This window comes from Ammospiza caudacuta, chromosome 6 (genome assembly GCF_027887145.1).
Source record: "Ammospiza caudacuta isolate bAmmCau1 chromosome 6, bAmmCau1.pri, whole genome shotgun sequence".
NCBI lineage: Eukaryota > Metazoa > Chordata > Aves > Passeriformes > Passerellidae > Ammospiza > Ammospiza caudacuta.
The window spans coordinates 55,967,013-56,109,977 of NC_080598.1; the positions used below are offsets into that span (position 1 = coordinate 55,967,013).

The 142,965-nt window shown below is 43.6% G+C and overlaps 3 protein-coding genes across 24 annotated transcripts; 2 read left to right on the forward strand and 1 right to left on the reverse strand.

Moving 5' to 3' along the window:
• The first annotated feature begins 16,322 nt into the window (after positions 1–16,322).
• Positions 16,323–78,544, forward strand: MARK3 (microtubule affinity regulating kinase 3). 21 transcript variants are annotated; one of them, XM_058807739.1, is made up of 20 exons: positions 16,323–16,992; positions 25,042–25,080; positions 29,381–29,572; positions 35,317–35,370; positions 42,216–42,264; positions 43,016–43,081; positions 45,560–45,630; positions 50,789–50,845; positions 51,755–51,991; positions 52,098–52,217; positions 52,881–52,980; positions 53,248–53,360; positions 54,100–54,253; positions 55,731–55,948; positions 61,248–61,351; positions 65,985–66,149; positions 66,945–67,160; positions 69,436–69,462; positions 74,043–74,087; positions 76,149–78,544. In XM_058807739.1, the coding sequence occupies exons 1-20, from the start codon at positions 16,942–16,944 to the stop codon at positions 76,492–76,494; spliced, it is 2,424 nt and encodes an 807-aa protein (XP_058663722.1). In that variant the 5' UTR covers positions 16,323–16,941; the 3' UTR covers positions 76,495–78,544. The 21 variants fall into 21 exon arrangements, with proteins under 21 accessions (XP_058663722.1, XP_058663718.1, XP_058663727.1 ...); XM_058807735.1 differs by having other exon boundaries at positions 66,903–67,160; positions 76,149–78,543; XM_058807744.1 differs by having other exon boundaries at positions 66,987–67,160; positions 76,149–78,543.
• A 20,348-nt stretch (positions 78,545–98,892) lies between these two features.
• Positions 98,893–106,828, reverse strand: CKB (creatine kinase B). 2 transcript variants are annotated; one of them, XM_058806890.1, is made up of 8 exons: positions 106,751–106,828; positions 105,679–105,891; positions 104,412–104,566; positions 103,385–103,517; positions 102,319–102,490; positions 100,744–100,867; positions 99,858–100,047; positions 98,893–99,263 (listed from the first exon to the last, which is right to left on the reverse strand). In XM_058806890.1, the coding sequence occupies exons 2-8, from the start codon at positions 105,869–105,871 to the stop codon at positions 99,085–99,087; spliced, it is 1,146 nt and encodes a 381-aa protein (XP_058662873.1). In that variant the 5' UTR covers positions 105,872–105,891; positions 106,751–106,828; the 3' UTR covers positions 98,893–99,084. The 2 variants fall into 2 exon arrangements, with proteins under 2 accessions (XP_058662873.1, XP_058662874.1); XM_058806891.1 differs by lacking the exon at positions 105,679–105,891 and adding an exon at positions 105,048–105,235 and having other exon boundaries at positions 106,751–106,814.
• A 4,232-nt stretch (positions 106,829–111,060) lies between these two features.
• On the forward strand, positions 111,061–133,864 carry TRMT61A (tRNA methyltransferase 61A). Its single transcript, XM_058807365.1, has 4 exons — positions 111,061–111,175; positions 113,762–114,125; positions 123,983–124,249; positions 132,474–133,864. The coding sequence occupies exons 2-4, from the start codon at positions 113,795–113,797 to the stop codon at positions 132,800–132,802; spliced, it is 927 nt and encodes a 308-aa protein (XP_058663348.1). The 5' UTR covers positions 111,061–111,175; positions 113,762–113,794; the 3' UTR covers positions 132,803–133,864.
• The last annotated feature ends 9,101 nt before the right edge of the window (positions 133,865–142,965 follow it).

The following is a 142,965-nucleotide window of genomic DNA, read 5'->3' on the forward strand; positions in this document are numbered from 1 at the left end:
ACAGTGCCAAAACCCACTTCTTGCCTTCTGCTGGCCAGCCTGACAGGAGCTGAGTAGCTGTGAAGGATGAACCGGTGGCCTTTTCCATCTCTCAGTGCATAAGAAAATATAACTCCTGCACCTTTTCCTAAAGTACATGGGAGTGCCAATGTGCAGGTCTGCTCCTCCAGAGCCTGGGGCTGTGTAACTATTGGCTCTGCTGTGTGGCTGCTGGAAGGAGCTGGGGACCAGCCTGCACAGGAGACAGACAGACAGACAGACAGACTGGCAGACTCTCCAGGTTTGCTTCCCAGCTGGGGAATCCTGACCTGTTTCTGCTCTCTTCTGATAGATAACATTTCTATAATTCCTGCTTGTGTTTGGGACTCCTGAAACCCCTGCCAACAGTGTGTGCTCTCACCTTTGCATGCCTGGAGCCCTTTGGGGTCTGTGTCTCACCAGAGGAGTTACTACATGGGGTTTTCCAGGGACTGTCCCCTTCCCTGCTCTGCTTGCCACTATCCAACTCATTGGCCAGAGAGGAGGCACGGGCACGCACATGTTTCAGTATGAGTCTCTTTTTAATGCATTTATTTTTAGCTTGTTTTTGTGGCCCATAGAGGATTCCACAGGAAATCCTGCAGCCATGGGATCATGAAAAGCTCAGGTTCCCGATTGTGTTACATACGTTAACAGAGATGTGATCTATACAGGGTTTTTTAAAAAGCAGCTATAAATACTTCCTCCAGCTGCACCAATATCCCCTCATCCCTCTGCTCTCCATGGCACCTGTTGACACTCGTGTACCCAGTTAAGATTAGCTGCAGCACAGGGAAGGAGAGCCCTGGCTCTGCAGCCATCCCTCCCTGCTCTGCACAACAGCACCTGGCTGTCCTGTTTGGGGACACGCCTTGGGCTGGCAAAATCTGCAAAATCCCAAATGACCAACTCCCCTGATGTGTTTGCTTGGGCCAGCAGTGGTGTTGGGCAAGAGCCACAGGAACCAGCCCCATGTGGTGTGGTGGCACTTTGCCATCTGAGCCCCAGGCAGCCTCAGGCTCCATCCAGGCAGCCCCATCAGGGTGAGGAGGTTGCCAGTGCTCAGCCCTGCTCCTTCCCAAGCCCAGGCTGGCTGGGGAAGCAGGGGTGCTCAGGGCTGGTGTGCACACTCACATTTCATTCTGCAGCCAGGGGGTGCACTGCCAAGTGCATCATTTCCCTCCAGCTGTGGAAGCTGATGGCTCTTTCACACGACCCCTCCGACCCCTCCAGGCTCACCAGGATGTGTAATGCCTGCAGGGCTGGCCTGTGTTTGGGAAATATGGAGATATGCAGGCATGGAACTGGAGTTCATGGCATTCAAGTGTGTGGGAGACCTCTGGGTCCTTATGACTGGATGCAGAGGGGCTTTTCACCTGAGAGAGGCAGCTCTCAGCCTCCTCACTGCCTTTGAGCTTTGTGGGGGAGAGGTGCTGCACAGGGTGCCCCAGAATGAGCTAGGACATGTCTGGATGAGGAATCTGCTGGGAACATGTTCCATTCATTACATGGTACATGCAGCCTCCAAACTCAGCCCTGAAACACTTTTCCATGGAGAGCAAACCCCAGCAAGGTAAGAGGGAGCTGTGCCAGGGGCCAGCCCCTGCACGGGGGACACTGCTGGGGAAAGTCCAGTTCCAAGCTGGGCCCGTTTTTTCCCTGCCCATGTGTCATCATTCCTGGCTGCTGGTGAGTCAGCCCCTGGCCCTGCTGGTGCCTCCACAGCAGCCCTGCTCTGCTGCTCTGCAGGAAACCTCAGCCATCAGGGGAGCCCATCATGTAGAGGCTGCAGGCAGTGTTCCCCTTCCATGCTGGGGGGGAGCCAAGACTTTCTTAAAGGTTTGTTTATGCAGAAATTATTCAAATCATAATGAGAGATTCCTTCATTTGCCACTTTCTCCCCTACGCAAGAAGCCAATGCCATAACCCTTCACACTCCTCTGGTCCTGGATTTGCCTAAAGAGTCTGTCCTGGAGCCAGAAGAGCTGTCTGATGAAACTTCAGTTGAACCTGAAACATGAAATATTGGCTGCACCATGACACTTGATGTGGGAACTGGAAGATGTATTCAGTTCACAGTTAAAGCAATCAGAAATTTACCCCAGCACTTGGAAACTCTTCTGATCCCCTCCTACACTCTCCCAAACTACACCTCTGAGTGTGCCACACTCCCAGGCTGGATGCTGGGCTGTGCCCCTCTTTGCCAGTGAGGGGGATGGATTGTGAGCCAAGCAAAGTCCTTCTGCCCAGCAGACCCTGCTGGGATCCCAACGTGGGTCCTGTACAGGGGGGTTCAGACAGGTCTTGTCAGCCCTGTCAGTATTGCTGTACTCCAGCAGACCCCGAGCTTGTACAGATGGGATGGCAGAAATCCAAGGAAAGGCTCATGATACCAGCTCAGAGAAGAGCAGAGAGGGGAAAATGGGGTTGTGCAGGCTGAGCTGATAGAGAAAATGGCAAAGTCAGAATCAGAAGGCAGAGGGTTAGAGGTAAACTAATTCTGTTTATGTAGATCTGATGTTCATTGGTGTTTTGGTTGTCAAAATCACCACAGTGAAGCCCATCCTGGGGAAGATGCTGTCACACACTGTGGCACACACCAGGACTGCCCTGGTCCTCTGACTGACCAAGGCTCCTGGATCTGGAGAAGGTCTTGCCAGCAGGATCAAATATAAAGAGTGGAGGAAAAGGAACAGAAGTATTAGCTTTCTTCTGCCCTCCCTGCTCCTCCCAGGCTGTCACTTTAGTCAGGGCTCCTGACAACCCCTTCAGATGAAGTGTACTCCAAGAATGCACACTGGGGTGATGTAACACTCTGGTACCTTTGGTGACTCACAAGCCTTGTCCCAACACGCCGTTCCCCAGAGCCATTGTGTAACCTCACTGGGAAAGCACGCAGCGGCCAGCCCGGGATGGGGAGCTGCTCTGGGATGGGAGCCATGGCCCCAGAGATCTTCCTTTGTGCCCCAGGGACAGGGAGCTGCTCTGGGATTGAGCCATGGCCCCAGAGATCCTCCTTTGTGCCCCAGGGACAGGGAGCTGCTCTGGGATGGGAGCCATGGCCCCAGAGATCTTCCTTTGTGCCCCAGGGACAGGGAGCTGCTCTGGGATGGGAGCCATGGCCCCAGAGATCTTCCTTTGTGCCCCAGGGACAGGGAGCTGCTCTGGGATGGGAGCCATGGCCCCAGAGATCTTCCTTTGTGCCCCAGGGACAGGGAGCTGCTCTGGGATGGGAGCCATGGCCCCAGAGATCCTCCTTCCCAGGAAAGGCAAACCCACTGAAGGATCATCCCATCCCTCTCACACATGGAGATGAAGGAGTCCTGCTGCAACGTTGCTCCTGCAACTGGATTGATGGTCAGGGAGATGAAAAGTGTGAAATTTGTGAGAATTTCTGGTTGGCATCCAAACCTATGGTTTTCCCTGTTGTGTGCCGTACTGAAAGGTCTGCTAGTACTTGTAATCAAAGGAGTCACTGGTAGGAGAACAGGAATAGGGATATCTTCTTCCCTTGTCCAGGGAGCCTTCTTCCTACAGTGAAGGAGCCTGAGCTTTCTCTTATTTAAGCATGGAAGCATCAGCATAGACTTTGCAGCCAGCAGTGGAGATACTGCCTGTCCCTCTGGCACAAAAGGAGGACCAGGCCTTTGAGCAGTGAGGGGTGCAAGGACCCAGGGGCAGCTGCACTGGAAGTGGGACAATATTCCCAGCAGTGGGGTGGGGACAGAACAGCCCAAGGGTGTCAGGATGGATAAACCCATGGGGACAAATCACATGTGTGTCTGTCTCGGTGTGAGAGGCTGTGAAGGAGAGGGACTGTGCCTGTGTATGAGGAGCAGCCTGCCTGGGGCTCCTTGCACACAGGTCCAGTCTGCCATGTTCTGCCATCTCCTGGGACAGCACCCCAGCAGCACAGGGCAGAGGGCCTCAGCTTTCCCCCTATTCTGACTCTGCTGGATTCTACACTTGCTGGACACAGCTATCAACTGGACAGCTGTACCTCACTCAGCATTTTGTGTGGCTGTTGTTTGGTTTGGATTTTCACCCTGCCCTTATTCTGTGTTTGAATGCATGTGCTGTGAACCCAGCCCAAACACCTCAGCCCTCAAGGCAGCAGAGCTATGGTAATGTGGGTATGTTTGAGGAAGGCTGAGACTTGGCAAGTCAGCAGCAAACTCTGCTTCTCTGAGCTCACAGTGCTGAGAAAGTTCAGACTTCATCCTGCCTTGCACTCGTGTCTGTCAAACAAATGAGAGGCACAGAACAGCATGCTGCAGGTTTGGTGCTGCCTTGTGACTCCAGGGCCAGCTCATCAGCTGGGACAAGTGAGGGTAGCTGCCCTGAGGCAGCCCAGATGAGCAGGTATTTTCCTGACATCTTGCCAGTCCTTGATTTCTGTCCAGGACTCCACACCTACCCCAGCCTATCTTCTGGTGCAAAAGTCAGAGGTTTGAATCATGCAATGGATTTACTGTCTGGCTCATAGGCTGAACTGAAAAATAAAGTTTAAAGAAACTTTTCTTGTTTGACTAAGGATCTGTTTTCTACTGTTTTGTAGCTCTGCAATGGAGAGATAACATATTAGGGCTGAGTCTTGGCTTCAGGACTCCACTTTTAGACTTGTATAAAATCACAGTAACACAGGCATCAGACTCATTATTTTTTATACAGTTATGAATTATACAATTTTGCCCCCTCAGTCCATAGCTAGAAATCACCACTTCCCACATACAGCATATGCAATGCTTTATTTTTAAAAAACAACTTCCATCTTTCTAAAGAGTAAAGGCAGAGCAAAAAAACGAATTTATATGACCTATTATTAAGTTATGAAATGCTTACAGGCCCACAAAACCATGCATGGACTGAGCTTCCTCAGGACAAAGGGCAACTGCAAGGAATTTTGGAGACAGCACCTTGCCTGATGGAAAGCAGAAGCCACTGACTTCAGCAGGAATGTCTGCTCCTAACTGCAGAATTGGTTCCCAGAACTGGCTCACCATGAAGCCCAGAGCTGGTGGAGCTGAGGGATATTCATGAGAAGGAAGCCAATTATTTTTCCTGATTAATAAGGCAGAATGATCCTCAAGCCGTGCTCCAGTGGCTACTATCACATGGGCACCAGGAGCCAGGGCTGCAGGAACACAGAGGCCCTGCCCCTGCCGGGCTGCTCAGGCACAGGGTGTCTCTGCTGCTGTCACCATGGCACGGGTGCTTTCTCTAAAACCTGCTTCAGACACATTTTGTCAGGCTCTAACCACCAGGGCTGGCCCGACAGATGCCAGCTGGCTGCCACACCAGATCTCAGGCAAGGTAGTCTGGAAAGGGAGAGGCTGGGAGATGACAGAATTTGTCCCTCCCCTTTTGGGATGACGAGGTAAAGAGAAAAGATGTGGGCATCCTGGGAACAGAGGGGGAAGTCTGAGATAGGGTGGGATGGCTGATGAGGATACAGAGCTAGGGGAAAGGAAGGAGTGCACCTCAGAGGAGATGGGACAGCAGGAAAGAGGAGTCCCTTCTCCCCATTAGGATGTGTCTTCATAAATGTCTGGGGAGAATCACATGTTCCCACCTGTGTTTCTCCTCCTTCATCAGCTGGAGCCTTCTGGCCCCATGTCTCACATTGGCTGATGCTTTGTGGCTGGCAGCCTTTCACTGGGACAAACACACTGCTAGATCCCATTACACTTCTCCCTGTGGCCTCTGTACTCTGGCTGTGCTGCTGGCCCTGTCACCCCCAGGTGGGCCTGCTGGGGACTGCCGTGTGCTCTGCTGGAACCCAGGAGCAGCCCCACAGATGTGAGCATGTGTGCAAGTGACCTTCAGAGAGCTGAGGTCACACAGGCACTCCAGGGGCACGAGCAAAGCTGCCTCTGCAGGTTTCCCCTTTCACTGTTTCCTCAAGGCTTCCCACCCAGGCTCATCTCCATGCACAACATGGATGGTTCCTACCAGCAGAACAACACCAGAGCCACAATCCTGCTCTGAGAGATACCTGAAGCAGCTCTGTGTGAGCCCTAAAGCAGTGTAACTGCTGAGCAGAGAGGAAATCAGCCCATTCTGCTGTGCTAATATTGCATTTCCATTGCTCCTGGTAGAGGTACCTGCTGTAACCCAGCTAACCCAGCAAAGGGAATTCCTCTCCCACACACAGCTCTGCTCCCAGTGCAGGGAGAGTGTGCAGGGGCCTCTGGGAAGGCAGCATGAACTCCTGTAATTAAAGCCTGGATCCTAATGTGCAAGTACTGAGAGACCACATGCTGGCTGGTTCTCTTTGTAGCTTGAATAGTGTTCCTTTAATGTAGGTGGGTTGTTTTTTTGGTTGGAGGGTTTTTTGTACGTGTGAGAAACATAAATAGGCCTTCATCTTTTATGCATTTCCTTGTGCCTTCCAGACCCAGAGCTCCTCTCCATCATTTGACATCATTTCTAGCTCTGAAAGACGCACTTACTAGAAAAAGATAGAAAGGCATTTTCATTGCAGTACATCATATTCACATACATAAAATATTAAAAGTAATATAGATGCACCCAAAAACAATGCAGCACTTTAGAAAATAGTATTAGTGTTTTCCCTAGGTGTTGGAGAAGGAGATAAATCCTACCCTGAGAGACATTACAGCCTCCATGGACTCCCAAGGGGAGTGTGTGTCATGCTTAGAGATACCAGGAGGGTCTTTTACAAGGGGAGCAAAAGATTTCCTGCTATATGCAAGCAGACATAGAGGAATATAAGTGTGTGTGTGTGTGTGTGTGTGTGTGTGTGTGTGTGTGTGTGTGGATGCTTACACAGCATTTGTCAGCACTGCCAAGGAGCATTGGCTGTGCCTGCCCCACACTGCTGTCTCCTGAGGACAGAGTGCATTTCCTGAGTCCTCTCCCAGCCTGCGCTGGGTCTCTCCAGAGGTCCTGAAATCGGTGGCACAGTGCCATGGAGAGGCCTGCAAGACGTGGCACTGAATGGCAAATGCAGCCCAGTGGAAACAGCAGGTTTTTCTCTAATGGACAGCCCCACTAAAGGAGCTCTCCAATGTCCTCCAAACATCCTTGCTCAAGTCACTGCAGTCAGACTTTGGCCCCAGGTGAGCCCAGGCTCGGTCTCAGGTGACTAAAGGTGATGGATGTGTCTGACCTTCAGCAGCACCTGGAGACAAGTGCCCTCACAGGTCATCTCCCTCACATAGAAGGCAAAATGGTTTTCTTCCTCTTAAAGGATGTCCTAGAAGCTCAGCCCCATAATAACCAACTGCAATACTCACTGAAGCCCAGTAGGATGAGGAAACAAGAACTCAAACCATCCAGGATCACACCCAGCATGGGACCTAATGCAGCTCTGAGTTCCCTCCTCTTTGTGAGAAGAGATTTACTCCCAGGGCTAGTGTCTGCATGTTTTTCCAGCTGCTAGCTCTCTCCCCATCCCTCAGATCCATGCGCCTTCCCAGTCTGTCAGTTCTTCATTCATGTCCACATGTGTGTTCCCTTCCTGCTCTCCCACTGGGAAGCCTCCCACAGCCCACCCAGCTCCTCCAATGCCATCCTCCACTTCCCCTCCTGGGACAAGGCAGCAGGAACCAGCACTGCTCCCACGTCCCTGCTTACTGGGGTTAAAAACACCTCATCTGCTAATGTAGACACACAGAAGTGCTTTCAGGAAAAGCTCTTTGGAAAACAGGAGCAAGCATTTACTGAACCTTTAAAAACCTGCAAATTCCTCTCCATTCTATTATCTTCCCTTTTTTTCAATCTTCCCTCTTTTATTCCCCTTTTCTCAACAGAAAGATCTTATATTAATAATTATTGATGTCTCCTTTTCATGGGTATTTGATTCCATATTGCTGCTGAAAAAAAAGGGTAAATATAAAAGGTTCCTAAAGCATTCAGTCATACACCCACATTTCTCTCCAATATTATCTTGCTTTGCAAAGTTAGACTGAAAAATCTACAATTATTGTAAAAGTTTTAAAACTAATTTAAAGGTCTGATTCCTCGAAGCTCAGGTCATCCAGGCTTCAGTAGCCACCAAAGAAAGTAAAATCAGAACCAACAGAATATATGAAAATCCTTTTACAGGCAGAAAAAGTTAATGGGAGAAATGTTAAAGGTGTTAATAGTACCAATGCCATATTCAGCATCTCCTATAAATGGGGAAGGGAATGTTACTGTTGGCAACCCCAGGCAATGACAGGAAGTATTTATTAGCTCACCGGGATCCTATATTTGCAAGGGTAAATCCAGCCAGCAAGAATTATCACTCTGCTGACAGACAAGCTAAGGGGCCAAGGAGAAGGTAGGTGGCAAAGTGGGCACTCACTGAGGGCAAGGGAGGGGTGCAGAGCCCCCAGAAAGCAGCATTTCCCAGGCATGAGGGTTCCCAGGGCTCCCCTCCTGCCCTGCTCAGAGCAGCTCACAGCTGTGGCTGCTCTGGTGGTATTTTTATGAATGGTGAAAGGAGATTTTGGTCCAACAAGTCATAGAAGTGCTGGGCTAAGAGAGAGAAGGGCAAAAGAGAATAAAAGCAGTAAAAGGTGATTAATGCTATGTAGTTGTAGGTAGATGCTTGCCTATAAATCATGTGATGGTGTGTAATGTGAAAAGAAAATTGAAGCATGTTATTCAAAGGGAAACTCCATGACACATGGAGAAAACTCTTCAGCTGTGCACCACAGGCTTGATTTTCTCTGCTCAGAATACCTGCAGCAGGCATGGACTCCACTGCCAACAGGGACTATTCATTTATTACGGTTATATAGTGCCAGGCACTTGAAGCAAGTCCTACAAAGCTCTGTGATTCATACAGACCACAGACCTAATCCCAAAATGTTTATTGTCATCAGTGAAAAAAGGCTAAGCTGTGACAGGCACTCTTGGCCAGGAGGAAGCAGAGCTGGTGCCCTGACTATTTTGGGACAAAGACGTCCTGTTCCTCTGTAGCCTGGGCTGGGAGTACATCTTTCCCACTGGGAAGCACCAGCCAGGCTGGCTGCAGGGGCAGCCAGGGGGAACCTGGCCCTCTACAGCAGCTTCAGATGCCTGCTCATAAATACAGATGAATAAAGGACTTGAGCTTATTTTTTGTGCATGTGTTTGAAATGATGATAGTCTTAATACTTGTTTTTCATTATGATAATAATAAAGCATTCCTTCTAATTCATCTTGCTATCTTGAAAACTGTTCTATGCATCTTGAAAACTGTCCCATGCTTAGATGATAAAACAACGTCTCTCCCTCCAAAAGTGTTTTTATGTTCTTGTGTGATGTGAATTATAATCAGGATTGGGGCAATAGCATTAATGTGGTATTTTTCCAATTCAGTTAGAAGCTATTGACCTTCTACCCTTTGTAGCCATAACACTAGGTTGTGATACAGAAACTCAGGATAAACATGCAAATAAAATATTTCTTCTTTCCTTTTACAAAGGTTGTTTATGATTATAGAGTTATTATACTATATTGTTCAAACCCCCCTTGTTTCAGTAGCACATATAATGTTGCTGACTTTGTCTGGGTAATTATCAACACATAAGCACAGCAACACAGATGCCTGTGATATCCAGTAAGTTTTTGGGCAGTGGGAAAGCTCCAAAGGAAAGCAAATGTTGGAAAAGTTTTTGGGAAAGGTAGAGAGAAGGATCTAAGTAATCACAGGCCTGTCTCCTGACACGAGTCCCAGCAGTATAATGGAATGACTCATATGGATCCAGATTAACAAAGAATCAAAGGAGGAAAATATCATTAATGCCAATCAACAGGAGTTTATGGAAAGAGACCCTTTCAAAGTGACTTGTTATCTTTCACCAAGGAAATTGTAAGGGTGAGTGATAAATGTAACAAAGCTGATGTAAAACACTTGGATTTCTTTGAGGCCTTCAACTTGTTGCAGCAAGACATGGTGATTAAGAAACTGGAACAATCCAAAGCCAATGTGACACATACAAATTGGGTGTCTAACTAATCATCCCTGAGACACCACCATGGGTTCCTGGAAGGGTGCTTGGGGCATTGTGAGCAGCAGGCACTGCTGGGTGCCAGCCTGGGACCTTCAGCTCAGTGTCCCACCCCAACCATTTATTCAGTCCTCAGTCCTTGCACCCCTTCCCCTTGCTTGCTGGAAGACCTCATTAATCAGCTGTGTTTTTTCAGAACTGTTTATTTTTCCTTTCCCACCCTGGATGGCCCATGCATTGTGTGAATTTTCAAGATGGTAATTACTTACTGACAATTTTTAAACATCAGAAAAATGCAATATGGTCCCATAACACTGCACAATTAGTTCTTCATCTTCACCAGATGATATTTTATCAAGAACTGTAAAGAAACAAAAGGATTGTTGATAAGGTTTGTGGATGGCACCAAGACAGAGAAAAAGGCTAAAAATAAAAGATGTGTCACCAGTACAAGCAAACCAGTTTACAAAATTGCATTCAGATAAACAATAGACATTTGAGTATGACCAAAGGTAAAAATCACACCTGTAGGAATAATAATAATAAAGAGTAGTTTCAATATGGGAGATACCAAAAGGGCACATAAGACAGCTGAATGTGAGTCTCCAGAGTTCAGTTACAGTAGCTGAGAGGGCTAAATGGGTTCTTTGGCATCAGCTAAATAACCTATGTCATATCTGTATTTAGGTTTCATGTTATTACAGATGAAAAACCATGTTCACATCTGGTATCCACAGCACAAACCAATGGATAAGGCAGAAATTAATCAGAGGAAACATGCATGCTACTGCTTACAAATTTGAATAGGATGTCTTTGACAACAGACCCCAGGACTTCAATCTCTTTAGTCTCTTGAAGAGATGGATGTGGGGTGAGCTGGGTCCTGATTTGGAGTAAAAGTCTGATCATCCATGACACAAAAACAGGAAAGTTCCCACAGCTGGAAGATGTCATTAGCAGGCATACCCAGAAGAGAAGCAAAGGTTTCTAAAAGCAAGGAGGAAAAATCACGTGGACAGTCTTACTAAATTGTTCACTGATTCCTTGCCTCTGGTAATATTTAAATAAAAGATACAACCCAAATCAAACACAAGTTACATCAGGGAAATACACAGAGGGACTTCAGGGCTTGGTTCTGCTAAACTTGGAGACTGTATGAGCAAAAACCTGGGTCTTCACCTAAAGTGCCTTCAGAAAATGCTGAAGCTCAGCCTATGTCTGGACCTTGACACACACTCTAGTATGAAGAAGGTGGATTTAACAACTGTGGGCAATACCAATTTTTAGTACAACCTGTACCCCAAAGCCCTGAAATTTATCTTACTGCTACAAAACACTTCCCACGATTGCTTGGGCACCCCAATTCTTAACCAGCACTTGAAAACATGACATTTTCAGGAGTCATCTATTCTTTTCCCATCATTGTGAATAGAGTCATTGATTTAATATCAACCACATAGGAAATGGCATAGGAGGCACAGTAACGTGCCTGACTTAGATGGCAAATTATCTAGGATGTTGCTTTGGTGGGGTCATGTGCTAAGAATGGAAGAGGCTTGCTATAAAACACCTCTTTTAGCTTCAAACACACAGAGCCAAATTCAGAGCTAGCACCACCACCAACTGGCTACTTGTCCTTAGCGTTGCCTTCGTAACCCACATGGTGCCAGGGTCACAGAAAGCCAAGGAGGTATTTTCAATCCTCTGCTTCTCTAACAGTGACCTTGTGCCAAGCCATGAGAGCAGTGCTCTCAGCAGCTCTCTGCAGCACTGTGATTCTGTCCTGGAGCCATGATCCATACAGGCATTTGTGTCAAATGGCACCAGAACTAGTGCAGTTCAGGCACTTGGTAGCGATCCCACCATGAAGGTTCACGTGCCTTGCACCGCACTGCATGGCTCTGCAGGCCAAGCACAGCATGCCTGGCCCTGCAGGAGGGGAAATAAATGAGGCATGCAGTCCAGGAACCAGCACTGTTTGCTCCTGTTTGCCCACGGCTGCAGCCCAGCCCCTGAACCTCTCCCCACCTGAGCAATGCAGAGCAGCCACAGTGCCACGGCCACTCTGCTGTCCCCAGGCACTGGCATGGACCAGAGGGAGAAGCTAACGCACACAAAATCTTCTCCCACCTCTCAGATCTCAGTCTCTGCTTGAAGGAAGATGTTTTCCCTTTCCAGTGTTTTCTCTGCTGTCCACACCACATTTTGCTCTGGCCTTGCAGGAGGTTGCACTTAGGCCTCATCATAACTGAGTGTGGACTATTGATTCAGGTTGCAGACAGTATCCAGTCCTTTTCCATCAATAGCTTTGCCACTGACATTTTAAAAATCTCACTGTTAAAATTATGTATTGCCTGGAAGTTAAGATTTTAAAACCAAATACAAATGCCAATTTCAAATGCAAGGAATTACTTCAGTTCTAAAGACAATTCTAATGATAAAACAATCATGGAAATCTTTCACTGCATGGAATTACCCTAGGATTTCTACAAGAAAAAAAAAAAGGCATTGGAATAAGAATGAATAATATTATCTATATCCCAGTGGATGTAGCATATTTTAAAATGTGTTTTTCAAAGGCTTAAGGAAAAAAAAACAAAAAGCTTCATCAGGGTTAAAGACTATCAGTCTAAACTGGAATTTTATATAAACTAAAATGATTTAATACCTGGGCAGGTTTCCAGCTGGTAAGCACTGTCATAGCTGCAGAACACAACAGAGCACCTATAACAATTACATTGGCTGATTCTCTACTTGTCTCTACCAACTGATGTCTTTCAGTCCCCAGCCTTTAAAGAGCAGTGAGTGGAATACAAATTCCTCAGTCAATTCTGCATTTGTAATCCTTCTTCCAGAATTAAGACTCAAAACCTGTGCATATGAATACATTAAACTTAATCCTTATGTTTTGCCCAGCAATTGTAATCAAGTCCAACATTTTTTGCTCTGATTGCAAATGCTGTTGGACTCTACTCTGTGCAGTGCAGTGTTAAGGGGATCTTAGCATGGCTTTTAATGTCCAGAAGAAAAAATTCTAAATTTTTCCCCACAGTGATGTCATTCTGCATCTTATTGTTTTTTCTGTGAGGTGGCAGCCAAATGAGTGACATCAAAACATTACCTTAACTGGCAGAATCTGGTTCCAGATGTTTTTGAGTCATATTCTCCAGCTGTACTGCCAAAAGTTTTCATAACTGCTAGCACTGCAGCCAGTACAGCTCAAAATACAAATTGCAGCCTATTCTGGTACGATACAAACACTATCACTGAAGTCCCCCTTACAAAATCACTGCCACTATTACTAGTGATAGCACAAGAACCAGAAAGCATGATAGGATTATCAGACTGCTTTCTGAGTTTTCAAAACCTTTATATAGGAAAAGAAATCACCTTGTGATTTGTGAATGTGGCTTAAGCAGTACCTGATAATACACAGAATATTTACAGACAACAAAGAAAGACAAAACCCATACAATCAGCTTTTTTCTATGGCCCAATTTCTAAGAAGAATATGAATGCATTTTGAAATTAACTTCTCTGTTCAAATGGGAGAAGCAGAATATAGCAACAATGAAATGCAGAAGAAAGCACCTGCTATGCAGTTTGTCATTCCCTGTGCAAGTTTTGCTACACAGTAAAACCAGCTCTAATCAATGTTGTCATTTAATGGCAATAAAATAGCAAAATCAGCTACTGTTATTTTTGTGGTCTTAAGCACTTCTTCTGAATTTCTTACTTCAAAATCCCTTTGCCAATCAAAAATGTGACTCTGAAAGATAGTCATCCCCCACAGCTCCCCTGTTCCCCTTGCCCTTTAAATTTGGACTGCAAGTATTAAATGTAGGCTTTATCAAGGGCAATAGTGGAACTCCTACTGTATCAACAGGCCCAGGAATTCCATCTGACTATCCACCATTGTACAGCTCAGATTTTATCTGAGTGACTACTGCTTCCACAGAGCAGAAATGCAAGTATGTAAAACACAATGCTGCTTTGAATGCCTCTTCGTGCCCGTGCACAGAACTTGCACAGATCAGGGCAGGCACACTCCTAGGTGCAAACAGCATTACGTGTGCTTCCCACACTGTGCCAACAGCTCCAACATGGGCAGCTCAGCCTTCCCAAGCTGGCTGCAGTGCCCACGAGTGCAGGGTGAGAGCTCCAGGCTGGGTAACCACCCCAAGAAACCTCTGCCCAATTGCTGCCCTTTTTCTGACTCTGTCATAACTCAATTACAATTTTTTTACAAACACATCATAAAGAACATATTCTACTGGCAACCAAAAAGAAAAAGATGAAGCAGCAGCCGTGTGGCAAAAGCAGAGTCAGGAGATCTGGATACTTTTCCTGGCTTTGCTTTAGATTTGTGACTGACCTTGACGAGTCAGATATAGACAAATCCCACTCCCTGCTCTGTGCAAGGGGTCCTGCCTGCTTCCCAGGGACAGTTGCTCTGCTATGAGCATGTATTGCCTGAGCAAAGACACACATGGATGCGCAGGTACACACAGAAATACAAACATTTGCACAAGGGGTGAGTCCTGAAATCCAAAATTCCTGTCACTGACACAGAGCAAGACATCAGCTTAATGAGAGGTTGGAAGGAAAATCTGCAGGTCAGACATTGTGGAGCATTTTGTAGTCCTGATGATGAAGTAACAGACATACAACATTATTGGGGGGCATTCAAAGGCCATCTTTCCTTGTTCATGTCTCTAAAAGCAAGGGAAATATCATCTACATCATAGGATGGATTTCAGGGCTGAGCTGGCAAATATTTATGAGAGCCATAAAGTTTAGAAGTCTAGTCTAATCTTTCCACTTTAGAAAGACAAAATGTTACTGCTAGGCTGCCAGATCCACAGATATGCCAAGTCTCTACAAATCCCACCAGACCCAACATTTTTTTTCTACAGAGGTTCATATTTTTTCTGTTAAAAAAAAGGACAAAACCAAACAGAAATAGGTTTGGTTTTAAACCATCTACATGCTGAATATACAGAAGTTATTTCTCTTTCTTGTTTTTCATTCATAATTTGATCTACTCATGACGATACCAAGATCTTCTTTATAGACTTGAAAAGGACTATGCAGAGTAACTACTGGATACACAAAGAATGTTTTGATAGCTCAGGCTTCCACCCTCCCTAAACAAATGAGCCAAGCATCAAGCTGGTATGAAAACACAGTGCTGTAACACTGTATGGGTGTCTGATGGCACAGGTGAGATCTGCCAGCAGCAGCCTCAGACCCCCGCCAGGTGTGAGCTCCCTTCTGTAACACACACCATCCTCTGGGCTGGGAAAGCCCAAGGAAAGGAAGGACATGCTTTGGCAGATGGCCCAAGGACAGAGCCCTGAACATGGATGACCACTCCCGGACTACACTTGTCTGTGTCCCTTCCCTGGCTGTGAGCGGGGAGTGGGGTCTGTCCCCTTCCCCAGCCAAGGGCTGGCTCTGTAGGGAGATGTGCCATTTCTCCAGCCACTCTGTGCACCATCCCCTCTGCCCCACGGTGCTCCCCAAAACCTGAGCTCCCCACCCCACATCTCTTCCCATGGCAGGGGAGCCACAGCTCCCTGAGGGCCTCTTTACAGAATCAGAATCAGAGGCTTTTAAGGGGTTCGAAGAGCCCAGTGCCAACCCCCTTCCGTGGGCAGGGACATCTCCCACCAGACCAGGTTCCCCAAAGCACTGTCCAGGCTGGGCTTCAACACGTGCAGGGATGGGGCATCTACAGTTTCACCTGTTCTGGTTCCTCACCACCCCCACGGTAAAAAATTTCTTGCTAATATCTAATCTAATTTTCCCATCTTTCAATCTGTATCCATTACTGTTTGTCCTATCACCACAGCTGCTCATGGAGCGTCCCTCTCTAGCTTCCCTGCAGACCCTCTCAGACACTGGAAGGTTGCTGAGGTGCCCACACCACCTTGTCTTCTCCAGGCGGAACAGCCCCAACCTTCTCCATCTTTGTAGGGAAATGCTCCAGACCCCTTAACAACTTCAAGTTCCCCTCTAGACTTGCTCCATGCCCTCCTTGTATTGGGGACACCAGAACTGTATGCAGTGCTCCAGGTGGAGACTCACAAAAGCGAACCCGCCCCAAGCCGTGCCCCCCGGGGCTGCTCCGATCCCCGGAGGGCAGGGTCCGATCCCCGAGGCCAGCGGGGCCGGCACGGAGGGCAGGGCCGGTCCCGAGAGGGCAGGGTCCGATCCCCGAGGCCAGCGGGGCCGGCACGGAGGGCAGGGCCGGTCCCGGCCCCGAGGCCCCCGCACACGCCGGGCGGGGGGCGGGACCTTCCGGTTCATGTCGGCGCTGGGCTGGCGCGGAGGAGCAGCGCGGCCATCTTGCCTCGTCGGGGAGCGGCGGCGGGGCGGGCGGGGGGCAGGCACGGAGGGAGGGAGCGGCGGGCGGGCACCCACCGAGCGTCCGCAGCCCGCGGGGCGCCGGCCTTCTCGGAGCCTAGGGCGGGCCGCGATGCGAGCGGCGGCGCGGTGAAGCGGGGCCGCGGCGGGGGAAGGAGAGGGCAGCCCCCCGGGCGGCGGGCCTGCGCTAGCCGTGCCCCGGCGGCAGCGGAGAAAAGCCGGGCTGCGCGGCGTCCCGCCGCCGCCTCCTCCCGCCCGCCCTGCGCTCACCCCCTCCCCCCCGGAGCCGCTCCCTCGCCGCCTCCCTTTCTCCGGCTCCATCCCTTCCCTCGGCTCCATCCCCTCCCCGCTGGATGAGGCGGCCCCCTGCCCGCTGCTGACCCCTGCGGACCCCGGCTGTAGGATGAGCCCGAAGGACTCGGAGGGGGCGAGGCCGCTCCGCTCCCCGAGGAGGATCTAGTGGGGGGGCACCGACGCGACGCCGCCCCCCGCCAGGCACCTCGTCCTTCATGGTGGCTCCCTGCGACCACCATCTCGGAGCAGACGCGCAGCCCGGGGCCCGTGTGTGTGTCTGTGCGCGCCGCCGCCGCGGCCGCCCGAGTGAGGGAAAATGTCCACTCGGACTCCATTGCCCACGGTGAACGAGCGCGACACCGAGAACGTGAGTACCGCGGCCGCGGGGGACCCGCCGCGCCACCGCACCGCGCCCGGGCCGCGCCGCGCGGGCATCGCCCCGCGGGGCGCTGTCAGCAGCCGCCCGTACGCTGCCCAAATTGCCGATTTATGCTGAATTGATTGTTTTTTTAACCCGTTCACAGCACGGTTCGCCGGCTCCGTGGCGTTTGCGGGCATCCCTCCCCCCTCCCAAAGCCGGTGTCCCCTCTTTAATTCCCCCTGGTTCTATTTGAGTGTCGCAGGGTGGTGTGAGGATCGGGTTGGTCGTGTCGGTAACGGGGATCGGGGTGGGGAGCGCTGGGGGGCTGCTGCCTTCTCCTGATATGCCAACTTACTGCCAAAGCACCCGAATAAACCTCTGGTAAACAGATGGGAATAATTCAGCTTGGTTAGGGGTGGGCTAGGTGACCTAGATAATAGGCCTCTTCCCTGCTTAATTTGCAGGGTTCTCGATGGTAATGACGCTGGGAGGCTAGTCACCTGTTCAGATGACATTAAAAGGGTTTCTTTATTGGAATTACCCTTTGCGCAAGGGAGCCTGTTCCCTTCACACCGAATACCCCCTCGTTTTTGTTTTTTTTTTTTACCTTGACAAAGCCAAGGTTTGAGAATTGACACTTTATTTACAATATTAAGTCAGTCGCAAAGGTCGTCTGCTAAAGGAAGAAAGAACAAAAAAATAAGCTAGTCCTACCTACCACATGAGCATATAGCAACAAACGAAGCTCGGTAGGAGACTCCCTTTCTGCAGATAGAAACTGTGTTTCTCCTGAGTTAAAACTTACTTGATCCTGGTGTATCCTGTCTGACCATTTTTCTGCATAGGCTCTGACATGTCCCCGAATGATAAACAGAAGGGAGTTGTCACTCACTGTGGTCTAAAATGAGTTGATAGGTGAACTTTGTATTCAGCTTTTTGTGAAGGCTATCTGATATTCTTTATGCATCAAGATAGATGCTAAGCTTGACTGAAGAGGCTTTTTTTTTTTTTTGCTTTTTTTTTTTTTTTTTGTGAGGGTTTCTTATGTTTTGGACTGGCATAAAAGGTGGAAACTTTGGTTAAAGATCAGGAAAAACTGTTGGATTGTTCCAGACCATAAATAGTCTGAGAAAAGTGATGGTAGCCCCATTGTTTAAAACAAGACCAGACAAAGCGTTAGAAAACATGCTGCATGGAACAATTACTGCATTACCAGGGATTTAGATTTTATTGACATAATAGGCACTTCTAACTTCTGTGATCTTTATTTGCTTTAGGACTACATGCAACCTGCAGGCTAAGGGCTGTATTGAGCAAAAAGCCAACTAAGCATATTTGGTTGTAAAATCTCAATGAGCTTCCTGTCTTGTGGAAGAAAATAATTAAAATATTATGCAGCCCTTCCTATGCCATGGGGAGAGTTGAAGTTGAAACATAATCTACAAAATACTGTGCAGAGTTTATTTGGATGAATTTGGTCTATACCAAACCTGACTGGACTTTTCAAGCTCCATGTGAATGTATGGAGGCCACATAGTAAATCATTTCAGAAAATGTTCAGATCAGATTCCCCAATTAATTCAAACTCTACTGTGGATAACTTAACAGTGGAAAGACTTAATGTGTGCTTGAGGAAACATAATTATTCACAAGCTGTGTTTTCTAGCACTTGAAGTTAGGTTTTTACATGTCTTCCACTTAAGGCACCTTATTCTCACTTCAAAATATTGGTCTAACACTTCTGTTTAGTTATCTTCATAATCTGACATACATGGATTGTCTTGCTTGCAGAAAAATTGCCTTAGGTTTAGAATGAGGCATATTTTTAAGCTGCTGTATTCTGTGCTGGTGTCCACAGAAATACCTGTAGGCAGTGATATTGACAGGGAGTGATTAATGCAAGCACTCGCCAGATCCAGTCAGCCAAGCCCTCCCCAGTACAATGCATATTCCTCTGGAAGCTCTCTGATGTTTTGGCCATCAGCTGTCTAGAAATTTACCAAACTGTATTTTGTTATGCCTTGCTTAAAAACTAAATTTAAATCTGACATTTAGTCTATCTGAATTACCCCTACAGCTGAGAACACCAGATCTCTTTTTTTAATACCAAATGCAATAATTTTGATTCTTCAGCTAACTGTTCTTTACCCCAAATTTGGGTGTGTTATGTTGGCAGGTAAATTGAACCTTGATTCATTCTCTTTCACATAAGAGAAGTCTAATTAGTTAATATTCAGAGGGCTCTTTGAAGAGGCTTAGGAGGTGCCAAAGTATTCAGCTAGCCTTTGGGGCCATGGTTGTGGACCCTGTTAATGCCTTCTCTCTGCTTGGAAGGTTACCACTGCTGACAAAGGCTTGGCTGGTGTTGAATCTGGTTGAAGTGTGCTGATCACAGCTTATCCATGCCTATACTTGCAGTTTTGAAAATGAAGTTAGCCTCCAGAATGACAGTGAGTGTAAATTATCATTGTCTGTGCTTGCACTTAACCACGTTTAGTGGTTGGCAGGTCCTGTTGAATAAAAAAGTGTAATTGCCAGTACTTGATTTTTATTTTTTTTTCCCTAAGGCTTCTTATCAACACATGCTGAAGTGGAAATACTGACTGTCACAGTGGCTTTCCCCAAAAGCTACTCAGAGCTACCAAGCCTTTGGTGCCTTTGAGATTAAAGAATTTGGCTGCGAGTCACCTGGTTTTGAGAGGAAAGGCATCCCAGATGATCTGTGGTCATAGGAACTTCACACTTGGACAGTTGGAAGCTGGCTGGTGGCCTGCCATGAGCAGAGACACAGCAGCTCCTCTCTGGCCATGTCTTGTGCAGCAGGGGCTGCTCAGGGGACAGAAGTGCAGGACAGGATCAGATCTTCTCTGTCTTTTGCAAAAATATGTCCTGCATGTGAGAAAGAAAGCAGCAGAGACCTCCTTCGTGCGAATCTGGGAGACAGGATAGACACAGAAGAAGGACTTTAGATGACAGAAGAATGAGTAAACCTGTTTTACTAGTGATGAGAAGGGAGAGAAGATGGAGGAGAATAGAGTGTGGCAACACAGTGGAAAAGGAAGATAGAAGGTGGAAAACAAAAGATGAGAGGAGTCACAGAGGAATGTGCATATGGCAGGATGGAGGACAGCCAGTGACAAAGAAATAGGAGCAGAAGGAACAAGATTGTGAGGAGTAGGACAACTATTCATTAAAAAAAATATTCAAAGAGTGGGAAGATGATAGCAAACTATAGATAGAAACAAGGAAATACAGGTGGTATGGAGGTTGGAAGATTACTTTTTTTAACAGCATGAAACAGAAAAGAATAATCTTGCATTAAAGCGTTTAATTAAAACCTCTGTGTTTGTTGCACAGCTGTGTTTTTTGGGGGGGAAGAAAGAGTAACTCTTTTGAATGTGTTGGTTCTGCAGGCCAATCTGAATAAAAAATTTAAATAATTTGAGGGAAAGCAAGACTAAAATATACTCTTATCTCCATGACTGTGCCTAATGTGAAAAATTTGCTATTGAAAGATGCCAGCATGATGGCAACTGTGCTTGCACAAAAGGATTCTGTGCAGCAGTAGTACCACCCCTTTTTGGTTTTTATTTTTTTTCTTTTATTTAAAAAGATTTAGCAAAGGCAGAGTTAGGTACAAAAATGTATTTTGAGCTACTGGGAAAGTTAGTGCAGTATGTCTTGGTTTATTACCAATTAACTATGAAATGCATTAGAGCATTTGCAGACAATATGCAAGCTTGCATTGTTCTATATATTATTTATCAGTCTTCTCCTATTACAGATAGATCTGTAATTTGAATGCTTTCTTCCGTAGCATGAAATCCTGTGGGGTTTTTAAAGAAGGGACTGAGGAGGGAAGCGTTCCTGTGGCCAAGACTTCTGACAGATTTTCTTCTACAGGGCCATCTACACTATTCCATATTTTTCACCAGTTGTAATAAATGTTCTGGTTTGAATTAAATTGGGAAAAGATGGCAAAATAACTAGAAATAAAAAGTATTTTAGGAATTCACCTGGCACGTATTTTATAGTGCCAAAATTCCCCAGAGCAGAAAAAAATGCTGATGCTCAATAGGCCTGGTACTGTGTCCTCAGAAAATACCTGGTGAGCTGCATGACACTGCGAGTCATCAAGTGCTAGTATTTTCACATTTTTGCAGTGAGACATTTAATTCTCAGCTGTGCTGAGCAGCCTGTGCTGTGGTGTTTAATCACTTGGCTCACAGTGATGGGAGGCTGCTGGGGGCAGCAGCCTCGGGTGCCCCTTCCCACCCGCGGTTTGTGCCAGCTCTGATTATCACGGGGCTCTGAGATGAGTCTGGTCAGCTCTGATCCGACTGGTAGAAGCCCTTAAGAAAAGTGGAGTTATCCCCATGCTGTGGCTGTAAACAGAATGCCCAGTGCAGGTGAGGAAGGTTAGAAATGCTTCCTAGTGGTTTTGTTTTGGTTTGAATTAAGCCAGTCATAGCACAGCACCCTAGGGCTAGGGTAACTTGAATTGTGCTGCAACTGCAAACAGATACATATTTACAACAGTGTTATTTGGATGTTTTATTCCTGGAAAGAATCTTATTTTCTTCCTTTCTTACATATTTTCAATAACTCAGAAAAACTAGGTTGCAGGACCTTACTCCAGAAAATGTTACATAGTAAGACTTAATTCATTAGCACCACCAAATGTGGCTTATATTGTGGGCTTAGAAGTAGCAGTCTGAAAAACAGAACACAGCTACTGGAATTGCTGAAAGAAAATGAGAGTAAATACAGTATTTAGTACACTGAACTTCACAGCCTTCTTCCTAGATTTTGTTACCCACACACCTGGTATCCTTACCTGCTTGATTCTCCATTTTAGTTCTAGCCAAAAGATATATTCATGTTGATGTAAGCGGACAGTTCCTGTTGACAACATGTCTCAGGTGACTCAAGTCAAAGGAATTCAAAGAGTGGAGGCATTTGTCTCTCCCAGTCTCCATTTCATATGATATATAAGTAGCATGTGTCTGCAACTTCCTCTTCTCCTCAGTCAAGTAATGCTGCCTCATGGGTGTCAGCCAGATCAAAAATGGAGGTCACTTTTTTTTTAGGCTCATGGCATATCAAGGTTGGCTCTGCTTAGCGTGGAGATCATCTGCCACTAAAATTCTTTAGAACATACGATAAATAGGTGCATACTGCTCTTAAAACATAAACCTGAAAGATACTGAGAACACCTGTGATGAGGAAGAAGCCCTAACCCTCCTTGGGTTAGGAGGAATTCTTGCCCCATAAAGCAGCGAGTTGCTGAGCTCAATATGTGTGTATATATACATATAAACAGAAATTGACTTTCAAATAAAATTTGTTCCTGCAGGGTTTAAGCCTAAGCAAAGCTTTCTATCTACAAGCTCAATGTGGTTTTTGAAAACCAACTGTGAGGTGGTTGGGTTTTTTCTTTTTTGTTTAGCATGTAATTACTGACAGTGATGATTCTGGAAACAACTTAGTTGGCAGTATTGTTGATGAAGAATAGAATATGGTTGGCTCTTTAGCTATTATTCCCCAGGCTGATGTCAATAAATATCCATTTTAATCAGCAGTAAAGGAACTTTGGCTGGAAAGATATGATGAATGTCAGATCTTGATAATGTGAAGCAACAAAAGAGCTTTTAAAGAGCTTTTCTAACCGGCACCAGACTTATCTTTTTGATTATATAAGCAGGATTTCTTCACTGTTTTGTTGTTCAGTGCTAATCATGGAATTACAGATTCACTCTCTTTCATATGCTGTATAGAGCATGAACCAAATACTGCCAAACCCATCTCAGAGGCTGTAGTGATTTTGCATGGGAGGACTCTTGAGCCCCTGTGTGTCTGTGGGGGGAGCATCCTGCCTTTGCTGAGGATGTTGGTGCTTGGCTGTCAGCACTTCCCCACTCTGGTCTTCAGGGCACTGCTGCACTTGTCACTAGCAATTCCCACTGCAATTCCACTGCTGGTCAGTAGCCAGAATTAGGGGTTGCTTTTGTGGCAGTGTTCCCTCTGCCAGGTGAAAGTGTCCTGTGTCCCTACTGTCCCCCTCCATCACACTGCCCAGTGTAGGCTGTTCCATTGTTATGCTCACTTGGAGCTGTGTCCTGAGCATTATTCCTGTTTTTTTTTTTATTTTGCCTTCCCCACTGAGGTGTGGAGGAATTAGGAATGTGTGTCAGAGGTATAGCTTCCATGTGCTAAAGGCTGTTTACTCTCCAGGTTCCCCCTTTAATCCAGTGGTTTGACAGATCTGACCTAATTAAAAGAGCCACTCGTTTTCATGAATGTCATACCAATTACATGAATGAACACTGTGACAGGCTGAGACTGCACAGTGAAATCTTCCCCTTTTGACAATGGAAGCATCCCAATTAGTGTTTTCTCTCCCTTAACATCTATATTATATTTCTAGAAGGTCTGCTTGTCTCCCTTGACGAATTCTGACCCTTTCAGTTGTTCCTCTCTATCACAACGTCCGTAATGGTTGGGCTGTAGCCTACATCAGTGAATAAATCTGCCCTCATGGGTTGATAGCTTCAGTGTCACTTTAGGTAGATAGCATTTTTCTTCTTAGCAGACCCTTTAAAATTTTGTGAGATGGAAGCCATGACTGTTTACCTTTAAGATTGATTATGGAGCAAGCTAGTCTAAAAACTGCCTTTTAATTATATGTGTTCAACCAAATAATTGGTTATGCAAGCATCAACATATGCATGCTGGATCTGACAAAACCCACCTCACTCCATATCCTGATTTGTGCCTTGGTCACTGGTAGGAGGGAAGTAAAATCAGGACAAGTAAAGGGCATCTTCACCTGATGTATTCCTGTTTATAATTTAGGAAAATAATATAATATCTTATAATACATGATGATTTAGGGAATCCCAGAGCAGTAACTGGTATATAAACAATTGTGGATGAGTGTTTGCTGTGACACCCTTTGGTGGCTGCCAGAAACGTAAGTCTGTGTTTTGACTTTCCAGCAGAATTCCTGTGTCAGCAGTTGCAGGATGCCCTGCTGTGCTGTTTCAGGGATATCTGTGCTCAGTAAGATGCTACCCCTGTGCATATCCTTAGGGCTGCATTTTTGCCCTTCCACTGGTAGTACTCAGCGGTCTGAGTCTTCCTAAACATGTTAATGAGAATGGGAAATAAAATACATCACGTTGTTGGGAAGGGCTGCAGTGATGTTTTGTCTTTGCATGTTTGATTTAAAACATTTTCGAGATTTTAAAAAAACCAAACTATTGTACGTTTCCTGTTTTTCTGTAAATACAGTGCTAATGGAAAGTGCACAGGCAGAAATTACCATTTATTTGTATATTGTGTGCCCAGGTTAAGGTAATGAAGCAATTTAGTGTCTCAGAAATTCATGTCCTGAAATGCTTACATTATTATTATAAGGTATAGGCTTTAAGTACAGTTTTTTCTTATTACAATTAAAAAAGCTGAATGAAATGAGGCTGTCATGATTGTTACTGGTCTGACAGATTTCCAAGAAATTCTGTAATATCACTTTGTAGTATTTCATGCAGAGGTTAGGTAACAGCTAAGGTAATAAACATGCCTGGAGACTTCAGTAAGATTAAATTTTATTAGTTTATTTTTGCTGATGATACACTAGTTCTCACTATTTAATTAAATAAATACTTCTAAAAAATGCCATTTGTTCCCTACATTTCAGAAAGAGTTTCCTATTTACTGTAATTAAACATGGATTTTTGCAGGTCTTGGACATTCTGATTTCTTACTGTTTTCCAGCTCTTTGAATGCATATCAGATTCTGTTTCTTTCAGGTTTTTTCCTCAACTTTTGGCACCTTCTTTAGCAGTTCAAGAACTTTGATACTAGTCATCCCCTGCCCTGTGTGTTTCTAATTCTCTGAATGTTAAGATATCTGAAACCATACAGATGATGGATAAAACTAACATCTACCAAAAAGATTTCAGTTGTTGACACCCTCATACTTCATTTGCTTTTTACTTTTTTTCCTTTTCTTTTTTCTTTCTCTTCATGCTAATCATTATCTGGCTATGAAAGGATGCCGGCTCATCATTGGGGGAAGGCTTTTGCGAAAAGGTGGGTTTTGTGTTGTGTTCCAAATGTAGCTGGTCTTGGGTGCAGTCCCTCCCTTGCAGTAAGGTCTCTCACAAATGGACATGTTTTACTTCATTTCCTTCTGGGTTGAGTAATAATAGGGTGGGGCTGAGGGGAGGAGGAGAATGTTTTGTTTTGGGGTTTTTTTTAATGACAAAGGTTGTCCTGTTAGCTTGAAAATGGATGGTGCAAAAAAGAAACAAACATTTAAAGTATTTAAAAGATTTTTAAATGCAATCTGGTGCATGCCAAGACACGGAAAAAAGTGCTTTATTGTCATGAGTGGATTTCAGGAAATTTTTCTTTTAAAAGAGGTGGTGACTGGCAAACCTGAAGTTGCACAAAGTACCTCATCTCCTTGCCTTAGTTTCCCTCTACAGTGTAATGGTCTTGCTTTACATGAAGACAGATATTTTGGGAATCACTTAGCCCTGGTGAGTTCATTAGCAAGTGTTATTCTTACACAGAAAACACCTCCAGGAAATACAACTCACCTACCACAATATATGGAAACTTACTAGAAATGAGCACATGCTGATTTTAAGTTTTATGTTTTTAAGACAAAGCCTGTATCTTCTTGAAACCATATAAATGTGGACCTGGAAAAGAAGCCTGAAATTGAAGAGAGTTTTGGAGGATCAGTATAGTGAGGAAGGCAAAATCTGAAGATTTGAGGGAAAAGATAAATGACATTCATCTCAATTTGGGGAGCAGAAGATGCTATTGCCATTTCTTTGGGCTGAGATTGGCACTGTTAACGTGCTTGCTGAGGAAACTGCCCTGGGAAGTACTTGAGCACAGCCAGATGCTGTACAAGCCAATGCATGATTTGAGCTTTTCTTGGACCACCTATATTTTGTTTTTTGCCCACACCATTTATCTTTCCATCTGCCTGTCACGGCTTCTTGAAAATGACTAGGCTGGGAGAAACACTTTCGCTCAGTTTTGAGTTTATGCTCTTCATTTCCATATGCAAAAGAAAATCCATGTTGAAATGGACAATCTGTTTTCTGTGGTTTTTAGAAAGCTTGTTGTCTGTTCAGTATAATAATGTAACTGACAGAGGAAGGACTTGCTGATAGATTTATTTATGTGAAGTGGAATATAGTCCAAATTAGATATGGTTGCAAATGGCTGGATTTCTATAGAGGGAAGCATGGCTTTGAGCAAATCAGTCGGAGAGAACTGAACTGCTTAGGAACACACAGCTTGATACTTAAAACCCACAGCTGAAAAAGGTCATATTCTTGAAAAGAAATAATCTGGGTTGGAGTGGAAATGCAAACCTCCATACAAGGAGATTGTGTTCAGTTTATCAGCCCTAGTCCAAATCAGTTCACAGCTTTTCATGCTGCCCTTTAAATGCAGAGCTAGGAAGCATGAAAAAAGTATAGGACGCAAGAAGTCATTTCTCAACAACAGGACAGTGAAGCTCTCAAGACACAATTACTGTGTGGTTTGCTATGTGGAATAGAGCTTGTTAGTATAACAGAACCTTTCCTTTTCCTGATAGTGCTTATGTGAAGTAGGGTATGAGTCAGATCAATTTTGGCTGACCTGTTCTCTGGCTTGTGACTGTGTCGTGCCTGATGCCCACATCTCAGCTGCTTCTTAGGCTAGCTCAGGGCTAACAGTGTTTTTGTTCCAGCACAACTACTGTGTTTTCAGAGTCAGCTGTGTGGTTCAAAAGCTGTTGAACTGAAGTTGTTGAATGTGTCTGCTGGAGAGCCTAAGCTAACAAGCCCTGCTGGGAGGCAGTCTGGCTCCTGCTGCAGGCAGCTTGTGCTGAGTGCCCAGGTGTGGAAGGGCTGTAGTTTAAATAGTTCTGATACACTTCTTCTTTTGAGGAAGGTTATCAGCTGAGTGAAGTGCAGTGTAAGTAGTACAGTGTATTCCTGGGATGCTGTACTTGAACTGAAATGAACCTTCCTCTAATATATCCAAGAAATATCCTTATGGCCCTGTACAGAACATCCTGGTCCCTGATCACCAGGGGTGGCAATGTGGGAGAATGTTAGCACCTAGAATCAGCAGTTGCTGCTTTTTTCTAGCTGGTCTGAATAATTTGACACTGAAAGGTATGAAAGGAGCTGACAGAGAAGTTCTCTGCACTGTGTGTTGCAAGGTTTGTTAGAAGTCAAAGTTTAGGGAAATACAGAGGATTGGCATTGCTATGCCAGTGCACACAGGGGTGGCTAAGGTGGCCTGAACAATCAGCACCAGCCTGGCATTAAGGACATGCAAAATACTGACATTGTTGATATAGAATTTCACTGGCTTTAGTAGGTCCTTCAGTTGTTGACTGCTTGTCCTTCCTCTCCTTGAGAATTACTGATTGATAAACACCCCGTTGTTGCAGGTCTCAAGATATTATTGAGAACACTGAATTATTATCAAGTCTTGAATTTTTAAGGATGTCCTTCTTGTTCTTGTGCCAGTTATTAGTGGTTTGGAAAAAAACTCTTGCTCTTGAAAACTGTGATAAAATTGCTAGACTATGAAATAGGGCAGGATAGGCCTTTTATAGGAGCACTTGATATTCTGCATGAAAAGAAACTTTGCATTTCACTTCAGCCAAGTAGGGATCCAGGAATGAGAAGAAGCAGCAGATCAGGGTTGGTGTTGAGTGGTCAGGTACAGCTGGTCTTCTGCAAAGAGGGTTGGTTCTGCCCCTGTGAAATCAGTGGGGTGTTGAACAGAAGATGCAGCCTCTGTGTTAGTCCTGCTGCACCTACTCTTGGTATGGTAGGTCCATGTCTACCATGAGCCCCACAAAAAGATGTTGGAAGAATAGAGGAGGGTTCTCAACAGGAGTACAGGAAATGTTTCTTTAATCATTCATACAGCAGCCTGTTCAGGGAGCTCAATGTACATATCACTTACTGAAATGGAAGGGTGTTGTCACCAGAGAAATGAAGTACCTTCATGGGAAGTGCAAATCTTGTGGCAATGCAGTAGCCAGGCAGTAAGGAGAAGCTAAAGCCATATTGATACTAAAACATTGTGTGTTTTTTAAAATAGTAACTATTGAAACAATTTTCCAGGAGTTGCCATAGACTCCTATCAGTAGCATTTCTTAAATGAAAGTATTTTTAAAAATAATTTGATCACAACTCTTGCACTCAAATGAACAAATCAAGGAGCCCAAGATGGGAGAGTGTATGGTCACAAGGTTACATCAGGCAAGTGAAACTCGCCAAGTGTCATGCAAGCACGGATTTGTTCATTTGTGCCTGTACCATGGTTGTTAGCTCTTGAGGTATGATCTCATCCTCACACACAGTGATTTGCAGACCGAATGTTGCTCTATGCCAGTTTCTTGGTTGTCCCAAATGAGTTTCAGCAAGAGGAGAAGTAGTAGAAGAGCAAGATCTGGGGTTTCTGGGATGACTATGAATTTAATGTGTCATCTTTGGTGGAGTCAGATATTTGTTCCACCTTTGAAGGCCCCTAAACATTTTTAACTAATACTTTAATGAGTGTGGTTGGTGTATGGGCCTTAACCATGAGTGAAGAATGTAAGAGGGCGCCTGCTCTTACATAAACAGGCTATCAGGAAGTGAAAAAATACTTAAATCTTTACCGTGTAATCTAATGAGTAAGGACTGTTAAAGATAATATATAACCATTCCTTTTTGCAATCAGTAGCTGTTCAGGGAAATGAGAGTGAAAGGAACTTAAAAGATTGCAGACAGTGTCTCAGATCTCTGTAACTGGCTTTCAGCTTATCAATATTCAAGGTTTCAGTTATATTAGGTAAGATTTCTTTCCTTGTTCTCCAGGTCATCCTGGGTGTTTGCAGTCATATGGATCTGTAGGAACACAAGTTTAGTACCACAGGAAAGAAAAAAAACATTTTTTTAAATTAGTGTAAGTTGTCCAGTAAGGGTTAACAATTTGTGATCTTGGAAAATCTGTATTCGTGTTTCCTTTCCAAAGGCTTTCCTGCACTAGTTATGCAAATGGGAAATAACATTAAACACCTCTATATTTTGTGCCTGATGTGGCAGTCCAAGTAAGTTACTTAGAAATGCTCAGCTGTTGCAGTGCAGGTGATGTTCCACTGTCTTGACCAGGTGACGAGGTGAATTCTGTGTCAGGAACTGGGCCCCACTTTATTGCCCCATCAGAACAAAGTTCAGTGTGAGTGTGAATTTTCAGTTGGATCCTTTGAAGGTTTCTTCAAAGGCATTGCTGATGTTTTTGAATGCTGTGTGCTTGTCCTCATTGCTGTGTTTTGTGTGTGTTGCTCAGCCTTACCCTGTGTGTGTTTTTGTTGCAGCACACGTCCCATGGAGACGGACGGCAGGAAGTTTCCTCCAGAACTGGGCGCTCTGGAGCTCGCTGCAGGAACTCCATAGCCTCCTGTGCTGATGAGCAGCCACACATTGGAAATTACAGACTCCTTAAAACCATTGGAAAGGGGAATTTTGCAAAAGTGAAGCTGGCAAGGCACATCCTAACTGGCAGAGAGGTAACGTGGCATGGGTGTAAACAGCAGTGAGTTGCTGTAGGTGTGAAGGTTCTCTTGGAATAGCACCATCTAAGTTGGTGAACACAGAGCACATTTTACTAGAGATATTGCCACTGATGCAGAAAAAAGCAGAAATTGAAAACTTTTTTTTTAGTACGATTACAAAACAATTTCTCTTGGAAATGGTTTCTTAAACTTGTATTTTTGGCGAGTCTCTGTCCTGCTGAATTATGTTAAAATTTGCTTCTAATATTCTTGGATAAATCCTCCATTTTCAAAAACCAGATCAATATACAGCAATTAAATAAGCTTGTTGGAAGGACTGCCTCTTAGTGTCTTTATACTTCAGGGCTGTATTGGAGGTAAAGTCAGACATGAGAACTAAATGTTGTCTTAATTATGTTCCAAGTAGCCCAAATGCAGTATTTTCTTGCCAGAGCCATGTCTGTCCCAGGAATCCTAGGGTGGATCATCCTAGGGTGTGTTTAGTGCTGGGTGGCTTTGGGAGGATGCTTCAGTTTGTTCAGGGATAGTCTTGTTCCAGTGACAGTTTCCTCAATGTGTGCAGTATAGACAAGCTTCCTCTTGCATCTCTTCTTGGAGTCAAACTCAGCTCCATATTTAGTTCCTACATGCCACTGCAAGTAATTAATCACTGGCACTTAATGGTGATTCTGATTTAGTGATCTATAGTCCTGTCTGCTTGTTACTAGAAGGTGTTTCTTGGTGCTGTTTTATTAAAAGCAACCTTGAAGTACTGAAAGAGGGAGAAGCACCTTGCTAACCTTTTCTTGCCAAACCTGTCTGATGAAGTGAATGTTTGCTGATACCAGCAAGGACTTTTACAGAAACTGTGCTGCTGACTGCAGTGCTTTGAGGGAATTTCTCTTTTCTGAGGTAATACAGGGCTCAGTAGCAGGAACAGAGGGAAGAAGAAAGGGGACATATTTTGCAAGAGCTATTGAGATAGATTTTATTTTTTTTTGGCTGACAGTTCCCTTTGTCTTCTGATGTTAAAGTTAGTTCTCATTTGTAGAGAAAGTTTTTGATTAATTCCTTTCCCCTTAAGTTCCCTCCTCTTTTTACTGATGCTTAAGATGGGATGTGCAAGTACTTGGTTGGTATTTCTTTGCTCTTACTATAGGTATAGAACTTGGAGATAGATATGTGTCACACTTTGCAAAAAGCAAAGTACATTTTTCTTTACTTGCAGATAACTGTGTTGACCTCTGGTTCATTATTTTTGTTTGAAATTTCAACAAATAAAGGGGACAGTGTAAAATTTTTGGCTAAATTTGGAAAGATTTGAGTACTAAGCTTCTTCCACTGTCATGGAATTGATGTAGTTTGATCAACTGAGAGCATAAATACTTTCTGGGTTGTGGCCATTGGAATGAGTGTCATTCCTTAGAAAGGAACAATTAAGTTAATTTTATAGGAATATCTTCAAGATATTTCAAGCTTTTTTCTTTTTTTTAAGAGGGAGAAGAGTAAAATTTCTCTTCCTGCTGGATAAACTGTACAATGTTGATAATTTTATATGCCTGTGACCAGAATTGTTTCCAATATTCTGGAGAGCAATTTCCCCAATGTCATTACTTCACCCTTGCCCTTACTTTTTATATGTATTTATCTGATCAATCTTCAGATTGCTAGGCTTTCTCATGGCTGTTAAATTGATGTGTTTTGCTTGTGATCAGCAGCAGCACCAACCTTGTATGTTGAATCTCAGTTTCATTGCTAACTCATCTCCAAGGCTGTTTAAATTGGTTTTCCATTGTGTTTGATGGTGCCTCTTAACTCCTTCAACAGATTTAATCATTATGCTTTGACATCCTCTGCCAAGGCCACCGATACAGATATTAAACAAGATTGGCCCCAAAATCTTGTCCTTGAAAAACTCTTACTCATTTATTTCCAACTTAATACCTCTTTAGCCTCTTTTTAAAGGAAAAAATAAAAACAACTCCATGCACTTTTCAGCTTATCTAGTTGAAAAATTTCCATGCAGCCTCTTAGATGAGGCTTTTCATTAGTCCAGGTAGTCAGGTCTTGTGTGTTTCCATAGGGTACAGTTAACTGTAGGAAAATATGTTGCATTTAAACCTTCTCTTTCCTTGGTTTTCCCTGCCAGTTTCAAGTTCAGGAATTTTATGATGAATTGGAAAAAAAAAAATTGTCTGCTCATTTCTAAACCCAGCTCTGCTCTTCTGTTCTTGGTAGATGCTAGGAACCTGTGCTGCAAGAATGTTTTTTTTCTTTCTCCTTTGAAAATCTGTTTCTTGTAAGAATTCCAGGGTCATATTCTCAGCCTGGCCTCAGCCAGATGGCACTTAGCTTTCTGAATTTGTGATTTCCTGCTTTACACTCTTTCTCCTGCAGCCTGTCCTTTGTTCCTGTTCTTTTCTCCATCTTATGTACCAAAACCTAAACTAAATGCTTAGCTTTGGGAGTTACACTGAAATGAGTTTTCATCTCTGCTGTGTTCTTGCTGTATTTGAACCCCACTTATCTTTTCCTTGTTATCTGTGTCTCTGTTCTGAATGTCCTTTTAAGCAACCATGTCAGGTTCACTTTTTGGCAATTGCTTCTTTATATCTCTGTGCTGAGTAGTTTCCAAATCCTGAAGCAGATCAGCACTTTTCTGTCCCTTCCTGGGAGGAGGATATGTTTGTTTAAGCATTCTTTTAGGGTAGCTGCTCATCTCCTTGCATCTGGAGTCCTTCCCTGGGAGTTTTCCTGTTGCTTGAGATGAAGATTTCATGTTTCCAAGTGGAGTAAGTTCTAGGACTCCTTTTCATTTCCATTTTTAGTATGTCTAAATGAGTGCTCATCTTCAAATTACTGAAAGGAAGAAATGATCAGAACATCAACCTAATTTGAGGGGGTTGAATTGTCTTGCAAGGAGTGTGAGGCCAGAGATCAGCTTCACTGCATTAGGGCTGGTGCTTGGACACACCATCCTTCTTGGTCCTCTGCCTGGGAGAGTGTTACTTGTAGGCTGTCTGCCCTTTTGAAACCACAAGTCTTCATTGTCAATCTGCTTTTCTTAATTCTTTGACTGCAATCCATGCATTTGCTGTTGTACTTTTATCAAAAGGTGTTTCCTCTGACAAGTTTTCTGTACTTGCCAAAATGAATCTAAAAGATAAAACTACCTTTTGCTATTACTGATGTGGCCAAAATTATTCTGGACCCTTCTGTTCTTTAAAGACATGTTCAGTTAATAGCCAGGGAGCTGAAGTTTCCCAGTGAGCTGAATTCTTTCAGAACTCAAGTCTGACTCCAAGGAATCTATTGTCATCTTCTTTCTGTTCTTCTCTTGGAAAAAGTGAAATTTAAGAGGGAGAAAGCATTCTGAATAGTAGCAGTTTGGCCAATTTGCTCAGTGTTCCAACTCCTGATTTCTTTCACTCCCTTATTCAAATCATGTAGGAGGGATGTTTTAAGTCACATTATTGTGAATGGTGGAAGCAAACTCAGTTCTAATTCTATTAACAATTTCACACAGAATATCATGGCAATGGTGCAATAGTGTAGGTGGATGTGCATTTTTCAGCACTGGCCCCAGCTCACAGTGCATGAAACCATTCCAAATGCACTTTATGTAAAGAGAGCAAAGTTTCTGCTTTAAAAGGCAATTTAATGTTTTATTAACTGTACTTAGAAAAGTCTCCATTTAACTTTGTCAGAACTGCTCTTGAGGGCAGGCTGCCTTTGCCTGTGATTTGGAGACCTTATCAAGGCACCTGAAGTTGTTCCCTGTTCTAATGATGGGTTCAAGCTGTCACAGCCCATGTTAACACATTGTACTCTCAGTGTTCATGTGGACAGGAATTCTCTAAATTCACCCTGCCTTTAAGGCTATAATTAGTGCACTGAACAGGCCTGAGAGTCTGTGTTCTGGAAAACTGAGCTCTCTGCCTTCCCTTTATCTCCAGGGCTGAATTTGCTTGGCAGTGTGAGAGCTGAGGTGAGCTGGTTTTGCAGTAACATGGCACCTTGAGGCTTGGTGGGTTAAAAAAAGTTTACATCTTGTAAAGATTCACCAGAATGGTGCAGCCAAGAACAAAAATGCAAACTTCTCTGAGTGGAATGTGCTTACTAAGTGAACAGCTGTGGGTAGTCTTGGGGCACCAGGTCACTTTCAAATAACATTATCTGCTGTTGACAAAGGCAGTGCTCACGACATCCAGCATTAGAAGAGTCCAGCAGTATAATCCAGAATTATAAGAGATTGCAGGAAGTGAGTAACTTTGAACTATTGTCACAAAGTTAACAAGAGGCATAAAGGTAGAGATAAAAATCTTTCTTGGGTTTGTACACAGCTGCTAATATAAAAATACCTATTGCTTAATGCCTTTCTCTCTTGTTTGTATTTTTGAAGTGATTTCTCAAGGTTTTGCAATGGAATTTTGCCTCGGGAAACAGTGATCTATAATTTCAGTAGCTTGCCTTAGAAGAAAACACTCCCCAGAGTAAAAACATTCTTAGATGGCTTCTCAGTCATGTCTCATCGTATCTTGCAGCTAGAAGAGCTCAAAATAAGTCTTGAATATCAGTTTCAGAAAGCACCATATCCATTATATAACTCTGTGATGCACCCAAGCATTGAACACCGCTCCCCTCTTACCCTCTCCATCGTGACAATCCATCCCTGTGTTTTTGCACTTGAATGTAGGGATATAAATTGGCTTTGATGTAAGATATTCTTTATTCCATGTGTCACCAACCCCAAGTTAATGCGGTGACAAAGATAGCTCAGAGTGATGCAGGGAAATGGGAGCTGTGGCATGGGAAGGAGCAGCATCTACTGTTTGAGCCAAAAACTGAAGTGGAGTTGAAAGCCTTTGCTTTGCACCAGTGAGGTATTATAATCAGCTGAGTTGCAGCATCTTGCCTCTTTGAGAGGCACCATCTCCTTCTGTAGAGCTTCTTCTGGTGTGTTTAGTCTCTAATTTAGAAAGGAAAAATACCAATTGGCATGTAATTCTAGAAAGATTCTCATTTCTTGTTCTACCTCGTCCAGTATCCAAACTGCATTGCACTGAAGTTTCTGTTGCCTATTCATTGCTTCAAATCTTCAGGTTCTGACTAGTTAGCATGGTATGGAATTCTCTTCTGCTTATTGTGTGAATTTTTTATTATATTCTTTAATATTTCTGTGCAACATTTACTCAAAAGAGGAGAACAAGGAATGTACTTACCCAAAGTGTTGTACTACAGCCAATGTGTTTTTGTTGATTTCCAAGTGATACTTTTTTTAATACCCATCAGGGAGCAAATTGACACAAATATTTAGTGAATTTCCAAAGATGAACTTGCTTCTTGCCAAATTTGTGTGGAAATGCTTTCAATATGCTCTGAAATCTCTGCTTTTAGAAACTGCCAATGCCCAGTCACTACTGTGTAATCTGTTGTGTAATTAGACTGTGTAAATATTATCTGTAGGCACACTGCTCTCTATCAGGGCACTGTCTGCTGCTGGAGCTTCCACTGTCATGTCTGTGATGGTCTTAATGTCAAGTCAAACACTCAGCAAGCTTCTCATCTTAATATCCTTAAAATACCAGGCTTTTTCCATTCCTGCTTCTAGTTTAAATACAAGTGTATAATTTGCAGAAGGACCTTAAGCATTTTTTGTGTAATTTTCATGTTTTCCATATCTGTTACTGGGTTTGAGCATGTTGTAATAACGTGGTATTGTTCCTATGGAAAATACTGATCATGAACTCTTCCTTTAGGTTGCCATAAAAATAATTGACAAAACACAGCTGAACCCAACTAGTCTACAAAAGGTATGTTTTTACATTTAATCTTTCAACTCTATTATAACTTGTTTGCTTCCCCACCTCTTCCATTAACCCTGAATGCCTGTGCTGGAGAATCTGAAGCATTGCATACCTTTGCACACATCTGACTACTGTATTTAATAACTGGTTTTGTAACAGATATTTCTGACAGCCCTGCAGTTGTTGAAGCTGAACTCATGTGGAGCTGTAAACTGAGAAAACAGTGGTATTTGCCACTTCCTTTGTCTTCCAAGCAGAGCTGACTCTGTAGAGAGGACCTGTGGTTTGGTGTCATGCCCCCATGTCTCCTTTGTGCCGGTTGCTTTGTTAAACTTAGAAATGCAAAACTTATGTTCTGTCCTCTTAAACTGGCCTTGAAAACACTGCCTGTGGACTGCAGGCCAGGCAGTATCTGTGCCTTTCATGTAGCTTGCAGCAGGAGAGGTGATGCAGTTGTGTGAAACAAATTGGGCCGTGTCTATTCTGGTTTCTTCCCTCTAGCTCTGAATGTTTAATGTGCTGTTACAGTTGTATCACCTTATCTTTTTAGTACAGAGTGATAAACCCTGCTCTTTCATTAGGCAACCCAGTCTGTTTGGGAATCCATGCAGGAAGTACATTTAAATGTTACTTTTACTTGGGACTTCTCTAACTCTGTCCTTTTAAGTTCTGCAGTCAAAGGCTTTTTGTTTACTTTTGAGTACTTTGATAAAAACCCCCTTGAAATATTTCTGTTTGAACAAGAGAATATGCAGAATTTACCTGCAAACAAAATGAAAGAGGATAACTAGAGCAAACTGGAGCATATACACATTTGTATTTTATGCAAATACTAAAAAGATCACTTGACTAGACTTTTTATCAATATTAATGGTGCAAAAGTAAATTGGAAAAACACACAAGTTCTTACATTTTATGGTTTCATTGAGAGGCAAAGAATAACCTGTAGAAGAAAGGCTCCGTCATCCAAGCAGGTGGCAGCTTTTTGTGACTCTGTAGACAGGGTAAAAGTAGATAATCTGGTTCCATTTTTCTCAGAATTTTTCTCAGTTTAGTCCCTGAGGTTACTGGTGGTTTCTGGGTAAGCAGAGTGAAAATAAAGTGCAAATTAGGTAATATGATGGATCAGATAAAGTTGATTTCTGTGGCAGATTGCAACTTGGAATGCCTAAATAAAAATGGTTGAATGCTTGAAGCACTTGAAAGTGAAACAAAAGCTGTGTGATAAAAATGGGAAATACCAGGGCATGGGAAGAATGGTCAGAGGGAAGTAAAGAGGCCATGTTTTCAGTTAAAAATGTAAAATCATAGTCCTTCGAATAGTGTTACTTGAAAGTGGGCTCTAATGCCAGTTTGAGCTCATGTGGGGGCACAACACAAACCTTTTACACATCACAGATGTTCAGTTGGAAAAGCTACCAGCTGGCAGTGTGCATGATGGTCCTTTGAGTACTGGTTTTCAGCTGGCTCAGTGTCCGCTAATGGCTCCATCTCTGTTGTAATTTAATTTTCATTTACAGTTTATAAAATTAGATTATGAAGTGTGATTTGTAGTGTGATCTTGTGTACCACTGAATTTCTTAACTGGAATCTGGAAGAATAGTACCAAATGGCAGGGCAGATATCAGATCAAATTTATGGAGTGAAATTGCAAATGTGCTCTCCTTTCTAAGCTCGTTTGATATACGAGGGCAAGAAGAGTTTAGTAAGGTGTATCAGTTTTCAATTAAAAAACTGAAAGCATCTTTATTAAAACTAAATTCCTGCTTGCCATAGGAAGCAGAGGGAATGCCCAACATACAACTTGCCACCTTTGCCTGACCAGGGCTTTTTGTGTTGCGAGCCTTTGCCCCTTCCCCCAGCGCTGCCGGCGGCGCCGCAGCCTCACAGCTGCACACAGGACCTGTGGATGCGGGGGAAGCTCAGATGGAAGTGCTTCTGACCCTGCACTTCTGCAGAGGGAGATAAAATATTTGAGGTATGGTGGGGAGGGAAGGGCTGTGCCCAGAAGAGGGTGTGGTGTGCAGCGTCTCAGCTGCGGTGTAGCTGCATGCCCGAGTCATCCTTAGGTGGGGAAACGAATGGTGATTAAAGGCTGCCAGTTGTGATTTCTTTGTGCTCCATCTTGCACATCGATACTTCAGCTGCCGGGAAGAAGTTAACCTTGTTAGGGACAGGCTTTGCTTTCCGGAGCAGCCGTTCCTGGTATGCCCTCCCTGACAGCTCTGTGCTGACACTCAGCAGCGCAGCTCTGAAGGGTCGGGTTTCTTGTCTGCTGCTGAGGAAGTTCTGTGGCAGCCACATGCAGCTACTCTGTACTGTTGTTTTAGGAGCCAACTACTGCTCTGCTGCTCTTGCTTAGTGAAGAGGAAGCTGTAACTGGTACTTCCCTGCATTGAAAGAAAAGGGAATTCTTAGAGGTTTTTTCCCATGCTGGCGGTGTTAGTCATAGTCACTGTTCTCCACAAATGGACTCGTGTGTGCAATTCCAGTGGATATTGGTCTCGCTGCAAGCAAGTGCTGATGCTACAGAGTTCACTTCCTCCTAAACAAAAAATAAAACAGTTTGGGTTTTTTTTTTCCTTTGATTTACCAATGCCATTATATGCAAGGGGTTTTTTAGCAAGCCCGTGTAATAGCACTAAATCATTTCTCATTTTCCTGTTTTAGAACTTGGCTCCTCAGCCAAATATTTTTGTTCATTATGTGCAGATGTTTTGCCACTTACTTGGGCAATATTTATTGTTAAAGCATTTAAGTGTTCTTAAACATCAATTGTAACATGGTTCATGTCCTTTCTGACCATGGGTCAATCAGTGTTTTAAGAACTGCAAGAAAAGTATGAGAATTTTAAATGCTCAGGCCCTTCTGTTTGTAATGAGTACCCCTTTCTGTTTCCAAGTTGTGCTTAGTTTGAGGCAAACTTGTATTGTGTAAAGGCTTTTTGCTTGAGGTTCTTTATTAGTTGTAGGGCATATTTCAGTGAGCAGTTACCAGGAGAAGACAAACACACAGGTCAGGCTTGAGCTGGCTTGGGACAAGATGCTGTGAAAAGCCTCCTCCTTTAAGGGACAAGGTGACCAGGAGAGGTTGGTGCTCTGCAGCTGGCACTGACTCACTTTTTAGCAAACTTTTTCAGTATTTTTAAAATAATTTGTTACAGTCTTTTGATAGCTACTGTGGGAGCACTTCTAGTCTGTCTTTTGCTGCGTTCAAAGAGAGTTAACCTAACAGAACCAGCTTCCATTGCTGGTTCGTTGGGGTTTTTTTATTCAGTTTTTTGGCTCACAGCATTAATTAAATGGCATTCTTTTCCTGTATCTGACATGGCTTGCACTCAAAGGACCAGACCACAACAAAGCTGAAAGCCATTTGTTTGGCAGACTAAGGATGTTTGTCTTTGCCTGGAAACGTTTGTAGAGCTCCTGTTGATGGAAAATGAGCTGTTCAACAAGCTGGGAGTAGTTTTGGATCTCAGTATTAGAAATTAAACTGATGAGAACTGTTTTCAGTTGTTTGTGTGCCTTTATGGTTTCATTGTGACCAGTAATTTCCTAATACTAAGAACATAAGTTTCTGTATTGAGAACCTTCGTGTTACATTTTCTGATATTGCACCTTGTTCTGTGTTCCTGTGAGCAGGGAACCTCAGAGGTGTGAGGTTTTATCATACCTGGCTGTTTGCAATGAATTTTATTGTGTGATGATAGTTACCAGGTCATTTCCTAGAAGCTGATGCACATAATAAAATCTGTAAAACCTTTATCCAGCATACTTTGAGAAAGTTTTATGATATGTACATTTTATTCCTCTGTCAGAAACAGACTATAACACATATTACAATGTCAGGAATTTATAGATAAATATATCTATTTCCCCAGATATCCCCATATTTGTCAAAATGTGACATATAACAGATAAACTGACTAAGGATGCATGATCTGAAGTGCATTTATCTAACTAAAATTACAGTTTGGTGGTGGTTGTATCCTATTCTCAAGTATTTTTATTTTTAATTTCCTCTGAGGCAGAAATAGTCTGTTTTTTACAAGAGCTTGTTCCTAGTCACCCACTTGAACAAATGGCTCATGAAGGAGAAGCTGCTTTTTGACATGCTTCATTTGGGTTAGTAAAGCAGAGCAGTCATTTTGTGGACCAGTGTTTTGGTGAGGGTGTGACCCTGTAGGCTTTATCTGGGTATTGGGGGTGGAAGATATCAGGTACCAATTGAGAGTGAATTAATCCAACTCTCTTTGAAATTGTAACAACTGATAAGAGCCTTTCAGTTACATAAGCTATGATTAAAAGTATTAATGGAGCACTCAGAATATATTATACACCAGTTTAGCTGAAATGAATGAAAAGCAAGAAAAAATAGCTATAGATTCAACTGCTTTTAAATTCCTGATGATCAAGAGAGAGATGATGTAGTCTACCCTGTCTGATTACATATGAAAAAGCTCCAGAAATAACATAGTTTAAAAAAGAAAAGAAGGCAATTTTACCTCTCTAGAGGATAAAGAAAACGTGTGCACAGAGGTTTTGAAACTATTTTGCATGGCCAATAATTACTTGATAAATCAATCGTGATTTCATTTAAGCAGCTTGTCATGTAGCAAAGTGTCAGGCACAGACCTGGGTAACAAGATAATTAAAAGCATTTGGAAAACTGTTTGTTTTTTCTCTGTTCAGGTAGTGTGCCAATCCCAGCTGGTGCTGTAGCAGAGAAATGGTCTCCTGGGCAGTGCAGTGAGGATTGCTCCCCAGATGTTGGCATTTCAGAAATTCTGTGATTCTGAAATATCAGAAAGCAGAGCATGGTTACAACAGCTGGTCTCCAAATTGTGAATTTGTCCTATTGATTTATTTAAAACCCACCCCTTGCATTTTCTTTTATTAAAAATCACAAAGGCACAAGGATTTTGCTTTGTTGACTCTTTGGCTTGTTTTCTGTTTGCTTCTAATGTTTCACCTTTTTTTTATTACAAAGTTTCACCTTTTCTTTGCTATTACTGAGTAAATACACTTACAAGTTTTTGAGTTGTTACTAATATGTGTAGACATACCAAATTTCTTCACTTTATCTGAAATCTGACCTGAGCCAAATCCTCCAGCAGCATTTTTTTCCCCTACTGTAATTAACTATGCTGTTCTCCCTATTCTATATTTACAAAACTGTTGGGTTTTTTCCTATGTCTGCATTCACCTGGAGCTGTGGACTTCTATTCTACTTCAGTCTCTTTACATGAAGTTCAATATGATGTTCCACTGATATTCCTGTAGAAATTTGTGTTAGGTTTCTCAAAAAACCTCTTGATTACTCCCACTTTTTGAAGCATGCTGTTAGAAAATAATTGACACTGAAGAACATCAGCCCTCTGCAGTCTTGGTGAGCTGCAGAGGGAGAACAGCTCCACACCTGGCTGCCATGCAGTGTTGTGCATAAAAAGAGAATTCTTTGGTTTTCTGAATACAAAAGTATTTATGCTTTTTTTTGTAATAATATTTTATCTTGGAACTGCTTTTCATTTATCTGCTATTTACCAGCTTTGTTCAAAGCAATGTTTCATATTGCAGAAACACCACCTGTGGCATTTTTAGTATTATGGTTATGAATTTCTGTGTATCTTACAATAGTCTTTTGCAGAAGAGAGGTGAAAATAATTAACAACTGTTCAGTCATGACTTTGCTTTCATTTCTAGTTTGTTAAATGTCACTCCCTATTTTCATGAAGCTGCAGAAGGACGGAGTTTGCTCTGTGTGACAGGCAAAATTGAAATATTCAGAAATAGTTACTCAAGCAAAGCGCTCTTCACACAAGTATTGGCAGTGGGGGAGGAACAGACAGGACATGAAACGTGACAATATCCTTACAGTCAGTACACAATCTCTGGATTTAGGGCAGGGGATATAATCTCATCCTGCAGCTTGAAATGGGCAGTTGTCCCTCACCATCATCCTTCTGGGATGGGCTAGAGATGGAGTGCTTTTATATGGGGAAGTTGTGTGTTTTGTGAGGTATTTCTGTTAAATCATTCCTGTACCTTGTGTGTCAGTCAGGGTTAGCAGCAGTGCTTGCAGGAAGGGAAGCAGCAGATGGGGTCAGGAAAGCACCATTTGTGTTGTGCCCTGTTAATTTTGGCCGGTACATTCATTGTGCTGCCCCTGGGCAGTGTCTGGGGCTGATCAGGGGAGCTGTGCTGGCAGACCAGGCTGCTGTGCCTCTGTTGCCTTGCAGCAATGCTTCTGAAGGGCTCAGGGCTGCCCTTGTCTTCCCTGCTCTCTGCAGAACTTGCTGGTGTAGGTGGATAACATGGTTTTTGCACAATATAAACAGCTGATGTTTCACCTGTGAGCTGCTGCTGCAGCACAGGAATTCTTGGGCTTTAACAAAGTACAGAAGAATGCTGAATTTGTACCAGTAACATACTGCAGTGGTCTTCTGAAGGTGTTCTGGTGGGGATTCACAAGAATTTGGAGCTGTACTTTTTGTGAAGGGAGTGAAAGATGTGCGAGATGTATTGGTCAGCAGGAAGCTGCATGGGCTCACAGTACTCTTCTGACCCCAAAAGTCTGCAAACCACAGGGCTAAGGTCACTTCTTTCCTGAGCTGTTTAGAGTTCTTCCTGGGTGTTTGCACGTTTTTGAGGGTTGATTTGTTTGGGAGGGGTGTAAAGCAGGCATTTAACTCTTCCTTTCAAAAAGTGCTTAATTAATGAACTTCATTGATAATGTTTAATAATGTTTGCCCTTTCTGTTTAAATGACTGTATCAAAGTCTTTAATCTTTAAGGAAAATGGCTGCTTGTTAGTGATTTCATTAACTTATTTCATGTTTTATGTTTATTTCAGCTCTTTAGAGAAGTAAGAATAATGAAGATCTTAAATCATCCAAATATAGGTATCGTGTTTCTTTCACATAATTTCCGTCTCTGGAGAAGTTTTAGCTTTTTCACTGTTAAGATTGCTGTGGCATGAGTTTAAAAGATTATTTTGCACTGGAGTGTGAATTTACTCTAAGATAGCAGTAATAACTGGTATTTCAGAACTGTGTGTTTAAAAAAATAAAATAAACATTGGGATCCCATTGCACAGAACTGTTATTTGCATAGCTAACTGATAAATTTGCTCCTTTTGAATATAGTATTGATTTTTGACTGAATTCAGGTTCTCATTAAAAATTAACATTTAAAATTTAAAAAATAAGAAATCTCATTAAAAATTAGCATATCAAAACGAAGAAGTGGTCAAGAATTTTTTCAAGTTTGTACATTTAAATGATGTGGTACTCCTGTGGGAGTGTCAGCAGGCTGGTAACTGATTTGTCACCACGTGTGTCAGTTCAGTGCACGTGTGTGGCTATTGCTGATGCTCAAATCTGTGCATGTTCTGCTTAGTTCAGTTGTGTTCCCATGTAAATGAAGCAAAGTATTGATTCTTGAGAATATGTTGTTCTGTATGAGTTGGCCAAATGTGTTAGAGTATTTTCTGCTTAGGAGCATTAGACAGAAAGCTTCTTTAGAATAAATAGTCTGATATTATCAAGTGGCAGGCAAACAGTTTGGGCATTTTTCTCTCACAGGATTCTGTGGGGTGTTAACATAATGCTTCTGCAGCTAGTTAACTGATGACTAAATGTCTTTCTCTTTTAGTGAAGCTATTTGAAGTCATTGAAACTGAAAAAACCCTCTATTTAATAATGGAATATGCAAGTGGGGGTAAGTACCTCTTTGCTGCAGTGACACTCTAAGCAGATTGCCAAGTGAGAGAAAGCACTTGTTTTCTTGAAAGCTTTGCTTTCTTTTTCAGCAAATATTTATGTCAAGGTAGTGTAAAATATTAAGCAAAATCTTTAATATTCACTGTGACTTGTTTGGTCAACATAAATAATTCATGTAACTTGTAAAACCAGCTTCTAAATTTACTACAACTTAGTAACATTTGCTTTTTTTTCACAACTCTAATTAACTGGGAATCTTTTCTCAGCCACTGATTGTTCCTGCCCATAACAAATACTAATGTTCTCAATTTACTGTATTCAGTTCCCTACCTCTGGTGTCCTGTTTTGTATAAGATATTTGGCAAAATCATGTTCAGATGAAACATTTCTGTGTTTCTTTAATTGTTGCTTTCAAAAGCATGAGCACTGCAACTTCTGTTTTTAGATGTTGATGACATCTTACATATCTTAATCACAGGCCTTCTACTGTCATGAATTGTTAGGCTTAGCCTTATGCCATTTTAGAAGGAGCTTAAATGCTCTTCCTCATTCTGCAGGGGATGGAAAAATGCACATTGTGCAGTGTCAGATATTTTCACCAGAGCCAGAATTAAGGTATTCAGGCTTAAGTTACTCCTTGCTGGCTAGAACTTAATATCACTCAGCTTGTCAGTGTGACCCTTGAGCACCAGCATCTGGGAATCTCAAACAATTGGGGCTTTTCTTTAGGGGCAGGAAGGAGATAGCCTTTTTTCAGAGAAAATCACTGTTGAATTCAGACTCTTACATTAGATTATGTGAAGTTTAATCAATTGCTGCAAATAAAGCAAGATTCTCTACCCACCTGTCTTTTCTTCCAGCAGCTTCCTAAATGCTCAGCCAAGGTTTGCCTAAACAGGAACAGAGTGGGAATAGTCCCATTAAAATATTGACTAGTACAGGTGTTTGGGGAGACATCTTTGTGTTGTTTGATAGTCTTAGACTTAAAAGTGAAGTCTTATTGCCATCTAGTGATTGGCTTCTAGGAGGAAGAAAGGCCAGTGGTTCTCTAAAGGAATGAGGACCTTTCCTGGGGTGAGAAGGGAGAGGTAAGCACTGTTCTGGTCTAAAAGGCCAAGAGCTGTACCTTTGATGTGCCATGCTGTGCTAGACAGGAATGGCTGGCAAGAACAGAGCAGGCATCACCTTCCCTGTTTCCTCTTTATCAAGGTAGAGGTCATCTTGTTGCACATGAACTCTGGCTGCAGGATGAAAGACATGATCGCTACAGCTGCAGCACTTCACATAAATTTGGGATAATTCTTTCCCTGGTGTCTTTTCCTCTGAATTATGAAGAAGTGTTCAGGTTTGCTGCTTCAAGGTTTTTTGAGAAACAGCTGTGAAATACAGCCTAGGAGAGTTACCTGAGTTGAGTATTTAAGGATACCCTGCAGAGAGAAAACTATTTTATGGGAAATCCTGACATTCCCTCAGATGGCTCAGTGCTTGCTGTTCCTGCAGTGTGACTCCTTTTTTTTTTTTATTGCAATCTGGTGGAGTTGCATCTTTTAAAAAAATAAATATGATATTACTCAGCTCTTCCCTTGTGAGGTGGCTGTCTACAAAACCATGTTTCCTTGCTCAGTAGGGAATGTTTAAATTTTATGGTTTTTGCATACTAGTGAGTACTTTTAAAAGCTGTGTTATTATTCTGTGTTTGTAGTTCTTGCCTACATGACTGTTGGTTTTTAGTAAAGAAAATCTCCCATGCTTTCACAAACATGTCAGTGTTTCATGGGCCAGTGGCCTGCACCTAAAGCTCAAACATTGTAGTCTGTGTTGATGTGCTCTAAAATGACTGCATTGATTAAAGAGGGGAAAAGTGAAACACAGATTTTCAGTCATCTTTGGTCATGCACAGCTGTACAACAGTGGCCTTGTTCTGTGTGTTTTACAGGTATGATGGTTGTGTGAGGGATTTATCAGTGTGTCCTGCTGTGCTTATTCTTGACCCTCCTTGTGGGTACCTCTTCCAAGCCTAGGTTAAAGCTAAGGTTTTTGGTTTTGTTTAGAACCATTTTATACACATGCACAAATTAAAATTCTAGTGCTGGTATGATGGCATTTACAAATATCATCAATTGTTCTCATGTATTAAACTTTTTTTTTTTCTGAAGCCAAAGAAACTCTTGTGAGAAAGTCTGTGAAGGGGTAGATGTCATCTTTGTTTACAAAACAGAAGTATGCTGCTCAGTTTCTATCCTAAGTAATTGGAAGGAAATGGTTTCCTTTGTGTATATCCAGTCACTCATTATTTTCTTGTAAAAGAGAGGATGGTGTAGTAAATTGCACAGCAGTTGTGCCTTGTTCTCTTGAGCTGTCCTGTAATCATAAACTTGAAATACAGTAATTCCAGTGAAGCTGCTGTGGGCAACTGCTGGAGAAGAATCTCTGCATTCTGAAATTGGCATTCATGTATCTTGTTATTGGATTGTAGGGGAGGTGTTTGACTATCTGGTTGCACATGGAAGAATGAAGGAAAAGGAGGCTAGAGCTAAATTTAGACAGGTATGTATAACATTCCTATATGTCAGCTTTCCCCTCACCCCTGTTTTTACTGGTGAAATGAGTAAAACAGCTGTCCTTTGCATTTGACTTAGAGCAGTGTTCAGCATGCTGTGGGCTTGTAGCTCTGAGTTAGAAAGAACTTGTGTCACAGCAGTGCTTTAAGGAGTCAGAGTCTGTTCAGTGGTGCTGTTTCCTTAGTGCTGAGTGCCAGGGTGTCCAAGAGTGCCAGAACACAGAGACTGCTTGGTTTGGAAGTGTATTCCATTCCAAAATGCATTTCCTCTGGGCTGATTTCATATGTCCTTAGCTCAGCAGGTCTGTAACATTTTGGAAGTTGTTCAAATGTAGCAGGCTCCCAACAGGCCAGTTTCAAACTGCAGACAGTGCTTGTAGTAGGGATCCATTCACATTCATCTGCTTACATGAGAAGATACTGTTTAATAGTTGTTCTAAAAAGTCACAGAAAAGTAATGTCTAGAGTTGTTAGTTTAGCTTTCTTTATGATGGATAAGCTAGCCCTGCCAAGGTGTTGGAATTTCATTGATCTGCAAAAAGCATTTCCATTCTACAGTCAAGCAGTACTGAACAAAACCAGATATTTTTGCATAGCTAATTTAAATCCAAATGTCTGCTCTTGTAGCATGTGGAGTTTCAGATCTGACCAGTCTTACACACTTGTTTTCTGCTCTTGTGCTGAAATTTGTAAATGCCTGTTCCCTTTGGCCACTTGGATAGATTCAGTAATGTTGTGACAAGTAATAAATGTCAAGATTATGCTCCAACTTAATGGCACTTGAAAATAATGAGTAGGGACAAGAGTGGTTTTTTGAATGGTGTGTAGGGGTTTGGAACTGCTGGATCAGGGCAGTGATGTTGTCCTGTTGGAAGGGGAGGCTCTGATGGTTTCATTTCTTAAGCATAGCCATACATAATAGAAATTTGATGTAAGATATGAGACTTCCAGGAACCAAGTAATTGATTTTGCTTTGTTTTCTCTCATCTTATTAAATCTTGTATTTACCCTTTTTAATCTTTTGGGGGAAAAAAACCCACACCAAAACCACCACCACCAAACAAACAAAACAACCTAAAAGCAGCTGTAGACTTCATCTCCCCAGAAGTCATTTGTGATTACTGGAGTTATACAGCTTGACAGTAAGGAAAACTTTTCTCACTCTTCAACAATGTGTCTTTTTAAAGCTGCTGCCTTCACTTTCATACTTTGGTAGGTAGGGAGTTTTCCTTTGTGATTGAAGGTTTCTGGTGTGTGCTTCTGTGCTGTGTTGGCAGTAGGAGTGGTGGGATGTGGAACAGCCATTCCCACTTCAGCCATCTCTTCTACGTCCCTGCCTGTTGCCTTTGTAATGTCACTTGAAGAGCTTCAGAGTAACTTGAGAGGATTGACTGTTCTCTCTCAGATGTGAATATTGGAAAGTTCTGCTGATGGACTCTTTGCTCTCAGTCCTCAATTTCTTTCATCAGGAGCTATGTGGAAAAAAGATCTTGCAGTAATTACATTAAAATTACATGTTTCTTCAATAAATACCTATTTTTTCTAATGATTCTACTCCCCTTTAAGTAAAAACATACTTACAAACAGGTCAAACATGTTTTACAGGTACACTTAGTGCTTAATTTTATGGGATAATGTGGGTAGTACAGGATATATGTAGCTTCATTTTCAAAAAGAAATGTGGAGGAAAAGAATTTAACAGGGAGTTACCTGCTGAGCTGAGTGTTTGACCCATCAAGAATTGGGTTTATGTACTCTCAGCCTGATGATTTTTTGAGTTGGTTTGTAGAGTTTTTTGTATTTCAGTAGAATAATTGCAGTTTATAAGGATATATAGATGGCCTCACTTGTTTGCACTGGAATACACTTCTCAGTTTTTTCATGCAAGTCTCCTGGTGCAGCCAGTTGTGCTCTGTCCTCCCCCAAGAGCTGATTTCCTGGCTGCTGAGCTCAACCAGTTTTAGAGGACCTTGATCTCAAAGAAGGGAGGTTCTTTAAAGCTTCAAAAGCTTCAGTTCCTGGGAAAAAAGAGAGAAGCCTGGAAATAAGCAGAGGAGAGAAACTGTAGCACAAGCTGATTGGGCTAAGCAGGAGAGAAAAGCATTGATGCTGGATGAAAGTCAGGTAACTTTGATCAGAGCTTGGCATTTTATTAGATGCTAAAGCTCAGCCTGAGGGACAGTGTCAAAGGAAACAAGGAAATTAGATCTTGCTGGGTTCACAGGTCATGAAACTATTCATTTCACCTTACTGTAGCCCTGGAATAGCTTTGTATCACTTTTGGTCATTGTTGGAGGAAGAATGCACTCTGCAGACCTTTTATCTGATGCAGTGCAGCTGTTCTCTGTTAGGTGGAGACTTGTGACATAATAGTCTTTTTTTTTTTTTTTTTATTTGTTAACTGTTTTAGCAGACAGTGGCTCCTTCTAAACTGAAGAAACAGTTGTGCCATGGTATTGAGATTAGTTCTTACAATAGGTTGTATTATATCTCATTTTCAGATCATGTTTCTTCTTCCAGTAGATGTGATTTCTGGATCAAACACTTGTGTTTTGTCTGAGGAGACACTTCCTCTCTAGCAGGCAAAGAGCAGGTTTTGGTAATTCTCCCTTTGTTTGTTAAAGATTTTTAAAAAATGGTTTTTAGTCCATTTTGTTAAACACATGTAAGGTTTTCAGCAGGAAAAGAGAATATAAAAGACAGTAATCATATTATTTCAGTTGCACTTGACAAGGAACACAGGAGAAGGTACAAAATCTAAGAATACAACTATGCTACACAGTTCTCTATTTCAAACTCCTTTTGTGTAGCCATGTGGGAGAAATTCAAATTGAGAATGTTTTGCATTCTTAATGTCACCTTAATTCTTCTTCCCCATTACAGACTTCCAGGCAGTTCTGGTTCAGTTTCATCCTTTTTCCACAAAAAATCTGATGCAGAGCAACAAGTCTTGTTAAATTTGTGTGTATTAATTCCCTCTCTTTTCTGCAAGCAATAAGATCTGGCCTTTTTCAGTGTTCTCACTGTTTCCCTGCTGAAGCAGTTTAGAATTCTTAATGCTGATAGATGTTAGGACAGATCTTAGAAAATTATAAAATCCACAAAATACATCTTATTGGTGTGTTCCAATAAAGCAACAGAATGCTCTTAGCAGTGTGGAAGGGGCCTTGAGAGGTCAATCATCCTTTTGTCATTTAATCCTTTTAAAGAATGGTTCTTCTGCCTAGAGAGAACTTCTTCAAAACCTGTATTTATACAGATTTTTAAAATCACTCTTTAGAAAAGTTTTTCAATGTTCCAATTGTTACTTCTAGCAAAGACCTCAGATGCCTCTCCTCCCCTTCTCTTCACGTGCCAAGTGTCAGAAAATTCCTCACACAAGAGGGTTAGGAAGTGAGGGAGCTGTCAGTGGAAACAGTGATGGAAGCTGGAAGACAAAGGTTTCAGTCTGGAGCAGCCATGCTTTGTGCTATTTTTCATTCAGTTATGTTCTTCAATTATTAATGTCCTAGACATTTGATGATTTCACTTCACATGGATGGGACTCACTTCTGCAGTCTCTGTGCCATCCTGTTGCAGTGCAGAGGAGTTCAAAAGCATCTCCAAAGGAAGCTGCTGATTGATCATCTGCTCAGCCTTCTGCTCTTAGGCAGGCACAATAAAGCAGCTCAGGAGTGAGTGAGTGGTGCTGGTGCTGTGTCTCTGCAGTCCTGAATAAAGCCTGAGGTGTTTGTCATGCTGTCAGCACTGGAAGCCCCTGCAGAGTGAGCTTGTGGCTGGGGCTGAGGTAATGGCAGCAGAGAGAAAAGGAAGGGGAACCAAAAGAGGGGACGAGTGGTGGCACGGGAGCACCTTGGCAGTTTCAGTAACTGGAAAAAGCTGAACTTGGAGTCTAAAGAGGGAACCAGCATATAAAGGAAAAAGCCAAACCAGAATGAAGGTGTAAGGAATGGAAATAGTACTTCAGCTTTCCACCGTCTGCGTGGTTTCTAAGGTGACATTTTGCATTGGAGTGATTCAATGTTACAGGGCACAAAGATCACTTTGGTGCTTAAGTTTCAAATACAAAACTTACTGGTGCATCAGTTATTTGACCTACCAAGAACCTACCAACAGCTTTCATGTGCTGTAAATGCTGAGGGAGAGAACCTTTGCTCCTTCACCAGTGCAGGGGACCCTTAACTAAACTGGTGATCTGATCAGGAGTTATTTTCTTGTAACAGTAATGCTACCTCATCTTTCTGCTGGGGAAGTCTTCTTACTCTTGAATGAAGACTGAAAATTTAAATTTATTTATTTAAATATAATTACTATTTTTATGTGCACTTCCACTTATTTAAACAAGTCATAACATCTGCCTCAATTCTGACCATGCATGCATGACAAAATGCATTTGACTGCATTTGTGGTCATGTAAGAATAATACTTTATCCAGCTTTTCCATACATGTGAATTTCTGTAGCAATGCTTATGACTCTGAGAAGCAATGTACTATGACACTGCACTGTGTAAATAGCTTATATGGTTTGCAGGAAAATCTTTATGATATTTGGAAATTATCGTGGAAGAAATTATTCCATTGCACTTGAGAGACACAAGAGAGTTTTTCCATTGAGCTTGCTATGGTATTCAAAATACACTAAACCATATGCACTTAGCAGATCTCTGTCAGATGCCTAGTTGCTTCTCATTGCATAAATTTTGACAAACAGGCTGTTTCCCAGTAGTTTCTCAAGTAATCAAAACCCATTTCTTACCCTTTTCTCTCTGGCATGGCATGAAAAATCACCTTTGCAGAGGGCCTGGAAAACCTCAGTCTAGGGGGAAAGCTTTTATAGCTGTATACAGTATTGGAATGGAAATACTTCAGTAACCTTTCTGAAAGTCATTGCTTCTACTGGTCTATAATTAGCCCCACAGGAAAAACAAAATCCTGGTTCAAGTATAGGAGAAAGCAAATAGATCAAATAACATTGAAGTTATTCAGCAGCTTTTTCCCAAATATACTGGTCACTGTAGGAGTTGGTTATGTAGCTCTGACTGGATAACTTCATGTCAACTTCAGTAATAAATGTTGAAATCTTTGATTAAAGCTCCTGCTTCTTTGAGATGTCACTTACATAATTTGGCTTGTTTTCTATCCAGATAGTATCTGCAGTGCAGTATTGCCATCAAAAGCATATTGTTCATAGAGATCTCAAGGTGAGTAGGAAAAAGTGTGTGCAGTGTTTGTGTGTCAGCTTCTGTACCTGTGGGTGTGACCTGTATTGTTTATAAAATACAGTTTATACTGAGCTTTCTGATTTATTTATTTATATATTTGCATATGTTATAGTGAGTCTTGAGAAATATTTGCAGCTTAGATCCAGTTTAAATAAAAGGAAGAGGATTTATAAAGCTTTTAAATGCAAACATTTAATGGCTGCTGAAAGATAACCTCTCCCCCAGTGGTCGCATTGAGATCTCATGCAGGTCAGTGTTAGATGAGAAATCTTTTTTTTTTTTTTTTAAGTGATAGTTTGATAGAGATATGACAAGAATTGATGTTTAACAGAATGAATTACCAGTAGTGATAATGAAACTGAAATATGGCTTCTTTGTAGCTTGGCATGAAACAGCATATCTCTTCTTTTAACTGTGCCTTTTATATTAATAGTACTGCCACGTAATTTGTTCAACTTGTCATAGCTTTGTAACTTAAAAAAAGCAAAAAACAATACCACCATTAAAAATAAAAAACACTTCAAAGCACTTTAAATGTTATATTTATTACCAAATTACTGCAAGAATACCACATGCAATCAAGTATGGATAGTGAGACTATATCTTATTTTCATCTGAATAGATCAAAATGTAAGATACATTTCTGTGGAGAAAAACATGGTAACAAGTTTTTGGGCAGTGAAACAGCTCCCATAGTCTGAAGCCATTGTACAGAGATTTTTAAAACAGGACATGCTAATGATTGACTAACGCACACCTAAAAACCTTGCAAGGAAGGGAATGTTTGTGGGTATTTCAGCTTCTTGCCTTTTAAGAATGAGTAAAAGCAATCAATAGCATTTTAAATCAAGTATTTTATTCATCTGCAAACCATTCTTTCTCTTCCAGGCTGAAAATCTATTGCTAGATGCAGATATGAACATTAAAATAGCTGACTTTGGTTTTAGCAATGAGTTTACAGTTGGAAATAAACTGGACACCTTTTGTGGCAGCCCACCATATGCTGCTCCAGAGCTCTTTCAAGGGAAGAAATATGATGGACCTGAAGTAGATGTTTGGAGTTTAGGTGTTATTCTTTATACTCTTGTGAGTGGATCTCTTCCCTTCGATGGACAGAACTTAAAGGTAGATTTTTGGGGACTATGTTGGCCATGTTTATCTAATATTTTATCTAATATTTTAAGTAACTTCCTGCTTACAACTTACTTTCTGTTCTTGTTCTGTTGCCAAGGAACTTAGAGAAAGAGTGCTAAGGGGAAAATACAGGATTCCTTTCTACATGTCCACAGACTGTGAAAACCTCCTCAAACGTTTCCTGGTGCTAAACCCAACAAAAAGAGGCACTCTAGAGGTAATTGCACAAATGAGGTGCATCAAATTCTGCAATGTGCATTTTTGAGCTGTAATTTATTATATCCATGCTGTTCCTATGCATATTTGGGGTGGAGGTGGGATTGTTGATGAAAGCACATGACTCTTCGAAGATATTGTTAACTAGGGTTGTAATATACCTGTTTTGTTACTTTCAAAATCAATGTGTCACAACACTTTCTACGTCATATATAACTTTTCTTGGTGGTTAGCTTGTGGATTGCTGCATCAATGGATGATCCACCACATTGTTTTCCACATTTTCAGTTGTGAGCTGGAGGTATTGGCTGTTGTAGTTGCCCTTTGTACCCTCATGGAGGAGTAAAGACCAAAACAGGGCTTCCATGGAATTCTGTTGGTGGAGCTTGGAATTCCAAGCCATGTCAAAGTTGTCACGCTGCTCCTGGTCTGCATTGCAGGCTCTCAGCTGTGAGCTGGAATACAGCTGACTGTGGGGAGAAGCTTGGCTTCATGTGTGTAGCTGATTCTCCTCACTGGAGCAAAGCAAGAGGTGCTGGAAATGTTCTGGAAAATAAAAACTAGGAAAGACCTTAGTGTTTGTTGCATAAAGAAGTTGTTCTTCTCACAGCTTGTTTTCTTTGCTGCTAAGTGTACTGTACTAACAAAACCTTTTTTTTCATAGCAAATTATGAAGGACAGGTGGATCAATGCAGGGCATGAGGAGGATGAACTTAAACCTTTTGTTGAACCAGAACTAGACATCTCGGACCAGAAAAGAATAGGTAATTGGTTACTTTCCAGAACCACAGTACTGTTTGCATGATGTGGGAGGGTTGTTCTTTTTTTCTTTTTCCTCTATCACCACTCTGTATTTGTTTGACATTTGGAAAAAGTAACTAATCCTTTAAAACTGATACTTGATCAGGTTTATGTTCTCAAAATTAATAATTCTCTTTTAATTTTTTAAATGTTCCATCCTTTTTTTTGAATGCTCAGCCAGCCTGAACATCAGAGTTTCAATTACTTACAGAATGTCTGCTTGGTTTTAGATATTATGGTAGGAATGGGATATTCTCAAGAAGAAATTCAAGAATCCCTTAGTAAAATGAAGTATGATGAAATCACAGCTACATACTTACTGCTAGGAAGGAAGTCATCAGAGGTAAGTGCCATTCTTAAAACTGCAAAGAAGCAAATCAGAAAGTGTCCTTAGCAGAGTTAGAAGCAAAAATTAAGTCAGTTACTGTAGGCATTGCATTCCTGCACAAAAATCCTTTGCACTTAAAGTCATGTTGTTCTATTCATCAGCAGTCCAAATTAAGCAAATTTGTTCTCACCTGATTTTGAGCCAGTGAACTCTTGCTTTTAGGCTTTCCAGAACTGCCCTGTTTGCTCAGCAGTTACTGTCCTGGCTAGTCTAGGAGCTCAGGTGTGAATGTGCCAGCTGTAACTATTTTAAGAGAACCAAGGAGCAGGACTGACCAACCTGAAGAAGTTCTTTCATTGTACATTGCCTTTCCATGCAATGCTGAGAGGGCTCAGTATCAGCAAGGTGCTCTTGGTTCCTCTGCTAGAGGAGTTGGTGTGGTGGCCTCTACAAAGTGTATCCTCTCTTCCTGTAAAAATCTTGGAGACCTCTGAGGGGACAGTTCTGAAAGGACAAATGGATTTTCTTTACTGATTATCCTTTGAGGAGCTGAAAATTCCACTGAGTTTTATCTAAGACAGTTGTACAACAGCCTTAAAGAAGGTGGGACCTCTAGGCAGCTGCCCATGCCATCAGTAATTTCCCATACAGCAGAGCCACCTTCCACCCCCCTGTTCCTGCTCCCAGAATGTGCTGGATGTTTTAACTTGTTTTGTCTGAACTTCTCATTTTCATACTCTCATTTCTATCGTAGTTGGATGCAAGTGATTCAAGCTCCAGCAGCAATCTTTCACTTGCCAAAGTTAGGCCCAGTAGTGATCTTAATAATAGCACTGGACAATCTCCTCATCACAAAGTTCAGAGAAGCATATCTTCCAGCCAGAAGCAGCGGCGGTACAGTGATCACGGTGAGCTTTTCTCATTTCCATCTTGCAGAGTACAGTGACTGCCAGTTCTGCTCAGTTTCTGGGTTTGTCTCCATCCCCCAAGTGTAAGGAGGATGACAACAGCATAGTTCACAGCATGGTGTTTAAATATTTTAGTGAATAATTGATTTTTTTAAATTGGTTTTGTTATAAAGCCTTCAAAAGAGCTTTTAGAGGAGCACTGAATACACCAACTTAATTCTCTTGTTCTGCCTTGTGTTGTCCCATAAATTCCTGACTGTGCTGGCAGAATCTTGTTACACAAATTGAAGAGAATGTTGCAACCCCCTTTTTCATGAAAAGCACAGCACTCCTCCCCCATCCTCTTGTATGTCTGTTCAGCTTTTGTTTTCTTTTGACACTAGTAGGTCAGCTTGTGTCTAAAACTTGAAGAAATGTCAGTTTGCCAATATTTCTGGTTTCCTGTTTCCTGAGGCTAGTGTCACTTGGTTGTCCCCCAGGAATTCCATTTCTGAAGAACAATGACTCTGACAAACTTACAACTTTTCTGCTTAATGAGAGTGCAATGTAGTAGATTAGGATTTTCTAAATGTCTTAAACATCCTCCTGCTCAGACACTTAACTCATGAAAGGAATCCCAGTTTAGGCATTTTCTGCATTCAGAGGTTGCTTTGCTTGGGGAGTCTTCTGGGATGCCAGTTACTGGGGTTTTTGATACTTGTAAAACGTGTTTTAGCTACATATTATATATTTATATGCTTATGCATTTATATGTATTTTTTCTGTGTATGTATATACATACTTACACTTTTTGATTAATTCTGACTAAAACATTTAAGTAAGAAGTTAATGTAACTTGATGTTACAGAGGTAACATCAGAGGTCTGAGATGTCAGAGAACCCAATCCTGACACAGCCCACAGACTTTTCCCAGTCTGAAGAAGGTTGTTAAAGCAGGAGGGAGCCTGGCACTGTTGAAGGGGCTTCCTCATTCTCAGGTGTGGGGCAGTTCCTGGCACACGTGGGAGGCTGAGCCACTGCCGCTGGTGCAGGAGCACAGAGCAGCAGGCACCAGTGCTGCTGTGCCCCAGGGCTGTGTCACCACCTGCCTGTCTCAGGAAATTGGCTTGAGCAGCACATGGCAGCTCTGTGCTAATGAGGGATGCTCTGGTTTGAATGAGTCAGTTACTTGTTAAGTGTCTTTAAGATGTCTCTAAAATGTTTTTCTAGCAGCCAAATGAGAAACCTTAATGAAATTCTTGGAACTTTCATGGAAATCAAGTTGTACCTTCGCCTTAAAAGGTTTTTGTTTTTCACAATATTCTACTGTTTCCTGAAATACATTTATTTCAATAATTTAATTATCTTTTTGCATCTCTGGTTCCCAGTGTTAACTGTGTTGGTTCTCATGTGAATACATTTCCATTGTGGTAAAAAATAGTCATTGAACTTCTGAGAAGAAAAATCCTTTTCCTGTTTCTTTTGTTTGTTTTTGAAGCTGGACCATCCATCCCCTCAGTAGTGGCATATCCTAAAAGAAGCCAGACTAGTACCACAGACAGTGACCTCAAAGAGGAAGGAATTCAGTCAAGAAAATCCAGCAGTAGTGCTGTTGCAGGAAGAGGAATTGCACCAGCTAGCCCAATGCTTGGGAATGCCAGCAATCCCAACAAGGCTGATATTCCTGAACGTAAGAAAAGTTCAGCTGTCCCTAGTGTAAGTACAAACGTTTATTTATCAAAACCTTGAATTTTTTTGAGGTGTAAAAAAGTGTTAAATGTGTGATTTATCAGTGATGCTGATTTTACTTTTCATTTATCAAGAGTAAATGTAGGTGTTTTTTCCCTTGCAGTGTCAGCTATTCAAGTTACCTCTTAATAGTCTTGAAGTAGTCAGTATTCATAATTAGCATAAAGTAGCTCTTGGTAAACAGACATGATTTGGGTATTAAGAAAAAGAAAACCAGAAAAAGGTAGTTGTGTTACTCCTGATACCAGCCACTCCTCTGTGGCCTCTGTACAGAAGAATGAAATCTCTATTTTTGTTATCCTGTTTTATAGTTTCATGTGTATAAGGAGCCACCTAATCTTTGTCCTCAAACATTACTATTTTAAGTCATAGTTATGTTGTTAAGAATATCAAAGAAATGTAGTTCTAAAAACCCTTTAAAGACGTATTTCAGCCTGTATTCAAAAGGAGTGTTCCTGGCTTTTGTCCTTGTGGGCTTCCCCCACCTGCCTCTAAACCACAACAACAACAATAAAAACATACAAAGGAGCAAAATAGTAAATGTTCATGGTTTAGCAACAGGCAGTGTGCCAAAAGAAAGAAAATCCTTTGTTCATTTTGGCTTTAACTTGTGTCCTCTGTGGTTCCTCCCTCAAAGGCAAAGTTGGAAATCTGTTTTCACATAATGCTTCAGTCATGTGACATTTAATTTCTAAAACTTTGGGATTTTGTATTGAAAAACTTCCTTCTTTTCAGAAGAAAAAAATTCTCAGTTCTTTATTCAATTTGTTCAACTTGCGACAGAACTTTTATTTTTTTTTAACTCATCATACAAAGCTGTCACAGTTGCTTTGGTCACAATAATTAGCACCATTACTTACAGCAAATAAGAACATAACTTCCTGAGCTGCAGGACAGTCTGAAGCAAAAGAAGTGAAATGAAATTTGGTTTACTTAATTGGCCCTGTCAGTTGACTCAGTGGCTAGTAGTGACTTGGCTCTAGGATATCAGCCCAAGAGTTTCCTTGGAAAAACACATCTTCAACTGTAGCATCTGTTATTCATAAATGTGAACAAGAATTCAGGATTTTGGGGGACCATTTTTGTTTTTGTGGTCTTCCACAGTTTCCCTTTGTTCTTGATCAGTCCAGAAACCATTCAGATTTGGTTTTCTCTTAAAAGACAGTTCTTAGCTATGGAATCTCAAAATGGTAGGATAATCAAATCAGTTTTGTCCTACTTTGGCCTTCACTTGGTATTGTATGGTGCCTTGTTGAAAATATCTGTGTCACAGTTACAACATACTTTACATTCAGTATCTTTTCATCTGCTGTTCTGTGCCACTCCCAAATATTGGGGATTTATTCCAGTAGGCTTATTTCAAATTTCTTACTACTGTACCTGAAATGAAATTTCAGCTCATAATCATTCGATACTTCCCTGACTCAGTGTGCAACTGGTCCAGCTGATCTTTTACTAGCAGTGATACCAGGTGGTGAACAGGAAATCAGACTTATGTTGTCACTCAATAATTAGTGTTTAAAATTGTCTCTGTTTATAGCTCTTCACACCAGACAGTTCAAACTCTTTTTTTTTCCTTTCCTTTATCTCCCCCCTGCAAAAATGACACTTTGGCTTTCTGGTTGTTGGGAGTGAAGGGAAGCACTGAAAAAATGAGTTTTTAGTCATTTTCTGCAGCTGAGTAGGGAATTCTGTTTCTTACAGTGTTGGCATGCATCCAGAAGGAAAACAATACAGGAGTTACCATATTGTCCTGAGGTTGAAAAAAGTTTGAGGTGAAGAGAGCTTCTGTTTTACTAAGCACTGAAGTCCTGAAATTTGTAATATGACAGAAAAGCAATGAAGAGATGTAAAAATATCTTACAAAAACAATTAGTATTTTCACAGAACCGCAAAAGCAGTAGAACCAGTCCTTGCTGGAGACCCTTAGTCAGATGTGTGCTGCTGTTATTGAGTAACAAAGCACAAAAGCCTGCACTTAAGGATAGGAGTTGTGCTTGGAGAGCAGATAGCTGAGTCCGGGACTGGAGTGAGGGGCTCCAAGCTGTACTTCTAAAGCTGATAAGAGTGTTTAAACTCTTGTAAACAAAATTGTTCTGCAAGCTGAACAAGAACAGATCAAAAATCTTCAAGCTGTTTGGGCAAATACCAAATTAATAATGAAAACCTGCTACAGACATTGGATAGTTAGCAGGAACTGAAATATATGTGTCTTAATAATTCCTTGATTGTTTATTAGAGCTTTGGATTTTTTCCTCAATGTTGTAATAAAGCTGTGCCAGAACCCTTAGAATAGCTTTGAGAAAACTGAAATAGGAGAATAGGTGGTACATTTGAAAAGTTATCCAGGACCAAATACCATACTAGTGCTCTTAACTAAATAGATTGGTTCACTCTTGTTAGTCAGAAGCTTTTTATGAAAGTTTTTCGTCAGTCCTTCCCCTGGTGTCTCTTCATGGGAAGCAGCCTGCCTGAGCAGGGCACACAAGACTCTCTCTAGGAAAAGAGGAGGACTCTGTACCACAAATTCATCCTCTGTGCAGTGTTGGACCTTGAGCATGTGCTCACAAGTCTCAACATGTGCTGGGCTGTGTCAGTTCCTCCTGCAAAGGAGGCACACAGTGCCATGAAGATGAACTTAGGCAGCCACCCCTGACCCTGGGAGTTGTCATTCCATCAGGGAATGCTGCTCTCACCAGTTTCCAGGGCTGTGCACCTGTGCTGTTTAGTCATGTCCAGAGATTAGCAGTCTGCAGATTGGCTGAACAAAAAGTCACAGCTGAAGAGCTCCCTTGATGAACCGTGAAAGGTCATGCACTAGAAAGTGTAAAGGCCCCAATATCAAGACTATTCTTGCCAAAACTGAAATTTGAAACCTTGAAGTGCTTAAATCTCTTCCTCTGACCTCTGAAATCTGAGTCAAACAGGAAAAAATGTATACTGGTGCTTCCATCTTAGCATTTCAGAATGAGCTGGGAGAGCATGTCCTTGCAGTCCTCTCATTTCAGATATGAATACCAAAACTCCCAAACCTGAAAATGCATAGTCTTAAAAGTCTGGTCCAGCACAGAGATTGCAGTCTTGTCTTTCCAGATGTGCCACATGACAATACATTGTAATGTTATGTGGTATTTTCTCAAGGGAAACCAACATTTCATGTTCAAAGGGAGCAGGTGGAAAGAAGGAAGCCACTGATTATTGTACTTATTTCCCACCAGAAGACCAGTGTTGGATGTTTTAGGTGCTTCATCCTCTAGTATGTTCAGAACACACAACAAAATGATCTGCAAATGCTAATAAGCAATATTTTGCTGTACCATTGGTTTGTAAGGCCTCCAAGAAGAGTCCTGCACAGTGTGGCCTCCCAAGAGCAGATAAACAAAACCTCACCTTAGGTGCACAGCTTTCATTGCTGACATGCTTAGTAAAGAGAGAGGAGTTTATACATTGATAAATGTCAAAGTGGAAGAATTGGTGGTGGAGTATTTTAAATAAAATTTTATTTAATATTTTAAAATAAATAAATGTATATGAAGACAAGGGATGTATAAGGAATAAAGTACAGGGAAAGGGCCAGGAAGGCATGTGATGCTTGCCACATGCTTATCCTTAAGGAATATCTAGTGAAGAATACTTAAGAACCCTTTAGACAGCTGCATGCATCTAACATGTTAATTAATTGTTCTACCAATCTAAATTATCCTTTGTCTTTGTACTTTTTAACACCAGGAGGTTGTGCACTTCACTGTTGCATTTTAATTTGTACATTTGTGTAAAAGATGTGTAACAAACAGGTCAGCAGTCCCTTAGACAAGATGGCTTCAAGGTTAAATGGCTCAGGGAATGTGTTGCTTGAGACTCCCTTGATAGCAAATATTTTGCCTTAAGACCCTGGAGGATCTTTTGGTATTTATTGAGAATACGCCACTTAACAGTTTTATTTCAGGTTGGGAAACAACAAAGGTTTGGCTACTCTGCTTTTGTGCTTGAACTAGCTTTTCCTTTCTTTTTTTTTTAATCCTTCTTGCCATGATTCTCTCCTGTGACCGTTTATGCAAAACCTTTTCTTAATGCTATTTTTAAAATCCACTGAGTTTCCCTTGTCCGTCATAGCATAATTCTTCAAAGAGCTCCAAAAGGTTAGTTGAGCATGAAGTCCCCTGCCTGATTCTTAGTGGCCCTCCTTACTCAACATGTGCTTATCCAGGTGCTGACCAGTCATTCCCTTAAGCTGACCTCCTCCAAGACTTTCCCCAGCAGTGATGTTTGAAGTTTATAGCCTTTTCTGCTTCCCGCTTTGCCCCGTGATCCTTTTCTTTAAAGAAAACTTTTAAAGATTTTTTTTCTACTTTTTCAACCATTTGCAGTTTCCTGTGTTTTGTTCTTGGGGTGGGGAGAAAAAAGTACAAAGGCTTGCCAGCTTTTACTTCCTCTACGACCTGGGGGTGCATGTTTGTCTGGACCACCCTGCTTTTCCTACAGTAATTGCATCTAACTCTATAATTCTGTTATCTGTGAATTACCTATAGCTTCTCAGTCGTTCCTGGAAAATTGACCGCCAACTTGGGCATATCTCCACCCTCTTTCTCTGTAAAGACAGAGGCAAAGTAATTCTATTTCTTTTCTCCCCTCTAAAGTAAGGTCTGTAGTTTAAGTCCCCCTGGTTCTCTTGTCCTCAATGTATTATGCTTGTATTGAAATGTGTATTTTAAAAAATGTCTTACTGAAATTCTCTGCAATTTGTCTCTTATTCTTCCCTGTTTTTAAAACTTGTCTAGTGTTTCATAGTATCTTAATATTTAGAAGTCCATGTTTACCTTCCCACTGAATTTTACCACATTTGTTTGTTAAGCCTTTGCTTTTCCTATCTTGTTTAAGGGTATGATTTTAACTTAAAGGAAAATTCTCCAAGCTACAAGTGGTAAAGTATTTCAAAAATAGGTTATAAAGATACAGGTTATGCAGATGTAGAAGAATGCTGTATATACTCAGAATTTATAATTCAGAACATTTGTAAATAAAACCTTTAAGGAAAATAATTTTGAGCCATCAGTATGAAATACAAGAACAACTTGTTAGAATTATTTTTTCTGATTGCAATATTCCTTACAAATACTAGATGGAGTTTGTATAATGAGTTATTTCATTATTTTAAGTTTTAGAGCTGTGTAGAACTAGCATTAAGTAAAAAGCCTTCAGTTATATGCAGACTAACCTCAGAAAAGCCTTCTGTGGGGAATAACAAACCTGTGTTTTTTAATTGTAGAATAATACTACCCCTGGAGCCATGACACGGCGCAACACTTATGTTTGTAGTGAAAGAACCACTGCTGATAGGCATTCAGTGATACAAAATGGCAAGGAGAACAGGTATATGAAATGTCTTCCTATGGTGTATGTCACTTGTCTTCACCTTTCCAAAAAAACTCTAATGGCTAATTTAAAAATAAATGGTATTCTAATGTAATTCATAATGAAAGGTAAGTACAAATCTTTGGTTATGGAGCACCTGTAAGTATGTTGGGGCTATATTTTTTTTTTCTATATTTAATTTTATAGTCTTTATACTTAGAATGTAAAAGGAAGTTTCTAATTTCTGGTTAAATACATGAAATATTTGTAGCAGCCTTCATCTTAAATCTTTTGTGAACTCCTGTGGCCAAACTCTTCTGCATGTACTTGCAGAAGAGCCTTGTTTAGTGTCAGACTACAAAGTCCATCTCTCTTGAACCATTCTCTTTTTATATTTCACTCTAAACTTGCTTCACTAGGATTATTTGAAATACCATTTTTGCTGCAAAGTCTCAGGGAGAAGGTAATTTTTTCTGAGCAAAGATGAAATGGTGATCCACCATTTTCTGGGACTAACAGTGTTCCTTGATGATACTCTGGCAGTCTAATTGTTTCCCAGGATTTACAGAACTCAGCTGCTTCCCTCCTCAGGCTATCTCCATATTCTGAGTGAAAACAATCAGAGAAATAACACATTTCTTTTTAATTTACTGAATGAAAGCCTGAGTAGAGCATGCAGTGGAACTGGAGCTAACCACTGTATGTGTTGGCACTGTGGTCACATCTACTGCCAGCCTGTGAAGACTGAGAAGAGCTGTCAGAAACAATATTATAGTGAACACAGATATCAGGTACAGAGTAGCAGCTGGGAGGAACACCACCAAATTTCCTGCCTGCCTGAGGTATTTTAATTTCCAGCCCTTCTTGTCAGAATTTTACTGCTGTCAAAAGATGGTAACAATTAAGTAGTTAACCCTTGCCAGGAGAGCACTCAGCTGGTACACTTTAAAGAATGTGTACCCCTCTACTGTGCTTCCCAATTTTTTCCAGCCCTTCCTAATATTATGATATTTTGTAAAGGCTGGGAAGAAAATACCTATTTTCTAACTTGTGTTTTTGAACAAAATTTTTTTCCCTCCTTTTGGGAGTTGATGAGGAATTGTGATGTTGACTGGAAAGCCTGTCTGTTCCCTGTTTGATTCCTGGAGCCTAGGGATAGAGAGCATGATTTTGACCCTGTCTCTTCCTCCTAGCTCTCTGCAAATGGAAAGTGATTAAGGGAGCAGTCAGGTATAAGTTTGAAGACTGTCAGAAGTGCAGTTGGCCAGCTGGGCCTGCAGTCACCTGTCCTGTGAAGCAGAGCCCAGCTCTTTGGTGCTGTCCCTTAGTGTGCCTGTCTCAGCCCTCACTGGTTACTCCTTGTTAATGATACCAAGTTGTTTAGGGTAAAGGTCACCATCCTTCCTCTGATTTGATGTGTTAATAGCTTTTTCTTTCCAAACACTCTTTGAAAAAATTAATCTTTCTGTCCGTAATAGTTTTGCTAATTTTTTATTACTTGATTACTTGGTTTAGTACCATTTCTGTTCATAATTAAACTAATATCTTGCCTACAGTTTCTTTATTGCATTTTTAAAAGCTACTAGATATTACTTACTAGGAATGCTTGAGATTTAGATATTCCCTTAATTCAGGAGTAAGTTCATACTCATGAAGAACTATCTTATGAAGTAATTTTGTTTCCCCAATTTTCAGTTTCTCAGGAAACTGATGTTTTCTGGTTTGTCACATATAGACCTTAAACTCAAAGTTAAGATTGAGTAGCACTTGACAACTATATTAGTTATGGTTTATATTCATAGTTGGTTATCCTTGTGTAAGTTACCTTTTGTTGTCAATATGGTATTTAAACATCATTATTTTTTCGATAAACTAGCCTTATTTGGGTCATTTAAAATGTCTGAGAATTTATATTTGCACAGGTAAAAAATGTCTTCATAGCTTTTGTAATGCATTTTTTGATTTTACATTCATTACTTTTTATAGAGGGTTAAAACCAGAGAAGGTAATGAGAATGCATTGCTAATTGTATTATAGTTGGAGACCTTTCATTGTCTGAAATGCTTCAGTACTAAACTGCATGTTCATTTTGGCACAGTTTCAGAATTACTGTGATTTTGGCACAGATTTCAGAATTTACATCTGAATGTATTTTGTTGCTGTAACTGGGTGAAGCATTGACTGGTCACATAAAGTGCAGGGACCTTTAATGGAGGAAAAATCAACATGGTGATTGATGGAACTGGCTCTTCTGAATTAATCTTTAATGTTTCTCTACTCTCAGCTTGGCAGAAAGTAACTCTAGAAACTTATTCTTTTTTCTTCTGTAAAGCAAGATCTGAAGTTGAACCTGAGCTTTGTACATATCCAAGGTTTAGTTAAAAATTACTTCTATGCTTTTGAAATGTCTGTTGGCGGCACATGTTACAGGCTAGAGTAATTGCTGTAATTGGTTTATTACAGATTAGATTTTAGATTTTCCATAGCTACTCAGATACTTACTGTGACTCAGTGAAAAGCTGGGAGACTTACCATAAAAGGCAAGATACACACATTTAAAATCTCTATTTTTCTGTAGAGAAAGCATTAAAATATTGCTTATTCTGCTTTTATCTTGAATTCTGAGAAGGCATTATTTCTGAAAGTATGAAACCTTTAAAGAATCACTAGTCAGTAGATCTGATGTTGGAGACAATAGTCTTGAAGACCCATGCCAGACTGGTGGAAGCAAAGAGTTCTGTCTCCCATCTCTCTTTAACACATTGTGTGGCTGACACAGGCGTTCTGCTGGAGACAACTCCTTTGGCTTTCCTCCAAAGCCTGAGCATTAATTAACGCACTTGGGGACTCATGAAACACTCTTCATAATGATAGGCAATTGCTTTAAATCATTTGTAACACAAATGATTTACAACAGCTTCAGATTTTTAATAAGCCTTGGCACTAATTGGTGATTGTTAGTTCACTGTTCCCGTGTTCCCAGGCTAGTAATCCAAAGAAGCTGATTTCTAGCAAAGCATTAGAGAAGGAGAAGGTCCTTTATTGATACCTTTAAATGTCACACCTTTGGAGGCAGGTGACTTGGGTCCTGTGTTGTAAAACTAGAGTCTTTATCTTTTGCAGTAAATATAGAGGAAATGAGCTGGAGGAGCTTGAGAGGCTAGTGACCAGTTTTGTGACTTCAGGGTATTAGTTTTGAGACGAATGTTCATTTTCTGAATATTCCTTAAAACCCTGGGGTAATGTAAATCCTGGGCCTGTATTGAAGGCTTCATTGTAAGTAGTGCTTGTAGGTGTCATCCTGATGGATTCAACATTGTTGAGATGCATGCATGAGTCAGATGAAGTTTTTCAGATCCTGAAAAGTTAAAACCAAACCAAAACCAAGTATGTTTTGCTAAGCATTTTAGCTAACAGTTCAGATGTTTGAGCTGTGTGATGCTTTGCACTGGTGATTTGGGAGCCAAGCCTGAGAAGTGGGGGAGCTGACACTTGTAGCTGCACTAGCATTCCAGAGTCTGATGTACCAGAATTTGGTAACAGGACTTGAGGTTTGTGTGTAACCAATAAGTAACTTGGAAGTGAACATGCAGTGTCATGAAACTGTCGCTGAGAATTATTGATTTCTTAACCTTGAGCAAAATTTCTGAATTATAGCTGTCTTACTTTTAAAGCAAACTTCATGTGAATTAGGTGGTGGTGTAGTCTGAAAGGCCCAAAATGTCTTGTGGCTTCTCACTTTTCTCCTATCCTTATCATTACTAGATAATGTGAAGGCTGCAAAGAGTATTTTGGCCTAAATAAATAACTAAATTTAATGCTCCTATTTGAACATACCATGCAGCTGGCAGCTTAGTGGCCGTTCTGCTAAGACAGTGCTCTATACTTTCCTTCAAAGCCTGAATGGTAATTTGGCAAATTTAATGTTCATGGTCAAAGCAATACGAAATACTCTTCAACAGTCATTCTTCTTTCTTCAGGGAGCAGCAAGCATGTTCAGTGCCTGCTACACATACAGGTTGATTATTAGCAGCCTTTCTCTTTTGGCCTTTCTGGAGTTGTTAAAGATCATGGTATTTTTGGTTTTGATTGTACCTGTGAAGTCTCTCAGTTATCTGATATAGATTTAACAGCTTGCCCAGCTTTCGCTGATTTCTTTTAACACTCTGAAAGCAAAGGATTTTGCTGTAGTAATGGAGCTATCATGAGTCCTTTAGAAAGTGCCTTTGGTGGGGGTTTTAATGCATTGTTTACTGTTAAGAGCAATACAAGTTATATCAGTTCTTTATCACAGAGCTTTGGCATAGAGTTCTGAGTTACTCAGGTTCTGTACATCAAGGAGGGAATCACTGCAAACTAATGCTAATGGTAAGAGCATGGGCACTTAGAGATGTGCAGTGCCATGCAAGTAAGGATGCTTTTTAAGGGGATCTTTTAGAGATGTGCAGTACCATGCAAGTAAGGATGCTTTTTAAGGGGAGTGTAGGGCAGTTACTGCTGTTACATAGAAGAGGAGGGCTGTTAGAGTTCGTGTTCTTTGATAAACCAGTTAATAGAAGGAAAAGTTTGCTTTTTTTTTCTATGCAGTAGTTTGTTGTTGGTCCATCATGCTCTTCTTTCTGCCTCTGCCTGAACCCAAACCCCCTCGCAGCCTGACAGAAATGTTCGCTTACGCAGCTAGCCCTGCTTCAGTTTGTACCACATCCTTCTCCAGTGTTCGGCTGCGACATCAGAAGTCGATGTCCATGTCAGCCTCTGTGCACACGAAGATGATGTTGCCTCCAATAGACAATGGCGCAGATAACTTCAGGCCTATGTAAGAACCAGAAATCGTTGTGACACTAACTTATACCCACTGCTTCTTAACTTTGTGCTGTGGAATTTTAGTCCTAGATTGTTCTAGTATATTTTGCCCACAAGATGTGTGTTTCCTCATTTTTTTAGTCTCGTTTACATTTGTCTTGTGGTGTGTCAGGCTGTCTGTGACATAATCCTGCAATAGTGAACCTTAATTTTTTCCTATTGTTAGGAGTATTGGACATTCCCTATTGTCAAAGTTTGTGGGAGACTTTAACTGTGTATCCCGAAGGACTTCACTACTTGGAGCGGTTTGCTTGTAGAGAATTTTTTGTAGGATACTTTCAAATTAATTTTGTGTAGGATACTTTCAAATTAGCAAGACTTTCAAAGTTGTATGTACAGAATGTGGAGGGAGAGACATTAAAGTTACCTATTCTCTTTCCTGGGAGGAAACTTTACCGATCTATTCTTTTATCAATCTTCTCAGCAAAACACTGTAGGCCTGGTTTATCTGGTCTCTTCCAGGATACTCCTGTTGCACTTTTCTGCCTATGTAGGTTTCTGTTTCGGCAGCCTCTTACTCCTAACTTCTTACGAGTTTTGATTCCATACGGTGCTGTAATAACGTTGGTATTTCCAACCCGGGCCTATACCAAAGTGTGTGCTTATGCTTGACCATAGAACGTAGCGTTTTGTGTTTCCTGCTGAGCCGCAGTGCCCGTGCGAAGGCGTTCTAGCGTTGGTTTCTTTGTTTTGTTTTCTGCCCTAGCGCTATTCCCGATCAGAGAACTCCCGTTGCTTCCACCCACAGCATTAGCAGTGCGAGCACCCCTGACCGTGTTCGTTTCCCCAGAGGGACGGCCAGCCGCAGCACGTTCCACGGGCAGCTGCGCGAGCGCCGCACCGCCACCTACAACGGCCCGCCCGCCTCGCCCAGCCTGTCCCACGAGGCCACGCCGCTCTCGCAGACCCGCGCCCGCGGCTCCACCAACCTCTTCAGCAAGCTCACTTCCAAACTGACCAGAAGGTAAGCCTCTGCAAGTGCCGCTGCAGCGTGTCTTTTGTCTCCTTTTTGTAGTAGGAATACTTCACTGATTAATGGCTGAAGTTCTGCAACTTAAAATGCAGTTGCATGGGATTTTTTCATAGGTCTACTTTTCACCCATTTGTTTTTGGGTGTTGAGTCAAATGGGATTAAATGGGAGACAGTTTGGTCTGTGCTGTTTCTTTTGTGCTCTTCAGCCTCATGTCTGCAGAGATGAAACATTTCAGCTCAGTTGAAGACCTGCTCATAGTCCATCAGTAGACAGCATAAACTAGGAGTCCAGTCTAGATATTTGATGTAGCATTGACAGCTCAGGTTGTGTTTCCCATCAGTGTTTCCAGCATTACATTGCTGGCAACACAGAAATATCCCAGGTGAAAGGGTAGGGGCAGGAGACAAAAGCTTCTGTTGGCAGTAGTGCTGTCACAGGCCGTCTTAAAATAATGGCAGTATTAGTGTTTCAGTCTAGACAGGAGTCTGGTCAAACATAAAAAAATTTATTCCTACTTTGGCCTTTAGTTGATGTGCAGATTCTGTGTTAGGTGTGAAGGTGTGGTGGTCCAGCCAAAGCCAAGCATCAGCAGGTCTTGCTCCTGCACTAACAATTTTATTCTAACTGAACTTCTAGTTTCAAATCCATGTAATTTTTAGATTAGTTATTACAAACCCTAAAATTGATTTTTTTTTCCTTCTGTATTTAAAACCTGTCAGTTGCCACACCACATACTTCAGAACATTGATCTCCACAACTTGCATTTGCAGAATTGAGGCTTGTTTGTCTTTGCTGTAAGAATAATCATCAAGCTTTTGTACACTCCTTATCAGGTGAAGTTTTTTGGACAAGATCATTCTGATCTTGGGCTGCTAGCTTTTGTTTTAAGCTTATACCACATCAGCAGCAAGCCATTTCCTTCCTGTTTGCATTATGGCTATGGATGCCTCCCTCTCAGTATCACCTTTGCAGTCTCCCATTCCTACAAAATAATGCTAAGCCACACTCCAGTTTTTCACAAATGGCTGATTTCAGTTTAGGGTGTGAATTTCTTTAAAAATGTAGAAAACATTCTTTGCAAAACAAGAACATGAGAGTCTAGCCTTTTATAAAAGTTTTAATTTGCTCAGTTCTCTGCCAGGTAACATTTCTCTGGGAAAAACTGTGCTGTAGGAAATTTGGTTTGGGTTTTTCCCCCTCTTTTTATGTTGAGAGAGAGAGAAGTTTAATTTGAATATTTTTTAAGTGTTAAGCCATCTGCTTTATGTCAAGTGAAGTCTTGATCAGCCACATCCTTTTGGCAGGTCTTTCTTTCTGTACTTTTGTTTGTAATATCCTTACTTAATTTTCCATTTGACGTTCCAAATGTGGAAAGTCAAACTGTGAACATGCAAACTTTTCACTCAGTTGTTTAGGCAGCATTCAAACTTCTATCATTACCTCAGAGTTTCATCTTTTGCAGTGCAGTGTGGTTTTCTTGAAGAAGTCTTTCCCCACGACTTTTGACAGTAGTTTAAATTCCATCTGGACTTGATTAAATAACATGCAGTTGTAACACAATAGCACAGTTACAGATGATTAGTTTGCTCTTGGAGGATCTCTTGCAGCTGGGGCTCTGTTATATTCAGTGCTGTACAAACTACTGAGGAGGTGGATAGTGCCACTGAAGGACATGGTTATGCTTCTTCCTGTTAAATTGATTTTTTTTAAACCTTATTACTCATTAATTTATTGTAGCATTCTCTATGGGGAATCAGAATTCTTTTGGTTATGAACTACTTATGTTCTGGTGTAGACAATTATTACAGCTTCTGCCACTAAAATAGCTAAATATTTAAGGCAGTTTTTTGCACAACATGGCTGATGTTATGAAGAAAGGAAGCAACCTAACTCTGAAGATACTCAAGATAGAATTATGGTAGTGTTACTGATTTTTGCTTTCCATGGGAAATATATGAAGAAAATCCAAACATATTTTTACCTGACCTTGCAGATTTTGAGTTTTCAAGTATTTTGACACCAGTATGTATTTTAATTCATAATAAATACTGGTTACATATTTCCCAGAAAAAATTGAAAGTAACAGTGCCAGGAGTTTGACTCTTCAGCCCCTAAATCATCTGCCTAATCTGAGGATGTATTGAAGTGTAATTTAATTGTGCATTTAAAATGAGATATTTTTGCATGTTTCGCTTTAAATGCCTTTTTCAATTTATTTTGTACAAATTTTTTTGTTAATTATTATTTTGGCTTAATTTCTTTTAGAAACATGTCATTCAGGTTTATCAAAAGGTAGGATTTATTTATATTTAAAAAAAAGTGGCTCCTGCAATTAACAAAAGATTTGGCTTTTCTAGCCTTGGTTTTCTGAAAACTAAACTTCCTGCTGAGAACTAAATACTTTCTTTCTTCAGAGGAAAGCATAGAATAAATCCATTAACTCATGATGATACCTAAGAATCTGTGGCACCATCTGTGTTGTATAACAAGATGCTAAGCATGCCTTGTGAATTCTTTTTTCTTTGATAGAGTTGGTAGTGCCAAAGTAATTCTGTTCTCTGTACTAATACACTTAGCATGCTTATGTTTGAAGAATGAGGTGTTTGATAACAATGATGAAAGTATAAACAAAACATAAAGTTACAAGCAAATAAAGGTAAGTGTTGTTAAATTTATGTTATCTCTCTGTTTTATGATATTGAAGAGAATAAAAGGTTTGAAACATTGCCTGCAGCTGAGCACAGCTGTGAGATGAAGTTTTGTGTGGAAGATTGAATGAAGATTCAATAGCTGTATATTTATTTTAAAATGGGGTGCATTTGTTGAAGTGAGTTGCAGCTGAAGTGCAAATAGAGCTCTTCAGTTCTAAACAAAAAGTACAACATTTATGCAAATTTATCAACAAAAGGGAAAAGCTCAAAAGTCTGATTCACATTTCAAGCCAAAGGAATGAATTTAGTTTTGCAATTTGGGAATGAATCAAGCTGCTATATTTCTCATTAATCCATTATGATTCATGAAAATGGCTTATACAGTTTTGATGTGCAGGTCAATTTTCCAGTAGTTTTGTAATAGCCTGTTTAGTTGTACCACATCTTGAAACTTCTTAAAGGGTGGTACTTCCAGTTTCCTGCTACTGATCAAAACCAGGGAGATAGGGCCAGAAACCAGGCATCTGCTTTAACCTTCAGAATACAAGGCTGGATACAAAGATTAGGGAGTCCCAACATATGTAAATTGCTGCCTGAATGTGGATTTATTATGTACAGTGCAAGGGTGAAAGTACCCTACCTGATGAACTGAGTAAATCCCATGCCATGGTGATGATAATCAGTGCTCTTCCAAACATGTCCATGTTTGGAACTGGTGTTGCTTGGCTTGGCTGGCATTGTCACAGCTGACTTGAGAAAAGAAAAGAAACCATGCAACTCAACCTAGAGCTGGAACTGAGCAGGGACAGTGGCTTTAACCCAGTGTGCATCATCAGCTGTGGGCTGCAGCCCACTTCTACAACAAAGCACTTTGATGTGTGCAACCCTCCACAGCAGGGTGCATCTACATTTGTTCTGAAGAAAGATGGAAGATCCTAATATGGGTGCAGTTTTAAGCTAAAAGGTTATTGTTTAAACTTGAGATTTCAGGTAATTTTTAGGTAATTTTTTAAAAATTACCTTTGACTTGAGGCCAGGAGTCTTAGACCATGTTGGAAATGTCTGCTACAGCTTCCATGAATGTGTCTTTTTGAATAAGAATTTTTTAAATCTTACACAACCTGCACAGGAGCAGTGTGCTTTTTAAATTCTGTTTTAAGAATGTGTCCCTCCATACCTGATCTGTATGTAGGTACAAAAACTGAAAATGCTGGGACTTTTGGCAGTTTCTCCTGGCTATATTTGCTGTGAATCCTACCTGAGCTCACTATCTTTGTGGTTCTGAAAGAACTACAGTAACCTAGTAGCATGTATACCTAGTGCCACAACATCAGTGCTAGGGAGCTGAATGAAAGTTGATGATCAGTCACTCCTTGTTAAACTGCTGAGTTTTAATACTGTGCTCAGTACACAGAGGTATCAAATATATATATATGTGTGACTATATATATATATATATCTATCTTGTACTATGCACTGTCTTTGCCAATCTGCATATTGTGGAAGTCTTAACTTTTTTTTTTTCTCTGACAGCAAAAATGACTCAATGTTCTGGATTTTATTGCAGCATCATTTCTCTGTTTCCATAAATTGATCTTATTTTATCATCTTGCACTTTTTGTTGATTTTCAGTATCTTTTTAGACAGTTTTCTTTGTGTTTATTTGGATATTTAAAACAGCATACAAAGATGTAAAGAACAGGAAACACAGCATAATCTGGGACAGATGTGTGGAAACAATCAGATTTGTGAAAGCCCTTCATAAACCATAAGGTAGATAATGTGTAAGCAAGGCATGACAAATGAGAACAGAACTTGTCTATGTATTTGTTCCATTCTCAAGACCGAGAAGCATCTTGGTCCATAAAATCAGTTTATGTAAAACACAAGCAAAAGCAGAAAATTTAGAGCATAAACTAGCACAGAAGTGAAGATTGTATTGGCAATTGAGGAGGCCTCAGGGCTGCCTCTGACTCACAAAGCCCAAGCAGAGCAATCCTGGCAGTACAGGCAGTGCCTGTTCCCAGAGCAGAGGGTTGGACCACAACCATGTCTGCCATGAAGGAAGGAGCACCTTGAGACACTGGCACTGCTCTCCTAAGCTTGCCATGATGGCTCACACTTGAGGTTCTGTGTCACTTCATGCAGCTCCTCCTGCTCGATGAATGGAACATTGATGCATGGAAAAACTGAGCAAAGTGAGGGTTTTCTGAGAGGCTTCCATGAGAATGTTTATTATTTCAAAGTGGCAGGTATATTCTAAATAATGACCTTTCTTAGATTTAGAGTACTGTGGTTTACAAACTGAACACTTTGGCTTAATTTCAAGCTGAAAAGTGTGTGAGACCATCACTAGGGATTTTTCCTTACAGACTTTTCTGGACAGATTCCAGCAACAGTAAGACTGTTCATTGTTGGGGAAACTGCTTGTGCTCCCATTTTCTTCAACCTTTGGCAAGCTTCAAAACAAAACACCAAAAACCCAACAAAAATCTGTAAATGTTTGCGGCTCTTAAAGCTGCCATCTTCCGCTTCCTAGGAATACAGAAGGATCTCTGAAGTTTAAGTACTCTTAATATTTCAGTTGAGGAGTGTTTTCTAACTTTTTTGTTGCTTTGCCCAGTAAAATAATCATCTGAAAAGAGAAGATCTGTTCAGCTGGTCCATGTGGTGGTTCCTACCTACCCCTTTTTTGGTCCTGTAGAGCTCTCCTAGGGGATGACTTCATGCTTTTGGTATATACAGGCATGAAAAATCTTTTTCCGCCTTCTCTTATATCCACCATAGATTAGCAGCATGAGATCTCATGAAAATAAATTCAATAACTGCTCACTTTGCTCTGGGACTTGCAATTATCTTCTTCTCATTTTTTCTGTATCTTTTTTGTTTACAGCTGTGCATTTGCCAGTGGCATTGTCCCTGTTGTACCACGAGCTGTGTGGTACCTCGGAGAGCAGGGTCCTGCTTGGATGCTGCCATGACCAGCACCTCTCAGCTGAGCAATTTTGCACCCTGTTGAGTGCAGTTGCTTTGCAGTAGCCCCTGAGTTGAATTTGAGCTGATTCTGTGCAGCCAGTGCTGCCACCCTGCCCCTCACAGTGCCAGCACTGCTCCTGGTCCCCTGTGACACGGACTGCCAGAGTCACCTTGCAAGGCTGATCCCTCAGCAGAGCTCTCAAAAGGAAGGAAAGGAGGAAATCACGCCTTGTAACACCCCACACACCCTGATATAAATATCTCTCTGCATCAGAAATCAGGTTACTGTCTTATATTGCTGTCCCTAGACACCTGCCACCCAAACTGCAGTGTTTGTGGTAGTCAGGGAAGCCATGTACTGCCTTGGTCTGGATGAAATCAGTGTACAGGAGCATCCCCCTGAGCAGAGTTAATGCTGATGTGTAAACCATCCTCCTTCAATGGTGGGAAGGTAGAGAAAGATAATTTCCCCTTAATTCTTCTTGACCCTGGGCTTTCAATAGATGGTAGTGACCAGCAATGTAGCCTTAAGGACTGCAAGAAGACAGAAAGTTTAAGCTTGTTCTTGGGTGGGGAAGATGCAACAGTGTGGAATTACTGGGATGGAGTTACCACAGCTTGAGAAATCTTGGATTTGGCTCTTAAAGTTCTGTTAAAATGTATATGCATCTTCTTCTTTTGCATTAAGGTATTTTGGTATTGTTTGAACATGCAGATCTGATGAACATGCAAATACACAAGGTGATCAGACTTGTCTGCAAGTAGTTATGGGGATTTTTTCAAATATATACTTTATTCCAGATAAAACTTCTAAATAACATTAGCCTAAAAATATTTGGGAGTTATTTCTCTTTTATGAGGTACTTAGTAAATGATACAGTCACTTCAATATGCTTTGTAACTTTACTTTCACATTTTCTGCTTTTAGAACTTCAGATTTATTACATGAGTTCTGCAGATTTAATATATAAACATATACTGTTAAAATACTGTTAAAATTAGTTATGGTCAGTTTAAAAACTTTAAAAATGGAAGTTTATAGACTTCCATTTGGTTTGACAATATGTTACTTTCTGTGTTTGTCCTGACCTACCAAGTTCTTTACATCTTTGTTGTTTTGCATTTTAACACACCTTTGGTATGATTGCAGTTATCTTTTAGCAACTACTCAGATATTATATATTGTAGTGTAAGATTTGTCTTCTCTTTCCCACTTCCTTTTGCTTCTGCATTCTTTTCATTGAGGCTCCCGACTGAATATGAGAGGAACGGGAGATTTGAGGGCTCAAGGTGAGGGTAAAATTTTTGTTTAAAACGTTGCTTAGGTGAGTTTGAACCTTTCTTCCCTTGACTATGTGGCATAGTGGCTTCAGGCAGCAGCTTTTTTTTTTTCATGTAAGTCATTGGAACTAAACAAAGAAGCATTTCTGTCTGCAAAACAGCTATTAAAGCACTGACTGACTTGGTTCTAAACTTTCATCTTTCCTGTTGCCTTTTTCCTTGTGTGGTTTTTCTTTTTTTTTGCATTTTAGTCATTGTAATTTGCTGTTGTCGTGTAGATGTGTAGATGAGTGGTCTCTAGTGAGGCTGTAAATGTGTGGAATAACCACTGAAAGGTGATAAGATATTTCTCATCTCCAAAATCACAGGTAGTTAAATATTTTTCATGTTATACTTCTTGCAAAATCAGCATATCAAAAATCTATTAGAAATTATTAAACTGCTGGGTTTGCTGACTGTTTTCAAGTAGAAAAAGCTTCCAAAAATAAAATGAGTATTGAATAAAAATTGGGGTTTTCCCTGGCCCTTTACAGCCCTATTAAATTAAAACCTTAAAACAAAATACTGTTTAATTTGTGTGATGAATTTTGTAACATCTGGCAAATCACATTGCGTAGTCTTACGATTCTCACAGTCACAAGAAATCTTTTAATAGAAGAATTATGAAATAGGTTATATTTGAGAAATATATTTATTTAGTTGTGGCCTTGCTATCACTTTTTATTTAACTTTTTCATAACTGCCTGCTTAATGATAGTAGAAATAAAATGTGGTGTAACCATTGCCATCTATTTCAAAGAGCAGCTTGGCTTAATATGGAGGCTCAACATGAGACCTAAACTGCATGGTTGGGGGCCAGTCAGGTTAGCTAATAGTTAAGTATGACAGTCAATATATTTAATTAAATTTAAAGAGGTGACTGGCAGTGTACAAATATTCATAAAACAAATCTGTGTTTTGTCCCTGGAGGTCCAAATGTAGTTCCTTATTCTTTAGCTGCATGACTACTGATTTTAATTTAAGTAGAAGAATGATTGCAAGCTAGAAATTTCTGGAACATTTCTTTCCTTTGTCCTGTTTAACTTCACTTACCCATACCAAAAGAAAAAAAAAAAAAAGTTGCAGATTTGGGAACACACCCTAGATATTTTGTGCTTCATCTCTTAAAAGTGTGACAATAATGGTACCCTCTCACCATCTTTACAAACTGTGTTCAAGAGGTGTCTAATAGTGACTTCCAGCTCTCTCTATACACATCCCCATCAGAGGCACTTAACTGCAGAGCTTGTAGCTGCAGAGGATTTCATCACTTTAGCTCAGTGGTTGGTATTTAATGAATTACTGACCAGCTCAGGAGGAGGCATCTCCTCTCTGGGCAGCACCCAGGGTGTGTCCCCTGGGATCATCTCAAACTCGCCCCATCAGGATGGCCAGAGTGGAACTGAGCCAGCCCAGGTCTGGGGCTCAGGGTGACCCTGGGCAGCAGGAGGGTGACCCTGGTCCTGCTGTCCTTCCCTCTGCTTGCATTCAGCTGCTGTGGGGCTCCAGGGGCCCTCCCAGGGCTCTGTCTCCTGGCTGCTGCCCAGGAGGAGGCGCAGAGGAACACCAGCACCTTTGTGCATGGGCTCACCCCATTCTGTGCAAGTGGGCACCTCCCAGGGCCTGGCCTGAGCACATCCTGCCACAGGGAGCTGTTATTTCAATGTTCCAGAAACTTCTAGCAGGGATCTGGTGTTTCAGCTGTCCACATGGCCCGAGAGTAGAGTTTTGAGCAGAACCTGCCTTAAAATCGAGTTGTAGGTGCTGCATGTAGTTCTGCCTCCAGAAGGTCATTGCCCCCGTGCTCCTGAATCCAGTGAGTGCCAGTTGTGTCCCAGTGAGTGCCATTCCTTCGTTCCAGCCCCAGCAGCTACAGCTTTCCCTGTGTGTGTGTACAGCAGCTGGGGGAGCTGGGCTTGGCCACAGCCAGAGCCTCCAGTGCTGCTCTGGTGTGGGTTGAGTGGTGGCTTCACTGAGGTGGCCCTGGGGAGGGTGGCTGGCCCTGCTCACTGCAGAATTCCTGTCTTTCAGCCGCAATGTAGCCGTGGATCAGAAGGACGAGAACAAGGAAGCCAAGCCTCGGTCGCTGCGTTTTACCTGGAGCATGAAAACCACCAGCTCCATGGATCCCAATGACATGATGAGGGAAATCCGAAAGGTCCTGGATGCCAATAATTGTGACTATGAACAAAGAGAGCGTTTCTTGCTTTTCTGTGTCCATGGAGATGGGCACGCAGAAAACCTCGTCCAGTGGGAGATGGAGGTGTGTAAACTGCCAAGACTGTCCCTGAACGGAGTTCGCTTTAAGCGGATATCGGGAACATCCATAGCTTTCAAAAACATTGCTTCCAAAATTGCCAATGAGTTAAAGCTGTAACAAGAAAAACATAGTTAAGTTGTAAATTAGTTAGCAATTTAAAGTGTTTTTGAGAATTCCGATGGAAATGTATAGAATAACATTTAGGCAATAACTTCTGCATCCTTCTGAATAGTGATATTAAAAAAAAAGCTGCTGAGCTGGGAGGGAGAGTTGGACTTTTTTATAAGTGCACTACAGCATTAAAGTTGCCTACTATGTAAAATATTACCCCTTCTGCTTTATTTCCATTGCTCCTAAGTCTTTGACAACAAATTGAAACACAGAATATATTCATTTAAATATGCCTCCTGTTTGTGTGGATGTGTGAATGTACAGTATGTGTGTATAATATATAAAGTATTATATGTAAACGATTCATTTACAACATCGAGCTGTACCAGTACCTCTTTTTGGGCTAATTTTGGTGCTAAAAATTGAAATGGCCAAGGAGGAAACACTTGAGTTAATATTTAAAATGACTGAAGCATTAACCAGTAAACGCAGGTTTACAGTTCACTGCTGTGTTAAGAAAAAAGTGTGTGAAGGGTTTGGATTTATGGTTGTGAACATTATTAGTCCTGTTTTCTAAGTAGATCTCATAAGATGATTAAAAATTCACTTCTACTGAGTAAGTCTTGCATTATATTTTGCCCACCTATTTATTATTTAAGTCTGAAGCAAATTTTAATAATGTAGTTAATTTGTGCATTTAATATTTGGGTAAACGCTTCCATTCTTCTGCTTCTGCTAAACTACTAAAACTGTATCTTTGTCCTTTTGGCTTACGAGTATTGATCGCAGCTACCAACGTTTCTCTGTTGTTCCTCTAGGGAATGAGGCAGTGTAAAAGGACGTGCTAATTGCTGATAGTGGTTTTCTTTCAGAGCGAGTTTGCCACGTTAGACTAGGTCAGATACAAAGCACAAAGGGACTCCCAAATCATGGCCATTCTCTGCCAGCTCCGAGGCCTTGCTGCACATGGGGCAGTGCTGTCCCTTGCCTTCCAGGCACCCTCAGCATTGAAACCCAAAAGTGGGAATCACATTGGCTCCTGATCTGCTCTGTCCAAATTCCAGCTTGCCAAACTACAGCCATAGGAGGAGCAGTGGAAGCTTTTCCTTGCAGCTCTCCCAGCGTGCTGCCCTTGGCTGGGGCTGTGCTGCTGTGGATGGCTCTGTGCCAGCGTGTCTGTGTCCCCATGCTGCCAAGGGAGTCCCCTGTCCCTGTCCCCGTGCAGTGTGGCACCTGCCCCGATGAACTCTGATGGCCAACTGGCTTTGGGTAGGACGTGGAGCTGCTCTGGGACAGCCCCCACTTTTAAACCATCACAGCGGTGAAAGGGATTTGATTTTGCAACCTAGCACGAGGAGATTTCTTCACGTGTTGTTTCCTACTGATACTCGGTTTATTTCATCGAGGACTTGTGTAGATAATACCCTGCATTATCTACTTGACTTTTTGTATTAATGTTTTGTGGTTATATTTCAGTGAAGCACTTACGCATGTACTTAACATGTGCTTTAAACTGGAGCCTAAATTTGCATTTTAAATTTGCAGTGAGCTAATAGTTACTCATAGTACACAGTTCAGATTTGACCCGAGGTGAAAATGCAAAGTCCTTAATATTTTGCAAGTTAGTTCTTGTGATCTGTAGTCTGTGAAGGCAGCAGACTTCCCCTGTCTTTCCCCACTAAGCATTGGTATTGATTATGCTAGTTTAAAGGGTAACCATAGTTGTTAAATGTAGTAAATATTCCTGAATTTGCATTTTATTCTCTGTATATTCTGTATCATGCCATGGCTTGAGAACTCCAGGTGCTACCGGAGTTCAGTTGGCTTTCAGTGCTCTGCCCATGCCTGTGCTGCTCAGTATGGGTTTTTTCCATGAAAACTCCATTTTGTAATAGCAATAAGACATTTCAGGGCAGTCATTGTACTTTCTCAGGTGAATGGTCACCTATCCTTTCACTCCCTACATTTTAAGCACTCCTCCAAATGTATTTTTTTCACCTGGCAGTGCACTTTGTTGTCTGAACTGAAAAAGTGTTCTGATAAATTATGTAAATCTGTATTCGATGGAAGTTCCAAAAGGTTTCATATTAAATGTTTTCTGAAATACTCTCTTCCTACTTCACCTGTTAAGTATGTAAGTGTTTCTAAAAAGTGCACCAGTATCATACTTTGGATATTTAAAGTTTGTACTTTGGTATTTTTCTTAAAGTGTTCTCAAAAGGTTCTTTCAGTAAATCTTTATTTGAGGTATTAAAAAAAATCACTTATTATAATCAGAAAAATATTTTTAACAGCTTCCTTCCCAAATGCCTTGTAAAATTACCTTGTGTGAGAATATTTAGTACCCTGCATGCTTGGTGTTCAAGCCTCTGGGAGCTGCCTGGGAAGGAAAATTCTTTCTTCAGCTCTCCAAACCAAAGATGAACTGCTTCCCCAGCACAGGCTTTTTACCTGTTCATATTTCTTGGGAATCTCTGTAGGTTTGCAGGCAGCACTGCTGATGGGACTCTGCAGAACCACACCTGGTTTTTCTCACCTTAAGGGGCAAGTTTTAAAAATAATCAGAGGTCAGTGTGTGGTGAGGAGGCAGCAGCAGGTCTCTGTGTTTTGAGACACCTGAACAGCAACCAAGAAGTGTTTTTATTTCATGACATGACTGAGTCCTGGAACGTGTGGTCCAAGTGCTGTGTTAGGGGCTGATTGTAATGGGCTCATGGCTGAAGGTTTGCATCACTGAAACCTGTGTCAGCCTGCACTGACAATGTCTATTGATTGCTGGATCTGGCAGAGAAAAATGTATTAAGAGTTTGGGTTGTGGGGTTTTACTTTACTAAATAAAAGCATTTAAAGATACATACATAAAACAAAACAATGAACACTGAGCAGGAACAAATTCAGATACACTTTTTCTTACGCAAACCTTCCCTGTACTTAGAATTTTTAAAACACTTCAGCAGTTTATTTGACCTCTTTACAGGACCTGAGGTCCTTGACCATATTGAGAAGTAGAGGGAGGTAGGCTGGAGGAACAGCTAGTCCTGCTGGGCTAAACGTTTTGCACACTACTTCTGATCCAATCTTTGGGGATTTAAAGATGTATAGTACAGATTTGGGCAAGGTTGAGCTTTTTTTCTTGCATTACACTGAGGCTTCAAGATCAAATATAGCAAGATACTGTATCCTTTTTTTTTTTTTATTACAGAAGTTTCTGTCAAGATAAATTAGATTATTTATAAAAATATGGAATTCATATCCACATGTTTATGTTGTAGGAATGAAGTGCAGGGTTCAGTAGTCCTCCCAGTCATATGGAAAGACTGTGGCGTATCTGGAATTTAAATAAGAGCTGTCTCCAATTCAGTTAAAAGCTCAGCTATACATGGGCCCGTTGGGATAATGTGTAGATGCTTTTAATCAGTATTTCCCACAGCTGCTGTGTCACAGACCATGTTGTGGATTGCAATTTAATTAGGCCTGCAGCCAGCCCAGAGGGCTGTTCTCCCTTGGAGCAGCAGTGTGTGCCCCCTGGGCTGGACCCTGCTCAGTCACAGTGGCCACTGTCCCCAGAGGGCTCAGGTACCCCTGGGTGTGGCAGAGGCCCCTTGAGCCAGTGTCACTCTCTGGATCTCAGGGAGGGGCTGGTTGGGTGTTTCTTGCTGTGCTATCCAAGACCACATCTTTTCTTAGTAACCTAAAGTGTTAAATATTTAGAGAATTTCAGTAGTTGATGGTATTTCTGCCATCTGGGCTGGGGGTGGGGGGGGTCATACTAATGTAACATTTTGGTTTCTGATTTACAGCAGATGTTTAGGAATAAATACAGTTTTGGAAAGCTGGTACCACTGTGGATTAACATTTAATTTTAAATATGTAGGCTTGTAACTGTCTATACTATCTCATTTCTGTAAGTTTTCACAGAAAAGTCCTGGAGCTTTACAGTAAAGACAGGCTCATGTTATTACAGGTCACTGGTGCTGTGAATTAAACCCCTGATTTGACATTCTGATGAAGTGGAGTTTTGAAAATTGCACCTTTGACTGGAGTTTTTCCCCTCCAGTAGCAGTGAATCATTTCATTGATTTCACACTGACAATTACTCTATCACTATATAGAATAAACTGTTATCCAGCAGGAAGGGGTGTGAGCTTTGGATAAAGCTCAATACAGAGAAATGAATAATTTGTTAGAAGTTCAACTTTTTCATACCCAAGACCAATCAGAGTCCTGCATTGCAACAGCAGTAAGTGCTTAAAGAAAACCAAGAACAAGGGGGATGTTGGAATTGCTGTCTCTGTGCGTGCTCCTTACTTCTGGCAAACTTAAGAGCAAGAAAAAGCTTAATTTTTAAAATTTTAAAAATGTCTGTCTTTAAGAAAAAGACAAACCAGTAAACTTTGATAACTTGCTGGTTTTTATGTTCCTGTTTCTGCCAGTCTCTTTTTAGTGCACTACCAGGTACTGCCTACCAGCAAAGGGGCTGGATAAAATGAGCAAAACCACGGAGGAACAGATTCTTAACCACTCAGTGCTTCTGAAGTTGGAACAGTTTGGTATTCAAAACAAAGGAATTTGAAAGACCCTTAACTGTTCTCTTTTAGCCTTCTAAGAATGCTTTAACCTTTGGTACAAACAGCAGGCTCTTGTTCCAGCACTAACAGAAAACAGAAGGGTGTCAATACCAACGCTATGAATCCTGCAAGTATCTCTGCACAGAAGCCACATTCAGGGCATTAATTGTCAGCTGTTGGGAGTTCATCTTCACCTAGGAGTGGTTGTGACTTAGCAGGTAAGATGTTTATTGCAGGGGGAAAAAATGCTTTTGCTTGGTTTTTCCTTATGTGTACTGAGCACTTGGAACAGCATCAGACTGGGATGTAAAATCCATGAGCAGTGGCCATGGTTATGGTTGCTGTGGGAACCACAGCATGGAGTTTCAAGGCATAGATATGTTGCAGTTCTCATTCCATTTATACCCTTATGTTATCATTTAACATCCTTTAAAATTTCAGGGCATAAAACCAAAATACTTGTACAGTTCATGTTTCCTTGTAGTTGCTGATCACATTGAATGTATTAGGTGAATAAAATCAGATAACAAAATAGCTCACCACGAAAATAATTCTGTTAAAACATATGGGGATGCAAAACCAGAAAGCAAAATTCTACTGGCATTTCAATCATATGGTTTTCAATCCTTTGCCTGTCTTGAGGTAAAATCCTGTTTGCTTGGAGGTGCCTCTTACCAAGACTTCAGCGTGAGCACCACAAACAGCAAAGTCTCTGAGCATGGGATAATTTCCTCCCCTGGTTCACACAGTGAAAAGGCATGAAATGAAGTGTTTTCACATGCGTTCCCACATGGATGGGAAAAACACACTGATAGGAGCTGGGAGGCATTGTCACAATGGTCCTGTGTCTGTGGTGCCCAGAGGAGCTGGGGCTGGTGGTGGGACGTGCCTGCTGAAATGTCAGGGATGGATGGATGGATGGATGGATGGATGGATGGATGGATGGATGGATGGATGGATGGATGGATGGATGGATGGATGGATGGATGGTCGGTCCCCTCTGCAGGGCAAAGCGAGCTGCAGAGGGACGTGCAGTGTCTGCAGTGGCCACAGGATGTCTCCCAAACGCAGAAACAGCTCTGGTTGGGGTTCTCCTGGAATTTTTTTAAGAAAAGAACATGGATCACTCCCTCCCTGCGATTTCACATCGGTTAGCGGTGTTACCATCTGCTCGGACACTTTTCACTTAATTACAGAGGGAAACTGACCACAAGATATTGATGGGAACTGTATTTTTCACCTTGAAATGCACCCTAATTATATGTTTATTTTTCCATTAAGTTGTATTGCTTTCTGAGCTGAAGTGTGGTTCCAATGGGCTTTACCTTTCCGATGGAAAACCTATAGGGCTACAAATCCCTTTTTCATTTCTTTGTTAAGCCTTGCTCAGTCTCCTTTCCTAGAAAATGACCATGTCAGGCAGCATGCTCTTCTGCTGAGAAGGGCAAAAGTCATATTGAATATTTAAATTCATTTCCAGCTCATTTTACGAGTAAGAACCTTCGGTTTCCTCTTCGGAAATTTAATTACTGAAGTTATTTTACTGTTCATCCTTTAGTAATCAGTCTAATCAAGGCTGTAAATTGCAGCCAGCCTTTTCTAAAATAATCTGGGATCGCTTCCATTTATATTCCACAGTATTAGTAACTCTCTAAAGCTTTATGCCTGGCATTTTCCATGCCTGCAGTCTATTTTATTCTTCAAACAAATCATGTCACATGTGCTTCTAGTAGGCAAGAAGTGAAACTTCCTTATTTGCTCAGGACCTTTTTTCAAATTGCATATTTTGCTCCAGCTTTCACTTGTACTGTAATCCAAGTTTTGCTGTTGTGGGATTAATAGTGACTGGTACTAATATTTATCACTGGGGTGTTTGGACATGGCAAGTGGGAATGGAGAAGCTGTTTATTTCAGGCTCCTTGGTGCTTGTTCTGTGAAGGAGTCCTGTGTCTCATCCCGTCCTTCCTGCAGTCCCAGAACCATGGGCTGCAGCTGAGCCCTTTTCTGAGCCTCCCAAGGCAACTCCTGGAGTGTTGGTTGTGGTGAGAGACGTGCACAGGGTTCACCCCGCTGTGTGTGACTGCAGTGGGGGCAGCAAAAGCAGAGTTCTGCTGTTGGAAGTTCTGTTCCTCATCACTGATCTAGGAGCAGCACCAGAGTAACTTTGTTAGGTCAAATATATTTTAGTGGTTTTATCTAACTGACCCCTTGATGAACCTCTTTATCCTTGGCTTTCAAAACTTGTTGCTTACTCCTTATCTCCAGAGACAAGCCTTGGCTGAACCCTTCTGAGCTCAATCTTGCTTCAAGGGACAGTCCCTTTTAAAGGTTTCCTGTGGTGTCAGAGCTCCATGAGTCTCTACAGACCAGATCTGTGAGTGCTTTTCTGGCTGGAGAAGGAGTCCAAATGCTCTGGGGTCCCTGAAGCATCTCCCTGCTGGCCCGTGGTGCAGAGCATGGCAAGAGCAATGGGATCTCCTCAGTGCTCAGTGAAGTAAATCCAGACCTGCAGCATGGCTTAGCTCAATTAAAGTCAAGGCTGTAATGAATCTAGCATTTAGAGCAGTCCCTAGGATAGGGGAAAAGAGGGACATCAGTTCTGGATGGCTTCAGTTCCTGGGTGTTTTCCAGGCCTCTCATGAGGGAATCAGCCACCTCACCAGAACACTCCTTATTGGGTGTATTCTGTAAAGCAGGGGGCAGAGATGGGCAGGGAGCACAGAGCACCCCAGAGGGGCTGGGAGGCTCTGGGTGCTCATGGACAGGGCAGGGCTGTCCTGCTCTTGGGGCTGCCAGGGAGCTTGCTCTCACTGCAAGGCTGCCGTGAGCAGGAGCAAAAGCTTGTCCTGGCCATGTTACTGTGGAAAACCACATCCATTTCTCTTCCTGGTTGCCCTTCAGCTCCACTCAGACATGGAAATGAATACTGCAGGGTGAAAAGGGAGACATGGTGGGAGCTTACTATGACAGAAGAGGAGCTCAGTGAGCACCACTTCAAAGGGCCCCTGCTTGTGTGGATTTGAGTCTGGAGCTCAGTGCACTGTTTCCCATATTGTCTCACAGTCTGCTGGAAAAAACAGCTCCTGGAGTGAAGCTGAAGCCCACAGGAGCTGCATGGAGGGGGCTCATTCCTCTCAGGGCACAAGCAGGGAGGTTTCTCTCTGACCCTTCTGCCTGCTCACTTGCAGGTGCCACAGCTCCAGGGGGCACAGACTGAGCCCAAGCTCTCACACACAGTGTGTGGCCACATGAGGCTGGTTTCTCTGGGAAACCAGCCCAAAAACTGTGGCAGTTCACAGCAGGGACCAGAGCTGCTGGCCAAGAGGCATCTCATCTTTAAAGGTCACTTTTTAGGTCAGAGCTGCACTCAGGGTGAATCCTGATGGAACAGGGGAGAGTTCTGCTGGGTGCAAAGGGGAGCTGAGCTCTGCTTTGTGCACCAAATAACTTGGGTAGTTTAAAATATCAAAGATGCTTCTCCAATTTTCTGTCTACTGCTGACATTATGAGCTGGGTCTGCCAGGGTGGGCGTTGCATGATGCAAAATAGGAAAAAAAAATGGTCTTATGTCTGGCTAATGCTGCTGAAGGAATGGGGAATTGTGGAACCACCTTTGCAAAGCAGTAGAAGTAAAGGCAGTGACAAAGACATTCATCAAGGCTAAAAATAAAGCAGAGGGATGAGAGCCAAGGTTTATAGGGACAGACACATGCTGTTTATCTAACCAGCATCCAGCACTTCTCATTAACTTACTATTGCTTCTACCTTACCCTCCCCTTCTGTCCTCCAACAACATGTAAGAATAAAGAATGCTTCATCCTTGCCTTTTTTTGTCACTCAGATGATGCCTTTTCCCAGTTTCCTGTCTTGGGAGCAGTAGCATTCCACATTTCATTGCAAAGCTGAGTTTCATTGATCTAGCAGCAGAGTTCAGGGAAGGCAGGGGATGAAAACAAGTCCTAAATTGGGACTGAACCAAAGATAGACATGCTGCTAAAGGAAAAACCAAAAGCCTGGAAGGAAAGCTCTGGATCAACATGGTACTGCACTGAAATTTGTGGTTATGGTGATTGCACCTGTTACACTGGCTATGCTGGAGGATTTTCTGGATGCCTCACAGCCAGGCTGTAGGTGTGGAAGTGCAGTGAAGAAGAGGAGGCATCCCCAGTCCTGATGGTGACTAACCAAGGCTGGCACAACATTCAAGCTGAGAACTGAGCCTCAGTCTCTTCTCAAAGGGGACTGAACCCCCCCCCCCCAGCTGCAGAGCACCCTCCAGCCTGGCTTCTGCTGCAAGGGGCATAAAAACAGGTTGCCCATGGAAAAGGTTGCTATCTCCAGTTGTGGATGCCCTGTCTCTGGAACAGTTCAAGGCCAGCTTGGACGAGGCTTTGAGCAGCATGGTCTAATGGGAGGTATCCATGCCCATGGCAGGGGAGATGGAACTCAATGGTCTTTAAGGTCCCTTCCAACCCAAATCATTCTGTGACTCTATGAGCAGCTTATTTAGCTCATAGGCCCAATTTATGCAGCTTGGGAGGACCCAATGAGCTGCTTGTGCTCATTTAGAAATCAGTGCATGTGCAAAGAGTCTGCAGTCACCAGCAAACCTGGGCTCCCAGACCAGTTCTTCAGCCCATAGCTGCTGGTGCTTGTGTGGTGCTGTACAACTTGCTGTTGAGCCTGAAGGGCACAGAGCCTCCTTTCCTCATGTTTCTGGGGCAGACAGCAAAGGAAATGAGGTGTTAAACCCAGTAGGAGCTAGAACACAGCCCTGCTCAGCCTTGATGCCACCAGAGACAAAAAGGGCTGCCAGCAATCCCACTCACCAGCTGCCGTGAGGAAAATCCTGGAGTGTGCTGAGATTTAGGGAAAGGTACTAAAATCTGTCTCTGTGGGTGATGGGGGTCCCTAAATAGGCCATGTCCTGAGGCAGGAGACTGAGCAGGAATGGAGGCAAATCTAGAAGAGGAAAGGTTGGGGTGATCTAATCTTGGCTTCTATTTTCAAGCAGGTGGAATAGATCTATGGGTTTCAAAAGGGAGTAGCAGCAGCTCCTTCCCTTGGCACACCTCTCTCCAGGCATTGCTGGAGGATTGGGTCAGTTTTTGGGACAGCCACTTGTTCCTTCTCCCAGTGCTTGTATATAACAGGGAGCCACTACCAGTGCGTGGTCACAGTGGTCACCCCTGCCTGCAGCAAGGGTCCAGCCTGGCAGTCCTGGCAGCAGCACAAGAAACAAGAGCCCCACTGGCACATCCCTCTCCAGGTGGGGATTTCCTCAGCAGAGCAGCCTGGTCTGCTGCTGTGTTACCCTGTATCCCAGAGCTCTGGCTGGCAGGGGTGGCAGCTGGGGGGTGAAGGACAAAACTCTGCCTGATGGTAGCAAAAAGTCTCTTCCTGTCTCAGCTGGTTTCATTTCTCTGTTCTGGTCTGAATCCACACTGGGTTGGGGCCAGGACGCTTCTGAGCCCTGGTTTCTTGTCTAGTTGCTAAACCAACTTCTTCTTTGGCTGGCTGGAAGCTTTTTTGCTGCCCTTCCACATGGCCAAGACTGGAGCCTGTGTGAAAGAGGAAGGGAAGGTCCTGCTCTCTCACTCAGAGGGAGTGGTGCAGCTTGTACAAGTGTCTGTCACAAGGCAGGAAGAGTAGGAGTCAGACTTTCCCAAGGCTCAAGTTAGATCTCTGTCTGGCCGCCGCGCTGACGTGTGGGACAACAAAAGCACTCTGTTGGTAAATGGAAGTGGAGTCGTTTGAGAAGGTCCCAAATTTTCTTCCTGGCAAAGTGAGGTGATATGTTTTCACAGGGCTGTGAGAACCTTTCTGGAATTTTCTCTCCTGAAGAAGGGATTCACAGTATGCAAGGAGGACCTTCAGGTTTGTTTTATAGTCACAAGGCTCAGCAAAGAACTAGGAGGAAGCACAATACCACAGCCCTGTGGTTACTTGTCCTGTGCTCAAGCTGCTGCTGTCCTTCCTGGATGTCATAAACAGTCAGTCAGCTCTGAGGATCAGCCAGTGATGTCTCTGGGGAGTCAGAAAGTCCCTTGGATCTTCACTGTACAGAACAGGTGTGTGTTTGAAGCTGCTGAAAAGGACTGTGCATCTCATTGACAGCCTGTGGCTGAGGAGTGGCTGGATGTGTCAGCTGGACCTGGGGAATCCTGTGCATGTCCCAGGGAGGGAGGGAGGGAGCTGGGGATCCATGCTGAAGTCTCCCTGGATGGCTAACTGTGATTGCCTCACTTCCACTGCTGAAGGAAGCAGCAGGCTGTTTTGTGAACCTCTCAGCCTGCAGTGATCCATAAAAATCTCGAGCACAGGCACCTGCTCAGACTGTCTTATGCTTGAATTCAAGAGAAGCTTTCTCCTTTGGCAAAGAAGTGAAGCCACCTCTGGTTTGGTGCTAGCCAGGAGCATCACCCCTTCCCCTCCTGCCCCATCCTGAGCTGGCTGCCAGAACTCCCTCCCTCCTGCCATGGTCCTGCTCTCTTGGGCAGCTCCTCCCTACCTGTGACATGCTGCAGACATTGCCCCCGGAGAATACAAAGGAAGGAGCACTTGTCACCAGGAAGGACAGGTCTTTCAGACATCTTTTGAAGCCTCACAGCCCTGGGAGTGGGCAGGGCTGAAGTAATTTGTTCCTGGAGCCAGAAGTCTGGAGGAAAAACAGTTATGGAAATAATAACAACAGTGACAATCAGAATAGGTGGGATTGTGCTCAGTGCAAAGACAATGTGTTGGCTGAAGCAGGCATCTGTTTCTGTGGAAAAAGTCATCTGCTCCTGTGATGAGCACCCCTCCCTGCCTTTGGGAAGCTGGGAGGAGGAGGAGACAGGAGGGATGGAGGTGGCTCAGTGCACACAGACCTGGCTGTGCCTGGACTAAAGGCAAAGTTTGATGCCTTGGTGTGTGAGTAGGAAAAAGCAAGGGAGCTCTTTGCCCCTTTCACTGCTCCTGGACAGCATCAGCTGTGGCTTTTGTGAACCTGTGAGCCACGCTACACCTCAGTGAGGTGAAGACATCAGCAGAAACCATAATGCTTTGCTTTTGTGTCAGGTTTGGCCCCACTCACCTTAGTGGACTCTGAGGTGACAATAGGGACCATTTGTGGTTTAAAACGGGTCACAAATTGCAGTAACTCATGGTAGCCTCAGGTGTGTGGCCTGCAGGTGAATGCCTGGAAACAGAGCCTCAAAGGGAAGTGGAATCCTGTCCACAACCTGCTGCTGTGGGGTCAGCCTGGGCTGAGAGCACTGAAATTGGAGGTCACAAACCCTGGTCAGTGAAGGACTGTGTCCTTCCTGCTGGCTCTGTTTGTGCAAGCAGCTTTCACCTGCCAGCCCAGGCTGAGCCCAGCCCCAATCCAGCCAGGTGCTGGGGTTCCTGGTGCACCTGCGTGCTGTGACCCCTCAGTGTACACTGTGTCTGGTGGGTGCTCCCCTGACCTGTCACCCCCATGGTGGAGCTTGTCCTGCCAGACCTCAGGGGGCCACGTCCCCCTCTCCTGACACGTGGTCTTGTCACCTGCAGAGTGACATCCAGGCTCACAGAGCATCCCTCAGAGCTGCAGGACTCACAGTCCCACACCAGTGTGGGTCTGTCCCAGGGCAGGGCAGGGCAGCCCCACACAGGCAGTGGAGTGGGGGCTCAGCACCTCGGCTGTAGCAGCAGCACCCAGCCCGTTTGGCATCCCAAAACAGACCTGACACCCTAATGACACTTGCCAAGGGTTTCTCCTGGGCTGCAGTTTCCAGCCTGCGTGAGCATCACCCGGCTGGAGAGTAAACAATATCCTTTAATAGGAGCAGGCAGCGCCGTTCGCAGCGCGGGGAGCGGCGGAGCCTCCTCAGGCAGCGCTGGGCCGCGGCGGGGCTGCCATGCCCTCATTTGGAAGTCTCTTGCTCGACCCAGCTGCTCGAAATGCGGCTGTTTCCGACGCACAGGCCAAGGGAGGCTTTTTATTTAGAGGATGCTTGGCCTGTTCAGTGTAGAGGGGAAGCCGAAAGGCACCAGCTCTGCTCCTGGGCTCTGCCGGCTGTGACTTGGAGCTGGAGCAGGCCCAGGAGCCTCCCGGGTGTGCTGGTGCTGCCATTTATGGGGCTCCCCCGCCGAACAGATTAGATAATGCTCTCCCTCCTGAGCCCCGGCTCTCCCTGCTCCTCCCCGGGAAGGGGCTGCTCTGCGTACACAGGAGCTGCCTTCAAAAATAACCTGAGGAAGCAGCCGTGCGGGGGGGGGGGCACCGCTCCCGTTTCCATGAGAGCACGGGGAACGCAGCCTGCCGCGGCAGCTCAGCCCTGGCCTTGGCTTTCTGACCCCGCTCGCTTTCTCCCCAGCTTTTCCCTGCTTTTCTCCCCTTTCCTTCTCGGGGCTCTTTTGGGTGGGCCCTTGCTGTGGGCCTGCTCTCTGCAGCCTCTCCCGCTGCCTCCCAAAGCCTCTGAGCCCTCCTGGGGTAGCAAAGCCCCGTTCTGCCCCCACCAGCACCCAAAGGGAGGAGTCCCACAAAGGGTCCCTCCCCCAAACGGGCACAGCCTGGAGGATAAAGCCCCCTGTCTGAAACAGTGAGGCTGGCGGCTGCAGACAAGGGTTCAGCCACATCTCTGGCAGGGCAACATTGCTGCCAGCTCCTGGGCTGGCACAGGGATCTGTCCTGAGCTGGGCTAGGATGGGGCCCCTATGTTGCTCTCCTCATGCTGGTGGTGGTAACCTGTGGGACAGACCAAGGTGTCCAGCTGCAAGTGGACCACAAAGCTTTTCACCTTTGATTATGTGCTTTTTACAGTCTTTTCAATTCCCAAGAGAAATTCTGCAGGAATTTTCTATTTCTGCAGGAAAGGCAGCAGGGAGCTGAAAGGTTGATCTCTCCCGAGACCTTTGTACTTTATTTTTACTTTTGTTGTTGTTTTTATTTTAATCTTGAGGAAGGAACAGGCTAAAAGAGGCATAAATAAAATCCAGCTAGTTGGGACAAAAATACTTGGTTGAAATCCTTGCCCAGCACTGTGGGTGAGTTTGTACATGAGAGAGACACTCAGCTAAAGGAGGATTCTGCATCTCAGACCAGGATTTTTTATCTTTCTCTGTGATGCATCTGGAGAAGGAGAGTGACCAGGTTAACCTTCACCTCTGAAGAGGGTGAGCAGCACAGCAGAGGATCATGTCCAACAGCCACCTTTGTCACCCTGTCCCCAGCCTCAGCAAAGCAGCTTCCTCCCTGCTGTGAAATGGGGCTAAGATACCTTCCAAGGGCTGGTAAAAAGCCTGAATGATGCTTTCATAAATGCAAGATTACAGAAGCACAAAGTACTGCTAGCACTAAGCCTGGCATAAGCTGAAGGAGCAATCTTGTTTTCTTTTTCAAGATAGACTTTGGGATTTCCTTCACCTGGGTCAGCACCTGGAGGTGTGTCAGGAGGCTTTTTTGGAAAGGAGAGAAAGTGCTGTCCAGCTTTCATCTGCATCTAAAACATGTTTTAGCCTCATGCTTCATGCTGAGTACAGTGCCATTGCTTAAAACAAATATATACATCTCTAATTTCCTTGTGTTACTTTCCAAAGATCCCAGTGTCAATGTGGCTTCTCAATAGTCTCTCACCACAGGTTGCCCTCTCTGAGAGGTTCATTTCCAAGTCCCAAAATGTCTCCCAGAACAGTTCCTTTGGAAACTGCAGCCCCTTGGCCATGGCCACTGTGCCCTGGGTGCCAGTGTGAGCCTGGACTGGCCACCTCTGCCAGCACTCCAGGGCTTTCTCAGTGGGGTGGCAGGACAAGACAGAACATGCTGAGAAATAGCAAGGAGAGAATTGTTATGCCAAGTTCAAAGATTAGTGGTTGGCTTATTAGGTTTTCCCCTGAGCTCAGTATTGAGTAATTCTAAATGACCCACACAGAAGTCTGAAGGGAGGATTAGTAAAGTTTCATGGTGGAGGTTGGTGTTTGGAAGTGTCATGGGACTAGAAGTGCTGCCAAACAACAAAATGTTTCCCCCCTTGCTGGTAGATGTTTCTTAGTATCTTAAAAATTGTTTCAGCTCACTTGCTAGTTTTCTGAATCTTTTTAATAAGCATTCCCATTCCCATTCAGTCTCAGACAGCTCTTGGGTTTCTAAATGTACTTCATTGTTTCTCTGTATCTTTTTGATGCATTTATTCCAAATCCTTTTTAGGTAATCTAATCTCTGGTTTTGGTGGTCCTTGCTCAGGGCTGGCCTTAACTGGAAGTGAAGAAACTGAGCTGAAAGGCAAGTCAGGTGAGCACTTAAATAACTCCTACAGAAGATGGTGGCTCTCCAGGGAAGTTGCTCTTGGTGGAAGCTTCCCTCTTGAACTAAGTAGCATGAAAATAATCTCCATGTGGCCATGTCAATGGCAGTGGAAGTTATCTTAAAAGAGAAGAAGGTTGTACAGATACCCCAGGAAAGTCCATGATGAGTGATGGAGACCATGCACCAACCACAAAAACATGTCATTGCTGGTTTTGGCACTGATTTATATAAAAGTATTTGGAAACGATGCACTGGCCATCTGCCACTTCAGCAGACCCACTGCTTGGTATAATTTCTCATAAATACTGTTACAGGGACAATCCTTCATTCCTTGTGAGGAAAAACAAAATACAGTTTCAGTCTGCTTTTAAAGCTCCATCTTATACCACATGCAAGGGTTTTCCCAGACACATGTTCTGGGGTGTCACACCCGAGCAGCAGGGCCACCTGAGCCCAAGGCATCTCCAGGGAGCAGGAGGGGGCTGCAGAGGGGGGCTCTGCCCCTGGAAACATCCTGGTACCCCAGGAGAGGAGAGGGACACTGTCTCTTTCTGACAGTGGGTAGCAGCTGTGGGCTGCATCCCAAAACATGCAGTCCTGCTGCTGATGTGAGGACACAGGTGACCACTAGCATGAAATGCTGCTAAGCACCTGTGGCTGCTGCAGGGAGAGAGGCTGGATGCTCCATGGGTGCAGCCAGACTGATGATTCCCACTGGAACTGGGGCCTGGTTCTGTCCAAAATTTGGGTCACTGCCAGGTGATGCACATGAGCCAGGGCAGAGCCCCGTGCTGCCACAGGGACCCTTCCCCACTGACACACTCAGGATCCAGCCTGTGCCAGGGGTGCTGCCCTGCTGGAAGGGACAGGCCTGGCAGAGATGGATGTCTCCACGCCATGCTGAGGTTGTCCTCAGCTCTGTTTCAGCTCAGCAGTGACCCAGGCTGCTGCCTGCAATCTGAGGCTCCCCCCACGCTAAGCTGCAAGGTCTCCGTCCTGCTGACAAGTCTCTGCAAAGCACAGGGTTCATTGCAAAAAGAAAAACCACACAGAAAAAAAGGCCAAACCACCAAGTAACAGAAAGCACAGACCCTGGGGTGCTGGGCTGGCCAGTCCCTGCTTGCTGGCTCAGCCTGGTGCCCAGGTGAGCCCTGCCCCACTGCAGCAGCCCAGGGAATGGGCTGGAGCAAGCACAGCAGTACCTGGCACTGGGCAGCTCAGCTGCTGCACAAGGTGATGCTGCTCAGGTGCAAGGTGTGATTGCCAGCACTGCTGCATTAGGTGTCCCTCACACAGCCTGCCCAGGGCTGGCTGGAGCAGCCCTGCTGATGATCATCCACCTGGCTCTCTTCCACCTTATGCAGTCAGGAGCTGGCTGCAGTGAGCAGCAGTCTGTACAGTCACCACTGGCTGGGGACCCTGGCCAGAGCTTCTGGGGCTGTGGGGAGGTACATCCATCCATCCATCCATCCATCCATCCATCCATCCATCCATCCATCCATCCATCCATCCATCCATCCATCCATCCATCCATCCATCTATCCCCAGCACATACCTACTGCTGCTGGGATAGGGCTTCAAAAAGAGTTGGGAGGTGGGAAGCAGGGTCACTGAGGGGTGCTGGGAGCAGTACTCTGAGCTGAGATCAGCCCCTGGAGAGCCACAGGCAGATTTGGGAGCTGCCCAAGCACCTGGTGGGCACAGAGGCCAAGCACTGGGGCAGCTGGGCACTCTGCAGCCCCTGCACATGTGGCCATGCACTCCTGACCTTGCATTCCCTCCTCAGCTCTCCTTGGCCTCCAGGACAGCAAGAAACCTTCAAGCCTCTCCTGAAGCTCTCAGCAGTAGGAAACAGCTGAGCTATTTGATTTCTCATGGCCCTTCCCACCCTTTAGGCAAGTGCAAAGTTTGGGGGGCCCACCAGCCTTGGCAGGATCAGAGAGCACCCTGTGCCACCCACCAGATGGAGGAGGTGAAGGGGCACTGACAGGGACAGAGAGGGGGCATGCCAGAGTCAGAGGGAAGGAGGTAGGTACCCATTCCAGCCACAAGGGAAAGAGCATCCTCAAGATGCTCAATGCCTTTTTCCCTTAAAATAATGGCTTATTTAAAAAAAAAAAAAAAAAAAAAAAAAAAAAAAAAAAAAAAAACAAACAGAAAAAAGGCAGCCATGACTCTCCCATGGTGAGGAGCTGAAACTCTGGGACCATCCATTGCAATCCCCTTGTCATGCATATTCCCACAAGTATTTCTGGAGCCATCTCTCCCAGACAAGTTCCAGCTTGGAGGCTGTTACAGCAACAATCCAAGACAAAGCTATCTCATTGTCCTCTGCTGAGCACAGCCCACTCCCTCATGGAGCAGAGGGGTTCCATGGCCCTCCTGTGTCCATTCCCCCTTTCCTCTCCTGCTCACCTGGACAGGTGCAGTCCCTGGCTCCAGCAGGGGCTCTGGGTCAGCAGTGCCAGCACAGGATGGCAGTGCCAGCTCCCAGTAATGGCAGCCTGAGAGCACTGGCAGCCCCAGCAGGGATTAGTGATGATTCAGGGGATTTCACCACAGCCTGCAGGGAGAAGGGCCAGTTTCTGTGGGCAAACCTCAGGGCCTCAGTGAAACACCAGCTTCCCTGCCTGAAATGGTTTCACCAACCGTGCCCCAAAGCCACTTGGTTTGCACCTCACTGCCTCCAGCCTGTCCCTGGCCAGCTGGCACAGTGCAGCAGGACGAGTCACCTCTGTGCCAAAGACAGTGCCCAACCTTCATCAGCTCCCATGGGCAGAGCTGGCACTAGCTTCGCTGCAGTTTGGATGTGCAGCACATCTGAACTGCAGACAGACAGACAGACACTATTCACACCCCAGCAAACCTGCCCTTGCTGAATGTGCTCACTGCTCTGCTGGACCAGGCATGGGGTTTCAGGTGAGTTAATTCAGTAATTTTCCAGTCACTCTTTCCCATGTAATCCAGGAAAGCTTTGCTGTGCTTGAGTGCTACCATCAAACACCATCACAATAAGGCACTGCTGCTGACCCTGCCAAGGTCTTCCAGGTTATTCTCAGTTTCACTCCCTGGTCATCAATAATGGATGTGGAAAAAGCAACCAGACTGCAGCTGTCAGCCAAACCTCACACCCACCTGCACAAAACACAGGGAAAAGCAGAGGTCCTTGCAAAGATCTGGAGCTTGCATGCATATGGTAAATTAAACTTCACTTTTGGTTTTATTCTGAAATTGCATTGAAGAAAGTTCAGGGTTGCCCATTCTTGTGTATTTTTAGCTGAACTTTTCACATTCATTAAAAACTTCAACATTAACATTTTTCTACCCATTTTCCTGGGTGTTGAACATGAGGCATTCTGCCCTTTTAAAAGTTTAGTTCATATATATATATGTATGTGCATATATATATAAATGTTTTCTTAGAGTCTTACTCACTGGCTGAAGGAGAAAAACAAAAATGTTTGGTAGGTCTGGATGCGTCTGAGTTTATTTTTACCCTGTCTGATACTGCAAATTTCCCTGCTAATTGTCAATCCCAGGCTGAGCTCATGCTGCCAGTTTGATCACTAGACTCACACTGTGGGGGTAGCAGGTACTACTTCTCACCTGGCACACTCAGCCTGGCTCTGTGCAGCATTTGAGCAAAAAAAAACCTGCCCAGATGGTGTTCCAAAAGGTGGGGGAAGCCCAGTGGTTCAGGACTGACACCTTGGGCAGCCCTCACCTCTGGCCAGTGGCTCATGGCTGGTGAGGTGCTCAGGGACTGGGAGTCCAGGGCAAGTGTCCCACATGGGCCTTGAACAGCAGCTGGTCAGGGGCTTGTGCGATTTCTGTGTAAGAAAATAAATCTAAAATGTCATAGCCAGGGCAAGAGGGTCAAGCAATGCAAGAGGCCCAGTTGTGCTGTGGGGTGCTCTCCATTGCTGAGCTGGGCTCCCCTCCACTGCAGACAAATAAAGCCCAACAAAACCCTGTGATGGTGGGGAAGTGACCTGCCCCACTGGGGGAGAGCTGGAGAAAATATCACCAGGCTATTTCCAGCTTTGTAACTATGTTTTTTAGGAGGAGGGAAGGCAGACTAGCCAGAGGAATGTGGAGCAGCCAAAGGAGCCTGCTGGCCTGCTGCTTCCCCAGGGGAAAAGCAAAGCAAACAGGAGATGAAAAGCTTGTGATGCCATCTCCATCCTCAGAAGAGTGCCTTGCCTACCACACTACCACATTTTTTGTGTGTGGGTGTGTGGGTGGAGAAAAGAACAAAGATCACGCAAAGTCTTCTGCTCAAGTTATTCCATGTTGCGTAAAAATATGGTAATGCTCATCTGAAGACAGGCTGGAGCCTAAACCCTCCCAGGTGAGTGCTGGAGACATTAGGCAATAACACCTTCCTTTTCCTTCTTGGCCTAGTAATGGATGCTGAGCAAAATGGAAAGCTGGGGGAAAGCATTGCCCTGCCCTAGGCTGTGGTTGGAGCTGAGCAAGAATCCTCTGCAGAGAGCCGGACTGGAGCAGGAGCCTCCTGTGCCCCAGGCAGAGCACTCACCAGGCATCCAGCAGGTAAAACCACCTTGCTCCATCCCTTATTTTTGTGAGAGAGGAAGGTTTGGCCACCTTGTCCTGGGAAGCAGGAGCCACTCTGGAGCAGCTGGAGCTTCTCGGGAAGCAGCCACCCTGTCCCTGGGCTGACCAGAGGCACAAGGGAGCGCACGGAGAGCCTGAGCCCTGCTCTGAGGGCTGGGAGCCTCCCTCGCCAGGGCTGTGGTGCTGAGCCCACAGCAGGGTCAGACACCATGAATCACTTTCCAGTAGATAGCACGGAAGTGGGATAAGGAGCATTTAAGCTGCCAGTGAGTGTAACATGAGAGGCAAATGGTTTCCCAAAGAGATTCATTTCTTGAGCAAGGGCTCTGGGGTGCCAGCAGGCAGTGCGTTGCCTGTGCCACACGTGTCCAGAGGCAAGGCTTGGCACCCCACCAGCCAGGGCTGGGCAGCTGCTCCCTGAGGGAAGCAGAAACAGGAGGAAAATGTAATGACAAATAGAAATTTCTCTTTAGAACATTATAAAAGTGATGCATGTCTCACAGCACCCAAGGGGACAATATGCCAGCCTGGGGGAGCAGGGGCAGTGAAACAGGACAACACAAGGGGCTGCCTTGCAGCAGCAGGATGACAGCAACCATCCCTGCTCCCCTGTCTATAGGGGAGAAAAGCTCAGCTGAAACATCACAGGAAAGCCCAAAGATGGCCCAAAGGGCTCCTGGCCCCTCTCCTCCCCCAGCACTGCTGGGACCAACAGAGCAGTCCCCGTTCCAGGCCTGATGAGGACACTGCCATCACTGTGGGGGTGATGAGAGCAGGAGCCACACAGCTCCTTTCCAAAAGCTATGGGACACAGGTGGTTAACGCAGGCTCCCTGGATAAAGCACAGCACTGACTGATAACCTTCCTCTCCTCTCCTGCCCCATGGCAGCCTGCCAGCACCTGGCACCATTTTCAGTGCCCAGAGCACAAACAAGGCTGCTCCATACAATCCATAATGGGCACCCAGGGTACAAGGGTGAGTAATGCCAAAGACCAAACCAAAGCTTTTAAGGTGAGGCGGCAGGAGCTTTAATCTCTCTCTTGATCAGAGGTTTTTAGAAAGTCCCACCTGGGGTTGGTCACAGTATCCACCTTTTGCCAGGACACATTCTTTCCCTGAAACACTTGCAATTGCTTTGCTTTGTACAGGCTGAAACAAAAGCACGGTCGCATGGCAGCAACACGAGGGAACACAGCAAAGGTAGTGGGTGGGAAAGAAAACCAATTAAAAATAAGTATTTTCTAGCTGGATGCAGGCATTAAAGACTGGTTTGCTGCTTTGAGCACAATTGTTTAGCCAGCTACAGGTGCTGTCTCAGACTGCAGGGACTCAGGGGCTGAAAGCAGACAAATGTAACAGCTCTGAGGGGTTAAGAACATAGGCGAAACAAGATGCATAGAGAGAGAAATGTTTTTATTAGTCCAGCTGATATAGCTAGAAAAAAATAGACAAGTTTTCAGGCAACTCCTTTCATTAGGTAATTGCTGTGAGCGCAGTAACGACGCTGTGTTGAGGAGAGGCACCACTAAATGAACACTCTCTGATTACAAGAAGCAGAACCAGCTATTTGCCAAGCGTCTGTGAACAGTGACATGAAGCACAGCATGGGGGATCTAAAGAATATACAGAACCAACCGGTTGTCTCTTGCACCATTTTCTCTTCCCTGCTCTCAGAATCTTCACACAAAAAACTCCTGTGCTGATTAACTCAAATACAGGAACACCCAGTACAGAACAAAACTCTTACATATGATCTCCTCTCCCCCACCCAATTAACTTTGAATACAAAGTTTCACATACAAAGCTGTATTAAAAGAAAAAAAATCTTATCTGAAATGTTCACTCAGCCTTTTCTCACCAAAATTAAATTAGCTTACCCCAGCTGGAATCATCTCTTCAGCTAAATGACAGCCTGCAATCACAGCCTTAGAAATATCACAGCCTTTACAAAAGAAAGCTTCAGTTATCTACACAAACCTATATAAAGCTGCACGCCAAGGAGCTCTGCATCAACCCCTCATCACGCTCCCTCCATCAAAGCTGTGTTTTAGCAGTGGGTAGAGCTGCTGAGCAGGTGCATCTGCATGAGCTGCAAAGGCTGCTCTTCCCAAGGGTCTGATGCTCCCAGTTAGCAATACTTGTGGGAAATGCCGCTCCTGTATGTTAATAATGTGATGCTTCCACACAGCAAGCACACATGTACGGCCATTCTGGAGAACAGACCTACTTGATGCAATCTTGAGCTCATATCCAGACAACTACCTGAGCTTGCAAGCCAGGCCCAGTTTGGGAAAAACTATTTAGCATGTTTTAATTGACTGTACTGCTCAGTTTTAGGTTCATGGGGCAACTGGTGCAGGGGCCAACAAGAGTCAGCTGACTAAAGCTCATTAGCTGGTATTTTCCTGTAAGTGGCAGCTTACAGCCCCTATCTCTGTCATGGCTGAGCTGAAATCACTTGAGAACCATGGGCTGAATTAATCTAGGCTTCACCTCACCCCTTAAAGTGTTGTTGTTTACACTAGCTGTGTTGAAGACAAGCTCCTCCCCACAAGCAGCTCAGGGTCACTAATACCATGGGCTGGAGTCTGACCTCAGAGCCTTGCCCTGCAGCCCCGAGGGCCCATCTGAGACAGCAGCAGCCCTCTGTCCCCAGCCCTGCCTCCCCTCCCTCACAGGAACCAGCCTGGCTTGCAGTACTCAGGATAATGAGAGTTTACAGTTGGCATGAGCAGATGCACAAGTCAAAGCCTTGGAGGTAGGGCATGTTTGCAGTGACTCATGTTTAACATTAGTTCTCAAATTTACAGCAACTACAATCAAGTTAAGAGGTTCAACTTCTGAAACTGCTTTAACAACATTTCAACTCAGCTGGTCTGCAGCAGCACACCTAGGAAGATGTGCTTGCACACAAAACCAGACCACCTAGCATAACTATGAAAACCAAGTCACTTAAATCTCAAAGACATTCAGTTAACATATCTAAGACATCTCAGGCCAAACAATAGTTTATTTCATTTGATTTTCAGCAACATCTCAACCATCAAAAAAATAAACTCTAACACAGATGGATGGAAGACTTCTCTACAGTGTAACTAAGTGGGCTCTGACCCCAAGGGTTTGAATTGGAGTGACATTTTATTATTCATCCAATAAGTTAGGAAGCATGAGAATAAAGTGCTTTATTTCTGAGCTGGCATGAGGTCATCAATGGACTGGCCTTTTTCAAGGCGTTTCTCCATTTCAATGAGGAGCTTCACTCCATCCACCACCATCTGCACCAGCTCCACCTCAGAGAAGCCGAGACGATCAGCATTGGAGACATCAAACACTCCTCCAACAGCAGCTGTGTCCACACCACCTGCAGGCAGCAAGAGATGCAGTTACAACATTGACCTCAGCCACAGCAGGTGAGTCTGCCTTTCCTCCCTCACCAGCTTGAGGCAGGGACACAGCAGGACCATTCTCCACAAGCTGCCACTGGTGCCTCATCCTACATTCAGGAAGATAAAGCCCTGTGTGACTGCCAACATGAACCACAGAACGTGCAATTAGGCAAGCTCTTTATTCTTCTGACCCATGAACAATCTAACCTGAGGTCACAAGAACCCACTGGAGCCATCTCCTAGCCATAGTTAAACCAGGATTCCCACCCTTGCTCATGAACAGGAACAGCTGTCCCCAGGTCCACCTAATCTGGTGCTCAAAATGACACACAGGACATTAACAAGACAGCCAGACAAAGGACATACTAAGTAGAGAGCTGGCATCCTCAACTCCTCCACTGTACAATTTGGAAACTTTTTTCTCTCCACGTGCTTTACATGGGTTTCCCTTGGGTGATGTGACAGGCACTGACAGTGTGAACCAAGAGATGGTTCTGGCCATAACCAGGCATTTGCTGCTGTCCTAGGGCAGGCTGACTCAGCCCATCAGTGTTATTATCAACTCTCACCTGTGCCTCGTTTCTGCAGCCTAAGTTTCTTGAGGACTTCTCCAAATTTCTCATGTTTCCCAAGGTGTGGGAGCTTGATGTGCACACCAGCACGGAGCCCTGTTCCAAGGTTGGATGGGCAGGTCAGGATGTAGCCCAAGTGTGGATTCCACATGAACTCATAGTTTTTGGCCTTGAAGAGACTTTCTATCTATAAATAGAAGGAATGAATGTTTAGAGATTGTTCTCTACCTTAAGATTGTAGAACATCCATTAGTGTTCACTTGCAGCTTCAGTCACTCAGCAACAGCCACAACACTCAGAACAGCTATTTCAGCCATATAAGCCTCCTCCCTATGGAAAAAATGGCCACCAACAAGGGGCTTTTCAGGCCTTCATCTTGCTCCTAGCAGTGAGACTGGCTAAATTTAAAAACTACACTCCTTATGTCACTATCTGTTGGGAAGCTGGATTTAATACATGTCAAGCTGGCACATCTCTTAGGATCAGGACAGGGGCTGGTAAAGCTCAAGCTTCTATCAAGACTAGAAATAGAGAACTTGAGCCCAGCTTTGCCCATGCACATTCAAGCAATCTCTCCTCCTCCCCAAGGTGTCTCAAAGCTTTAGAGAACTATGTAGAATTTCTTTAAAATACAGTTGAGACATTTGGATAAGGGTGCCACCACATCAAGCAAACATCCTAGATTACACAGCTACAAAGCTTTTTGCCAAAACACCTCTTTTGGAGCCCTCATAGCTCTGCATCTCATCAGGGTGTTCTCAGAGATCCAGGCTGTGAAACACAACCATGGAGGACTCCAGAGGGGGCCTGAAAGCTGCATTCTCATCTCTAACCAGAGAGCCATGTGCCATTTGAACCCACAGCCCAGACAACGGTGATTTACCTTTGTTAGTCCAGTACAGAAGCGGCTGAATACTTCCTTCATGTTGCCACCTTTCTGCATGGAAATAACTCTAAGGTGATCCTCCTCATTGATCCAAACAAGGAAAGTCTTGTTATCATTGTGCCTAGGAGACAAAGCAATCAGTTTGCTGTCTTGCCCACCTCACATTTTGAAGATGATCCCAAATTGCTCATCACTGCAGTTTTTAGTTCAAGATACTCACTTAGCTGCTTCAACAAGATTGATCTTCCTTCTTTTGCCCACACAGGACCTGAGTTAAGCTGGTAGTTGTTACCCTGCTCTTTTCAAGAGGTAATTTGAATTGGCCTTTACAGAGTAATAACATGGCATTACCTAGTCTTACAGTATCAAACCTAAAACTCCCTCATCCCCCTAGCTCACTGTGGCTCCAGTTTACAAATTAAGGTATTTCTGCTCAGCAATTTGCAGAAAGGTGATCAATAGACTTTGAGGGAGTCCTGTACAATAATGTTCATAATGACATCATGTGTAACAAGCCTTTTTTAGCAGCATTTTGTCAGATTATGTCAAACTGCACTTTGTACCTTACTTTCACTATGAATTTTAGATCAGGGCTCTTCAGAGATGCTATATAAAAATCCTCTGAACAATGGGCTCCTCCTGCCCCAGCTTGCAGCTGACAGCAAGTAGTATCATCCTTGTTTATCTTGCTAGTAATTTCTGAACTTGATTAGGATCAAAAATTAGCTAGTACCCGAGGAAAGTTATTTATGCAGACAACACTAAGATATTACACACTTCAAGTCTGTAGATTAGTCATGCTCAGATGACAGCACTATCTGGTGCTGGCAATCTGCAGGTAGATGATGCAATCTTAAAGGTGACCTACACAAACAAAGTGTGCTTCCTCTGGGTTGTACTGAAACAGCTGCAGTAATAAGATTGGAGCATTCCTGTTGATAAAAACCTAGCCCTTAGCTTACAAGGGAGCAAGTTAATTATGCTGCAGAAGCTCCTGAGATGCAGTTTTATGTAGGTGACCTACATTTAAAACAAGCAGAATCCTTCTATTCCACACCTCTGCATCAGACCATTCCTGTCATGGAGTCTCTGGGGACAGGGGGAGAGCTCATCACTAGCACAGATAAAGCCATACCAGCCCAGCACCAGTGAGCTTCTGCAAGCAGAAATGAAGAGACTACAGGGGAGTAACCATGCATCCAGGATCACCCCTGAGCTAAGACAATGCTATGGTTTGTACCACAAGTTACTCTCAACTCTTGTGGGAAAAGCCGACTGTAGTGGCACATCTGTTCCTTCACAAGTGATCCACTTCCACAGGCTGATTCAGTTTTTGCATGGTAGCTCACTAACCCATGCAGGCCCTGGTTCTGGGCTAGCCAAGCTGGCTGTTCTTACCAGCATAAGAACACTTGTCCAAATTTTGCTGGTTAACTGCAAGTTCTCTGTAGAAGTTTCTCATCAAATACAGTAATATAAGGTGAGAAGTTACTACTTTGCCCAATAGTACAAGTCACCACTGAAGCAGCAAGATTTTAACTTCTATGACTGCTTCCTCACAGACATACTCACCAGATACCCCTGGCATCAGGCCAGTCTCGTGCCATCCCAGATGCCAAGAGAAGAGGAGAAACTGGCTTGTCAAACAAGAAGTGGTCATCAATCAGCTGCTGCTGCTCTGCATCAGTCATGTTCCTCAGAGCATAGTACTTCCCCTTGAGATCACCGTCCAGACTACCCAGAGCTGAAAGAGAGACTCTTTTAGAATGGGACTAAAGGTTCTACACTTTCCCAGCACGTTGGAGACCACACACAAAGTATGGCAATGTTTGATTTGCTGGGTCTGGTTCCTCCCTTGCTTTCATCTCCAATAGCAATGCCCTTGTGGCACAACCTGAGGCAATATCAGATGATTTGTCTGCACCTTCCAGGCTTGTACAAGTAGCCTTTGTTCCCTTACATGCAGTATAGAATCATTACTGCTGGCTGAACTCTACAAATGGAGACTGCTTTTTCTTACAAGGAGAGCCAAGGTTATGACTATAACAAGCAGTATTATTCTAGTCGAGGACTGTTACCCTGCCCTTGAGAGGTTTTTGAAACAACTACACTCTCAGCCTCCAGAACTGCACCTTGAGCACTGGGAGGCAATAGGAAAAAAAAAACAACAGCTGAAGAGCTTCAATGAAAACCAGTGCTTATTCTAGTCAGCTGCAGATTTGGAACAAGACTACATCTCTAAGCAAGCTGAACAGTAATGAAAGTCAATTAAATGCAGCCACAAAACACTGCACCCCATGACTCAAGCCCTGTAGTTGCTACATACCTGTTACATTTCAGGTTTGAGCCCTGATGAACCAACCTCTTTCCCCACACACACAGACAGAAGCTTTTGAGATCAGCACAGGTCAACTTTAATGCAGTCCAACTTCCCTCTGCCATGTGCTCTCGCTCTCAGCTACAAGCTGCAATGCTGAGGCAGCTCTAAAGCAATGAGCCTTTTCTAGGGAAAGCTCCAAGCTCAGACTAAATCTCCAGGGAGGTGCCTTTGGCCAAGTGCCTCCATTTCAAACTGCAAAGAGCACCTCTTGCACAAAGGACAGGACAGCGTCCCTGGTGCACCCAGCTCTCACCTTACCTTCAACAGAGAGCTTCTCGATGGCGCGCCGCTCTCCTCGACTGCAGTGCGGGGGAAGGCAGAAGCCACGGATGCTCCTGCCAGTTCTGACACGGGAACTCAGCACGTAATTGGGATCCAGGTCATCCCCTCCCTGCAAGGGGAGCAAACCAGCAAGCACAACCCTGTCACCAAGATACCTAAACACACGTAGCCACCGTGCATTTAAGAATGCACTTTACACCTGAGGCAGCGACTCCCTGGCCTGTGAGCCAGTGCCTCACTTCAGGGCGATTCTCTTCAGCATCACATCAAGCACCTGTGTAACACAACTCCTGCTCTGAGGTTAAGGCTACAGATACTATGTAGTCCTAGAAGACAGGGATATGACCAGAACATCAGTTCCATGTCTGTTTCAGACTGTGGTCTGGACTTCTGTTATCCCTTACAGATTTGCAATCTAGAGACAGCAACATGAGGCAAAAACCTTCTTTAGGTATGAGAATTATTCTTTCTTTACTGTTCTCCCAAGTCTCTTTATTTTCAATATGATTTATGGCTAGCGAATCAATATGGAGTTACAAACTCCCAGAGTTTCGCTAACAGCAACCTTTAAAATCTGTAAAATTATTAAAAATCCTTACTCCTAGCTGTAAAAATATTTATTCAATGGCATGACACCATCAGCTGGTAATTAAGATCCAAGATCAGACAGAAGAAAGTGTTTGAATTTTATGATAGTCCTTGATTTCTAGGGCAGTATTTAGGTTGACTGTTAGAGCCCACAGCTCACAGAAACACACACTGAAGGTGTTTGGCACAACCCACACTGCAGCAGCACCTGAGAAAAGCTCCTGCTGCACACAAGCTGCCCAGCCACTGACATCCCACAGCAGCAAGCTCTTCAGGCTGCTTGCACCAGACTCACAGCCCAAGTGCCCCTGCTCAGTGGAAGCAAGGGGACAGAGCCTGAGCAACCAGCTTAGGCAGCTGCCAACACCTTCACAGTCCTCAGACCAATAATCTGTAATTGATCAAAACTTTATACCTGCAGGTTATCAGCATTCAGGTCAGTCTTGTGCTGATCACTTGGTTTGTAGCCACCATGCCTGTCTTCAATAACTGGATCAAAGAGCTCCTTGAACACTTCATAGCATTCTTCATCACCAGCCACACATCCTACTGTCATTATGAAGGGATGGCCTGGAGTGGTAATAAAGTCAGAAGAGCTAAGTTTGAGTGACATTTGGCTGTAGTCCAGTGCAGCACTAACCAGGCAAGTTCTTTAGTGGCAAGTCTAGTTACTTAGAAGTTCATTCTTACATAGAAACATTTGGAGAGACCCTACATTTTACACTTCATCCAGTTTGTCAAATGCAGTGCTATGGAAACCCATAGCTATTGTCATTAAACCAGGCTCATTTGTCAAGCTTGGTTTAGGACAAATTTGCACAGCACATCTAATTTGACTAGCTAATTTAGATCACTGCATAGAACTTCATGGCTAAACAATCATGCTTTGCTGCAAGCAAGCATGCTTTGCTTTTTGCTCCTTCTGCTACAGAGCTACATTTCTGTAGTCTGCTCATAAATGCCACCTCCACAAAATTAGTTTTAAGTCACCATATTCAAAAGCACCAGTTACTTCAGCTGGTTCACACGGAATAGTCTCAATGCATTTTACCAGGATTATCAACCCCAGTCTGAATGACATCATCCAGGGTGAAGCCACTGGGTGTGACTCTGTCTCTCAGTTTCTCGTATAATTCCAGGGTTAGAACTTTGGCCATGTGGTTGTTGTGGCTGCTCAGGTCCGGATACTCCTCATCAGGAGGCAGTCTCTGATTATTTAGTTGGGCCATTTTGATATTGCTAGAGTAAAAATAAATACTGTAATGTTAACATGTAAACACATCTGCTCCCCCTTTTTCATAGAAGTGCTAGAAAACATAATGTAACCAGTTTGGAATAGGAAGAGACCAAGACTGCCAGGTAATCTTTTTTTCCCCCCCTCCTCAGATGAGTTATAATTAGAACGCATTTGGTTTGACTTTTTTTTTCTCTCCAGATTGAAAGTATTTAGCAGAGCAGTTACATAATTGAAGTGTCTGGGAATTGGTGTGTCAGATCACAGCATGAAACAGTGCTTGATGGAAACATGGCCTCCCAACAGAGCCATGCCTTTAGAGCAGTCTCTCAATGCTTTAGATTTGTCCCTCAGTAGCTTGAGAACTTTGGGTTCTCAAGCATTGTCAAGAAGCACTTCCAGTCAGGAGGGAGAACAGATCATTATGCAGACCTAACGATCCCATTACCTGGGTTGTCAACCCCAGTCTGGATACAATCATCCAGGGTAAATCCACTGGGAGTCTGTTTATCCCTCAATTTCTGGTACAGGTCCGGGGTCAGCACCTTAGCCATGTGATTGTTGTGAGCTTTCAGGTCAGGGTACTCATCCTCAGGCTTGTACTTCATCTTCAGGAGGTTGTGGCTGTTTGAGAAGGGCATGGCTGACCCTACCGCAGTCACTAGGGGAGAAAGACGGGAAGCCTTTCACTGGGGGTTTGGCAGCCTCCGGACCGCCCGGGGGAACGCCAGGCACCCAAAAGGTCACCTTGGCTCACGTTCCACCCGCGCCCTTCACACTTTTGCGGCTACACCACCTTCCACAGGCACCGAGGAGGAGCAAAGAAAGAAAGTTCTTCACCTCCAGCAGCCTTGCCCCGTGCCCACCATCCCGGCCGCGGGGGCACAGGTTCTCCCGGCTCCGGGGCGCCGCCCGACTGAGGGGACGCGCCCAAGGTCGCAAGGAGCAGCCGTAGCACATCGGGCGGACCCCGCGGGGCCCCGGGGCTCGGCCGGGCCGCCCCAGCCGGGGGTGCTCGGCCCCGCCGGGACCCCGGGCCGGCCGGCAGGTGAGCGGGGCGGCACCGCCGCACCCTCGGTGCGCGGCCGCGCCTCCTCTCGCCGCTGAAGGGCGAGGGGAGCCGGAGGAGCGACGGCGCCCTCCGCGTCCGCGGACAGGCGGCTGCTCCCCGACCGGGGAGGGGAGGGCAGCATCCAACTAGCCCTTACACAACAGACGGCTCCCTCAGGGGACCTGGACGGGGCGAGCGTATGTAACTACCCTGCTAAATACCGGGTTAATCTGGTTTTAGAGCCCAACCAGCCCGGCGAGCACCTGCGCCGCTCCCCGCGCCCCCCGCCCCGGCTGCGCCCCTGCCCCGCGCCGCCCCTCGCGCTCCTCCTCAGCCGGACCGGCTCCACCCCACACAGCGGGGGAGGGAAAAAAAAAAAAAAAAAAAAAGAAAACAGGGGGAAAAAAAAGGAAAAAATAAAATCCTTTGTTTAAAGGCTGCAGAATGGCTCGGCTGCCCCGGGACTTACCGCGGGCTTCGCAGCTACAGCAAGAACCTCCGCGGGGCTCCGCGTACTACACCGCCCAAGTCCGAGTGAAGCTCCAGCAGCCCCGCCGCGCGTCTTTTATATAGAGTACAGCCCGCAGCCCCATTGGCCGTTATTTATAGCCCATTCATTCCATTGGGCCGCGCAGCCGCGGGCGGGGCGGGTGCTGCGCCGCTGGCCGGGCCCGCGCTCGCCGCCATTTTGCTCGGCGTCGGGGAGGTCGGCGGTGGGTGGCCGGACCCTGCGGGCCGCTCCCGCGGCGCTGAGGCGGCCCCGGCGCTGTCCCGTTACCAGCGGCGTGAGGACGGGAAGCCATCTCGTGTGCCACCGGCCGGGGCGTGCCATCGCACACCAACTTGGCTGGTTGGAGGCTTCACACCTTTGCCAACACCTTGGTCGGCAGTTCAAACGCGGCTCTGATAATGCATCACCCCAAAGGAAGGGTTATGCGGTGTGCGGACTGGCCGTGCTGTGAGCCGGGTGGGTGCCCCGAGCTGGCAGAAAGCGCTGAGGCGGCTGCGGATGTGGCGCCCAGCCCCCGGCAGCCCGGCTCTGCAGAGGGAGGACCTGCACCTCGCCTCCAGCACCTGCGAAACCGTGGGCTCGTTTTACAGCTTCATTCGAAAGGAAGTAGGGTGATGGTGTAAATCGCAGTGAATCCTCTGCTCTTGTCATGTGCCAAAAAAAAAAAAAAATTCTTCAGCTTTGATTGGAGAGAGGGTGATTTCCTGCTAAAGACAGGCACAGGAACTGTGGGATCTGACCCATCTAAAGCTCACCTGAAATTCGCGAAAATAGTGACTTCCACTGGTCTTTGTAGGAATGAGCAGGTTTGTCCCAAAGCAAAGATGCAGCTAAGAATCCTGCTGTTTGCAGAAATTGCAATATGTTAACAATGTGAATGAGTATCTTGATTTGACTTTCACCTTTACATAATAGTATCTTTATCTTTCTCTGACGTGTTTCTCACAGCAGAACTCATGTTTATCCTCCTGTCCAAACAGAGTGTATTTATCCATGAGAGTGCAGATCTGAGTTCCAGAGTTGCTTTCCTTGACATGAGCTGTGAATGTCAGGAGACATCACCTGAAACTTTCCCCATCACAATCCTTTCAGCACCATGACCAGTACCCTCACCCTAACAACAAGAAGCATGAGCACTTTACTGTTAGGACTTAAAAATAATAATATACATATAGAGGGAATCATTGCAAAATAAAAAGCCTAGACTGCTTCAAATAAAAATGTGCTGTGTTTGGCTGCCATCCAGATTTCCGAGTTATTCCAGGTCTGGTAGACTGAGATGCTGAGTATACAGATCTCCAGGAGAAGCCAAGGGCTCAGCATCTGTGCAAGTCCGGTCTCGGCTTCCGGATCAAAGAACAAATCCTCTCTCTTGGTCTCCTCTGCACTTTTAACCTCACAAAGTCTTCCCCTACACACTAATAGTTTCACACAATGCTCATGTTTCAGAATAGCGTAAATTGCAAATAATGCATGGCTAGACAAGTAGTAAGTCAGAAATATACTAAAAACATTTTCTTACATTATGGCATATTTTCGTGGTGGTGTTCTCCACAAAAAGAAAAAAAAAGCCAGTATGGGTAGGTTCTGAAGGCTCCTTTTATCTTATTCCATAATCTATTGCCACACAAACAAAGAAGCAATCAACTGTTCTGTAGTTTAATTGTTCAGGAGATTTGTGGAGTCAAGGTCACCTCAAGATCCAAAACCCAAGGATCCATTTCATTGCATATGCTCTTTTTCTCCCAGTCTTGCAGAATAGGGAATACCAGTCATGGTGAGCAGGTAGAAGTCTCAGTGTGCCAAACATTACAGCACTTCCAACACACACACCTCTTCTTCACAGAACTTGAGTGACATGGAAAGAGTCAGGAACATAAAATCACTAAAATATATCCAATTTACACGTTTGACAAACAGTGCTCCCTGTACTCCCCTTTTCTCACGACTGTTTGACAAATTTCTTGCACGCAGTAAGTCAGAAGTGGCTGGGTTTTACTCAGACAGCATTTAAAGATTTGCTGAAAGCTGTGTGTAAATTGGATCCTATCTTTGTCACAGCATTCCGTGCCAGCTTCCCTAGTGACTTAATTACAGATGCTGTGCCCTGTGTCAACAGCCTCTGATCACCTGCTTTATCTGCCTCATCTGCTGGGAAACACTGGCATGGATAAGCCTGTATGGCCTGTTAGACTGTGATAAGGGCACCAATACTCACTTTCCATGCTGGGATGGTATCTTAGTGAATACTGATTTATATGTTACATTTCCAGTTGGAAAGGTGGGCTGATTACTCCAGAGATCTTTGCACTGAGCTTTAACAATGAAGAATTAAGGGAAGTTAATCAAGGGCCACGCAGCTAACTTCCTAAGAGGCTTAATTATAAATGTTGTGTGGTGTGCAAGTGCAAGAGGAGATGGGTGTTAGCCAGTGAATGTGTCTTCTGAAATTACTTTTGTGAACATAATATGAACCTAGAGAATTAGGGGATAAACATCATCTTGGAAACACAGAACAATATTCCAAATTAGGAGACAACAAGAGAAAGTGGTTTGCTGTGAACAACTGAATTGTTTCCAATTCCTAATCTACAACTAAACACCACTTGAAAATTAAACATAACACTCATGTACCAATAGATTAAAGAAATTGGCCATAGCTCCATCTGCTTAACTTGTCAAATGAAACTTCTCTTCCCATTTATCACTTAAAATGTATTTTCTTAGTTATTATCCTTGGTGTATTTTTTTCTCACTGCTTAGGCATGCTGTTGAAAATTACTGATTGTTTCCAGTGAGCTGAGTGCCTATGGAAATGAGGAGTTGCTGAGTGTCTCAATCTTGCACACAGTCAGGCCCACAGTGATCTGAACAGCAGCCCATCATGGGAAAGAAAGGACATGAGAACATAAACAATGACAAATATAACCAATGACACTAAAAATGACAGAAAATTAAACAAAGTGGGTGCAAATATAAAGGCACAGCAGAGCCATGATTGCCAGTCAGAAAAACAGCTGAGTAGGAGTTTGCAGTTTAAGAAACCTCTGAAACTGCATACATTATGTTTAGATTAGATGGAGAAGAGTTTCATAACTAACAAAGACTCCTGCAATTATGCTATGGGCAGGTCAACACCATAACAAAAAATATGTTCTCACTGAAGGTAATGGGAAAAAATTCCCTTATTCGTAGTGTAACCACATTAATTTAAAAAATCACAGATCATCATCTAAACAGCTCTCCGTTACTGGGTTTGTGATTGTGAAAGGATGACTTTTTCTCCATTATTGTGTATTACAGGTTACTGGTGAATGCACCACAGTACAGAGCGTTATCTGATTTAGCTGGGAACACTACCTGCAGCACGTCCAAGGTGATTCACACGCTCCCTGCTATGCCCATACCGCTCCCATGCCAGGTGGCCTGGGCTTGTTGTGAGCAGAGGATGAGGCAACATTCTCCTCCTTTGCTCCTCCTTGCCTCCTGACTGCAGCCCCCGTACCACAGGGCAGGCAGGGCTCTCCACATCACTTCCATCCTAAACACGAGACAGAAGTAGGAGTTAGTACCATGCTGTTAGGGGGTTAGATAACAATTCTGCTGCTTCTGAGCCCACAGTGTGGTTTCTCCTGCAGCCTTATGAAACCCCTGTGAAGAGCTTGGTTGGCCTTGAGCTGCCTTTTCCTGAGGCTGCCCTGGGGGAAGGGCACGCAGAACTTTCTGGAAGCTGTCTGCCTGGGGGCCATGGAGGCAAGGCCCAGGTGTGCCAATGGCAAAGCCATTCCCTGGGGAAGGGGCTTCAGCCCTGCTGGCGGTGGCCCTTGAGAGACCCCACACGTTCAACGCCAAGTTCCCACTGGGGCTCTCAGTCCCCATTGCTGCTGTTCCCAGTGACCCACTGGGACCCGTCACTTTCACTGACAGGGCAGCTCCCGAGGTAGGAGCACCCATGGGGTGCCAGGGGGCTGCTCAGGGTGGTCAGTGACCCTCCCCACTCCGCAGGACCCAGCAAGGAGCGCTGAGGGGACGGGCGGGGGCGGTCAGCAGGGCACTGCGGGGGACAGGCGCCTCGAAGGGGCTCAGGGCACGGGTGTGCTCAGGGGGATGGATGCTTCGATGGCGCTGTGGGCATGACGGGCTCAGGGGAGCGGGTGCCTTGAAGGAGCCGCGGGCATCACGGGCTGAGAGAAACAGGCACCTCAGCAGGGCTCCAGGAACGAGGTCTGATTGCGCCCGGCTCAAGCGGCGGCGACTCCCGGCTCCAGGCAGGGCTGGCGGGGGCGGAGGCAGTGGGAGCGTCAGCAGCCTGCGACCGAGGCGGAAGAAGGCGCCGGGCGGCTCCGCGTGTGAGGAGAGCCGGGCCGGGCCGGGCTTGGGGAGGTAAAGGGCTCGGGGCACGGGGAGAACCATCCCCGCGGGGACGCGGGGCGCTGGGGCCAGGGCGTTCCTGCCCCCGGGGCCGTTACGGGTTAACGCTGCTCTCCCGCAGGCGAACGCCGCCTCTCACCCCTTCCCTGCCCAGCCCGTGCTTCTCACCTGCCCGCAGCTGGGGTTCCCGGGTCCGATGCGCTGCTGGGGTGTAGGAGCCGCATTACCGCCCTCGGGATACGGAAGGGGCTGAGGGCAGCCCTGGTATCGGGGTCGCCTCTGAGCGGGGGCACGGAGCGGCTCCCCAGCCTGCGTGCGCCTGGGCAGCGAGGGGGCCGTGCCTGCCGGAGGTTCCCCGCCAAGCAGCCCGGCTTCAGGAGAGGGCAGGGGCAGCCTGCCAGGTCCCTGTGGGAGCTGCTCAGGGAAGAGAGATGTGTGCCTGCGTTGTGATTGAAGGGAACACAGAATCATGTTAGTGGTTTTATTTGTGAGGCTGCGAGGGATCCCCTGGGGCGTTGGGTTTAGGTCGTTGCAGCCATGGCAAACCCAGAGAGAAGTCCTGACCCCGTGTCGGGGGGCACCGCCTCGGTTTCCCCCCACTGCCGTCCCTCCACCGCCATTGCTCCCACACCGTGTGGCGAGAGCGGTGCTGCAGCAATCCCCTGAGTGCTGCCCGGGGGAAAATGTAACAGTGCGGGAGCCTCTGCACTGCCAGGCAATGGAGAATACTGGAAGTGGTGGTAGCTCACTGTGCTCCTTGACAAGGGGGCAAGGCAAAGAAACTTCCAAAATTCCTCACAGACACCAATTATACCCCAAATGTATGAATATAATGTAGCGGGTGAGGCCTAAGGGATGCGGTGTCACTTGGGATGTCAGCTTGCACTGATATGGACTTGCTGGACTTGATGATCTTAAAGGTCTCTTCCAGCCTTAAAGATTCTGTGATTCACTGCTGTGACTATTAGCTGTGGTAAGTGTAGTGGCTCAAAGGAAGGCAAGGGAGCTGGGAACCAGCTGGTTGGTGTAATCAAAGGGAGAGGAATTCGCTCAGTGTTCCTGCAGGCTTGCTACAGGATTCTTTTGCACATGGGTGTAACTGCAGTAAATACTGTGAAAGAAATGGATTCCGTTCGAGGTCCTTTCAGATGACGCTTGTGAGAGCTGAAAACTGCACTGCATTAAAAGTATCTGGAATGAGAACTCTGAGTATCATTTATGAAAGATTAAGACATGAACATAATCATAGGGTGCAGGCTATAAAAGACGGCATTTGTTCTATCTCACAAAGTCCTTTGTCTATACATTTCTGAATTCATGGGATGCTCTTGTTACTATTTCACCAGATGTCCAGACAAGCCTCCTCTGCCTTGGCATCTGAACACCTTATGCAATAAGCATGTCATAAGCTTTGGAAGTTTCAGCCACAAGCACATCAACCTCAGTGACTGCAGTGGAAAAATTATAAATCTAGCTGCTTAACAGTAAATCGAGCTACACACAGGAACCAGACTATAGACACCAGATTACACTTTGAGAACTGAATGTTTTTAATTGAAATGATGAAGCAGGACCAAACTCTTAAACATTCAACACAAAAGTACATGAATTCAGTAATTGTTCTGAAAGTAAAAGTAACACTGCTTTTGATTCTGCCAGGTATGGTGTACCAAAATCTGACTTTCAAAGCCTTCTGTCATAGGCTTTAATTTCTAACTTTAGTATCCCTGTTACTTCATTAAGCAATTCTTGCATGAATTGATCAACCTGCAGCTCAGACAGTTAGCTGCTTTATCTGAAAGGCAATATCAGGTTTCATTGTAAGCCACCTTCTGATTTCTAGATTGTCTTCTCAAAGCCATCAAAATTTAATTGTAATTCTCTAAAACAGCTCTGAGACCATGGGGCTGAAGTGATTCAACTGTTGGCATTAGCTTGCAAGTGGTTGTTTACATTTAGCTGGAGCAGAGATCACTTCCCAGACAATTACTTTGCACCCCCAATGGCAAATTAAAGGCCACAATATTCTTTTTCCATGTAGTTAGTCAAGTTTATGCATAAATTAATGTCCTTAGCCTATCTCTAAACGTTCATTTGGAAAACTTTCAAGTACACTTTTGTTAGTGGTCCTAATAGCTGGTGATTGAGGTCCAGGCAAGTAGCAGAATGTCTTTATGTTGTAAATCATCAAACAATAAGCAAGAAGATGGGAATAGAAGTTAAACTTAATAACATGCTCTGAGTGCTCAGGAACTGTAATTGAACAGGGTGCTGAAATTGGTACTAACCTGCGGTAGCATTTTGGAGCAGGCTGAGTAAATTACAATGTATCTCCTGATTTTTCTTTAAAATGTACCATAAACCAAGAAAAATACTTGTTATTTTCAAATCTGTGGGATCCTTCCATTGATTGTAATTGGATCAAGAGTACAGTGGAGAGCAGCTCCCTGAACTGCCTGGAGCTCTCTTGTAGCATCTTATCTGCACACTGTGGTTTTGTTCTGTATTGGAGAAAATAAAATCACTTGGTTTTATGCCTGTAGGTTCAGCTCCACTGTGGTCCTGTGGAACTCTCCTGACATATTTATTCTTCTCTAGGTGACAATCATCAGCCAACACAAGGTTGTGACCATGAGTTTTGTGGAATATGGAGATACGATAAAGGATGGTGACACGGCTATTGTGTTCCTGGGCCACGAGTCCATGTTTCCTGTGAAGGTGCAGCATGGCTCTGTAACACAGACTAAGTATGGGGTCATCAGGCACTCCACAGACCTCATAGGCAAGAAATATGGCTCCAAAGTGACCTGCAGTAAAGGAGGATGGGTGTTCATTCTTCATCCAACTCCAGAACTGTGGACCATGAATCTCCCGCACAGGACACAGATTCTGTATTCCACTGACATCTCCATCATCACCATGATGTTGGAACTGAAGCCAGGCTCCATAGTATGTGAATCAGGTAATAATTACTATGTTGAAATCCTTTATTAAGAACTAACACCAACACTTTCATGAAAAAAACAGGGTTTTCTTTATATTTTGCAAAAAGTTGCACTTTCTTCCCACTGTGATACATTTTCCCTGCCCACATGTTGAAGAATGCTATGTCATGTGCACATGTTATCAACTGGTTCTTGAAAAATTGGTGCTACCTCAGCATGCAGCCTCATTTATGTGGGTATAGCTCTGAGCATGTGTTTGGGTAATTCATCTTGGAACAAATATGTAAACATTTTCTTTTCCCTTTTCTAAAACTGTCATTAAGTACTTAAAAATGTTTGTAAATACATGATTTAAATCAAGATTCAGACTTTGAATTTGCAGTTTCAGAGGATGTAGTTGAGATAAACTGGTGAAACAGATTCTGGTGATAGGGTGTAGAACTAATAAGATAAATTGGCAGTATTTATATGTGCTACCATGTAAGTACATAAATTTCATTCTTCTTTTTCCAAGTGTAATCTACTTGTAGCACCACAACCTCATGCAAAATCACTGATTAAATACAATCGATGACGTGTTCATCACAGGGCTGTGTTTTATTTCTAAACTTGCTTTAATTTATTACAGCTTGCATGATTTTGCTTGATTTGGTAGTAAGGAGTGAATATTGACATAAATGTTATCTTAGTTACATAGAGTTTATAATAATGTCTTCCTAACTTTATTACTACAGGCAGTATGAGGCTTGCTTCATTTGAGAAAATCTCTGTAGTTTGGAGAAATAGCAGCTGAGGTAGTTTGTCCTTGTTTTTTCTGGCTGTTGGAGCATTTTTGAAGCAGTTTCATACACCTCCCTCTCAAGCATAGATATGGCAAAGGATCAGCATGATAGGGCTGTGATGCACTGTGCTTTCTTACATTCACCATTTCCTGTTCCCACTCATGCATAATTTTGGGCAGCTTTTCAGGCATAATGACCACTTTCCAACACAACTGAGACAGCACTTATCTCTGCACCCAGTTGGGAGCCAGGCAGTGTGTTTAGCTGCTTGCTGTACAGCAGCTCTTGAAGCAGGCACAGCCCTGTGCAGAAGCCTCTGATACTGTGAAAATAGCTGGGTCCTGTGAGTTTGTGATTTGGTTTGCAGGATGATCAGATGGTTTTAGTTTTGTCATGGGAAGTTTCTGTATTCATCAGCTCTTCCTCTCCCTGCTATGTTTAGACAGGATGGGAAAAGTAAACAGAAAATTATTTGGGGGGCAGGGGGAAGAGATTGGAATTGCTCCATGTCCTGGCTCACTCAGACTAGTCAAATGTACAGAGCTGGATATAAAATATTTTCAATAATGTCAAAGGTGCCTAGAGAGGATAAAAATGTTTAATCTCTTGCTTATCTAAACATCTAAGAAATGGAAACACTTGATGATTTCCAAAAATGTTGTGAGTCAAAAGTCATAGCCACAAATCAACCATTTTTGCTAAGGGGAAACTGTCCCCAGGTTCATTTTAATGCTTGTACTGACATTGTATTGCAACTTTCCAGGCAAAGTGAACACTTTTACAGCTATAGTTATGCTTGTATTGCTAGCAAGGTTCACTCTTCACAAAGAAAGGAAAGAAGAAATAGTACTATAATAAATCCATCTGACTGACCTTGAAGCAGGAGACCTTACTGCAGATTTACTGTGAATAAAAAACTTGACAGGTATTGACAACTGGAGCCTGTTTTGTGGTGATGTAGCCTGATATAGTGCCTGCTTTGTGGGGATGTAGCCTGCTTTGGTGCCATCCTAAATTCTATGGTGTTTGGTGATCCAAAATCATTAGCTCTATATCAGCCTTGTGTGGGCTAGACAGAACCAGCCCAATGGTGATGAGTAGAAACAAGACAGGAAATCTGGTATAGTAAAACTTGAATCTGCTTCCTGCTGGTGCCAAGTTAAGGTGTATTTTAAGCATTAATTAGCACAGAGGTCTGTATTTTTTATTATTTGAACTTAGATATACAGTTGCTGTATGAACTGGCAAGGCAGGCTCTGTACAGCATGCTGGGCTCTTTTCCTCTGGACTTAGTAACTCAGCTGTAGAGGTGTGTCCTGTATTTAGCCATTGTGAGCTAGCAGAATGTTGAATTGGTCTCCCCAGCTGTGAGAAGAAATGATTGAAAAAGTAAGAGGAAATACCCTCTGTGTCATGTTGAAATGCTGTGAATATAAATGATCTTCTGCATGTGATTATAAAAATGGAGTAGAATAACCAGAAGGATTAATTTTATGTTGCTTTAATTATATAGTTTAAATTGATTAGTCAGTATTTGTCCTAAAAGATACAAACATATATTAATATTGTTTTTACTATGTTTAATCATCTTCAGTAAACACATAAAGAGCAAGCTTGTCAGCAGCACATGCATAATTAAAGTGACCCAGGCATGCTCTGTTGAGGAGGCCATAAGGAGACTCTGCATCTACCTGATGTTTCATGACAGAGGTGTGGGAATATGATCCTTTTTCTGTCTTCTGCTAATTTCTAATTTATAAAGGTATGTTGAGTTTTAAAACTGTTAGCACTGTTACTACAGCTAAGATCTTTTTAAAATATTGGTCCCTGCTCTAACAAATTCCACACTTGGATAGAGTTTTTAACAGCCCTATCTTTCCAAAATTATGATACTCAAAATAGTTGCTTAAATATCTGTTATGAGTGGCCCAATAGTATGAAAGTTTCATTGTTGTCAGGTAACTCTAATTATCCCATTTGTGTTTATTGCATGTGCAGCAATGCCTAGATAAAGGAAAAGGCTAAATCTTTCCCTTCTGTCTCACCCCACTCTCCAAATCAACTTCCCAGGCTAGGCTCTCTGTAGGATAATTCCATTTGACAGCTGATTTTGAGGGGTTCACGTTTATTTTTAATACTATACTGGAATCAATATGAAACCTTTCAAATATTTTTCCAAGCAAAATCCTTTTCTTTCCAGCCCCCACACATCAAGGCTTCTTACTGTTCTCACTCCATGGTGAGATGTAAAAGAGTGCCTGTCTTAATAGTACAGCATGTGAAATCTCATTTAATCTGATAAATCTCAGAAATATTTTGGCTTTGATGGAGTGTAGTATTTAGACAAAACATAATTTAGTCAGAAGTACTTTAACCACCATCCCAGTGATCCTTCAGCATTCACAAAATCAGACTCACGTGAGCAAAAACGTTAATTGGATTTTTTGTTTCCCTTTAGCTAAATCCCAAATTAAAAATTGCTAAACCCTGTTCATTGGTGCGCAGCAATGGGTTTCTGAGCTGAGGGACTGGATTTCTGAAGGCTGAGAGCAGTTCTGGCTTCTCATGGTTTCTCAGAGAAGGAGTAATAGGAGCTGCCACCCAGCCTTACCCTAGTGCTTCTCAAAAACAATTATGAAATTTTCAGACTCACAGCCTGGGTATAGATTTTGTTAAAGAGTACACCCATAAAAAATTAATGAGGACTTAATGATTAATGAATACTTAATAAATGATTAAGAGTTTATTGTGGAGTCCCAGTAAGTCAGCTGTATGCTTATGACTCTTCTGAAGTGCTTATAGACTTTTTGACAAATGCTGCTCCTGTCTTCATTATTTTTGTGTCATAAGTACATCTAAATTGTTTGCAGCTCTGTTTTTGGTGTAAAGTACAGATCAAAGTTAATTTGATTCTGGAATGTGCCCAAACTAATTATGTCTGTGTTTTATAATGTCTCCCTTATCTACCTCTTAGCAGCTGTTCAGGTTAGAGTGGGAGAAGAATTAGAAAACCCGATCCTTGTACAGCACCTCTTGAAGTATTAGGAGAGCCTCATCAGTACAAATGTCATAAACCACAACATTCTCTTGCCACACCAAAGCACTGAACTGGTGCTGGGGCCCCAACAGAGGGGCAGCAGAAAAGATGGGCATCTATTGGAGCAAGTCCAGAGGAGGCCATGAGGATGAGCAAGGGGCTGGAGCACTTTCCCTATGCAGACAGGCTGGACTTGTGCAGCCTGGTGAAGAAAAGGCTCCAGGGAGATCTTAAAGCACCTTCCAGTACCTAAAGGAGCTGCAGGAGAGCTGGGAGAGGGAATTTTACAAGGGCACTGGGTGATAGGACAAGGGGTAATAGGTTTAAACTGAAAGGTGAATTAGGAGGAAACCCATTACTGTGAAGGTGCTGAAGCCCTGGCACAGAATGCCCACAAAAGCTGTGGATGCCCCATCCCTGGAGGTGCTGAAGCCCAGACTGGATGGGTTTTAAGCAACCTGGTCTAGTGGAAAGGTGTCCCTGCCCCAGACAGGTGGGTTGGAACTAAAGAATCTTTAAACATTGTTAATCCCAAACCATTCTGTGAGTCTGTGATGATTCTATGAACCAAATCTCTGACCACATGAGGCACCACTGTAGTGTATTCAGACTTGTGGCTGTCATTAGCTGATGAGGAATGCTCTTCATACCCTAAAGTGTTTGTTTCCAGACTTTCTGGACTCACTTTGATCTTGTAATTTCACCTGACCACCAAGTACACTTCTCATGCCTCTCTGAACCTAACCCTGTTGTTAACCATATTATGTCCATTCTGTAGAAGATTCCTTCCTAAAAAAATCAGACTTCTGAATCTATAAGGAAAATTTGTCTCTTCACTTGAATCTCTAAAGAAAAAAATAATTCTTCATATTCTTTTTAGGCAGTGCCAGTCTTGAAAATCTCCCTACTCTCCTTCTCTCAGCTCCTCAGTCTGGTCAGTGAGCAGTGGCCCTCTCTGACCTCCAGCCTGTTGCCTAAAATTCAAATGCCTGCTTCAGCATGGTGTCTATGACACACAGGCAGATAAGCTAATTTTCTGTCAGGGGAACTTCTTGACTGCAAAGTGAACATTTTTCATTAGGTATTTTCTCATTCATCCATCAGTTCAACTCCGTGAAATTCTCTCCCTCCCCCTCTTCCTTTTCTCTGTCCCTGCTACTCCTGTGTCTTACCTCTGTTACCATGATTTGGACCCTTGACTATCTTCCCAGGAAGATATTTGGGTTAATTTCCATCAAATGCCTAATGTCTTTTCATGTATTCATTATAAGTCATTACACAAACTTGTCATGTAGAGTGAGCAGTCTTTCTGTTCAGTCTTTCTGTTTCTTGACAGATTTTAGCTGTGGAGTTGTTAGCTCCGTCTCAAGATTAATTTTCCCCTGGTTTTGAGGCTCCTTCCGTTCTCATGGCTGATTCATGACCTATCTTACTATTTGCTAGGACTAAGTGGTGTAGCTAGGAGACAAATAGAACAACACTGTCATTGTTTTGTTTTATTTACAGATTTCTGAATATCTTAGGTAGCCAAATTATGCATCAGAAGCTTAAGCTCTCCTAAAATGTTATGAGGTATTTTAGAGACCCAGTATTAAATGACACTTTGCATACTTTTCTTTTTTTTCCTGTTTCCAAGCAATATGAACCTTTTTATGCACTTAAGAGCTTATTCAGCTTTATTCCAAAATGCTTTTGCTTACACACAGCTGTACACATCTATAAATCCTAAATGACAATTTGTAGCCCTTTTTTAAAAAGAAGCACCACGATGAGAAACTTCTAGGGAAGACAAGCCAAGCAGTAACCTGCAAAGAGAAAATGTAGTGGAGCACAGAATCAGGTCACTTATATTTATGGCATGGGTAGGATTCCAGGAGATTAGACAAATATCGTTTGCAATAAGGAAACAGAAAACAGTGTAAAAAGTACTTTGACTTTGTATCTTATATCAGTTAAGTGCTGTGATGCTGTGGTGACAGTCTTGGCAGCATTCTGTGCTGAAATAACATGCTTTAGTTTTGAGCAGCTCAGATATTGTCCACTTCAACTTTTGAGAAGGTGAGAAGTTATTTTAACATGGTCATTGTTTCAAGATGGCTGAGGTGTGTGGAAGCTTCTCTGTGGAAAACCTCACACTTGAATAGGCAGAGAGTGAGAAGATCTGCTGGAGGTCAGGGCAGTTGAGAAGTTCATCTGATCAATACTGGCTTGTCTGCAAATCAGAAGGAGCTATCAGTAGGTGCTGAGCTAGAGTGTTTTATACAGATGTCCACTTGCTAGGACTGAAATCCTAAAGCTGCATATTTTAGGAGAGGGGCAAAAACACTCCCCTGGACCTTATATGTATCAGAGAAGGAGAATGTCATGTGCTTGAGCCCAAGAAGAAGGAAAGAGCACTGCATCAGTGTGCAGGGCCATTAGCCCCTAAATCATGGGTGTAACACAGGGGCTTAATTCCTGCCTCTGGACTGAAGTGGAGCCCATTCCTGGTTCACTCTGTGCTGATCCCCTGCACACTGCTGCCTCCTCAGATGTTGAGCTTTGAGTGTGGCATATTGGGGCCCCTGCAGTGTCTCATTAAATGCCTGCAATGCAGATGTCTGCTCTTTGACTAAGATGTTTGAGATCACAGAACAGTCAATGTAAAAGAGCATCACATTTTGCAAGTGAAAATTAGCAATGACATAAGTGCTCACCTAAATGAGCTCTAAAGCAGCAGCTGTGCTGCTAAGGTTGTCTTCAGTACAGTTTGAATTGTTGTTTTACTTCTCTTCTGTAGAGTCCATTCATGATTAAAACATGGTAGTCAAGTGGGCATTGTCCTGTGGTAGAGAGCAACCATTTTCTAAGGCTATTTATTGTGCAGGCTGTCAGAAAGGGAGCATCCTGGTGTAAAAATTATAATTGTTATAGTCTTACCTTCTGCTTTCTAGGTCATATCAGGAACATAGCAACACAGACATTTCACTGTACCTCTGTGAGAAAGAAAATCCACTGGAGTTCTTCCAGTTCTGCTCTTCTGATACAAAATGTTAATTTTTGAGTATCCAGTTTTCTGGTTCAGGTAATTTGTATACAGGTAATTCAGGAATGCTATTTCTGGTTTGGTAACATTCTGCTATGTCTGCAGTAGTACTCCTCGGGTTTTGTTACTGCCCTGACTGATTCTGTATCATGCTAGGATACATTTCATTTCCCAAGGAAACTTGTACCCAACTAGAACTTAGACCAAACTGGTGCCTAAGACTCTTTGAGTCATATTTTGCTTTTTATCAGTAGTGATTTTGAAATAAGGACAAAGAGAAATTGAGATGGTTGCAGGAGGACAAAAATATTGAATGTTGCACCTTTGTGGGGACACCCCTAATTAATTTCCTTTCTACTTGTTTCTGAGCTGCTGTAGTTCAGATTCTGTGAATATAAACATTCATTTCCCCTTCTACAACATCACAAAACCAGAGGGTTGAACCCCTGCCATGTGCAGACAGTGCTGATTGGGCTTTAGGGCTTGTGGCAGGTATGGACTCATGCCAGACTCATATTAATGGATCACATCAAATGTGCTGATCTATTGGGCACATGAGTGAAGGGTCATCATCATGTCACATGTCTGGGTTCAGAATGTATTTTCTGGGAGAGATTTTTACAATAGTGGGTGATTCATAACCATCTTGTTTCCTGCAGTTTTGAGAGTGTTGTCACGAAGAAGACAGGCAGCATCTTCAGAAATACTTCCATTAATAATATTAATGTGATAGAATTTGATAGATTATAATGTGATACATATGTATTGTTCTCATGTTTGTGGTAGCCAGTCAACAATAAATAATTCCTGGCAACTTTGTTTAACAAAAGCTCTGTCTGTAATAAGCCTGTAAGTGGTGACTTCCAATATCTTGGTTTTGGTTCAGGGCTTGGCTTGGAGTGTTTGTGAATAAAAGAAGAGTTTTAGAAAAGAAGCCAAAAATATTAATGGGTTTTCCTATGGAGGAGACAAATGGTATCTTCTGCGGTGTTTTTAAGAGCAGATTTAAAAGGAAAGTGATTAAAAATGTAAAAGAATATGAACAAGGAAACTGGATACATGCACAAGCTGCCTTGCTCTTCTGCTTACAGCCCAGGCTTGTTCAGTCCTTCAGATTATCAGGGAGAGATGCAGAAAGTGTGCAGCACTACACATTTGAGAGGTACAATAATTAAATTTCCTCATTTTACAATAGTCCTCAGTTGTGTAATCCTCCCTTTTGGCATGAAATGCAAAGGCAGAATTTCAGTCTTTAGCATCCTGGGAGCAATAGTCCCCTGCTTTTGTCATTAAAAAACCTATCAATGGAATACTATTTCTTTGTTATGCACATATATCATTGAGTTTTCACAACCACATGGCTGCTGTGCTACCTTTACTCCTGTGACCAGGGAAAAGTTCATTTTGTCATTTAGATCCTTCAAGTGCTGAGACAGGATGGTTTTTGCTGTATGTAGGTGTGCACATGTAGGTGTGTTTTGGTTTTTCTTTGTTTTGCCTGTACTTTCACTTTATTAAATGCAGTGTGTAAATGTTTCTCTCTTCTCCCGGACCTCTCTGAAGCCAGTGCTGAAATCTGCAGCTCCTCCATCCCTGCCTGTGCTGTGCTGTGCCGTGCTGAGCTGCGGCGATGCCCGTGTGCCCGCCGGGGTCAGGGCCCCCTCTCTGCCGGGGAGCGGTGCCGCGCTGGCCAACGCGGGCCCTGAGCGCTGTTTACAGTCTGAATGTGCCCCCTTTCAGAGCTGTGGGATTAAATACCGTGCCACAGCAGTGTTCCTCCCCTTGTGTGACTGGAGGGCAAGAACCTGGGATCTGCCACTGAACTCAGACTTCCTGCATGATTATGGAAAGTACTGCGCCAATTAAGCGGCTGTACCAGCCCCTGTGCCCCCTAATTAATTTCCTTTCTACTTTTTTCTGAGCTGCTGTACTACAGATTCTGGCCTTTATATGTTTTGTAAGATTTATGCTAGCTGAAAGGACTCTCCTCAGGCTGAACAGTCATTGAAAATAGCTAGAGACAGATTTTATTTCTACAGGAGAAATGTGTTCTAAGCACAGGATTATGAATCAATAAACACAGAGAATTCAGGCTTGCTGTGGGGTTTTGAATTTGGGGGATTACTCCATTAAATGCCACTTGAGTGACTAATTTGCAATGAGAACTGGTATATGGGTGTTTTCTTAAGTGAAAATCTTTGTTATTAGTCATCCATCTATTTAATATGCCAATGGATAATTTAAAGTAAGTTTCCTAAATTATCAAACTAAAACAAGGAGTGTCTTGTCAGTCCCTGTTTGTGTGTGGTAGTTGTGGTTACCTACAATTGTGTGACAGATTTTGTTAGACTAAGTTAAGCTTGTGTAGGTGAGTATGTGTGTAAGTGACCTGTGAAAACAGCTGTTTGATCAGTGTGGCTGCAAGGAGCCAAGAGGCCTTGGTTTGGGGTAATTCCAGTGGGAATTGAGGATGTCTCTTAAGAGATCTGTGCAAAGCAAACCATATCCTGAAGGCCATTTGTTTGCATGGATATTAAAAGGATTTTCAAGCACAAACCCATGCCAATATATTTTCTTTGTTTAGTAAAGTATAAGGTTTTGAAAATCCATTAAAATTTGCCTTAATCTCTTTTCGCCCTAGAAGAGCCTGACACTTGGGAAAAAAAACCTTTCCAGTTAATTTCCCTGAATTTTTCCTGTTGCATTTACTTCCTCGTGTTCTCCAGTGCCAGTTGTTAGAGCTATAGCTGACCCTTGGCATTAGTTTCCTCCTCCAGGGAGATGGGACAGATCCTGGGTTTGCAGGATTTTGTAATGAATGCTTTGAGGACCTGGAAGAGTGTTTCCTAGGACACCTAGTCCCTCCCTCCTTGTGCAGGAAGGACTGTTCTCTTTCAGGAGCTGAACAAGTGGTTTGTGTTCATTTGAGTCGTGAACAAGTGTTCTAAGCAGGAAGATGAATGCAGAAGACTTTAGTTCTGATGTTTGTCCCTGACAAGCCCAATTTCATGAGTTGTTTGTCTTCCCCAGGTACAGGCAGTGCCTCCCTCTCCCACGCTCTCATCAGGACAGTGGCTCCCACTGGGCACCTGTACACGGTGGAGTTCCACCAGCAAAGGGCTGAGAAGGCGCGGGAGGAGTTTCGGGAGCACGGGGTGGAGCACCTGGTCACTGTCACCAACCAGGACGTCTGCAAAAACGGCTTTGGGGTCTCCAGCATTGCAGATGCCGTGTTCCTAGATATTCCATCTCCATGGGAAGCCATAGGACATGCCAAGTCAGCATTGAAAGCTGAAGGTAACTGCATTTTTCTCTTTCTGTGCGCATATCTCTGCCTTTGAGCCATACACTAGATGTGCTCCCTTCCCTGGTGTGATCACTGTTCTCAAATGTCAATCTCCAGGCATTTTTAAGGCTATAAAACCTTCAAAAGGCTTCTTCAATTTACAGTGGAAGATTTGAAAGGAGAAGAACAATTTTTTTCCTACAGGCCTGTGAGAACTGCTACAATTAGCATGGGCAGTTTATAAAAACTCCTTTGAACCATTCTCAAGTGCATTTTGCTAGATCTGAGGTGTGTGGGAAGCAGAAGTAACAATAAATGCTGAAGGCAAATTTCTTTGGCAATTCAGTAGAAAGGTGTTTGTATAAAAGGTGTTCAACCTCAGTTCACATCAATCATTGCAGATTTGTCCCCATTTAACAGAGCACCCCAAGGGTAATGTTAAAAATGAAGTGGTTACACTGAAATATGCTTGCCAGTTTATGTCCTAAATCTTTGTGATTGGAGCTAGTGAGAAGTTTGCCGTTGGATGCAGTGGGAATGGAACATAAAGGATGTTCTAGCTTATGCCAGTTACTCTGGGATTCTGACAGCAAGTGAGAACTGATGTTGGGATTTTGCACAGATTTCATCACTTTATTATACCTCTTTACCCTATTGAAAAATAAACTTCAGTGAATAAATAATTCTTTTATCCTGAAATAAGTTTTAATTAAGTTCACAATTTTGTGGATCTGAATTAACTTTTGCCAAATTGCTTACATCTACAAAAGTGACTTCTCTAATCAAGAGAGCATGGAATGCTGAACAGTGTCCATGCTGGGACATGAGTTTAAAAAAAACTTGATTATGTGCCAAGGCCCAATTCTTTGTTAAAATATATAGTCACAGGCTGGACTTCAAGTGAATTACAAAGTCTTTGTGAAATCACAAGATTGAAGCTTGTTCTTAAAGGTCACTGAATGTGCACTGCCTTGCTGAGTCAGGACCAGCCCAGCTGTTAGGCTACCTCAGCTGCTACTGATAATTTTCTACAGAGCTTTGTGATACTCACGTAACACACTGCCTTTAAAAAGTGAATAAACACAGTGAGCCTTGTTAGCACTCTGTACCTGCAATGGTTACAGTTCAATTTGTAGCAGATTTCCAGTGTGTCCTGAGGGGGAAGAAAATCACTGCACTGTACAATGCCCTTCCCATGCTCAAATTATCTAATCTAGTGAGCACAACACTCAGCTGACTTCCCAGCTTAGAAGGCGCTGCATTGCGCAGTCCAATTTGAATTATTTAAGTGGTGCATGCTTAGCATACTAAGCAGGGCTGCTTGAACAGTTCCAAGTTTTGAATCCTTGTCTCACTCTAGCATTTGAAATCCTAGAAAATGTAATACAGTCCCAAACCGGCCGTACCATCTGGCTGTGCTTTTCTGTGCTTTGCTACAAGGTTACATCTGCTTAGGCAATATAAATAATACTTCAGAATCCCACATTTTTGTGTTTGTGAAGTGGTGTCATTCACTTCATGAGCCACTCAAAAGGGGAAGTTGCTGATCCTTGCTGCAGTTTTTGCTGCAACCAGCCTCCCATGACTGAGATCTGGTACTGATCTAAGGCTCCTCTTTTGGGCAACTTTGTACCTGACTCAATAGGTGCATTTTTTAAATTTTGCTATTTTGCATATAAACAAAAACCAGTTTTCATATAAAATGTAATTGATTGTCGTAGTAAAATGTAAAAACTTAGACATTTTCCTGTTTTATCCTGAGTCATGGGAGTAGTTTTGTTGTGGTTTTTTTACTGCTGTTAAAGCTAAAATATGGCAGAAGGTTATCTGTAACTGCTTCCCTTTCCCTACCACAGGCAGATAATTTAATAGTGCTCCTTTGTTTTGTTTTCAAAGAGTGAAGCTTCTGCAGTACAGCCTGTGCACATTCTGCTGTTACTGTTCCAGGGTTGGTGTAGTGATAAAGCATCACTGCAGGAAATGAGTTCCACTCTTTTCTGTCCACGCCATCTCTCTCAAATCTGGACAGGGTCACATTTGAAGCATTCCCACTGTGGGTTTTGTTGTGATGTGCCCTGCAAATGTCACAGCTGCACTGCCAGATAGTGGTAATTTAGTCCCTGAAGTCTTAAGGTATTTTGAATTAAATGAGAACTAAGCAAATTCTATATATAGCATTAGCTACTCTCTTCCTTAAAACCTCAATACTCACAATAGAGTTCAGCTGAGATGATATGGGAGAGTTCTCAGCCTTACAAAACCTTATCAGATCAGTGTTCTCTCTTCCACTTCAGCTCAAGGTCCTGAATAGTTGCCACTCCTAGTAGGCTGAGTGTTAATGATCCTGTTTACAGAGTGCAACTATCACTCACGTTGTGCCTTGCAGGATGCTGTAAATACACTGCTTGGAGCAGCTTGGCCTCCCATTTAAAGCACTGCCAGCCTCTGAAAAGCTGAACAAATAAAATGGCACAGGAGGTTTGTGACTGGAAGGTTCTTGTTCTCTGGTGATGCTTCAGGTTTGCATCTCAGCTGCATCCTTTTGTGCTGATGTCACCAGTCACTCTTCCAGCAGAAAAGCTGCTTGTGGCATCTCTGAGGCACTGCTGCACTGCAGAACTTCCTTTCATTGCCAGACCTGCACTGTTTTTCTTCTGCAGCATCTGCTGATTAATGCTTTTTTGTTGTCATAGGTGCTGTTCCCCATGTCTGACCTCGGTGGTTTTTGCAAAGTTGACATTAACCCCTTCAGGCTAAACTTTTAAAAATTAGAAAATGAGAAAATTGTGAGGTAACAAAAATATCCTCAATATTCTACAGTTCTTAAATGCCCTGAAACTTTTGACTCACAGTCATTTCTCAGCTGAGTACTGTAGTGCTTTGAATATAATTCTGCACCCACCTACTCTACTCTCATAAATACTGTCTATTTCTTCCAAAGCTGTGCAAGATGAGGGAGAAACCCACTGGTACAATAATTTTCATACAGATTTTAAATTTTCAGGTAGGGGGATGGAAAATTACAGCCATGTATTAGGGTGGATTAGCCTCTTATATTTTAAGTTGCTCCTTATGGTGTTTAACAGTCTGAGTCACAAAATTATTAAAACCACCTCTCTTTTATTTCCTTTCTTTCTTTAAAGATTTTACTCTTTAATTCAGATTCTCCATTCCCTCTGGAGCATCATAAAGCCCCTAAATTATGAGTTTATCAAATTGTGATCCTTGAAAACAACTGAATCAGGTAACACGGTGCTCTCAATTCTACCCCCAGAACTCTGCAGATAAATTTCACTTTGAACATCTCCCTCTTTGGGCTCTGCACTTCCATGTCCATGTAGGAAGCCTCACTGGCTATTTTTCTTGATCTCCAGGGAGATCCCAGTTTTAAACCACCCAGGTGTGGCTTTGAAGCACAGCTTCTGTCCCTCACCACATGAAGGGCTTGGACTCCTAATTCATCCCTAGCTTGGGTCTGTCAGGGCTGGGTAGGTCAGCTGCACACACAGTGGGCCTGCCTGAAGTGATTCTTTCACATGTAGAGAGTCAAGCAGAAAGATTCCTGCATCAAAATCCTCACTGGCCAGCCAAGCTACTGGCTTTGACACAGTTTGAAGGAAGTAGTTTGGGATGAAAGGATCCCTAAAGAAAGTTGTTAGGTTTTCTTCCCCAGTATGGAGCCGACTGATTCTTTAATTTCCTTGTTACATGCTTTTACCAGCCCACAATAATGAGCAGGAGTAAATTCCTTTTGAATGATGCACCTACAAGTGCAGAGGTTAAGGTCACATTTGCAGAAAATCACATCAAGCTCCTATTAATGAGCTGGCAAGTGATTTGGAGAAAATTCTCTTTTCTGAATCAAGAAACATCCTTTAATTTCTTCCAACAGCCAAATCCTCTAATTTCACTTGTCAGGGAAGCTACATCAAATCGCCCACGAGCACATGCACTTAAAGGACATTCTGTCCCCTTTTGCAGAGACAATATTTTTGTCACAGAGTAAATGCCACAGTGATGCTGCTCAGTGACTCTCCTGCCTCACCCCTACACAATGATAATGCCTGTGTGGTTTTTTTTTTTGTTCCTTGAGATCTTTGTAATGTAATCTTCCAGTTATGACAATGCATTGAAGTCCCAAACCCAAGCTGTGTTCTTTTGCCAGAGGTAAAAATGTTGTGCTGTATTCTTTATGTCACAGAATCATTCTAAAAATTACTGGCCATTTTCTCTAAAACTTAATGGTGCTGCACTTCATGTGCATCATCTGAATAATACTGAAATGATGAAAGAACCTGTCAGAACACTTGTAACACATACAATAACCTACAAAAATAAGAGCACATTTCTTGGACTTGTTTTCTGTATCATAAGCACACACTGGAGTTCTTGTCAATAATAGCACTGAGATTTTCCACACCTGAAACCTAATGCACTCAATAGCTAAGCAGAACTGGTAGAGATATTAGTCCTTGCTCAGACAAACCACAAACAAAGTTGTTTGTTAGAGTTGCACAGGAATATTCTGGCAACTTTTGAGGCACTGGCTTCTTGTAGAGATGCAGTGGTGGGTCCCTCAATTACCAATTAGATAAAGTCTGTTGAAATGTACTGTATGGATGAAAATCTTCTGCTTCCCTCTTCCCTTAAGCTCATTTTTCTAATCATTCCAGTCAGAGTTGTACTTCCATTTTCATGTCCTCTCAACCCTGTTGGTGGTTACAATGACTGCCAGGACTGTGTGGGCTTGTTCCAGGCTATGGATTCAGGACATTTAACCTCTCCATTAATGCTTCAAACTAACTCACTCCCTGTAAAACTGAAGGTAGAAAAAAACTTAAGTCTTTCATACAGTCTCATTATTCTCTTCTCCTCAACTGTAGCACTTGTCAGATGCATTATACATGAATAAACACATTTTTAGACAGCTCTTGAGATCAAAAAGCTCACACAGCTTCCCAATGTGAACAGGATTAATCTCTCATAATTACTATATCAATTTATGATGACACACAGATCTCATTAACCAAATTTAGAAACGGTAGCTCTCCTAAAAGGAGAGTTCTGAAGGAACACAAACCAAATTTGTACAAAAAAGTTTCCATTCAGATGTTTTCAGTGCTCTCTAGTCTAGTCCATCCCTTTGTGATCCACAGACAGAGCAATGTGCCCCAGGGAGGAGAGTGGGGGAGTTCGTGTCTTTTCTTCATTCACTGAGGAATCCCTGGCAGGGCAAGACAAAGCAGTGCACATTCAAGTCCTTTAAGCCCTGGAAGCCTCTAGGTGTCTAAAGGACAAGAGGGCTCTCAAGAGCCTGAGAAGTGTGAATGCTGAAATCTAGATTTATATTTGTTTGGTGATTGTGACAGAAGGGGTGTTGCCTGGCTGTTAGTCCAGCTGGGTACAGAGGGCAGCCCTCAGAGTGCAGAATTCAGAAGCATCTGCTCTGTTCAAGATTACAGTGTCTCTGCTCCTGGGACAGATGAGCATCTCCTTCTGAGTGCTGGTTTTCTACTTTCTTTTTTGCTGGTCTAAACACACCACAGGAATTGAAACTTCCAAATGTTTCTATTTTAGACACCCTCTCGCAGTCTGGAGCTGCAATTTCATTTTTGCCTTGCAGCCTTCTGCTAACTGTAGCTTTCCAATCTTCGCTCCTAATATCTGCTTAATCACATAATTCCAGCCTGTAGCTGCAAGTCAGATCTGGCCTGCCTGGTGGTACAGAAAAAGCAGAGGAGACTCCTCTCCCACTTGTTAGGATCTGTAAGGACAGATGCTTGATGGGTTTGCTTCTAAGCCCTTTGTGGGTACATTTATTTGGGAGGAATGCATAAAATTAATGAGAACTATAGGCATGAAAGGGGAAAACAAAATTGACAGAACTATTAACCATTGGATGGTCTCAGATAGATGGAAGTTCACTCTTTTCTCATCTTTCACACCTGAGAAACTTCCAGCAGTGCAGGAAGTAAAGTAATAATTTTTGTGCTTGCCTTCTGGATATTTGCTGCTGCAAGCAAGAGCTTTCTCCTTATTAAACGGCTTGAAAGGCTGTTTTCTGTAACCCTACTTCCCCCAGCAGCTGTGAGGAGGCAGCCTGATAAATCTTCACCAAGTTTGGTGTTGACGTGCTGTGCTCAGCTGACCGGCCCCAGGCAAGGGGAAGGGTGCTCTGCCTTTAATTGAAGGCTTGACAAGAACCGTAGGTGGCTCTGCAGCTTGCATGGCAACAGCTGTGTGCAGGCTTTGAGTTTTTGACTCTAAATCCAGAGCATGTGAATTCAAAAGCCTAAACCTATCTTCAGACCCTTACAGTCAGAATAAATAAAAACAGGCTTACTGTAAATGTAAATATATTATGCTTTCTTTATTGCAATATAAAACCTCAAAACCAAAAAGCCTGAATGAAGTAGTAGTCTCTGGTCTCTCAGATTCTTGCTTTGCAGACAAAGAGTTATTGTGAGCTGACATTTAGTTAAGTCAGACATTTGTTCAGTTCCCTACACAATAAGAATATAAATTCTTTCTTTGTAACATGTGTGCATCATACTAGCTTTCTTATTATGTAACAGAATTTTTTTCCTGAGCTTTTCTGTTTTACATCTGCAACCATAGAGCAGAGTGTGTAAGTTCTTTGGGCAGGAAAGATTAGCTGTCAGATTCAGGAACATTTTGGTAGTGCTGGCCATCCTGATGAATATACAAATCTAATTTCATGGGAGTTAATGGACTGGGCGTGCAATTAAATCAGCATCAACAGACTTGGTTCATAAAGACACATACCAGCATTAGTTTTGCAGGTGATTATTAGATTTGAGTTTTAATTGTCACTCCAGGGAATTACTTGTCCAGGGTACTTTGTTCTGAAGATTCATGATAAGAACCCCTTGGTGCAGAGACTTTATTTGAGGACTAAAATTAAATCCTGCTTAGTGTATGGTGGATTAATGGTTGTGGAAAGTGCTCTTCCCCAGGCAGCACCAGCACATCATTGCTGCACAGTAACTGGAGTGCTACAGTGACGCTTTCAGACCTGATGCTTTCTTTTTTTAGAGATCTGACTTTAGAAACGAAAAAGAAAAAAAAAAGGGGGGGAGTTTGAGATAAAGCAGGCTACATGTAGTCCTAGCATTGCCTCTATTTTTAGCAGGATGCTTTGCTCTGGCTTGCACGGGTTCTTTAACTGCTTAGATGGCTGGCATTGGAAGGTTTGACTGGAGCCCAGGAGAGGACTGGGGAGGAATGTAAATCAGGCCAGCAGGCATCTTCATCTAATTGTAATAAATGCAACAATAGCTGAAGCTGCATTGCCCAGCGTTCCTTCCTCCTGCACAAAAGCTTTTCAGGAAGGGCAGTTGCCTTGGGGGACACTGTGTCCTGGGTGAAAGCACATGCCCTGGCCTTATGGCAGACAGTGTCCTTATAATTCTTTGATCTGATTTGGCTGTGGCTTTTCAGAGTAAATCTGAATCATTCTATTCTCAGCTGTTAAGGTGACATTGTAGCACTTAGAAAGGTGTAGGGGGCCTATTAGTAGCCCGTATTAAGAATCAAAAATCAGAACTGTGCATAGACAAGGAGACAAGTGTTAGTTTATCACTTGAAAGTCTTGTCCTTGAGTTTTACAACATTTTGTTGTAAGCCTGCACTGGATGTGATATCCAGTAAAGTTCAATGCTCAGGAGACATGTTGACTAAAAGGGTAAAGCCTTAACAGCACTCCATCTATGGCCTGGAGAGCTGCCTTTATTCTGTGCACGCATACCATGGTCCTCAGCAAACACAGCCTCTTTGTCAGGGCGTGTGCAGTGCTGGGGCTCCAGCCTGGGCACTGTGTGGAGAATGACTTCTGGCTTTGTGTATGTGCCAGCTGCACTTTGGTGCTCACTCCAGAACAGTGGAGACTGATTCCAAAAGAGTTGTGCTCTATAGGGACCAACTTTAACAGTTTTGCTGTGAGCAAATGTGGAGGGCAACATGGGATGTGGAAGATGAATGAAGTTGCTGGTGTTGTTTTTAAAGGGTCTGAAGCATCCTGTGGGGTTGTCGGTGTTTCATTTTGTGCTGACACTTTAAACCAACAAAGTTGCCATGTGAAGATTTTCTTGAAGAATGTTTCCACTTTGTCTGTATAACAGTAATTCTATGGGTATCTGTGAGAATTTGAAAAAAGATGAAAAGTGCTTCATTTTGGCTTTTGCCCTCTTTTCCACTACCTGTCTTCTTTTGCAGGTGGCCGCATCTGCTCCTTCTCCCCCTGCATTGAACAAGTTCAGAGAACCTGCCTGGCCCTGGAAGAATCTGGTTTTACAGAGATTAACACCTTGGAAATTCTGCTCCGAGTGTACAACGTAAGGACAGTTAGCCTGCAAATCCCTGACCTTGGAAAAGGAGCTGAGGATAATTCCAGCCCTGGCTTTGACAGCGGCAGCCCATCCCATCAAGGCAGCTCGTGTGCTAATCTGCAGCCAGGGACTGTGCAGTTCAAGAGTGGTGTGCCACTGAGGGAGGTGGTTGGGCACACTGGGTACCTGACCTTTGCCACCAAGAGCCTGCTCTAGTACCTGCCCAGTTTGTGCAGTCTGGAGTGGGGTTTGAGTGTATTCTGTTTTCGTGGCTCTTTTCTGTATGGCATCCAAAGTTTCACTTGTCAGGGAATTCCATATATAGTCAGATTTGGTTGGAATATGCTTTGTTTAAATAGCACACAAGCATTAAGCAGAGCAGCATCAAGGGAATGTTGAAACTCTGGAATGGTGCTCCACTTGCTGCCAGAAAGAAGATAAATTAATAGCAAATGGCCATTCACGGGTATGTGCAGAATTAAGGTCTCTCATAAGTAAGCAAAACAAACAACAGACAAATTACAAATAAGTTGAATTTTTTCCTCCTTTTTTTCTGAATTACTTTCCCAGGTTTATGTTTTTATTTTTCCCTAGCACCACTGGACACTATTTCTTTTAACTTCTCTAGTGTCTGTGTTGCTCTGAAGAATGTGCAAGTGCCTACTTCCTCCATTTTAGATAAGAAAGTTCCAAGATTACAGGGTTGCCAGCACAACTGTTCACAGAATCAGTGTTTCCGTGGAATAGTGTTCCAGGGGATTATTGGCAACACTCAGGAACACAACCTCTCACTCCATTCCAGGCTGGCATCTGCAAATCATTTTGACTACACAGAGGTCAAAGAAGTGTGGTAATTGTTGGATTTAATGTAAATTGGTATATTGTGCTCATCATTTTGTAGTAGAAATTTGAACCTGGATCCACACGGTCATGTTCTAAGAGAACAGCCACTTTTATAGCTGATGAATCCACTGTGAAAATTAACTGAACAGCTGGCTAATACTATCTGACCAACTCTTTGTAAGTGGTGTGGATGAGTTTCCAGTTGTTTGGTGGTTTATTTCCATTATGGTGTATTGTTTTCCTGCAGCTGAATGACAGAAAGATTATTTTTGGCAGAATTTCTGTCTCCAAATCACATCAATAATGCAAACTTAGTAAAATCCTCAACCAACCTTATTAATTAAGTTTTCGGATCATTTACTCTTTGGTCTTCCATACAGAGCTGGTGGGTATGAGGAACTGTTTGAATGCTGGATTACATTTTGTATTTATATATTAAAATAATAATGCAAATTTATTGAAGTTCCTTCTTTTTCTCTTATTTAATTTTTAATAGTAAACTCACAAATATTCCTATTCCAGCAACTAGTGCTGCCACTCAAAGCATTTAGCTGTGCCTTGCATGTACCTGAGCATATTGATTGCTGGGCAAGGGAAGCAGCCATTCATAAAGTGCTGCCTGAACATGTAACCTGATATCCCTCCCCCTTTCTTGACAAAAATAAACAAAGCTAAGCTTTTAACGTGGTTCAGCAGAACGCTAATCCATAACGGTTTAAAGAGAGCTCAACCGATCACGGCTGCAAAGATAAACTGTTGAGCAGATTAAAGGCAGAAAGCAATTCTGTTCAGCTAAATCAGTTATGTAAGTTGGCCTACAACTGCAGCATTTCTCCAGAAATTATGGGAAAGTTCCCTTTCTGCTGCTGTTCGTGTTCTCCAGGCTGTGCTGCTGATGCTGTGTGTGGGGTTTGGTGGCTGTGTTAGAATGTGTGAGTGTGTTTGTGTGTGTGTGTGTTTGTGTTGTGCGTGTGTTTTTGTGTGTGTGTGTTTGTGTGTGTGTGTGTTTGTGTTGTGCGTGTGTTTTTGTGTGTGTGTGTTTGTGTGTGTGTTTGTGTGTGTGTGTGTTTGTGTGTGTGTGTGTGTTTGTGTTGTGCGTGTGTTTGTGTGTGTGTGTGTTTGTGTGTGTTTGTGTGTGTGTGTGTTTGTGTTGTGCGTGTGTTTGTGTGTGCTGGGATCACCACCCAGCAGCACAGCACAGCTACTGCCAGACTCCAGAGGAAAGGATGGGGAATTGCAACCACAAGTTTCTCCTTTACTTCCTTCAAGGTCATCCTCATTCACTAACAAGGGGGATCCCCAAGCTTCTCCAGGGATAATTCTAGCCCCAAACTTGATTGGTCTTTCCAGATAGACCTTATTTTAAAGTAATGTAACATCTAAATTGGACTAAAAAGGAACAAAGTCACGTTTCTGTGCTACAAATAGATGTGGAATGGAAATACCAATGTGTCTTCCTGGAGTTTGAAACAAGGCTGATGCCTTTTTGCCTACAAAGCCCAATTCAAAACCCCTTGAAATAAACCATTGACTTTGCTTGGTCCCATATTGATTTGACCTCTGCTGAGGAAGGGCAAGCACTGCATAGAAGAGAAGGATTTCATTTCTGTCTTTGCAATATTTAAAAGGCTTTCTGTGGTTTTGTTGCTGATGGCAGCCATGGCCAGCCGCACTGCACCACTTCCTGCTGCTGCTTTGTTGTCAGGGTCACAGGGAGGAACCCACACTGTCCAGTGTGGGCAGTACTGTCCTGCCAACCCCTCCACTGTTTAATGCTGCTTATGGTCACCTGTGTCCTACATTCTGGCTGCACTCCCTGCCAAAAGTGGGAGATTAGAAAGATGGGTCTTTCCCTCCACACTGGGGAATCTGCCTGGGCCATACTTTTAGAGACTCATTTCTCTTCTGAATACATTTCAGTCTCCAGTATGGAACAAAACACTTCTTTGTGCCCTGGTGCAGTTCAGTCACATGTTCAGGTGAACCTTTTCAGTGCTGCCATGCACCAGGATCCCTCAGCCATGGATGAGCACTAGGACACAGCCCTGCACAGCAGCCAGGTCCTGTTGTGCCCTGTGCCCTGCAGGCTGGCATGGAGAGCAGGCTGTGACACCTGGCAGCCCACAAGGCACACAGCAGTGACTAAGATGAGTGACATGAGAAACACTCAGAGCTCTGCTGCTGTTCACAGTTTACCTGTGCTTTAATTAAAGCTTCACAGATCTGCATCTCACTGTGGTTGTTTCCTGCCTACCTGTTAGCACAACACTCTTCTCTGAAGATGATCATAAATCCTGCTTGAGAACCTTAAAGGGATAAAGTGGCAAAAATTGTAGGAACTCTTCTGTTGCATTTCCTGCTCTGCCTTCTGCTTAGGTACTTTGGGATACGTGATGGTGAGGAGATGGTTCTTGCTGGGAAGCATTCCAGAGATGAGGGTTCTGGCTCACACTCAGTCTCCTGAGAGTCCATCTGTGCTCCATTAGTGCTGGTGAGCAGGATGTCATGGTGACCCAGGAACGAGGGGGGCCCAGAGATGCAGTGATGTACTTGGGAACGAGTGCTCATCCCTGCAGGGGCTGCATCACTTGGCTTCAGGAGTGCACTGGGCAGCCTGGGTGTTCATGCCTTCCCAGGTTTGTTCTGGTCAGAGAGTGGAGATCTGTGCCCTCCTGGGCTGCAGCTCAGGGTGTTTGGTGGTCCCAGCTCACCTCTGTGCCAGTGGGAGCAGAGCAGGCTCAGAAAAGGAAGGTTGGGAAATGCCTGAGCTCTTGGAGGCCATTGCTGGACTCGGTCTCAGCTTCTGTTGCACAAGTAGGAGAGAGGCACGATAAGAGCAGAGTGGGAGAGTCAGCGTTGCATAACCATGATGTTACACCAAAGGTACGTGCAGCTGTGGCCAGTCAAAGGGAGGAAAGGGGTTGCTGGAGTACCAGAAAGTTCTGTCTGTGTCACCATGAGGGAAAGCATTTACATGCTGCTTGGCCTCTCGAGTGCTCCTTAGGAATGATGTTGTTTAGATGCCAAAAGAGGGGAGCCAGACTCTGTTATTTCCTTTCTCCCTACGTGACAGCTTCTGAACTGGAATGAATCTGCATCAGCACCAACACAGGCAACAGAGAAACCTTGAATTAAATAATGAAATAAAAATAAATCTCCTCACTGGTATGCAGCCCTTTACCTGCATATCTCGCCCAGGAGATCTGTGTCCTTTTGCAGGCTGTTGTCCTCTGCTGCAGGGCAGCAGCTTTGAACTCTGAGGTAAACTGGCTGATGTGCTGCTGATAGGAACAACCACAAAGGCAGCTGGGAACAGTCCTGTGGGCATCTCACTGCACCTTGTGCTTCCCCCTGGCTGCTAAGGTCAAGTGCCCACAACTGGGCTTTCCCTTGCTATGAGGGGTCCCCTCTCATCATCCCTGCTCCTGCCCTCAGACCCAAAGCCAGCAGCCATTCCTACAGCATGCACCAGCTCTTCCTGCTGCTCCCAGCCCACTGAGATTGCACAGCCAGGCTTTGGGCAGAGCAGTTTCCTCTCCTCTTTACTGCAGTGCAGGACCAGGGCTGTATTTTGCCACCCCTCAGGACCTGCAGGTACAGCTGTGTGCTCCTGACCAGGCACCTGCAGAGAGCAGCAGGTTGGAGCTGCTGAAGACCTCAGCCTGAAGTTATTTCAGTGGGGGCTGAGTGGGTTGATGCTAAACATCATATTTCTTTACAGTTGTTAAGAGGGCAATCTGCATGAGTGGTTCCAGTGGAGCTCTCCCCAGAGGTTCAGGTAGCTGCAGGATATGTCAGAGACCAGGACTGAGTGAATTCAGAGCTTCTGCTGCCTGAGGTGCAAGCTGAGCAGTCAAAGCTATGTAAGGAGGAGAAGGAGCCTTTTCCATCTCTTTCTGAGCCTTTTCCATCACCTTTCTGATCCTGATTCACCATGAAGCCCATGTGCATGACTAGGTCTAGCCAGCTCAGAGAAGCTGTTGCTTTAGCAACCTCCCTTTGTATTAGGCACCGTGCAGGAAGGGGAAGTCTGCAGTGGGATTTTCCTCTCCCTCATGTTGCTTTGGGAGAGCTGTATTCCCCCCCTCCTAACCTGAGCCAAAAATACATTTGCAGTAGTTTTGTCTACCATGTGTCTGCAATTCAGCATGGCTGGTCCCTGGGCATGGGGAATGAAAGTTTGTGATGTCAAAATATTCTGAGCCAGAAGTTTATTCCGCTTGAGGGGTGAGAAAGATGTTAAAGTTATAGGCTCTGATATTTTTTACACTGGCCCCTCCTCCCCTTAGAAATTGTCCATAAAGTACCATTTCAGAATAATTAAAGAATCAAGGACCACCTGTTCGTAGGAATCAGCTGGATTTGAGAACCAAATCTGCTTGGAGAAAGCAGGGGAAGGAGCAGTGGTAAGGTGGAGAATGATTTCTAGGAGAAAGCTCTTCCTTTCCTTTCCTGGCCTTTTGCAATAAAGAGGCAATTTCCCAGGAAATTCCAGATTCTCCTCTTGAAAGCTGTGACTCAGAAATGCTCATTAGTGAGGATGTCAGTTCAATCAGGCTGTTTTAACAGGGGATGTAGGGTGGGATCTACAGCTGATGGAGTGGAAAGGAGGGAAGGAGAGGGAAAGAAGTCTGCAGTCAGCTCAGCCTGGTGCATCATGTCACACTGTTAGAGGAGTTCAGTATGGTTTAAATTATGTCAGCAAAATACACAATGTAGTTATGTATTATACAAAAAAGAATGACCCATTTCAGGACATTACTGGGCAAGATAATTGAGTAAGAGAGAGATTTGATTGCCTATGTTGAAAAATCAGATTTAAGTAAGAAACCAGCTAGTTTCTGCATGTTCTCTTGATGTGTTTTTGTGTCCTCTGTTGGATAAGATTGAAACATGTAAGAAAATGGATCATATTTGAGTGGAATACAGAGCCCATCAATCTTCCCAGACAGGAGACTGACTTCCAGTTTTTACCACCCATTGTTCCCAGGAGGATCCTTCATTGCTGACATTTCCTCGCTGATCTTAGCAGCCCTTTAAAGAGAGAGGGAAGTGCCGTTTTGCAGCAGGGTGTGCAGGTTTTCCATGGTCACAGCTGATCACCAGCCTGCAGACACATGTCAGAGCCAGGATGGCAGCACTGGGCTCCTTTAGGTTTTTACACAAACTATAAATGGGACTGTGTTCCTCTGAAGGCATTACAGCCAGCCCTGTGCACTGCTGGCATTAGAGCAGCACCAAGAGGCCCAGGTGGGCTGAACACATGAACCTGTCACAGCTGAGAAAGCCACGAGCAAAGTGTGACCTGGTCAAAGTCACGAGCAAAGTGTGACCTGGTCAAAGCCAGGAGCAAAGTGTGACCTGTGCACAACTGTGTGGCACCACAGCAAGCCTGAGGCCTCCTCCACCTCAGGGACAGTGCTGGGCCTTGAGCATTATCCCTTGGAGCATCTTCTGTCCCCAAGGAACACAAGGGCTCAGTTCCCCTCAGACTAAATGCCTTTGCCACCTGCCATTTCTGTGCCACTTCTGACAGAGCTGTAGTCCAAGAGTCAAGGTGCAGCGTGCTTGGCTGGGAATAGAAACTGCAGCTCTTCCTCATGGTAAATCTCTGTGTGAGACAGGATTTCTGCTTCATAAGGAAACAGTTCCTCATTTATCATGCAGTTTGACTTTGATCCTGCAAACATTTACTAAGAGAGGGGAAGGGCTTTGCAAAATGGCTGTGGCAGGAGATTGGAAATCCCCGCGGCTGTTGTGAGAGCATGGTGGCACCTCCACGTCAGGGAACTGCCTGAAGAGAGAACGGTTTCTCAAAGAAGGTAAAGGGATTTCATGCCCCAGCTCCTACTGATTTTTCTTATTTATTTCAGTGGGATTTCAGCACAACTCCCTTGATGACCTGGGCCCTGGTTGTGTAGGTTTCTTTGGGAATCTCACAGCACCATGCTCCTTCCAAAGGCTGATGCATGAGGGGATTGTGCAAGGCAGTGGCAGAATGAAAAACAGGACCTGATGCTCCAGATCTCCTCACAGTTCCTTCTTAAATAACAGTGCTCTCCTAATGCTCAGCAAGAATCCCCTCCAGAGCAAAACTCTCACATGGCAGCACCCCAGTGCCCACAAGCTCTTACAGTACCTGGATGCAAATACAGTTAGATAATGTCTTGACTCATGTCACAACTCATTACCAAATCAGAGCATGCAGCCATATCAATGCTTAATGATCTTCTGAAACTTTAATTCATTTTACTCTGTAGCCATTTTCATTAATTAGCTGCATTAATTTTATACAGATTAAAAATGTAAGTCAAATCTCTTTGAAGTAGAAAAGTGGCATTTTAAAAATTGACATTCTATCCCAAGCCTATAAATACATCTGCCTCATAGAAATCAGCTGTTTATGGTAGTTCTTATAGCAGAGAGGGTGACTCAAAGAGGCTTATGTGCTGCATTAGTTTTATCAGAGCTGAAAAAACCTCCCAAATTCCCTGTGAATTAGAAGGATCAGTGACTATAGATAGATCCTATGCTCTTCCCCCACCAGCTGAAACATGGCATTGGTTTTGTATAGTCTGGATCCAAAGCAGTCACACTAGCAGAAAACAGTCACATTTTGTTGCACTTTTACAGAATACTTTCTCAAGTAAAAATCAACAAAACAACAACACCACAAAAGCTGTTAATTGCTCAAAGCACAGTCAGTGTTTTCCTCCATGCCTGCCCCACTTTGTTATAGAAAACCTAAGAGTGGTTGAATTCAATTACACAGCCCAAAATAATATTAAAAGACCATGAGTAAGGCTGCAGAGCAACCCATGGAAAAAGCTAGGGAATCTAATAGAATTAAGGCACTTTCTAAGCCATTAGTTGTAGGATAAATAAGGCTGAGTAACAAGTTCAGGGATAAGGGACAGAGGGTTGAGGTCCTAGCTGGGTCTCTCAGGAGTCTGGAGGTCACCAGTGGCGTCCTGGAGTCTGTGCTGGTGCTTGTGCAGCTCAGTGTGGTTATAAATGACCTGGAAAAAGGGCTGAGCACTTTGTCAGGGGACTCTGCTGATGGTGCACGGTTATTTATGGCACTGAGCATGGGGACAGGTTATGAGGAACTTTATGGGTGAGTCCTGCCTGATGACAGCCTGGGCAATAAAGTGCAGGTGGAACTGAGGCAGATAAATGCAAAGGGGTGATGGGGACAGCCCTGTGGGGAGCTGTGAGCTGAGGGTCACTGGGGCTGCAGCACCAGGGCACAGGAGCTCCGTGCTCAGCTGGCTGCTCCAACTGAGGAACACCCTGAGAGGGGCACTGGCATGCTCTGAGGGAAGTACAGGCTTGTTCCTTTTCACAGGAGCTGTCTGAAACCTCCTTGCAGAGCGTGACTAAGCAGAGCTAATCTAGGAGATCATTCCCATTAACTCCACTGTCCCACTGTCCTGCCAGTGATGGTCTAAAGCTCTGTGACACTTCCCAAACTTGTAATGGCTGCTTGTGCAAGTCAGAGTCAAGTTCCAGTTGTATTTTCAACCATAGTAAGATTTATCTTGCAAAACTTTAGTGGTTCTTAACAGTACATTTGCCCACTTGTAAGATCATTATGCCTTTGTTTCCTAAACATTTGAAAGCCTTTGAAAAGCAGAGGGCTTGCTCAGCTGTGTCCATAAACACTCAAATTACACTTGACTTATTTTCTACCCTGTATTTATCCTCTGTGTGTGTGCATGTTGCTGTTTAGCAAGGGCAGCAGTCCTTAGAGACTGATGATGGAAGAAACCTCCTACCTGCAGTGCAGCCAGGGCAGCTAAACCTCCTGGCTCCATGCTTGAATCTGGGGTGGACCAGAGAGTAAGACTTGGAAATTACTTATTTGAGCACCATTACACCCCAAGAATGAGGGCAGCAGCCAGTGGAGTGCCAGGAAGGTGCTGCCAAGGGCACTGCCAGGTGGCAGCTTGGGGTGCAGTGGCTGGTGGAGAGTTGGGCACCCTCCCTGTCCTGCCACTGCCCCTCCCAGCCCACCGCCTGCTCCAGGGGATGGATGGAGCCTGCTCCTGGGGATGGATGGAGCTGCTCCAGGGGCTGGAGCTGCTCCAGGGCTTGGGCTCTGTGCCCACAGCAGGAGCAGCCCCATTCCCCTGCCTGGCAGCTCCAGTGTCCTTGGAGGCAGCACAGCTCAGCAGCAGCAGCTCGCTTGCAGGCAGTGGGATTTTACAAGGACTTTTAAGAGGCAGCCCTGCCTTGGGAACAGGTGACACAGCAAACACTGGGGACGGTGCTCTCCCTGCAAGGCACCACACAGCTGTGGGGCTTATCTGCTTCACTGCTGCTGATCACAGCTGCCCATCATATTTCAGTGTATTTATGACAACCATAGGTCCAACTCTTCCACTTCTTTAGGAAAAAAAAATGCAATAAACACACACTACAATTTGCACCAAAATTTTCAACAGCCCATGCTAAAATCAGTCTTTATGTGCTTGGAATTTATTTAAAATAATTGCTATTTATGCTTTATTTTTTGGCTTTTTACCAATCTAATCAGCATAATTTGACTGTGCTGGAACAAATCTACAAGACTACAAGAACTGCTCTTGCAGATCATGCAGATTAAACATGAACCAATTAGTAGATTTCTGGATTTCTAAATCCACAGCTTTGGAAAAAGCTGACAATGTCTATCAGTCTTCACACAACAAGAGAGAGGCAAAACCCAGACATACAAGAAAAATGGCTACAGATGGACATATGTGTCAGAAATCTTTGCAAAGGAAAAGGATTTAAAAACATAACCAAAACAACAGCAAAAAGACATTGGGATAATAAGCAACAGCATTTTGGGGTTTCCTAAATATTTCAATAATAAATTAATGTCTCTGCTTTTTCTGTCTTTAGTTCTGTCTTTAGCTCACTCTTTTGTGGAAATTAAACATGGTTCTGTAAGAACTAGAGGCCATAAACCACCGTGGGATAAAAAGGAAAAAGTAGCAGAAGCTGCAAAGATGAATATTGAATTCACCCACGAGTTATCTGAGCACATCCAAAAGCCATGACGTCAGTAAAAAGGAAAAAGCCTGACTATTGCCCTGGGAATGAAACCAAAAACTTGCTTTGCCAATATGTGAAGGTTTCTGAAAGTCTTCTAAAAGTTTCCTCAGGAGACAACAATAACTCGATTAGAAATGTTCCAGCAGATGATGAAGAACAATAACAGCTGCTCCAAAGCTCACTGCAAACAATGGAAAGTCCCCGTTGATTTGTTCAGCCTTGAGCAGGCTCCAGAATTCACAGAATTTCACAGAAGAGGTAAAAGCAGCTGTCTGCCTGTGACAGCAGCAATGAGGGGACAGGAGTGGCCCCAGAATTCAGGCCCTGTCCAAAAACTGCCACTGACAGGCAAGGGACTAAAAACAGGCACTGGGAAAATGGGTTCGGTGCTGGTCTGGAAGAAGGATCCTCTCTTCCCAGGTTTGATGGGGTAACACAGACAAACTCAGCAGGGTCTCTCTGGGACTGAACCTGTGGTGCATAAATTGACATTG

Excerpts from the sequence above, each read along its gene's own strand:
- MARK3 (XM_058807735.1), top strand. The coding sequence starts at position 16,942 with ATGTCCACTCGGACTCCATTGCCCACGGTGAACGAGCGCGACACCGAG. Across the intron at positions 42,265-43,015 it reads CTTAAATCATCCAAATATAG|TGAAGCTATTTGAAGTCATT; the intron begins GTATCGTGTTTC and ends TTTCTCTTTTAG. Across the intron at positions 53,361-54,099 it reads TAGGAAGGAAGTCATCAGAG|TTGGATGCAAGTGATTCAAG; the intron begins GTAAGTGCCATT and ends TTTCTATCGTAG.
- CKB (XM_058806890.1), bottom strand. The coding sequence starts at position 105,871 with ATGCCCTTCTCAAACAGCCACAACCTCCTGAAGATGAAGTACAAGCCT. Across the intron at positions 103,518-104,411 it reads TGAATGCTGATAACCTGCAG|GGAGGGGATGACCTGGATCC; the intron begins GTATAAAGTTTT and ends CTCCCCTTGCAG. Across the intron at positions 102,491-103,384 it reads CGAGAAGCTCTCTGTTGAAG|CTCTGGGTAGTCTGGACGGT; the intron begins GTAAGGTGAGAG and ends TCTCTCTTTCAG.
- TRMT61A (XM_058807365.1), top strand. The coding sequence starts at position 113,795 with ATGAGTTTTGTGGAATATGGAGATACGATAAAGGATGGTGACACGGCT. Across the intron at positions 114,126-123,982 it reads CTCCATAGTATGTGAATCAG|GTACAGGCAGTGCCTCCCTC; the intron begins GTAATAATTACT and ends TGTCTTCCCCAG. Across the intron at positions 124,250-132,473 it reads GTCAGCATTGAAAGCTGAAG|GTGGCCGCATCTGCTCCTTC; the intron begins GTAACTGCATTT and ends CTTCTTTTGCAG.